Here is a 118,569-nt window from a genome sequence, read left to right as displayed (position 1 = left end):
AGAGAGAGTGATGAGCACACACCAGGGGAGGGAGGGCAGGGCAGAGGGAGAGGGACAAGTAGACTCCCTGCTGGGCAAGGAGCCTGATGCAGGGCTTGATCTCAGTCAGGACTCTGAGATCATGACCCGAGCTGAAGGCAGACGCTTAACCTACTGAGCCACCCAGGCACCCCTGTAATGCATTTTAAAAAACAAAGTATAGATGATATGGAAATATTGGGGTTCAGAGCAGTCAAGAAAGAATCCTTAAGATGTGTTTTGTCCAAATAGGTAGTTTTATTAAAATACAGGGATAGGACCTGTGAGCAGAAAGAGCTGCACTTGGATTGTGAGGGGTGGCTGATTATATACTTTATATACTTTCAAGTTGAGAGGGGCTTTGGGAAAGTATAAGTCTCCAAAGAATTTTGGAAACAAGGTTTCCAGACCTTAAGGGGACTAGTTACTGTGAGGAAAGGTCATTTATTACTGTCTAGTAAAACCTTATTCATGAGACCCCCTATGCTAAGGGGATGATTCCTAGCATGTATATTGGAGGGTAGAGATAAAGGAGGTTTCCAAAGGAATTTGTATATGTTGAAGACTTACAAGATCCTAGAGGTCCAGGTAATGTTAACCTAAGATTGCCTTTTGCCCTTAGCAAAATATTAACTTCTAGGCAGTTCCTAGAGGGAGGTAACTCTGCCTTTTTAAAGGACTTGTCAATGGGCTGTAAATTCTAAGGAGATTTAATTTTTTTTTGCCTTTGTTCCCCATATCACAGATACTGGGTGTTTGGGGATAGACAGGAACAGTCTATATTATCTTCACAACTCTTCTGCAAATCTCTCCTAAAATTAAAAGGTTATTATTTTTTAAGATTATTTATTTTAGAGACAGTGAGAAATACAGTTTGAGCAGAGGGAGACCTCACAGAGCTGGGAGCCCCATGGGGGGCTTGTTTGCATGACCCTGAGATCACAATCAAAGCTGAAATCAAGAGTTGGCCGCCCAACCAATTAAGCCACCCAGGCGCCCCTAAAATTAAGAAGTTGTTCTTTAAAAAGATTTATTTATTTGGCAGAGAAGGTGAGCACACAGAGGGGGAGCAGCAGAGAGGAGAGGGAGAAGCAGGGAGCCCAGTGCAGAGCTCCATCCGGGAACTTTGGATCAGGACCTGAGCTGAAGGCAGAGGCTTAACCCACTGAGCCACCCAGATGCCCTGAAAAAGTCATCAAAAAAAATAAAAATAAAAATAAAAAAAATCTTCCTTTAACAACTGAATGACCAAAAGTCAGTACTTGGCCAAGGCTTTTTATTAACAGAACCTGAATGACACCAGGTCTTACCCAATGCTCAGGCTTACCTCATGAGCTCATTTTTAATCTATTTTAGTTTTTGGGCTCCGGGGCCTTCCTACTTTTGACACTGTCTTCCTACCTTACTCTGTCGGGACTAGTGGAAAAGCAGTCATTTAATTACTCCCAAGGCTCGGGGCAAACAGGTGAACACACGTGGTAAACACCAAAGGGGAAGAAAATGAGGTGGAAAAACCCTCCATCATTCCCCTCTAGGTCTGCTATTAACCAGCACGAGAATGTAACTACCCGCAAACAGATAAGATGGGAATTAAGACCTAATTAGATCCCGGGTGGCCGAGCGGTTAGCGCCTGCCTTCAGCCCAGGGCGTGACCCTGGAGACCCCGGATCGAGTCCCGCGTCGGGCTCCCTGCATGGAGCCTACTTCTCCTTCTGCCTGCGTCCCTGCCTCTCTCTCTGTGTCTCTCATGAATAAATAAATAAAATCTTAAAAAAACAACAAAACAATAGATCCTAATCTAAGCACTTCTTGGGCCTAAACAAAGGAAGACCATTCATTGCGGCAGCAGGCGGGGGCCCCGCCGTCCTCCCGGACGCGGGGGCAGTCACTAGAAGATCCTTTGCCCCTGGCTCTCAAGGCGGAGGCGCGCGGAAAGGTGTAGCAGCTGCTCCCCTCCCGGAAGGCAGGGACACTAACTAGGTTAGACGCCCCACCTCCCTATGCCGTGAGCCTGCGCACTGGGAGGGGGAACACTGCGCATGCGGGGAGGACGCGCGCGCGTACACGCAGGCGACGGTCGTACTGCGCATGCGCCCCGTCTCCGGCGTTGGGGGCGGGGCTTCTTTTTTTCCCACGGCAGGTGAGCGGCGGCCGCTCTTTCCAGCCCCGCCCCCTGCGCGGCGCAGCGGGGCGTTGCCATGGCGACGCGGGGGCCCACAGCCGGCCTGCGGCGGCACAGCCCGCCCGGGTCTCCTCTGCGGACCCGGCGGCGGCCGCGGCGGCAGTGGCAACTCATGGAGTTTTCGAGAAACTTCGTCGAGGAGGCCAAGAAGCACCGGGGCCTCGGCCGTTGCAGGCATTTCTTCTGGCTGGCGGTGGTGTTCGACACGGTGGGCGCCGCCCTGCTGTTCACGGGGGTCTTCGTCGACCTGTTCTTCTACGACCTGCTGCTCTACCTGGGCTCCATCGTCATCTTCTTCAGCCTGCTGTGGTGGGTCTTCTGGTACACCGGCAACATCGAGCTGACGGCGGAGGAGAACGCGAAGAGCCCGGCCGCCGTGCGCTCCTCCTCCTCCGCGGCCGACGCGCTGGGCCGCCGCATCTCCATCACCGTCTGCAACGTGTCGAGCACCTTGAGGCGGATGCGGCGGCGCTGCGGGCCCAGGGCGTTCCTTCAGAGTGTGACCCTGTCGGGCCCGCTGCAGGGCCGGCTGGAGGAGGAGCACCGGGGCAAAGACGAGCCGGCAGGCGGCCAGGAGGGCGGCGACGCGCAGGACCCGTGCAGAGAGGACCTGGGCCGCAAACCCGAGGCAGCCAGAGGTGCCGAGCGAGTTCGCACCCCCGGCCCCGAGCCTGCGCCGCCAGGACGGGGCAAGGGCTCGTTATTCATTCGTCTGGTGCCGCCTGGGTTCCCTCCCTCTCTTCCAGACCAGCCCCAGTCCGCAGCCGTGCTCTCCTCCAGGAGCCTGCCCGTAGTCCCCTCGGCCTCTGCCCGCCGGCCTCCAGCCCTGCGCGTTTCCAGAAGCCAGCTTGCGGTCACTCCTGCCTCTGCAGGCCAGCCTGCGCCCCCTGGGCCTTCCGAGAGTCCGCCTGCTGTCCCCTTGTCCCCCATAAGCCCATCGACAGGTGTAGCCTCTCAGAGCCGGCCCGCAGTCTCTGTGGCCTCTCAGGTCCATCCCGTGGTGCCAGTGCCTGCCCAGAGGAACCTCCCAGTCCTCTTGGCCTCTCAAAGCCACCCCCAGGTGTCTCCTGCCCTGAGCCACCTGCAAGCCCCAGGTGGCCAGAGCCAGCTGGGGAATCTTCCTCCCGCCTCTCAAACGCCATCTCCAGGTGCTCAGGCTTCCCAAGGCGAGGCCCTGGCCACCCCTGTGTCTCTGATCCAGCTCCCGTCGTCCCAGTCTTCTCAGACCCAGCCTGTGGAGCTGCGTGTCTCGCATTCAGTCCCAGACTCTAAGACCTTGTGTCACACCCCCCAGACCTCCGAGACCATCTCTTGTGTCCAAGGGATTGCTCCCAGCCAGTCTGAGCCTGTCCAGGAGCTTCAGGAGAAGCCAGTCACACAGGCTTTTGAGACTCCGCCGCCACCAGCAGGCCAGGAGCTAAAGCAGGAATTCCCTGCCACAGCATCCTCACCCCCCGAGTCAGGGCCTCCAGCTCCCCAGGCCCAGCAGTCCTTGTCCCAAGAGAGCAGCACACCTGCCCCTGCCTCAGAGAAGAAAAGTCAGCCTCCCTAGTACAGAACCAGACCCCAGCCCACGGAGTGGCCTCTCAGGCCTCTGCCAAGTAAGTGCCTTTGGAAGAATCATCACCTGCAATATTCCTTAATCATTTCTGGGTCTGTGTTTTTGATGGTTTCCTCAGGCCCTTCTGTTGGAAAAAATTAAGCGAGTGGAGGTGAAGGGCAAGTGGTCTGTTCTTTCAGGGATTACATCTTTTGAACATTGGTAGGTTTTTGAAACCTAGTGCTGTTAAAGGCGTTACCTACTCCACTGGAGAGTGAGATCATTTTCTTTTGTTTAGGCTTTGTAAGGAGAGGGTGGCAATTAAGACATTCCATCTGGAGCTGTGGGTGGGGTGGGGTGGGGGAAGGGACTGTGCCGTTTCTGAAACAACATGATCTTAGGTGGTACAGGGACACAGCATTAAGTAGCAATGAGTCCTCCAGTGGGAAAGTTATTCCCCTTTCTTTCTTTTCTTTTTTTTTTTTTTAAAGATTTTATCTATTTATTCATGAGAGACACAGAAGGAGAGAGACCGAGACACAGGCAGAGGGAGAAGCAGGCTCCCTGCGGGCAGCCCGATGTGGGACTCAATCCCAGGCCTCCAGGATCACACCCTGGGCCGAAGGCAGAGGCTCAACCACTGAGCCACCCAGGTGTCCTTCCCCTTTCAATTCTTTTGTGGTCTTTTTGATTCTATCAAGGAGAACGTCCTTACCGTGGAGTTGGTAATCTCCAGCCACCAACGCTTTGGTAGGCAACAGCTGCACCCAGCTAGGATCTCATACCACATGTGTTTGGGTTTTTGCAATGGATAACTTCTATTTATGCCAAGTAATACTGTTTTTTTTCTCTTTACAATAGTGATAGTTGCTTTTCAAAATACCTTTAAGAAAAACAAGCAAACAAATAAAAACCCATTACATGAGTCAACTTAAGGTAAAAATAAAGTATATAGTGAAACTTGAATGATCCCGAAGTTTGGAAACCATTTGAACTAAATCCCACGAGCTTTATACTAAACCACAAGACCCTTTGTGCTAACCTGTTTGATGAACTCTATGGTTGAGGCTTCTGAGGACCAGTTCCACTGAACTCCCCAACCCCTTGTCAGTTAGAAAGGTAGAAAAAGCCCACGTGAAGGTCAAAATTGGTGAGCCTCCTCCTTGGTGGGTTAAGTGCGGTCATAATGGTATTCATTTCTGAGCATCCATTTCCTGCTCTTTCTCTTTAATCCTATTCCATAAATTACCTACTCTGGAGGGGGAGTATAGGGCAGAGCAGTATTTGGAGGTTATCTTAATGCTCCTTGCTTAAATGCTACCAGCGTATTATCTAAGAAGTTTATTTCATCTTGGTTGGTTTCATTTCCAGGGTGGGGTACAATTGAATATTTGGTGGAAGTCAAACTCTTAATTTCCTTATAATTTTCTCCAGTTCTCCTTCAATAGAATGTATATAGGTGTGTATACACACACCTAGATTCATTCTATAGATATATATATAGGGACAGAGCATTCTGGCTGTTTTGGTTTTGTACAGTTTGGACACTGTTTTGTTTTTGTTTTTGTTTTAAGATTTTATTTATTGGGGATCCCTGGGTGGCTCAGTGGTGCCTGCGTCTCTGCCTCTCTTTCTCTCTTTCTCATGAATAAATAAGTAAAATCTTAAAAAAAGATTTTATTTATTCATGAGAGACACATAGGCAGAGGGAGAGAAGCAGGCTCCCTTCAGGGAGCCCAATGTGGGACTCCATGCCGGGACCCTAGGATCACGTCCTGAGCCAAAGGCAGATGCTCAACAACTGAGCCACCCAGGTGCCCCTGAATTTATTTCATTTTAAAATCCAAGTGAGGGATCCCTGGGTGGTGCAGCGGTTTGGCGCCTGCCTTTGGCCCAGGGCGCGATCCTGGAGACCCGGGATCGAATCCCACGTCGGGCTCCCAGTGCATGGAGCCTGCTTCTCCCTCTGCCTCTCTCTCTCTCTCTCTCTCTCTCTCTGTGTGACTATCATAAATAAATAAAGAAAATATTTAAAAAATAAAATAAAATAAAATCCAAGTGAAAAAATAAAATAAAATCCAAGTGCCCATGTGACACCTGCATGGCATCCGCTTGGGACTCGGAGGTTGAAGTGGGGAGGAGAACCTTTGAAGACTTGTGAAGAGGTGTGTTAAAGTTCTACCTGTGGTCTCTATTGTAAGGTAATAGTGTTAGGCCAATAATTAGATAATAATTGCTAAGGTCTCTCCCAGTTAGTTCTGAGCTGAAAACAGAAGCTCTTAGACATTCACAACAGTTTCTTTTCTTTTTTTTTTTTAAAGATTTTATTTATTTATGAGCAACACAGCAGAGAGGAGAGAGAGAAAGAGGCAGAGACACAGGCAGAGGGAGAAGCAGGCTCCATGCAGGGAGCCTGACGTGGGACCAGATCCCAGGTCCCCAGGATTAGGCCCCGGGCTGAACGTGGCATTAAACCCCTGAGCCACCCAGGCTGCCCTCACAACAGTTTCTAACCCAAATGTGGGCTCCATGGGCATTCATCTTGAAAACACTTACAGTTGTACATAACTTACTTGTTTATTTACTCGTACATAACTTTTTTTTTTTTTTTTGCTACAAAGATCACGTCAGGTAGAATGAACACCAAATGTTATGAGACATTTCTCTGTATTGACCATGAGAAAAATACATATAAAAAACAAAAGTTGACCATTTTTTTTTCTATAAAAGCCGAGATAGTAAATATTTTAGGTTCTGTGGGCCAAGAGGCAAAATCAAGGATATATTGTGGCTGCTTACATAATAAGAGAGAAAGCGGCCCCCAGCTTACCTGGGTAGGCCGTTACTTTGATTCCAGTTGCATCATCTGGAGGCATTCACCTAAGAGCAATTGGCCTGAGAGAGAGGGTGAGGGGCCTGGCCTGTCAAGCCTACAGCCAACATGATGTTTCACTCTGACCCAGTGACACCTACACCTGAGGGTAAAATTCTCTGCTCTCAGAGAACCTAGCCATCTCATCCTGGTCCACTGACCTGAGGAGAGGTGATTTCCAGAGTCTCTGACTCCCAGATTGAGATGCCACTGTTTGGTGACTAACATTTGTCAATAGTGGAGTCTAGACTGTGTAGGTAGTGATGTTCAGGTCCTGAGCAGACCACTGGCCACACAGGCAGGCATTGGCAGCTCTGAGGAGTGGAAACTGATGCCCAGGTTGGTCTTTGAAGCTCACATTGATAGGCCATGGCAACACAAAAATGCAGAGTAAGGAAAGGATGCTCCTGGTATCTGGTGGGTAGAGGCCAGAGGTGCCACACAACACACAGTGGACTGACTAGCTCATCACAACACAGAATTATCCCACCCAGAACACTGTTACCATGAGGTTGAGGAACCCTGATCTAGAATAATAAAAAATTGCTCTAGGGATCCCTGGGTGGCGCAGTGGTTTGGCGCCTGCCTTTGGCCCAGGGCGCGATCCTGGAGACCCGGGATCGAATCCCATGTCGGGCTCCTGGTGCATGGAGCCTGCTTCTCCCTCTCCCTCTGCCTATGTCTCTGCCTCTCTCTCTCTGTGACTATCATAAATAAATAAATTTAAAAAAAAAAAAGCTCTATAGTTCATGAGGTACTTAAGAAAATATCTTTTTATCCTCAGAGGACTCATTAGCTCTTAAATAGTAATATCTTCTAGACCATGAAGATCTTTTTTTTTTTTTTTAAGATTTTATTTTTTTGAGAAAGGCAGAACATGAGCCTGGGGAGGGGCCAGGAGCAGAGGGAGAGGGAGAAGCAGACTCCCCTCTGAGCAGGGAGCCCCATGTGAGGCTCGATCCCAGGACCTTGAGATCATGACCTGAGCCAAAGGCAAACACTTAACTGACTGAGCCACCCAGATGCCCCTTGACCATGCAGATATTATTCACTTTTGTTTTATTTATCTTTATATTCCCGTTTTGAATCAACACAGACATGGGGCGTTTATTAATAACCTATAGCTAACATATATTGGGTGTTTATAATGCACTATACACCGTACTAAGTAATTTACAGACATTGTCTCATTTGTCATAACAAGCAGGTAGGCACCATTATTATGTCACCTCGAGGAGAATAGACTTGATATTGATTGAAAAGTAATTTTCTCAATGTCACACAAATAGCGGAGCTGGAATTAACGTGCAGTTGATGTATAAATTGTTGTAAGGTGTAGATGATAAGCTTTCCTTCCAAGTTAAAGTTATTAATGAGCTTTTTTTGTAAGCCTGTCAATTGTAAGTTGAACTGTAACATGAGAAGTCTGTGGGTGACTTCTGTATTGAAAGCTTGACTCCCAGAGAGAAAGTAAAAATCAAGAACTCTGTAATTTATTTGTTCTACTCTGTTTATAAATACTATCTCAAAAAAAATTCCCTTTTTTCTTTGCAGAACCACCAACTTTATAAAAGCACAAATACTTACCGTAACCTCGTTTTGGAAACCTCCATGTGGAGTCCTGACCTATCTCAGACCAGCAGGCCTGCTACACTGCCTCTGCCAAGTGTGCGTGTATCAGTGTTGGGGAGAGTTTTCCAGCATCATATCATAAAGTTCTCTGTTGCCAAAGTTTTAAGCCATAATAAACTATGCTATTCCAAATGAACTTTGTTTTAAAATAACTTGGTTTTTAAAATAGACTTCTTGTGAAAGCATTCTAGCATTCTAAGTGGAAAATAATGCCTTGCATACACTGGGTGAACATGAAAGTAAGTACAGTTCCCACAGAAATGGCCATTGGAAAATGTAAGTCTGGATTTAAGGGTACTTCATGACCTCACTAACTAGTAGAAAAGTTAACACAATGAGTGCGTTGTAACATGCCATAATTTATATTTATACATTCATTTTGACTTAAGGAACGTGAATTTCCCATTTTCCCAAGGAGTTTTAAAAACTGATTGGATTGTATATTTTAATAATAAGCAAATAAAATTCATTTGAGAATACCCTCTTATATCCTTTCTATGTATCCTTAGCTTATTTCTGCAAGAATGCTTTAATATACAGGTAGTTTTCTTTTGAAATTTCCAATTATAGGCAAAAGCTTGTTTCTAGGTGGTAATAGTACTTTTGATCAAAACTTCCAAAAATAGAAGTTCTTTTATATTTCTTCCCCATTTCCATCCTATGCTTCCATATTTCTGTATTTAGAATTTTTTTAAAAATTGGCTCAGGGGCACCTGGGTGGTTCAGTGGTTGAGCATCTGCCTTTGACTAGGCATGATCCCAGGGTCCTGGGCTGAGTCTCACTGCAGGAAGCCTGCTTCTCCCTCTGCCTATGTCTTTGCCTCTTTCTCTGTGTCTCTCATAATAAATGGGTAAAATCTTAAAAACAATAAAAATAAAATAAAAATTAAGAAATTAGCTCAGAGTGGAAGACTATATGCATTGCAGCTATTTGGAACAAAGGATAATAGAAGAACATTGCGCTAAGTGAAGTAAGCCAGTCACAGCCAGACAAATACTGTATGGTTCCACTTATACGACATTTCTCATATGACAAAATCAAATTCCTAGAGGCAGAAAGTAGAGGGATGGCTGCCAGGGGCCGAGGCTGGGGGTGGGAATGGAGAGTTGTATAATGGGTATAGAGTTTCCAGTGAGGTACGACTGGATGGCTAAATGGTTGAGCATCTGCCTTTGGCTCAGGGAGTGATCCCAGAGTCCCAGGATGCAGTCCCACATCAGGCTCCCTGAGGGGAGCCTGCTGACCCACCCACCCCTGCCCCCTCCCCCGCCTATGTCTCTGCTTCTATCTTAGGTCTTTCATGAATAAATAAATAAAATCTTTAAGAAACAAAACCAAAAATAAGTTTCCAATGGAAGTTGTTCTGGAGATTGGTTGCACAACAGCACGAATGTACTTAACACCATACATTTAACCATACATTTAAAAACAGTCAAGATAGTATATTATGTGTATTTTACCACAATAAAAAAAAAAACTGGATTAAACCGGCAGTTTATAAACCATCTGACATTTATAAATTTCTTTTTAGTGATACATATATGCAACAGTTGAGTTTTTATATATAAGATGCACCAGGCAAGCACAGTTATTTTAATATCTCAGGAAGCACAGTTAGGAAATTAGAGAAAAATCACTTTTAATGTACTACAGAGCAAAGGACTAGATAAATGTAGAGGGGGTGTGAGTGCAAGTGCACACATGCTCACAGAAGTCCACAGAAAATCTTTTTTTTTTTTTTTTTCAGAAAATCTTTAATACGACTGGACTTTGTCTTTGGTAAATAGAGGCAGTTCTTAAGAATTGTGATTTGTGGACCTCAGGAGCTACCACAGTGTCTAGGGGTGATGGTCGCCTTGAAAGAAAACTAGAAATGGTTTTTATTTTAAAAACACCAAACTCGGGGATCCCTGGGTGGCTCAGCAGTTTGGCGCTTGCCTTTGGCCCAGGGCGCGATCCTGAAGTCCTAGGATTGAGTCCCACATCGGGCTTCTGGCGTGGAGCCTGCTTCTCCCTCCTCCTGTGTCTCTGCCTCTCTGTGTGTGTGTGTGTGTGTGTGTGTGTGTGTGTGTGTCTATCATAAATAAATAAATAAATAAATAAATAAATAAATAAATAAATAAATAATCTTTAAAATAAAAACACCAAACTCTCCTGGTTATTTCCCCTATTTTAAGATTTTATTTTTTAGTAATTTCTACACCCAATGTGGGGCTCCAAATAACCTAAGATCAAGAGTCACATGCTCCACCAACTGAGTCAGCCAAGTCTCCCCTTTACCTACATTTTAAAAGAAATGTTCTGAGTGGCTCAGTCAGTTGAGCATTGGACTCTTGGTTTCGGCTCAGGTCATGATCCTGGGGCCCTGAGATGAAGGCCCATGTTGGGTTACCTGCCCAGCAAGAAGTCTGCTTGTCTTCCTCTCCCTCGGCCTCTCCCCTCACTCGTGCTCTCTCTCTCTCGAAAATAAATGAATAAATCTTTTAAAAAAATTTTTAGAAATGTTCTTACAGGATGAATGGATTTTTAAAATTTAAATCTTGACTATATTTCATATAAAATTCAAAAAGCATAAAATGGTATATGGTGAAGTCTCCCTACAACCCTCAGCACAGTGCTACTGACAGACATTAAAGATGTTATTAACTGTAGGGGTGCCTGGTGGCTCAGTCAGTTGAACGTCCAACTCTTGATTTTGGCTCAGGCCGTGATCTCAGGGTCGTGAGGTCCAGCCCCATATGGGGGTCCATGCTGAGCATGGAGCCTGCTTAAGACTCTCTCTCTCTCTCTCTCTCTCTCTCTCCCTCTCTCTCTGCCCCCTCCCTGCTAATGCTCTTTCTCTTAAAAAATGTTATTGGGGGATCCCTGGGTGGCGCAGCGGTTTGGCGCCTGCCTTTGGCCCAGGGCGCGATCCTGGAGACCCGGGATCGAATCCCACGTCGGGCTCCCGGCATGGAGCCTCCTTCTCCCTCTGCCTGTGTCTCTGCCTCTCTCTCTCTCACTGTGTGCCTATCATAAATAAATAAAAATAAAAAAATAAAAAAATTTAAAAAATGTTATTGGGATGCCTGGGTGGCTCAGCGGTTGAGTGTCTGCCTTCAGCTCAGGGTGTGACCCTGGAATCCCGGGATCCAGTCCCACATCGAGCTCCCTGTGTGGAATCTGCTTCTCCCTCTGCCTGTGTCTCTGCCTCTCTCTCTCTGTCTCTGTCTCTGTCTCTCTCTCTCTCTCTCTGTGTCTCATTAATAAATAAAATCTTTTAAAAAGTTATTAGTTTCTTGTAAATCCTTTCTTTTAAATGTTGTATGTAGGGCAGCTCCGGTGGCCCAGCGGTTTAGTGCCGCCTTCAGCCCAGGGCCTGATCCTGGAGACCTGGGATCAAGTCCCGCGTTGGGCTCCCTGCATGGAGCCTGCTTCTCCCTCTGCCTGTGTCTATGCCTTTCTCTCTCTCTCTGTCATGAATAAATAAATAAAATCTTTAAATAAATAAGTAAATGTATATAAAGTGTTTACATATTCTAGTGTTTCTCTACATACTGTTCAGCACCTAACCTTTTTAACTTAATATACATCTTGAAGATCCTTCCAGTTATTCTTTTTATGAACAAACTATTTCAGTTAGTAGATATATCATAATTAAGTCATTTCCTACTTACAGACATTTTGGTTGTTTCTAGTCTAATGAATGCTTTTAAGTAATACAAAATTTGGACCTAATAAATAGATAGGGACCCATCTAATCTAGAGATTAATGTTTGACCACTGACTTTAAGAATCCCAAAGGCCATTTAGTGTGGTCCCTCCCATCTCCCCCCATGAAACATACACACAAATAGAAATTATAAAGAAAAATAAGTGACCTCCCTAAGATTTTGTAGGTAGTTTGTGGCAGAGTCTGGGCTAAAATCTGACAACCCTCAGTTTGCGTCCTCTTTCCAACAAATCCATATAACCAGCATTTTATTGCACTGATAATAGTCTCCTTTAAAAATTGTATCATCTCGGGATCCCTCAGTGGCTCAGCGGTTTAGCACCTGCCTTTGGCCCAGGGCGTGATCCTGGGGTCCTGGGATCAAGTCCCACATCGGGCTCCCTGCTTGGAGCCTTCTTCTCCCTCTGCCTGTGTCTCTGCCTCTCTCTCTCCATGTCTCATGAATAAATAAAATCTTAAAAAATAAAAATAAAATAAAAATTATATCATCTCAGTGGTTTGAACATGAGTTCAAAAAGAATAATGAGGCATTTTACTTCACTGATCCCTCACCACCAGAACATTTTAAGAACATGGTTTAAAAAAGAAAAAGTGAGGGGCACCTGGATAGCTCAGTCGGTTGAGCATCTCACTCTTTATTTCAGCTCAGGTCATGATCTCGGGGTTAGCCCTGCTCAGGCTCCTTACTCAACGGGGAGTCTGCTTGAGATTCTCTCCCTCACCCTTTTGCCCCTCTGCTCATGTACATGCATGCAGGTATGTGCTCTCTCTCACTCTCTCTCGAAAGTAAATCTTTAAAATAGAAAAAGTGAAATTGTCTAAATAGCACCGAAGGCTCTATGTTGACAAGAAACTGTTCCTCCAACCCCTGGCCCTGCAGTTGTCCATGGCCTTTGTCCAGAAACCATCACTATTATTAGTGTCTGGTGTCTGGTATACCTATCCAGAGAGTCTGTGCAAAACCCCACATGTGCACACGTGTGTGTAACAAATAGGACACTATAGATCTTGTTCTATACCTTTCCTTTTTGGCCTCTTTGAATGTTTCTCTGAAGTTGTTAATAATCCAAGTTAAATCTGATTTTATAGGTTTATAAGTATTTTTTATAAGTTTTTTTTTAAAGATTTTATTTATTTACTCATGAGAGACACACAGAGAGAGGCAGAGACACAGGCAGAGGGAGAAGGTGGCTCCATGCAGGGAGCCCGATGTGGGACTCCATCCCGGGTATCCAGAATCAGGCCCTGGAGTGAAGGTGGTGCTAAACCGCTGAGCCCCCCAGGGATCCCCTAGATAAAATATTTTAAAAAATAATAATAAAGTCGTATTGACATCATTCTGCATAAGATTCAGAATCAGGGCTCAGCAGTTAAGTGCCTGCCTTTGGCTCAGGGTGTGATCCTGGAGACCCTTGGATCGAGTCCCACGTCGTGTTCCCTACGTGGAGCCCGCCTCTCTCTCTGCCTGTGTCTCTGTCTCTGTCTCTCTCTCTCTCTCTCTGTCTCTCATGAATAAATAAATAAAATCTTAAAAAAAAAGAATCAGAATCAAAGTCCTATTCAACACTATTTGAATTTCAAACACTATTCCCAGTATTTGATGTAATGTCTCTGGCATAGTCAGAGCTCAGTTGTGAAAATCTCTGGCTAGAGATAGTGACAGTGAAAAATAAAATAACAGAGTTCAAAGAGTCTCATTTTTACCTTTTACCCAAGATTTCTAAAACTGGAGTTAGTAAAAAGTGATTAAATTGTTTGTTTTTTATTTAGTACCTACTAAGTGCTAGGTACCACATGGGACACAGAGATGATTCAGTCTCCACAGAAATAATTTCCTTTGTCTCCATTTGTACTATTGAGGGGCTGACTGGTCTAGAACTAGATAATCAGACTCAAAGTAATCAGGCATTGGCTGCAGTTTTCAAAATAGTTTAAAAAGCCATGGGAAACTATATTCTAAGTCATAAAATACAAAATATACAAGATATTAATACAGGGCAATTTATGAGTTATTTTCTTCTCCCCAATAATAAATCATCTATCTCATAGGTTAGTTTTTACCTGATTGTAACTATATCAAGAATCTCAATACATTTCATATTTACAGGAAAATAAGTGGGCCAATACTATCATTCACTAAGAACCTACCCTGTTCTGCTTCACTGTGCCATGTTTTGTGGTCTGTGCTTTATGTGCTCCAACATAATCCTTATACTAGCTCTAAAATAGCTCAAAAAGGGGCGCCTGGGTAGCTCAGTCAGCATCTACCTTCTGCTCCGGTCATGATTGTGGGGTCCTGGGATCAAGCCCCATGTTGAGCTCCCTGCTCAGCAGGGAGTCTGCTTCTCCCTCTTTCTCTGCCCCTTCCCCTGCTCATACTCTCTTGCTCAAATAAATAAATAAAATCTTTTTAAAATAGCTCAAAAAATTGTTATCCCCATCTTATAGACAAGGCAACTGGTGTTCTGAGAACATAAGTCAGTTGTCCAAAGTAATAGAGTAAATGACAAAGCTGTGCTTTTATTTTTATTTTTTAAAGATTTTATTTATTTATTCATGAGAGACACACAGAGAGAGGCAGAGATACAGGCAGAGGGAGAAGCAGGCTTCCTGTGGAGAAGCAAAAAATATATATATACATACACACACACACATATATATATATATACTATATAGTATATATTTATCATGCTATTTTAATCAATAGGAAAATGGATCATACAGCTAAACATGGTCCTAAGGCTTTCTTTATCCTCTATTATAGAAGTAAATTTTTAGATAATATACACTAGTATATATATACTAAAGATATACACAGCTGAGCCTTTGCATTAGTAGAAGGAGTTTTTAGAAAGATAATTGATTCATGAAATAATTGCTGACTCTTTCTGGAAAGGGGAAAGAAACAAATGGGATACATACTATTGGTTTTGCTAGTTAGAAATTGTTGATCTGGATCTTCCCTACCATTCAGCCATTTGGAAAACTTAAAAAAAACTTAAAAAAAATATTTGTTGAGCATTAATATTGACCCTCTCATCCACTGCAAGAATTCACTGGAAGCCATTTGGTACGATATGACCTCACCTGTCTAGATTAAGTTAGAGAAGGGCACTTGACTCAGACTTGACCAACGAAAAATTCTATTCTTTGTTGCCTTAAGGTATCTTTGTATCCTTAGAAACAAATTCCCCTTCTGTGCTTAAGCTAGCTCCAGATAGTTTCTGTTACTTTCAAGCCAAGAAGTTTTAACCAACAGAATTACTCTGGGGATGATTGTAAAATTTATCTCTAGGGGAAGACTGCTCTTTTGAAAAACAGTTTAATGGGTCTTCTGGGTATATGAAAGTAAAGCAAAAATTCATTCTTAAATGAAGCAGCTCAGAACAATTATGAACAATTGCAATGCACAGTGATGTAAAAGAATGACTACATTGTGGGCAAGGCTGTCTTTGCAGGCTGTTGTGTTAATGTTTGTTTGCCTTTCTGTTATTTTTGGAGGAGAAGTCTTTCTTTTCCTTTTTTTTTTTTTTGTACCTATGCTGCCAAAGCAAGCACTCCTCCCTCCTTTTAAAAAAATAATCTCTATGCCTAACATGGGGTTTGAACTCATGACCCTGAGATCAACAGTCATAGGCTCTACTGATTGAGCCAGCCACGTGCCCCAGTCTTCACTTTCTTTGATCAGAGCTGGCGACAAAAAGAGATGGGATTCTAGGGAAGGCAAGAGTGGATTAAGGAGGCTTTTATCCTGGCAAGATCAGTTGGCCCATGGAAGATAACCAAAGAACTCTAACAGTGAATTGTGCCATTTAGCTTTAAGATTTTCCTTGTATTATGCTAAGTCTTCCATTGAAAACAATTTTTAACATGAAAGCCTAGTCTTAACAGTGCTTTGGGAAAATAAGGAAGGAGCTGTGCTCAAGCTTAAGGAGAAGATATGTTGTATATATCTTCATGAGAAGTGTACATTGGCACAACCACTTTTGAAAACTCTTTCAACCATGACTTGTATACCCTCCAAGCCAACACTGCACCCTAGAAAAATGTTCACATACATGATTCAGGAGACTATACAAGCATATTCACAGCAATGTAAATAATAGTGGGGGTTTGAGGAGCCAAAAATAATCTAAATGTTGGTGATAGGAAAATAGATATATAAATCATGGTATACTAATATAGTGGAATGCTTCATGGCAGAGAAACGTAATTATATACAGCAGGGATGGATTGAAATGAGCAGAAGTATATTTTTTATTTTATTATTATTTTTTGAGGTAGGGAGAGAACTTGGGTGGGTGGGTGGGGGGACAGAGGGAGAGAGAGAATCTTAAGCAGGCTCCACTCCCAGTGTGGGGCCTGACATGGGGCTTGATCTCACGACCCTGAGATCACGATCTAAGTGGAAATGGAAAGTCAGATACTTAACTGACTGAGCCACTCAGGTACCTGAAATAGCAGAAGTATAATGCAGCCTGGAAACAGTTCTATCATGGAAAGATAAGCATAATTATATACATCGTTTAGGAATGTATACAGTAATTAATTACATAAAGAAAAATGGAAATGTTCTTATTTTTTAAGAGTTATTTATTTATTCATGAGAGACACACACAGAGAGAGGCAGACACAGGCAGAGGGAGAAGCAGGCTCCACGCAGTGAGCTTGATGTGGGACTCGATCCCAGATTCCGGGATCACGCCCTGAGCCGGAGGCAGACACTCAACCACTGAGCCACCCAGGTGTCCCAAGAAAAGTTGAAAAAGTTTTAAAAAGTCAGGACAGCAATTACCTTTCAGAAGAAGCAGGGAGAAGGTGGGACTTGGGAGGAGCACACAGGAAGCCTCAAAAGGACAGGTTAACATTCTGTTTCATAAATTGGGTTGTATAATCATTTTATTATGTTGTATGACTTACATTAACATATTCTTTTGCACATGTGCTTTCCTTGCACACTCTTAACAATGAAAGAATAAATTAATTGTCAAATTGCTCCATGGCACAGAGTTACATTTCTACTGATGGTGTATGAGAGTGCCGATGAATGTAGATTTAATTTTTTTCCCTCTGGTTTGGGGATAGAGACTCCTAACTCTGGGAAACGAACTAGGAGAAGAAATGTGTGTGGGAAATATCAGAAAGGGAGACAGAACATAGAGACTCCTAACTCTGGGAAACAAACGGAGGTGGGCGGGGGGTGGGGGTGAATGGGTGACGGGCACTGAGGGGGGCACTTGACGGGATGAGCACTGGGTGTTATCTGTATGTTGGTAAATTGAACACCAATAAAAAATAAATTTATTATATATATATATAATAGAAAAGCGTCCCTATGGCCTTGGCAGAAAGACAGTTACTGACGATACACTGTTGCAAAATAGAGCAGTGTTTTATTTCACAAGCTGCTCCAGCTGGTTCAATGTCCTTTTGATGGTTCTATACAGTTTCCAAAGGTTGCAACATGTTGCATTCCTAGAAACCGAGGGGCGGGTCACTCCCCCCTGCCCTCCTCCGCTTCCTACCCTCCCATCAGGCCTGGGCACCTGCCGTTCCCCATTCTGGAAGACCTTTCACTGCTTTGTTGGCCTGGCCGACTCCTGGACCTCCCTTCAATATTTAAGTCCGGGCATCCCGGGTGGCTCAGCGGTTGAGCATCTGCCTTCAGCCCAGGGAGTGATCCTGGGGTCCTGGGATCGAGTCCTGCGTCGGGCTCCCTGCATGGAGCCTGCTTCTCTCTCTACCTGTGTCTCTGCCTCTCTCTCTGTGTCTCTCATGAATAAATAAAATCTTTAAAAAAAAAATTTAAGTCCAAGGGCTAATGCCTCTTGCAAACTGCCCTCTCGCTCTTTGATGTCTCATCCCAGATCACCACCGCACCTGGGTGGTGATCGCTGGGTAAGTCGCTCCGTCACACCTCAGTTTCTGCAAAGATGCGATCAGCGGGGATGTCTGTGAGGGTGGTGCCAGAGGGCACAGAGCCCAGGATGCTGGGTGGTGGAGCGGCGCGGAGTTCGAATCCCCCGCCCCTCTCTCTGCGGGCTTGACGCTCAGTTTCTTTAGTGTGACTAAGGGATGCTCTGACTCCGTAAAGTTACTACTCGAGGAACCCGGCCACCGCTTAGCACCTCCGGGGGGGCCCCGCCCTTCCTTCAGGACCCCCGGGGCTGGTCCGGAGACTCCAAGGACCTCTCCTCTCCCAGTGCTGCATCCACTGCAAGCGCGGCCCGGCGTGCGGCGGGGAAAGTCCTCCACGTGGGAGGAGGGGCCTTGACGCAGGGCGCGGAGGAGACGACTCAGGAGGCGCTCTAGGCCGCCGGGCTCTCTGCGCTCACACGTGGGGCTCCTGATTGGCTGGAGGCCGCCGCGCGCGCGCGCGTCTTCCGGTCCAGAGGGTGGCCCCAAAGAGCACGACTTCCGGCAGGAGCTGCAGTCGTCGCTCGCGTCGGGCCCAATGGCGGCCCCGTTGCTCCACGCGCGGTTTCCCGGAGATGGGGCTGCCTCGAGCTCTGCAGTCAAGACTCTGGGCGCGTCGAGGACCGGGTGAGGAGACCCCGGGACGCTTCGCTCTGCGCCGTCTGGGACAGAATCCCAGGACCGGGAGTTAGGGCGGCGGATGTGAAAGGGCCTGGGGGCAGAGCTGATGGAGTCGGGGGAGCAACGGCTAGAGAGGGTCATCTCGGGTCCTCAGGAGTGAGCCCATGTCCCCGAAGCGGGTCGTAAAGATGGGAGAGGGGGCTGGGAGGGCGACTCTGTCCCCCGCACGGGCCTCCCCCACCGCCCCCCCGGGCCTGGGTACTAGCCTCTCCTTAACTCCTCCCTCCGGCGTCTTCGTCCAGACTTGGAAGGAGTTCCCTGGGCTCTTTGATTTATGGCGGGGGGTGTGGGGGGGTGCTGTCCTTCATGGCACACGGTGTCGTAATTTTTTGTTTGAAATTTGTTAACATGTGCACTTTTTTAAAGTATGTCTCAACTTTTTTTTTTTTAAGATTTATTTATTTATTTGAGAGAGAGAGAGAGAGAGAGAGAGGGGACGCAAGCTGCGGGAGGGGCAGAGGGAGCAGGGAGAATCTCACGCCGACTCCGCGTTGAGCTAGGGACTGCAGGTGGGGCTCCCATCTTAAGACTCTGAGATCATGACCTCAGCCAAAACCAAGAGTCCCATGCTTAACAGATCGAGCCGCCCAGGCGCCCCTGTCGTCCTCAACCCTTAAAGCTCGTAACCCCCATGAAACATTTCAGGGTTTAACTTTTGAGAGTCATTATTAGTAGGATGCTGTTTTTCCGCCCTCCGTGTAGAGGAAGAAAACTTTGTGACACTTGGCAATTTTGTCATTCATAGTATTTAAGTGCCTATGCTTTCTTGTTTATTTATTTATTTTTAAAAAAGATTTTTATTTATTCATTCATGAGAGAGACAGAGAGCAAGAGAGGCCGAGACACAGGCAGAGGGAGAAGCAGGGAGCCCGATGTGGGACTTGATCCCGGGACTCCAGGATCAGGCTCTGGGCTGAAGGCTGCGCTTAAACCGCTGAGCCACCCGGGCTGCCCTTCTTTCTTGTTTAGATGCTGAAGACAGGAGTTTATCAAAAGACAGTATTTCTGCTCTTAACAGAGCTTAGAGTCTAAGGAGGGAAAGGCAGTGGCCAGGCCAATAAATGAAGGAACAGTGTGGTTTCAGGTAGAGATAACCTGAAGAAATAAAACTGGGTGATGATGGGGGGAGAGGGAGAGGATGAGTACTTGAAGATCTCAGTCCCTCTAACATTTGACCTTCAGCTTGAATGAAGAGCAGAACCCAGTGAGTGAAGATCTGGAGCATGAGTGTTTCTGATAGAGGGAACAGCAAGAGAAATGGGAATCAGCTTGGCAAGTTTGAAGAATAGAAACCAACTGGCTGCAGTACGTTAGGTTGGAGATGAGGTCAGAGAGGTAGGCCAGGGCCAGATTAATGTAGGACGTTGAAGATAAGCGACAGAGTTTGGGTTTGTATTCTAAGTGAGGTGGGAAACCTTTGGAGAACTTGACAGGAGAGTAGAGTAGCATGATCTGTCTTAAATTTTGGAAAGATCATTAGATCACTGAATGAAGAATGTTGGGAGGTTAGAGTGGAAGCAGGGAGGCCAGTTAGGCTTTAGCGGTAGTCCCAGTGAATGATGTTGGCTCAATAAATGTTGACTGTTACAATTTTCAACCTTCTCTGTTCTGCACTCAATAGTGTGGTAATCTCGGTTCTACAGGCTTTCAGATATGCTCACGTTAGAGAATGATTTCTTCAATTCTCCCCCAAGAAAAACTGTTCGGTTTGGTGGAACTGTGACAGAAGTCTTGCTGAAGTACAAAAAGGTAAGAGGAGATAATGTGATGTTTGGTGTCCTTTCCCCACCATGCTTTATTGAGATATAATTGATATGTGAAGATTTGGTTTTTGTTGGCTAGGATATAATTGTAGCCTTTATACTAAACACCAGTAGACATAGTAAAATGAATTTTAGACGTCAATCTTGAAGTCAGTTATTTAATAACAACAGTATGATGCTATCAGCTGAAAATTAGTAATAGCCTCTTTGCTGAAGTTGTAGACCTTCAAATGCTTTATTTGCATAATATCTTTAAAAAACTATCAAATGCTAGGATAAAAAATCATTAGATCAGAGCATTTTCTTTCCCTTTTTAAAGACATTTTTTAGAGAGCAAGCACATGGGGGAGGGGCGAAGGGAGAGGGAGACAGACTCCCTACTGAGTGCAGACTCCATCTCACAACCTGGAAATGATGACCTGAGCTGAAACCAGGAGTCGAACTCTCAACTGTCTGAGCCACCCACGCACCCCAAGAGCATTTTATTTCTTTTTTTTTTTTTAATTTTTTTAAACTTTTATTTATTTATGATAGGCACACAGTGAGAGAGAGAGAGAGGCAGAGACACAGGCAGAGGGAGAAGCAGGCTCCATGCACCGGGAGCCCGACGTGGGATTCGATCCCGAGTCTCCAGGACCGCGCCCTGGGCCAAAGGCAGGCGCCAAACCGCTGCGCCACCCAGGGATCCCGAGCATTTTATTTCTTAAGGAATTACCTAAGCATTGTTTTGGGACAATAAACCAACTCTATCAGTAGGGATTTGTTTTGTTTTTTGGTTAGGTTTTGTGTTAGTTTAGAAGTGATTCTACTAAATCTCAGTGATGGAAGAAAAATATGAATGTCTTTTTGTATGTATAAGCATTTTAAATCCATATATGTGAAAGGATGGTCTCTTCTGTCATCAGCTGTTGTATTCAGGTGTCAATAGGCACGTATACCTAGATGTGAACAACCTGTTCGTATTCATTTTCTTTTTTTCCAAGCCTCCTAGCTCCACTCACATGAGTTTTTAAATTTTTGTAGTTAGAATTTTACAATCCACTGATCTGTGAAAGTTATTTTATTTTATTTTTTAAAATTTTTATTTATTTATGATAGTCACACACACAGAGAGAGAGAGAGGTAGAGACATAGGCATAGGGAGAAGCAGGCTCCATGCACCGGGAGCCCGACGTGGGATTCGATCCCGGGTTTCTAGGATCGCGCCCTGGGCCAAAGGCAGGCGCCAAACCGCTGCGCCACCCAGGGTTCCCTGATCTGTGAAAGTTATGATGTTCCGTTTGTAATAGTAAAAAGTCCTGCTATTTGTTTTTTAACAGGAAATTGAAGCAAACTACTTTTTTCCCCCCCATTCTTGTTTAGGGTGAAACAAATGACTTTGAGTTGTTGAAGAACCAGCTATCAGATCCAGACATAAAGGTAACTAATTTACATTTGATCATGAGCAAAGTTGTTGCCACAGATTGAGTTTGCAATTTTGGCCCTATTCTGTTCTCAAGAACTTGCTCTCAGTATGATCCCCCACTTTAATGCGGTGGCTCTCAATCAGGGACACTTTTGCCCCCAGGACACATGCGGTGATGAACTGAAGACATTTTTGGTTGTCACATCTTGGGGAGGGAGGGCTTCTACTAGCATCTAGTGAGTGGATGATGGGTGCTGCTAAATGTCCAGCAAAGTACAGGGCAGCCCTCCATAGCAAAGAAGCATCAAGTCCAAGATGTGCTCAGGAGAATCCCTCCTTCATCTTTCCTTTTGGAACCTCTTTGGTCTGTGTTGCATGCAGCTCTCATGTCTTTCCACTGCTAAAACAAAAACACAAATTGACTTGTGTTTCAAGCTGCTACTACTACTACTCTTTTCAGCATTTTTGAAAATGTTTCAAGAGAAGTAGCTTTTAAGATATATACCTGTCACATAGTCATGACTCAGTAAATTTTGTTTCCCTTTTTTCTCCCAATTCCCAGTTTTGGAAAAAATAGTCTATTACCATGGTAATGGTAGATTGCCTGAGATCAAATCCTTACTCTGTTTCCCAGTGTGTGATCTTGGGCAACTTGTTTAACCTCTCTGCTTTTGTTTTTGTCTTTGTAAAACCTGAAAAACAAGAGTGGGCTTTTAAATTAGAGGTTTTAGAGGATCCAGTGAGTTAACATATGAGAGGTGCTAGGACAGTTCCTGACACAAGGGGCTTTGTAGTTTTTATCTGTTGTTTCTGCTGACAGTGCGTATTTTCTCATTTCCTGTACATGTTTAAATCCACTGTGAGTGGATGCTATGATAACTATGATAGAGATCTTTATCTTTTTACATGTGCCTTTTGTGACTGCAAGAGGTCCTCTGCATCTACTTTATTTGCTACCTATTTGAGCATGGGCTCTGGCTACATGGGTTCCCTCCCTTACTGGCTTTGTTACTGGGTAAATATACTGCACTTCTAAGCCTCACTACCCCCCGCTATAAAATGGAAACCAGTGGTAGCACCTACCTCATGGGGTGGTTGTAAGGATTAAATGAGTTATTGTGTGTTAAAATTTTAGAACAGTGCCTGGCATGGTAATTACTATATTAGTGTTTACTATTATTATTACTTTACTGACAAAACTCCTGCTGTTTGAGATCCAGCTGAAGTATCTTTTTAAAATTTATTTTATATTTTAAAGGATTTTATTTATTAGAAAGTGGTTGTGAGAGAGAGCATGAGCAGGGAGAGCGGGAGAGGGGCAGAGGAGAGGGAGAAGCAGATTCCTGCTAAGCAGGAAGCCTGATGTGGGGCTTGATCCCAGGACCCCGGGATCATGACCTAAGCAGAAGGCAGACACTTAACTGACTGAGCCACTCAGGCCCCTCCGAAGTGGCCTCTTTATTTTTATTTTTTATTTTTTAAAAATATTTTATGTATGTATTCATGAGAGACACAGACAGAAGCAGAGACACAGGCAGAGGGAGAAGCAGCTCCATGCAGGGAGCCAGATGTGGAACTTGATCCGGGTCTCCAGGATCACACCCTGGGCCAAAGGGAGGCGCTCAACCACTGAACCACCCAGGCGTCCCGTGAAGTGTCCTCTTTAATTGAATATTCCTTGGTTCTCTATAAGTACATGGTGTTCATTCACTCTATTCTCCACCCTTCCAGCGGATCTTCCTAATCACAAATCTGTCCTACAAGGACTTCGGTAATTTATCTCTGCCCCTCTTTGATTCCCTGATTTATCAGTTGACCTGCTTCCCACATAGTCTAGCCATAACTGAACTACTTTTGATTTTCTGAATACATGCTTGTTACTCAGTGAGGGATGTAGCCCCCAGAGAACACCCAGTCTGTTTACAGACAGCAGAAGTGTAACTTCCTGTTTAAAACTTTCCTTGGCCCTCCAGCCCTCCAGTTCTTCTGTGAGTACAAAGAACCATTTTCCGTTATTGTTGTTTTTAAGTTTTTTTTGTTTTTTTGTTTTTTTTTTTAAGTAATCTCTACAACCCAGCGTGGGGCTCAGACTCAACGACCCTGAGATCAAGGGTCATATGCCCCACTGACTGAGCCAGCCAGGCACCCCACTGTATTTTTTATCAGCACTTCTTGGTGGTGTCTTGACATACCCCGGCAGTTGCAGCAGTTGTGTCTGTGTTAGTTCAGAAAGTGTTGCAAGTGATTTGCTAATAATGGTTCAGTACTAAAGCATCAGCATTTGCGACTAGTTCACTTTAAAAAATGGAGCAGTTTACATGGTAGCCTTATAATTTTGTTGCACTGTTTTTTAGTGGAAAAGGGATAGGATAGAGTTAATTCCGTTTTATTTGCACATAACTTAGCTTGTTTTCTCTGCTTCAGGCCTTGGTGAGACACCAGTAAAGCTACCTTTACTGATTGTGGACATTATGAAATTGCACCATAGTGCAAATGAGTTGTGATTTACTTGATTTTACTGCCTGCTTACTTGGGGTTTTATCAGGAAAGAGTTGATCTCATTGAAATTTGTCACAGCACATGGCAAGCAGTCATGGTTGAATGAAGTTGAGAAAAAGGCAGTGGGCTCCTTCTCTGTGTGGAGCATGGCATTGTGGAAGAGTTGCAAGAACACAGGCTTTGACTCAGACAGGTTTGAACCTGGTTCTTTATTAGCTTCTCAAATGGGCAGGTTGAGCCATTCAGGTTCTTACCCTCAGTTTCCTCAGCTGTAAAATGGGAATAACAGCTCCATCGTCAACATGTTAGGATTAGTAAGAGATGCATATGCGTGGTATTGAGCATCATACTTGGTACCTGCTGTGTTCTCACTAAATAATACTCCCTATCAGTAGTCCATACCTGCAGGTACAAGGCTGGCTGGTAGTAGTCTCTCACGTAGGTACAATACTGTCTGTAATAATCTATCACTGGAAGCACACCACTGTTAATAGTCCCTTGTTATAGGTACAACATTGTATTGCTTTTATTTATATATGCCTTTCCCCTACGGAGTCTTAATTAGCATTAACCATTTCTTTCCAAATTGAGGGGGGGGGGTTAGTTTGTTCTTACATACGTGGTACATGTGAGTTATTACAAACAGTATATATTTACCTGATAGCATATTTTATACATGACTTCTTTTAGTAGTTTTTCCGATGTCACTAAAAGTTATTAATTATGAACAGTAATTTTATTGCCTGAAAAATATTTCATGGAGTACTGGAGCCAAGATTTATATATTAAACCTTTTTTTTTTTTTTTGAGAGAGAGGGGGAGAGAGCATGGCATGAGCAGAGAGAAAGGGCAGAGAGAGGGAGAATCTTTAGCAGGCTCCACGCTCAGCATAGAGTCTGACGTAGGGCTCGATCTCAACAACCCTGAGATCATGACCTGAGCCAGAATTAAGAGTCAGACACTAAACTAACTGAGCCACCCAGGCACCCCTGTATATATAACACATCTTAATACATTTAGATCTAGTTACAGGTTGATTTGAGAAAAAGTTGTATGTATTGATGTCCCTAATTAATTAGCTTAGATTGAATGTTATCAACATGTTTCAACATCAGCATGAATAGAGAGGAAATAGAGGTAACTCTAGTCCTTGTGGTCTTTTTTTTTTTTTTTTTAAGGTTTTTTTATTTACTTATTCATGAGAGACAGAGAGAGAGAGAGAGAGAGAGGCAGAGACACAGGCAGAGGGAGAAGCAGGCTCCATGCAGGGAGCCTGACGTGGGACTCGATCCCAGGACTCCAGGATCACGCCCCGGGCCAAAGACAGGCGTTAAACCGCTGCGCCACCCAGGGATCCCCTAGTCCTTGTGGTCTTATAGGGATTTGAATCTGCCATCCTGCATTTGAAAAAGTGTCACATGTCAACATTTGAGATATTTCCACTTACTTAGGGCAAAGGAAGTGATCAGAATGAAGTATTCCATTTAATTCTTTTTTCTGTATGTCTGAATTACTAGTTGTAATGTAACATTATAACATCCTTCTGTTTTAATACAAACTAAGAAATTTTCATTCCAGTTTGGCTTCAGTGTAAGTTTGTAAGTTTTTTCTCCTAATTTAAGTATTACTGGTAGGTGCTTGGTGCACTATAGGTATCACCTTTTCAGTTAATGTAGAGGATTTGTGATTTTGAAAGCACTTTTCTTTGTTTGTCTTAAGGATGACCAGATGATAAACTGGCTGTTAGAATTCCGTTCTTCCATCATGTACTTAACTAAGGACTTTGAGCAGCTTATTAGTATTTTATTGGTAAGTTTACCATTTATTTCACTGGTATGTGCTTCAGTACTCTGAAAACAGAACATATTGTATCAGTAAAATGTTTCTTTTATGTTTCTCTTCCTCCCACCTCTAGAGATTGCAGTGGTTGAATAGAAGTCAGACAGTGGTGGAGGAGTATTTGGCTTTTCTTGGTAATCTTGTATCAGCACAGACTGTCTTCCTTAGACCATGTCTCAGCATGATTGTTTCTTATTTTGTACCTCGTAAGTGGTTCTTTGCTTTTTTTGCTTTTTCATTTTTAAAATCTCTGTATTTTATTTTTATTTTTTAAAAAGATTTTATTTATTCATGAGATACACAGAGAAAGAGGCAGAGACACAGGGAGAGGGAGAAGGAGGCTCCCTGTGGGGAGCCTGATGTGGGACTTGATCCCAGGACCCTGGGATCACAACCTCAGCCCAAGACAGACGCTCAACCACTGAGCCACCCAGGTGTTGCTTTAAATACCTCTTAATTGGGCAGCTGGTGGCTCAGCGGTTTAGCGCTGCCTTCAGCCCAGAGCCTGATTCTGGAAACCTGGGGTCGAGTCCCACGTCGGGTTCCCTGTATGGAGTCTGCTTCTCCCTCTGCCTATGTCTCTGTATCTGTCTCTTTCTCTGTGTCTCTCATGAGTAAAAAAATAAAATCTTTTAAAAAAGGAATACCTCTTTATTAAAATAAAGCGTACTTTCTAGGAACAGTGAGGGGATTGTGCCAACAAGGAAAATTCTGAGATGCATATTGGCAACAGTTTAGGTACATATCTATTCCTTATAATTTCTGTGGAAGCATCTAGATTTGTTACTGTGATTTTTTTTTTTTTTAGGGTTATAATTCGCTTTAGTGAGATTTTCATGAAATGTTAAAATCAGTGATTTTTATCTTTAAAGTTATTTGAGTTTTTTTTTTTTTTTTTTTTTTTTAACCTGCAAATTCAGTCATTGTACTATGTTTGGACAATGGAAAATCTCTTTTTTGTGTAGCAGTCGATTGTTTAGATTGGTGACAAAAAGAATAACATATCTTGTTTTTCCCTCAAAAGCCCGGGTGGTAATTAAGGAAGGTGACGTAGATGTTTCCGACTCTGATGATGAAGATGATAGTAAGTATAAAGAGAAATAGAAGAAAGTGCAAGGGATGCTTCCTGTGTCTGAGAGAATGCATATTGAATGATAAAATATAGGGCAATGCCAGGGTTTATTCTTATAGGTAGACTGTGACAGATGGCAACCTTTGATGGAATCTTTTTGTTACATTTAGCATTAACATGTAATCAGCTGCCTTTGATACATTACTTATGTAATTGATCATTTAGTCTCCTTTGATAGTTGGCTCTGGAGAAAAATGTTAAGTTTAATTTGTTGCTAATAAATGATTCAGTTATGTTTAGTGGGTGTTTTTAGCTTAAAATACATAATTCTTCAGTTTCCAATTTTATTTTTATGCTCATACTTAGTTTTCTCATTGTAGATCTTCCTGCCAATTTTGACACATGTCACAGAGCCTTGCAAATAATAGCAAGATATGTCCCATCGTGAGTATCCTTTTGTTGCTTATTTTGAATCATGGTCTTTAAGTCTCAAGAAAATTATAATCAATTAGTAGGAAATTATTATGTTCACAGCATCAAAACTCAAGTTGTATTCTACATGTTGGTTTTTATTTTTCCTTTTTTAAAGATTTTATTTATTCATGAGAGACAGAGAGAGAAAAAGAAAGAGAACGAGACATAGGCAGGGGGAGAAGCCTGCTCCACGCAGGGAGCCTGATGTGGGACTTGATCCTGGGACTCCAGGATCATGCCCTGTTCCAAAGGCAGACGCTTAACCTCTGAGCCACCCAGACGTCCCATATTCTACATGTTTTTGTAACTTGTAGATAGAACAACCACATTCTACATGATGGCGTTTTAGTTCTCTCCGTTGTCTTTTATTTAAAAATTAGGACGCCTGGGTGGCTAAGCGGTTTAGCTCCCTGTATGGTCTCTGCCTCTCTCTCTCTCTCTCTCTGTGTCTCTCATGAATAAATAAATAAATTTTTTTAAAAATTTAAAAATTTAAGAATTAATAACTTGATTAAAATTATTTAAATTGTTGCTTAAAGCTTGTGTGCAAATTTTCTTCCACATTTTGTATTGTGGTTAGAATTTTGCTTTGGCCTTCTACAAGATATGATATCCAAAAATTTTCATTTAACCTTGTGTCATGCCATATAAATAAAAACTGCAGTTCAAATACTGTATGTGGATTACATTTGAATTTTTTTTCTTAAAGATTTATTTTAGGGACGCCTGGGTGGCTTAGAGGTTGAGCATCTGCCTTTGGCTCAGGGTGTGAGCCCAGTCCCAAGATTGGGTCTCACATCAGGCTCCCTGCATGGAGCCTGCTTCTCCATGTCTGTGTCTCTACCTCTCTCTCTGTGTGTCTCTCCTGAATGAATAAGTAAAATCTTAAAAAAAAAAAAAAAAAAAAAGGATTTATTTTGGGGGGCCACTTGAGTGGCTCAGTGGTCGAGCCTCTGCCTTTCACTCAGATCAGGGTCCTGGGATCCAGTCCCATTGTCAGGCTCTCCACAGGAAGCCTGCTTCTCCCTCTGCCTATGTCTCTGTCTCTCATGAATTAAATAAATAAAATATTTATATTAAAAAAAAGATTTATTTTATATACTCCCCCTGAGTAGGGGGAGAGAAAGAATCTCATGCAGCCTGCCGGCTGCGTGAGGAGCCTGATGTGGGACTCCATCCCATGACCCTGAGATTGTGACCTGAGCTGAAATCAAGAATCAGTTGCTTAACCAACTGAGCACCCAGGCGCCCCATATTTGAATTTTTAAAAAGATAGAGAAAAGCATAGATTTTTAAGAAAAGCATGGATTTCTTTTGGAGGGGTGAACTTGAAGTTCCTTCTCTAAGTTTATTTGCTAACGTAAAAAAATACCAAATTGTTACTTTTTTCTCCTTTTTAAAATAATATATGTGCACGACATTGGAAAACATTTAGATTTTAAACTGAAGTTTTGTCACTTAAGTAGAAAAAAGAATTGCCCTTTAATTTGCTATTGATAATAAGGTTAATAGGGGGTTAGGTCTCCCCAAGTTATTGTAGATTTTCTCTGAAGCCATGTGTTTAAGTTCCGGTTATTTGAAGTAGTTAGTTACTATTTGTCTCTTACATCCGTATTTGCTCTTAAAATGGAAATGTCACTTTCCAAGAAACTCCAATTAACATGGATTAGTTGATTTTATTTATTTATTTATTTTTAAATAGGACACCATGGTTTCTTATGCCAATACTGGTGGAAAAATTTCCGTTTGTTCGAAAATCAGAGAGAACATTGGTAAGAAATCTTTTCATGGGGAAAATAATGGAAATTTTGGTTTAGTTTTAGGTGATGTTACATCTATCTTTGCAGTTGTTTTCTAGATTAAACTCAAGAGAAAGAATTTGACTCAGATTCCTTTCTTAGAAACTCACTAAGGATGTGAGTGCCTTTGCCTCACTAAGGATGGCAGTGCCTTTTTCCATTATACAAATCAAGGGCAGAATCCATTTCAGAAATATCTGAATAGGCTTAATGAATATACAGATAAAAATTACAAGAAGGTAATAGTGTATGTAAATTGTAAACATGCCCTACTTGAATATAACGTATGGATGAATTCTTAAGTTTTTGTATAATATTTGGATGATCTGTGGTTTTCAGTAATGAGTAGTGGTTTCTTTTTAAGCATAGCTTATTTTTTTCCTAAATAAGGTCTTGTAAGTGTTAAATACAGAGTTAGTAAGATTTTGCTAATGCTTGTGATAGTCTGCTTCACATGGGATATTATAAATCTTGTCTCTCTTATAGATATAAAAATCAACAACCCACTAGAAAACTGCATTTAGCAACATGAAAAGAGTTGCGTGCCATGACGAAGTGAGATTTATTCTAGGAATACATAGATACATTTAATACCTGTTAAAATCAGTTGATACAACACAACACATCAGTACAATAGATGACAGAAACCACACAATCATTTCAACAGATGCAGAAAAACATTTGACAAACACTAAAACCCTTTCATGACAAACATAAGGGAACTTTTTCAACCTGATAGAGGGCACCTATGAAAAACTCAACAGGTAACATACTACTCAATGGTGAATGACTAAGGGCTTTCCTCTAAGATAAGGAATAGAACAAGGATGTCTACTTTTGCCGTTTTTATTCAGTGTTGTCCTAGAGGTTCTAGCAAGGGCAGGCAGGAAGAGGAAAAGGCATCCAGATTGGAAAGGAAGAAGTAAAAATGCCTGTATTTACATTTAGAAAAATCCTGAGGAATCCTCAAAAACACTATTAGAACTAAAATGAGTTCACCGTGGTTATAGACTATAAGATTCAGTATACAAATGCCAGTTGTACAAGATAATCTATTGGGGACAGTGAACAGTCTTTCCATAAATGGTTGTGGGACAAATGGAAATCTACATGTAAAGAATGAAGCAGTTCCCGCTTCCCCAAACAAAAATGAACTCAAAAGTGGATGGAAGACCTAAATGTAAGCTGAAAAGAAGCTCTTTGAAGAACACATGGGTGAGCATTTTTTGACCTGGGATTAATCAATAATTTCCAGATAGGATGCCTGAAGCACAGGAGCCACAGAAAACCAGACAAGTTCAACTTCTTTAAAATTAAACAGCTCAGCTTTATTGGACACCTTTGAGAGAATGAAAAGACAACCCAAACAGTGGGAGAAGATACTTGTAAGACATGCATTGGAAGGAGCATATCTAGAATATGTGAAGCACTCTTTAACATCTTGATAATAAAAAGGCAAATAACCCAATGTAAAAATGGGCAAATGATCTGAAAGGTTTTTTTCCAAAAGTGATACATATATGGTCAGTGAGCACATGACAAAGCTCAACATCACTAGCCATTGAGGGAACACAAGACAAAACCATAAGATCCCACTTCATACCAACTTGGATGGCTGTGCTCAGATAGTAACAAGTAGGGTTGAGAAGTAGAGAAGTCAGAACCCTCGTTGTATTACTGGTGAGAATGTATATAGTAGGTGGTGGAACTGCTTCGGAAAGCCTTCTTGACATTTCTTCAGAAAGATTAAACATAGAATTGCCATATGACTTAGCATTTCCACTGCTAGGTGTCTATCCAGCAGAAAATGTATGTCTACACAATACTTTACACAAATATTCAGAAGCAGCATTATTCGTGACAGCCAAAATATAGGAACAAACAAATGTTTATGGGCCAGTGAATAAACAACATGTGGTATCCACACATACACACACACACACAATGGATATTACATGGTTATAAAACGGGATAGTTTACTTGCTACAAACAGTGAACCTTGAAAACATGCTAAAACGCCACGTAGTATAAGATTCCATTTACATGACAAGTCTAGAATAGGCAAATCCTTAGAAAGTAGATCAGTGGTTACTTAGGGCTAGGGGGAGGTACGTTACTAAAATATACAAAATTCCTTTTTAGGGTGATGAAAGTGTTATAAAGTTGGTTATGGTGAGGTTGCACAACTCTGAATGTAATAAAAACCGTTGAACTGGTACACTTTAGATGGATGAATTGTATATGAGGGTTTTGAGTTCAAGCTCCATATTCAATGTAGAAATTACTTAAAAATAAAATCTTAAAAAAAACCAACCCTACCCCCCAGCAAATTTAATTTACTGGGGTAATTAGATTAATTATACTGAATGTTGTATTGGAGAAATAGTATAGTTTCTGTGTTCCTGGATAGTCGATTTTTTTCTCTTTATTTTGAACTAAAGAGTGTATGATGTTTTCTGTACATCATTATGAAACGTTCATCCGTTGTTAAAATGTTTTGTCTCTGTTTTAGGAATGTTATGTTCATAACTTACTAAGGATTAGTGTATATTTTCCAAACTTAAGGCATGAAATTTTGGAGCTTGTGATCGAGAAGCTACTCAAGTTGGATGTAAGTATTTGATAATTTGTTTTTCTCATTGATTTCCATTTATAAAATACATAGTATGTGAAACAGTAGTAGCAGTAATGGAGAAGAATCCACATATCTACCTTTGATTGATTTCTTTGAACATTTCTTGAATTTGATGGATGTCCTGGTAGTTCTAGACAGTCTGATGTCTCATGGTTGGGGAACAAGACATTGATTAATTAGATGGTCACATAAATGTAAAAATACTTTTGTGTATGTAAATGCTATGAATGGAACTCATGCATAGTTATGTGCTGGAAAACATGTCTTGTGAAGAGGTCAAGAAGGCAACTAAGGAAGTGATGTTGAATTCTTTATACACTTTTTAAAGAGGCCTGCAGTGGGAATGAAGGAAAGTGGTAGATTCTAGTGACATGGGGGAAGAAAGGCGAATGGTCCTTTTGACTGGATTGGAAGTGGAGTAGTAGAGGGTAAGAGAGAGGTACTTCCTGGGGAATAGAGTTGGTGTCGGCCATAGGGAGAAAAGTCAGGAGGAGGCTGAGAGAGGAAGAGTTCTGTTTTGGATTGATTGGGGTGCAGGTGGGGAGCCAGATGGAAAATCCTCAGCAAGCAATGGTAGCTTCAGGTAGGCAGATGCTCAACCACTGAGCCACCCAGGCGTCCTATATGGAACAGTTTAGAATGCATTTAGAAAGAAGGGTTACATATAAGTAGGAAAAAAGGCATGATTTTTTCTTTTGTGTTGTTTTAAAGATTTTCTTTGGGCAGCCCCGGTGGCGCAGCGGTTTAGCGCCGCCTGCAGCCTGGGGTGTGATCCTGGAGACCCGGGATCGAGTCCCACGTCGAGCTCCCTGCATGGAGCCTGCTTCTCTCTCTGCCTGTGTCTCTGCCTCTCTTTCGCTCTCTCTGAATAAATAAATAAATAAATCTTTAAAAAAAATTTTTTTCTTTATTTATTCATGAGACACAGGGAGAAGGAGAAGGCTAGGCAGAGGGAGAAGCAGGCTCCATGCAGGGAGCTCGATGTGGGACTCGATCCCGGGACTCGAGGATTACACCCTCAGCCAAGGGCAGATGCTCAACCACTGAGCCACCCAGGCGTCCCCAAAAAGGCATGATTTGAATGTGTGTTAACTGAGATATCTGAAGGGTTATATACCAAAATGAATATTCAGTATTTGAAATTTGACTTGCATCTTGTCATTTTCCTGCTGGGTGGATTGATGATATGCTTCTTGTACAACATGTATGTGAGTGCTGTGCATGGTGAGAGTTAGAATGAACACTGAATTTGTTGAAGCTGATTTTGACCAGCATACTGCATTTCATAATGATTTTATGGAAGTATGTAGTGAAAGGGGTTTGATTTGTAGTCTCAGAAATTCTTTCATGATCCAGACCAGTTTGTAAGTCTGCACCATAGTTGTATATTGAGTTATGGTGCCAGAAAGGGTACTTCTGTGGACTCCTTTCAAGTAAGTATATCAGATAAATTTCCAGTCCCTGAATAGGATAGTTGTATTTTTTTTAAAGGGAGAGCAAGCGAGCAAGCGAGCAAGCGAGCAAGCAGGTAGGGGTGTGGGCAGAGGGAGAGAATCTCAAGCAGGTTCCATGCCCATTGCAGAGCCCAGTGTGGGTTTGATCTCATGACCCTGAGATGACTTCAGCCAGAATCAGGAGTCAGCTGCTAGACTGAGCCACCCAGGTACCCCAAAATAGTTGTATTTTCAAAGCTTTTATTCTTTTTTTTTCCCCTTTTGTTATAATGTAGGTGAATGCATCCCGGCAAGATATTGAGGATGCTGAAGAAGCAGCCATTCAGACTGGTAGTGGGCCAGATGCCACAGAAGGACTCTTCAATATGGTCAGCATTTAATAATGAGCACCCATGCACAGTTCGTAATTCCAGAGGGTGGGAGAGGGTGGCTAACTTCGAGGCTTTAGATTAAAACAGTAGTACAGCAGACTTGAAAGTGATGTTTAAATGAGCAGCTGCTGTCACGATGCTTACTGTCCAGTAGAGTTCATTTATTTCCAGGGCTGTAAGTGTGGGTTGTGGTGAAGTAGGTTTCATTTTTATTCCTCTGTTTGTGCTTGCTTTTTTGTTTTTGTTTTTGTTTGGTAAACCACATACTGCTTATGAAGGAGTGATAAATGGGAAGGCCATGTGATTTCTTTGCCATAATGCAGTACTACTCTGCCTGGGGCGGGAGGGCCTGAGAAGGCGTGAAGAAGCAGGAAAGGGCAGAAGAAGGAATTAAGCAAGAGTTTGCCCTCAGTTGGAAAACAGCTGCAGCACGATGACCCTAGGTCCCAGTTTGAAGCCAGAGAGACAGCCTCCTGTGACCCCTTGCCACCTCGTCCTTTCAGCTGGGGAGGGCAAGAAGGGAGTACAAGGGCGGTTCTCTGGAGAACCAGTGCTCACAGCACCTGGTGCAAGGGTGCCCTGTCCTGGGAAGAGACCTGGCAGTAGCAGCACCCTGCACAATGAGTTCCAGGAGCTGGGGAAAGCTATGATGTTGTTGTGGCCTTGCTTCAGGTGGGCCTTCTACAGGAGAATCTGGCTGGGTTCGGAATCTGCTTTTATTTTGAGTAAAATTGGTTCCGAGTCACACCTCTGGTGGGGAGCCCCTCCCTAGAGGGGTTCTGTGTCTTCTTTGTTTTATCTTTCCTTTTTTAATTAAGATTTTTTAAATCTTTTTTTTAACGATTTTATTTATTTATTCATGAGAGACACAGCATGAGAGAGAGAGGCAGAGACAACAGGCAGAGGGAGAAGCAGGCTCCATGCAGGGAGCCAGACGTGGGACTTGATCCCGGGTCTCCAGGATCACAACCTGGGCTGAAGGTGGCGCTAAACTGCTGAGCCACCCGGGCTGCCGTTTTTATTAAGATTTTTTAAAAAAATTTATTTACTCATGAGAAACACACAGAGAGAGGCAGAGACATAGGCATCGGGAGAAGCAGGCTCCATGCAGGGAACCTGATGTGGGACTCGGTCCCAGGATCCCCGGATCATGACCTGAACCAAAGGCAGATGCTCAATCAGGCACCCCCTGTTTTATAATCACCTCTGAGAATTTCCCACTTACCTGGTTTTACTACAGAGTTTAACGTCAGTTTTTCCTTTATTTTCAAAGGATGAGGATGAAGACACTGAACGTGACACAAAGGCTGACCAACAAAGGCTCGATCACATGGTACATCCTGTAGCCGAGCGCCTGGACATCTTGCTGTCTTTGCTTCTGTCCTACATTAAGGATGTCTGCTACGTAGATGGTAATGACCCATAATCGTCACAGTAGCTACTGTTGAAAACAGCAACGCCCCTGGCTGTGTGAGGGATGTTTTTCATATGTTACTTGTTCATATGTTTTCACGTTACCTGTACTCCTAGAAATCGCATAAAAATCACTGTTTTGAGTATGAGGGTTTCGAGAGGTCAGGTTACTTGCCAGTGTGACACAGCTTTAGAGTGTGGGACTGGATTCAGGCTCAGCTGTATTTGTCTTCAAAGCCCCTAATCGTTTCACTGTCATAGGCAAGAATTATGTATGGAGTTTGGTTATTTTTAGGTGGAGATCAAATCACACTTGAGTTGTTTAAGACATCTCAGAGTGCACTGCACTTTGGTACATGGTGCCTGGTGCTAGGGATTGGGTGTGAAGGTCTTGTGCTATGTTGTGCCAGGTGTCAGTACCACCATGAACACATCAGGGTGCTTCTTGCTATCCTGGAACTTTTTGTCTAGAGGATTTGCCATGCAAACAGGATTCTCCATTCATGTGGCGAAGATTTAAGAATGATAGCCACTCGGAATAATAGGAGTTGAATCTGAGTTGGCTGTATTATTTTAATTTTTTTTGTTATAAAAATAGTACAGTTGGTGGGAGAAAATTTGGGAACTACAGGAAAGGATTAAAAAAGACAATTTAAATATATTTAAATGCATTTGTACTGTTCAGAGAACCATCGTTAGTATCTTGATAGAGGTTTTTCTCTTCTATTAACGTGTATATTTGGGAGTGTGTTTTTCTAGTAATGTGTATTTTGGGTGAGTGCATTTGGAGGGCATGCTGTACACAGTGATTCATCACTGCCCTTTCCATCTGCTGTGAACATTTTCTCAGACCATTCGCTGTCCTTCTAGGTGGTTATTGACTGTGTGGATTTAACTGGTCTCTTTTATCCGTCCCCGCCCCCCCCCCCCTTTTTGCCATTATAAATGTGTAGTGAACATCCTTGTATATCTGTGTCCAGTTATCTCAATGTGATAAATCCCTAGCAGTAGAATTAGTGGATCAAAGGGCTTCTGGCACACAAATAGTAAAATTGCCCTTTATAAGGGTTTCCTTTTTATGGCATCACAGCAGTGTGAGATGAGAGCCTGCCTCATCGTCAGTGCTGGATTATTATAGTTAGAAAGGAAAACTCTGTGCAAAATAAAAATGGCATTTTGTTAGAATCACAGCCTAATGGAAAATGTTTCTGAGTGGTACTTTATTTTTTGAAATTTGGTAATGAAAGTGGCAGCTTAAAAGAATTGTGTGAAGCTGAAATGCCAAAACTTCTCTCTAGGCAAGGTAGATAACAACAAAACGAAGGATTTATATCGAGATCTCATAACCATCTTCGACAAACTCCTATTGCCCACCCACGCCTCCTGCCATGTCCAGTTTTTCATGTTTTACCTCTGCAGCTTTAAATTGGTGAGTACTATGTCAGCATTGTCTTGCTTATTTTATTCTTGCCTATGATTTTGCCTTAAAAACTGAGGGCAAGAGGGAAAAGGGAAGGGAGACACGAGATGAATATATCTTTTTTTCTTGAGCTCGTTTTATTGGTGTCTGTAATAAGATAGCATGTTCTAGGCCAAGTGCTCCTAGAGTGCCATTCTGCATTTGGCCCACTAGGTGGTGCCTTAGCCTTTCGTTGGAGCCTTCACTGTTAAAATCCCAGGAGGTATTTATGTTTATGTCCTTCATTCTCTCTCAGTTGATCCTAACTGGCCTAAAACATCTTCTCAATCCAGAATTTTAAAGCCTTAGCCTTTGACTTTTTGTTTTGGGGGAAAAAAAAGAGGAAATACGGAAGACTTCCTTTGCCACTGTTTATAGTTTCCTGGAATAGTCAGGAGGGTATTCATCTTTTGCTCTCAAGTATGTTTTTGTAGCTCTTGCAAAGAGCTACTTGGGAGAAGTGGAGATTGTGCCCATTGTGAAAGAGAAGCATTAATTAGTCTTTTTTCCATGATTGACATAATTAGTAAAACACCCCACTTTAATCTGTGTCTCTCTTTCTGGGGAAGTTCAGCATGTGCAGTCAGAAACTGCGAGAGTACTTGGCACTCTTGACAGTACTGCTGCAAGGTTCCCATGTGAGTATGGGTTATCCCTGGTTTCCATTTTGGGCTAATTGTCGGAATCACCTGTGGAGCTTTTAAAACAGGTGGATTCCAAAGCCCTGTCACTGACCCTACGAAATCTGTAGGGTTGAATCTGAAGTCCACCTCATTTTAGGAACTTATTTAAGGCTGGGGAACACTTTATTTTTAATACTAGTATCTTACAGTGTTGTAAAATGGAAGAACTGTGAGAACTGCATATATTCTTTATCTAGCACTTTTCCCTATTGCTGAGTTACAATCTTAGAATTCTGATAGCCAGAGATTTCTTCAACATTAAAAAAGATTGGAGCAGTACCTTTTCTTTTTATAGGGATTCGCAGAAGCATTTTTGGAACATCTCTGGAAAAAATTGCAGGATCCAAATAATCCTGCCATCATCAGGCAAGCTGCTGGAAATTATATTGGAAGCTTTTTGGCAAGAGCTAAATTTATTCCTCTTATGTAAGTAACCTAATTTTCCAAGTGCTTTTTCATGTCATGCTTTAAAAAGATTATGGCATTGTCTTAAGTCAGAGAAATACCTGCTTTAATTTTTTTTTTTTGGTCTACCTTTAAAGTGAAAAAATCTGTTCCCCCACTCTAGGCAAGATGTTTACATTTCCACAAGGCAATTTCAGAATAAAATGTCTCCTTTAGATATAAAACCTTAGCTAGAAAGCTTGTGTCATCTGTTTTGGATGGTTACACTTAAATGTGAAGACTCATTTGTCTTCATGGATTATTTTACAGTGCTGTATACTGTTTTGATTCTTCTTATAGGTTTGTCATTTTTCATTTGCATTACAAATCAGTTGTATCTGTTAACGCTGAAGAAAAAACCGTTTTAAAGGTAATAGATCTATTTAGGAGGCCAGCTCTGGGCCTACTTCTTCCAGTGATCTGTGAAGATGTGTTTGGACAAGGATGCTGTTACACACCCTTCCCCAACAACTAAAAGCCATCTGTCCATGCTGCCCTAACTTATGGCCACAGAACTTCATCAGAATCCCGTAGAGAATGATGAACTCAATTGGACTATCTCTTCCTTGTGAGATATTGCTAAATGTGCCTTTTTCTGTGGCCCTATTCCTCTGAGAGGTCAGGGAGCCTGTTGGAGAAGTCCTTCTGAGTTGATAAGGAGGCACTTGTCCATCCCTTGGGACCTCAGGCATCCTTAGGGGCCTGTTTTTCTTAGAAGGTCTGTGCACTCTACCTTACAATTGAAAAGCTGTCTTCCCTTCTGCCCATACTTTTCCTTCCTTTGATTGCTTCTCTGTGCTCATGGGTAATAAATAGATCAAGAATCTTACAGACTGACTTTGTAGTGAGAGGCAATTGGTGTGCTTTTACGTCACTGTTGTTTTTTTATGAAGCAAGTGAAGTTGACTTGAATTTTTTTTTCCCCTAGTACTGTAAAATCATGCCTAGATCTTTTGGTTAACTGGCTGCACATCTACCTTAACAACCAGGATTCAGGAGCAAAGGCATTTTGTGACGTTGCGCTCCATGGACCCTTTTACTCAGCTTGCCAGGCTGTGTTCTACACTTTTGTTTTCAGACACAAGCAGCTATTAAGTGGAAACCTGAAAGAAGGTCAGTGATGTGGGATTGACAGATGTGAACTGGATTTTCCTGGGATGCCAGTCACTCTTTAGAAGGGAGAGTTGTTACTTTTTTGAGAATTTCGTGAAAACTCTGGAGTCAGAATAATGTCCATGCACTCAGACTTTGACCCTTATTTTCCAGCAGCCCTTGAGCTCCTAAAGCCCTTTGTAGCCCCTCTGGAGCAGAGGATGGACTTGAGGTTGAGCACTCCATTTTAGAGGGTGGCATCTAGAGTACTTGTGAACCGTGAAGATGTTGTTCGTAGAGGCGAGGCCTGGCACAGTGCTCCCTGCTGTCCTCGGGATGGCCCCTGAAGAGTAGGCATCATTCCCCCTTGTGGGGACTAGGCACACACAGGATATTGATTGGCAGGATTAGAGAATAAAACCAGATGGGTATGATTCTAAAGCTTGGGGTCCTAACAGTTACTCTGCTTTATCTAAGGACTTAAGCATTAATCTTCAGTTTTGCTAATTTCTGAGGGTTGTGTATATAATTTAAATCTACCAGATGAAGCTTGTTTATCAGGTTAGTGTGACAAGAATAGCATTAAGTCAACTTAAATGGTTTTATTTATTTGCATGAATAATTCAAGTGGTTTAATAAGCTGTTTCCTCTAAACCAAATGTTCTCAAGCTCTGACATTTGGGGCTGGTTCTCTAGTTGTGGGCTCCGTCCTGGGCATTCTATGATGGTTGGCACTCTACCCGCTAAATGCTGGTAGCATTAGGCCCCCCTCCCCCCACCAACTCTGTTGTGACAACTCAAATTCTCAGACACTGCCACATGTCCTCCTCGAGGGCACAGCTGCCTTAAGAGGTGAGAACCACAGCTCTGAAATTGAACTGTATGTGTTGATTGTATGTATTTACTTATATCCTGTTACTTCTAAAAAGATTAGGACTAGTTGTATAAATCAGGAGAAGGACAAGGTTTTAGCACAACGTAAGCAAAGTATTTTTTTTGTGTATGTAAATAAATGGTAAGATAGGTTGACAAATTGAATTTAAATTTTAAAAAATGGTAAGAGTCTTGGTTAAAGAGGATGTAGTTCTTGAAAGCCATGACATTTTTAGTTATTTTTATCAGAATATACATCAAAGATGGGGTGTCTGGCTGGCTTAGAAGAACACGGGACTCTGGATCTCTGGGTCGTGAATTCAAACCCCACGTTGGGTGTAGAAATTACTTAAATAAAACTTAAAATACATTAAAGAATCTCCTAAGAAAAATGTACTTAAGCATAGATTGGCTTGCTTGCCTTTAAAAATAAGTGTGCTTTCTTTTACTAATATAGGAGAGAACTATATTTACTTGTTCCAGGAGAGTGGTAGCTCTACCTCTGTAGTTTCCTTGTGAAAAAAAAAACACAACTGGTAAATGAACAGCTATTGCACACTTGAATAATTTGCTCAACTTCACTAATAATTTCAGACATTCAGGTCTTGCTGTTTGTTTGCTCTTGTCGGATTGGCATATTTATCTGTTTGTGGAAGTAAGGAAGGAGAAACTCCAAATTGTATAGTCACTACCTCTTGGGAATGGACACTGAGTGTTGCCTCAGCTTCGTATTGATTTCATGATTAACTGAAATCAAATCACGTGGGTTTCCCCCCCACCCTCTAAACTCAGGATATGCTGAGCTTACAAGTACCCAACTTCCAAATTGTCACAGAAGTTCATTGCTCACTACAGATGTGTGCTTACTTCCTGTGTCTTTGAAAGAATATGCTGTTTTCTTTAGAAAAGTTGACTTCGTCATAAGGAGGTGTGTGATTAAGCCTGGTGACATTCTGTGGGGCTCTGCATTGTGTGACTACATGGACCTCAGTTATTTAAAGCATTTCTGCAAATAACTGTGAGAATTTTTTTTGATGTGTGAGATAATCTGTGCTGCTTAAAGATACTTAGACTGTTATGTTTGTACTTTTAATAAAGTGTTTTGTTTTTTAATCAAAGGTTTGAGATACCTTCAAAGTCTAAATTTTGAACGTATAGTGATGAGTCAGCTGAATCCCCTGAAGATTTGTCTGCCTTCGGTAGTTAACTTTTTTGCTGCAATCACAAGGTAAGTAAGTTATTTTTACCTTACGGGGGGGAAACTATTTAAAAATATATTTATGGGGCAGCCCGGGTGGCTCAGCGGTCAGCGCCGCCTGCAGCCCAGGGCGTGATCCTGGAGACCCGGGATCGAGTCCCACGTCGGGCTCCCTGCACGGAGCCTGCTTCTTCTCTGCCTGTGTCTCTGCCTCTCTGTCTCCTACTCTGTGTCTCTCATGAATAAATAAAATAAAATCTTTAAAAAATATATGTATATATATATTTATGTTAGTGTCAGTATTGTACAATTCCCCTAAATTTCTATGAAATTATTCAGTAAAATTAATAACCATAAAACATGTAAAAACCAGTAAGCGTGTACTTGCAGGAAACATTGCAGTTAAGCTTTTGTTTTTTTATGATTTTTACAAAGATATTCATTAGGATGATAAACAGACGGGATGTGAGAGGGTTATGCCAGTAGGAGACAGGCTCTTACAGGGGCCGTCCAGTCAGGCCCATGACTCCAGGCCGTGCAGAGTAGGTGCTGTGTCCCTGCACACCTGGACGGGTATCACACTCAGCTCACTGTCCTCACCGTGTGAGGACTGTAGTGGTAAGCCCTGCTTAAAACGAGGAAAGTAGGGACACCTGGGTGGCTCAGTGGTTAGGTGCATCTGCCTTTGGCTCAGGGCCTGATCCTGGAGTCCTGGGATCAAGTCCTGCATCAGGCTCAGCATGGAGCCTGCTTCTCCCTCTGTCTATGTCTCTGCCTCTCTCTGTGTGTCTCTCGTGAATAAATAAATAAAATCTTAAAAAAAAAAAAGAAGGTGGAGACCCAGAGAGACGGGATGACTAATGAGAAGGGGCTCCCTGGTGGCAGAGCCAGCATGTGAACACAGGCAGTCTCTGGTCCTCTCCGAATTCTTCTGCCTAAAGTACAAAGTGAGATGGAGACTCTGAGCCCTTGATCAGAATATTCAGGCTAGGATCATGGCTTAAAATCTATAACAGCTAGGAGTCTCTTCTGGTACAAGACAAAGATAATTCTTTCATCATTTAATCCCCTTTAGATCACTTGCTGCTCTTACTTAGGGCCCTTATTTTTCTTTTGTTAGGCTTGTAGTTCAAGGTGTTCTGTCTCCTGAGGACTAGTTCTGGGGCCCGTCCTGAGATCTCAAAAATGATAACAGAATTGAGGAAAGGAATGAGCAAGCAAGAAGGTCTGGGGTGTGAAAGGCCCAGCACATGGCGGGAAGGTGGGAAGCAGCAGATGAAGAAAAGCTGAGACAGGAGCTCCTAGAATATTTGTGGGCTGGGAGCAGAGGGCCTCAGGTAGGGTGCAAGCTGTCTGAGAGGCTGTAGGTATGGGGTCGGGTGGACAGTGGAATTCTGGGATGAGACGTGAGGCCAAGAGCCAGGAACAGTGGTGTGTGTCAAGCCGATGTATTGTTCTGTGGCTCCTGCTTTTGCTTCCTTAATGATTTTGGGATTCCTGTTGACCCATACAGTTGCACTTGATTCTGACTATTGTGTTATGTCCTGTTAATTTTTTTTAAATCAGTCCTTTGTTGGGATGAAGTTGTTTTTTCAGGATTGGGAACAGCAGCTTAGGGGCATCATTACAGGCATGTCCAGTACCGTCCTCACTACAACAGCCAAGTCTCTCCCTCAGCAGCCATGATCCTGTCAGTAAATCCTGAACCCCCTTTTCACCAATCTTCTAATTTTCTTACAAATAGTGAAAGTAAATTAGACAGCTTATATAGTTTTGCCAGCTAAGAGATTCGTACCTTGAACACATTCATTTTTAGTGAGTCATGCCTGTTAATCTAAGCCACTCTCGTTCTGAAAGCAGTAGCCACACTTTCTCTCTCCTTGTCAGGCTTGTAAACAGTACGCCCGGAAAGCTGTACCCTAAAAGCATTGCTTCTTGTTTTATGTTATTTTTTCTTGTACTTGTTATGTTTGATAATATCTGTGTGGTCAGAATAGTTGTCACACACGAACAAGCATGTCAGCGCAGAGTAATTCCACCCTATTAACGCCTTCCGTCTACGTCTGGCTTTGTTGTTCCAAGTAAATACCAGCTGGTCTTCTGCTACACTATAATTGAGAGGAACAATCGCCAGATGCTGCCAGTTATTAGAAATACAGCTGGAGGGGACTCGGTGCAAACCTGCACAAACCCACTTGACACCTTCTTCCCCTTCGATCCTTGTGTGCTTAAGAGGTAGGTACAATTAGACCACTGACCTGGCAGTGGGGACTTTACATGGGATGTGTATTTGCTTTTCTCAGGATTAGGGCTCCTTTGTCCTAGGTGGCTGTTCATATCTGTTTATCAGCAGCTCGAGGTCCCCTTGCATGTATGTCATGGGCCCAAGGCAGACGATCCCTGTCAGAGGCGGCAGGTGCCCAGAGCACTCCGGGGTGTGCATACCTGCAATTCAGGAAGAACCCCGGATTGATGCCAAAGGTTTTTTCATTCTTTTGTTTTTCTGTAAACCTGTTGGTTTCAACATGAAAGGGGCTGGATATAGAGGTGTCTGGATAGAGAGGATGCTGCCTTTTTCGTGGCTCAGAATTTTCTGCCAAGCGACTTGTTCCTTCCTCTGGAGACCACAGTCCGTGCTGTTGCAAAGGATAAACAGCAGCTACATCTAGATGGGTAGTTGTGAAAAACTACCAGGCCAGTCTTCAACTGTGCATCTGTGTAAGGAAGCAGGAGTTCTGCTTATTGTGCACTTACTAGCAACACCATAACTGAGGAGTATCTGGTCCCCCAAGTCTTGGTTGACTGAAACCACATTGATTTTTCTCCCCAGACTAATTTTTAGTAGATTTACTATAAGAAGATAAAAAATGAAATTCCAGAGTAATATAATTTTGTTTTTCTTTGGATATATTCTAACTCATTATGAGTTCTTGCAGAGTTGAGAGAGAATTTCACTTGAAAATAAAAGTTGAGAAGCAGTTGCTTCATACGCTGAGTAGATGAAGCTTTACAAACAAGGAGCCATGTTATTTACAGTACTGTGACATAGCAGTATTTTTTGGCACAATGATTATTTGAGCCATAGTGTTTATTTTGGGTAATGGATCCTGTGGGAAAAGAGCCAGACAAGTCTGACCTTCAGTATAGCATCGAACTTGACTTTGAAATGTGATCACTGTCGATAGGTCGAAGAAATTCATCGATCCTGTTTATCAGATATGGGAAGACATGAATGCAGAAGAGCTTCAGGAGTTTAAGAAACCCATTAAAAAGGTAAATTCATGACTCGGCACTCTTGGGATTTCCGGTGTGGTCACAGACACAAATAGTAAATAGCAATGTTACACTTAAAAAACACTACATTTTATTCATTCCGCCTTCACAAAAATCCAAGCTCAGGTTATGTTCTTTTTATGAAGAGAATTTTTGTTTTTTTTGGTGAACTAGACCTTTTTTTTTTTTTTTTTTTTTTTCCTTAAGATTTTATTTATTTATTCATGAGAGACACAGGCAGAGGGAGAAGCAGGCTCCATGCAGGGAGCCCGATGTGGGACTCAATCCCAGGTCTCTAGGATCATGCCCTGGGCTGAAGGCAGTGCTAAACCTCTGAGCCACCCGAGCTGCCCTAAACTAGACCTTTTATAAGTGGACTTTGGGTAGTGAAGGTTAATTAAAAATCAGCTCCATAAATTAAGATCTTTACCACATGATCATCACTACCAAGTAACAATCTCGAATTTACTTAAGTATCATTTTTCATAAGTAATCATTGGAAAGCTCTTTTTTTTCTTTATAGTTTTTTGGCAGGGGTCGTTCATTCACTCATTCACATTGTGTTAGATACAAGGGTGATGATGCTGAGTGAGAATGTCGTGTCATGCTGCCTGCCCTTTCTGAGCTTAAAATCTGTTTTAAAAAAAATCACACTTTACACATGTAAATAGTTATGACATGTGACCAGCAATCATGTAGGTGGTTGGTAATATTGAAGTGGGTGTCTGAGGAAGTTTCTGAAATTAAGATACTTTTCTTTATGTTCATCTTTCTAGAAGTGGCACATTCCTCAAAGGAATTCTTGAAATTTCACACTGCCACTGGGGATCCTACTGATAATCTCTGTTCTTTATATAGGAGGTGGTGGAAGACGAAGATGATGATTTTTTGAAGGGTGAAGTTGGGATCACTCCGAGCTCCTTTGACACGCATTTCCGAAGCCCTGCGAGTAGTGTGGGCTCCCCTCCCACGTTATACCTGCCAGACCAGTCCCCTCTGATCACAAGGGTTTGTGATTGAAATGAGCATTCCTCCCTGTTGGGCCCTTGAGTGCCAGGGCTCATGATATTTGAACTGGAGCGAGTACATGCCTCAGGCATCTTACTTTCAAGGTAGACTTTAGTGTCTGGACTTTTTTTTTCCTGTTTGCTTCCCTACAGACAGAAGGAAAAGACTGGATATCATGTGCAATATTTTGGAATGGAGTTGATGATAAATTTTGAAGGCTTGTGTTGTCTAATGTATATTTTATTTCATTTCAGCTTTACGACATCATTGTGAAATTTCTAATATTGGCAACAGCCTGTTTTAACCGATTGCATTTTTCCACATAGGTTTTTGTCTGAGCCGTAGTCACAGGACTGTGTTGATCTGATTTCTTTTCAGTGGAAAAAAATCCTCTATGTAGACACTATTCAGTGTCTTTAAAATGATTTTACTTTGGACATATTGTTGACCCTCAGCTGGAACTATATGTCTGTTTTGGGTTGTCAGTGGGGTGCGGAGAGGACGGGAGGAATGTGGAGAGGTGGCCAGAGCTGGTCCCTGACTCTGGAAGCTGGAGCTGGCACGGAAAATCTCCAGGGACTTTGGAGACCAATGAAATCCTGGAGGGAAGAGATGGAGTGTTTAGGGAAATAGAAGCAGACAAATCATACACTTGTGAGTTTAAAAATGAATTTAAAAGAAACACGGAGTTCGGGGTAAATGTAATTCCCATGTGCTGAGAGTGAGGTTGGACTTTTATAAAACATAGCACGTTGGCATTTTACCCTGAGGCTCCCAGGAGCTGTTAGAACTGGAACTGCTTGTTTGTAGTGGAATGTTACTTGGGTTTTCCTCTTTTTTAAAAAACTAGAATCAGTTGGTCATTTTGAGAATTTCTTTGTGCTAACGGGCGGGGAAAAAGGGGGCTTGGGTTATTCGGTGGAATGGTTTTGCCAGCCACAACAGACCAAGGTTACATACAGCTCCAGCCTTGGTCTATTGGCTGCTGGTATCATGGATTTCGCTTAGTGAGATCTCTGGTGAGGCTCTTTTTGTACTTTTATAACTAAACACTGAGAGAGAGGAGTCTAAACAACCTCACTTTATAACACGTGTGCAAACACTGCTAGGCTCATTTTGTAGCTCATGCATATTTTAGCTTCATTCCTTATTTGTGTACTTTTTTTGTTACTTGTGAAAATGGACATCTCTAAACATATTTATTTTTCTGCCACTTTTCCTATTATTTAAAAGCAAGCAATATTTTCTTGATCACAAATATTTTGTAATGAAATACTTTCTCTTTCCTAGGGCTTTGTATGCTCTTGTATAATTATATTGATGGCAATGTAGAGTAAATATGTTTTTGGAAAATAGAAATTTTTATTGGTTTAAAATGTTTTGGATATTGCAGATTTTCTTTTGGTGACTTGGTGGAAAGTCATTTGAGAACGTTTAGGTTCTCTCTCTCTTTTTTTTTAACTGGCAAAAAGGTGGGATTTTTGTAAGCTGGGTAAATGAGTACATGAAAATGTGTCTGTAGAAGTTAACGGTAAGTGGGCCTTTGTGGGTTTGAAGTTTTAATGTAGAAGGGTCTTTATAAATAAGTCTGTTTAATTTCAAAGAAGTTGAGGGGGAAAACATTGTAAAAATAAAACAATGGCACAGTTACTCTGGACCTTTTGTTCTTATACCAGTAAAGGAGTCAAGGGAGGTACCCCAATAAAGAGGCTTCTCACACTGATGCCATGATTTCTGTGGTTTTTACTGATCTCTCTTAAAGCTCCATGAGAAACTGCAGTTGAACACTTTCTCTGTTTAAGAGGCAGAAGTACCACTAGACCGGCTGCAGGTGGTGCTGGGAAACAAAGTACACACTGGTGAGGAGCGACGATTCTAGGGGCAGCCAAGGTGTCAAGGACTCTGCGCACATCCAGCCACAAGAGCTACCCAGGCTTGAACTGATTCCAGGAAAACAAACACTTCTTTGAAAAATGCACATGCTTTAAAAGAACATCTATGGGGGGGGGGGGGGAATTGGGGGATTTCCTTGGGAATTCTAGAAAAAGGATCTTCTATTCCTCTTATTGAAAAGCAGGCTTTCATTTGGGGTAGGAGTTCCAGGGTCCACCCTGTTGTCTGTTTGGTATGGTCGGCTCTTAAAGAGAAGTGGTGAATTTATACAAGTGTGAAAAGGACCAGGGACTTCTCAGGTGTCACGGGTTGTTACTGTCTGTCTAGCCAGCTGTGTGACGTCTAGCCAGCTGTGTGACGTTGAGCAAGTCTGAACTCCCTTGTGAGCTGTAAGATGGAGATAACTATTACGTACTTTAGGGTTGTGATGATTCATTGGGAATGCATGGAAAGGCAGTGGCTGTTCTGCCTTGTGAGAAAGTGAAGCAAGAAGCACTTCCATGGAGAGGTCTTTCCAAGGCAGAGGCGACGTTTGTTTCAGCCACACTGATTGGCTCCTTGGTACCAGCTGAAGAGGTGCCACCTGGAGAGGAAGGGCCAGTGTTTGTGGCCCCCCGCACCGCCCCCGCCCCAATCCCCTTGGGAGCTTTGAAAAACTAAGGCGGGGGAATACAGATGCCATTCCAACGTGCTTGCTCTGTGAGGTGGCTCCTCATCTCCTCGCTAATTTGTAAAGTTACCTTTTAGTTAACCTAGTGTGGAGTTGGGTCTACTTAAGGAATATTTCCAAATTCAGAACAGAGAGCCCCTAGGTAGGAAGCTTCACCCCGAGATAGCTATTCTCAGTAGGGACGGAAGGTATCTTGTTGATCTTCAGTCCCAGGGTTCATCACTAAGTGCCTACTGGACGCCAGGTAGCAAGTGTTAGGACGATTTCTAAATGTGTGCGGTTAGCAAAGTTTCGGCTCTATTTTCGCAGTTTAGCGTTTACTATTGATTGAACATAATGCTATGGAGCAGTGTAGGTTCCTCACTCAGATAAATAATCTCAAGGTCACGATGGAGTAGTAGAGCCGTGATGTTGACGGCAGGCCGTCGGACCCCAAAGCCCACACTCCGGCCAGGCTGGCTGGTCACTGAGCCCGAGCGCGGGCTCTCGCTGTCAGCCCGGCTCCGCGCCCTCCCGGGGAGCCCACGCTTTCGGGACTACATTTCCCAGGGCCCCCTGCGGGGGGGTGGGGAGAAACCTGGCCGCCGACCGCTCCCTCGCGCTTGGACTACATCTCCCACAGGGCCGCGCGGGCCCGCCTCCGGTTTCCTGGCCGCCGCGCTGCGCCGTGCCGCGCCGCGCCCCTCCCCCCGGTGGGACTCCACTTCCCGGCGGCGCCCGCGGGGGGCGGGGCGCGGCGCGGCGGGGCGGCCCCGGGCGGGGGCGGGGGCGGGGCGGGGCGGGGCGGGGGCCGCGGGCGGCCGGGGGCTGGGGGGGCCGCCGCCTCCCTGGGCCTGCCGGGGCGGCCGCCTCCGCGATGCCGCTGCTCGTCGAGGGGCGGCGGGTGCGGCTGCCGCAGTCGGCCGGGGACCTCGTGCGAGCCCACCCGCGGCTGGAGGTGAGCGGGGCCCGGGCCGGGCCGGGGCGGGGCGGGGCGGGGCGGGGGCTCGGAGGCCGCCGGGGGCCGCTGCCCGCGGGCCCACCCTGCTCGCCCCGCCGCCCCCCGAGGCGGAGCTCAAACTTGGCGGAGCGGCTCGGGGCGCCTGTGCCCCCGGGACCTCCGAGGGCTCCGCCGCGGCCTCTGCGGGAGCGGGGCCGGCGGCCCAGAGAGGTTGGGCGGCTTGCCCGACGCCGCACAGCAGCGTGGCGCGCGGCCCGACCCCGGGCAGCCCCCACCCCCCTCCACCCCCCGGCCGGGCCGGACCCTGGAGGCCGCCCTGCCGGCGCCCCGGCGGGGGGGGGGCGCGGGGGTCCGCGGGGAGCGGGGAGCGGGGAGCGGGGGGAGGCTCGTCCCGCGGCTCCCCGGGCAGCGCCGCCACCGGGCCCGGCACCCTGGCCGCGGGGGGGGGGCGGGGGTCCCGGCGGCCCCCCTGCCCCCCCCGCCCCCACTACCCCCGCCCCGCCCCCGCCCCCGCCCCCGCCCCCGGGTATTTTTAGCGAGAGGAGAGGGCCCTGCCTCCCGCAGCCGCGCCGCGCCGGGGGCCACGCCCTGACGGAAGGCTCGGGTCTGGTGCGTCCTCCTGCCTTTGTCCCGCGCTGCGGCCCCCGCCCCCGCCCCCGCAGACGCCCTCAGGAGGGGCCTCCCCCGAGCCGCAGCTCCGGTGAGGGGGCGCCCGCGGCCGGGCTGGAGGGCGCGCGTCGTCGCCCCGGGTCCCGCCCGGCAGGAGCCGGCCCGGCCCGCTGACCCCGCTGACCCCGCTGACCCCCGCTGACCCCCGCTGACCCCCGCCGTCCTGTGCCCTCCCCGGGCGGGCCCTGGGGGAGGGGGTGCTGGGGGCGCCCGGGGGGGTCTCGGCCTGCAGGAAACCGCACCTGCGGGCGCTCCGCGTGGGCCGCGCCCCGCCCCCCGCCCCCTTCCCCCCGGCCCCGGCCCCCGCCCCGGCCCCGGCCCCGGGTAGGACCGGCCAGGGCGGAGACCCTTCCGCCGCCTAAAGAATCTAGCGGATGCGGTTCTTTTACATCCCTGAGGATTTCTGTGCTGAAAAGTTAGGAAGACGGGCTTCGAGGCGGGTGCTCAGTGCGCAGGCAGGAGGGCTGGGACGGGCCGGGGGGGGGGGGGGGGGGGGGGGGGGCTCCGGGGAGGAAGGTGCAGGACGGACCAGCCCGGGCCGCGCGGGGCGGGGCGGGGCGGGGGAAACCCCCGGGAGGGCGTCACACCCAGACTCGAGGGGTTTCACTGGACCTTTCCGTGAATGAGCACTGGGGCCAGATGAAAGTTTTCATTAGGTTTTAGGTTTTTATTTTTTTAAGATTTTATTTATTTATTCCTGAGAGACACAGAGAGAGGCAGAGACGCAGGCAGAGGGAGAAGCAGGCTCCACGCAGGGAGCCCGAAGGGGGGCTCGATCCCGGGACCCCGGGATCACGCATCGAGTGAGAGGCAGGCGTCCCCAGGCGTCCCTGCCTAGTTTAGCGTGTCCCCTGTCTGTAAGCAGCAGCATATAAACGCCAAGAAGACCCCCGCAGCCCCTCTTGCGCCCAGGTAAATGCCTTTACAGAGGTTTCCCTCGACGCATGAGTGACGCGCCTCCGAGCGAGAGCACACTGCGAGCTCTGCTGGGCGATGGGTCTTCTTCACGGGATGCTGTGGCCTCTGCGGCACCAGCAGCCGGAAGCCTGTCCCCAGCCCTGCCCAGCACAGAGGGCACCAGCGACAGCGACACGGGGGGCCGGGGGGGCCGTGCAGGCCTGCGGAAGCAGGTGCTCTTGCTCCGCCCATTTTATGGATGGGCGCTCTGAGGCTGGGGGCAGGAGTGTCCCGAGGTCCCGGGCCTGTGGGTGCTGCGGCCCTGGGTGGTGCAGCCCACATGGGGACCCTGGCCACCGGCCCGGAGAACCCAGCCCCTCGGTCCTACACATGAACCGTGTCAGGCGCTCAGGGCACGTGGCTCGTGGCCACCGCATGACAAGGCAGGTCTAGGTCGCAGCCAGCACCGCAGAATGTTCCTTGGGGCTCTGTCCTCAAGCCTTCGCTCTTTCCCAGTCACCCGGGCCCAGAAGCCAGGCCCGCAGCACCTTGCTAAGTGTAGGTCCAGAGAACTGCACCAGATGATGGCCCGGAGCACAACAGGCGTGGGGGGCGCCGCGGGGTCAGGGAAACAGGTGCCGCGGGGTCTGCATCCTTGCACGGGCTAAGGAGCCCACGGCATCCGGGAAAGGGGGCAGGAGCGTCTGCGGGGACACTTGCGAATATCCAGCAGCAGGGGGAAGGGACCCGTGGCCCTACTAAGCGGCTGGCCACGCGAGGGGTCCAGCTAACCCCTGCCCCGGGGCCCGACGATGTCTGGACCACCCGTGAGCCACTGACGGTTTTCACCTTTTTAAACCGAAGTAGCAAATCAAAGTAGAAAGTCAAGTAGAAAATCAAAAGAGTAGCATTTCGCGATGTGTGAAATTACGTGAAATTGAGATTTCGGTGTCACCCATAAATAAAACCTTTTGGGGACACAGCGCCATCCGTTTTGTTTACGTGTTGTCCCTGCTGCTTTCAGGCTACACAGCAGAGCCTAGTGGCTGCAACAGGAGACCGCACCCCAGCAGAGCCCAAAATAGTTCCTATCTGGCTCTTTTCAGAGAAAAGTTCGCGGAGCCCTGGCTTGGGCGAGCGACGCTTCTGGAAGAGGGATTGGGAGGCGAGAGACTGGCGCAGAGGGGGTTCTGCATGAACGGGGGCCCCGAGAACGGCAGACGTTCAGAAGACTGGGCACCTCTATTTCAGGAAGGGGCGTGAGTTTCTAAAGTAGCTCTCGGTGTTTTTCCACGGAGGAGGAGGTTAGCTCAGCTTTTTTTTTCCTCCATAAAGTGGAAAACCAAAACGACACATTCTTTTTCGCTCTGTGGCATCATCTCTTCTGATAATTTACGCTCCTGTCTGGGGAAACAGGAGCCCGGCTGGGGCGGCAGGGGTGGGGCGTCGTGAGTTCTGGTCTTGGGTATGCAGGTGGCAGTTCATGCTCACACGTGGCTTTGCTTCTGGGTGGTGACACTTTGCCTCTGCCCTCCTCGCCCCACCCCCACCCCCAAAAGAATAAAGCAGGTACGTGGTAAAGGAATTAGGGTCAAGGGAAAGCTGCATCCCCCTGTTCCTTATTTTGAATGAAGGCGAGAAGCGGATTGCGCTGAAAGGCACTGGCGACACGCGGTGCTCCGAGTGTCAGACGGTGAGGCACACCGGTACCTCCTTGCCTGGTGCAGCCCCTGCCCGGCTGATTGACAGGCCAGTTCCTGTCCTTCTGGTTGGTTCTGTGGAGCTGCTGACCCACCACTTGTTGCCTCGCTTCCGATTAATGAAAGTTTATGAAAAGAAACAGACCCTATAACTAATGAAGCTGATCACGATTGATTTCTTTTACATCTGGTGCTTTATGACGTCAGCAAGCACCAAGCTAAGCGAGCAGCAGTCAGGGGACAGGGAGCAGCCCATGGGGACCATAAAGCTCAGCTGCAGTCCAGACCCAACATACCTCCTCTGCCTTTGCGGTTTGGAGGAATTTGTTCTGGGAGGAACTTGCTTGTTCCAAGTTAGGAAAAAATGATACATCTTATGTATCCCTTACTGATATAAATTGTATCAATCTGATGTCTTTGAAAAAAAAAGTTTCCGTTTTCATTAAAAAGTTTAACCTGGGCAGCCCCGGTGGCTCAGCAGTTTAACGCCTGCCTTCAGCCCAGGGCCTGATCCTGGGAACCCGGGATCGAGTCCCACGTCAGGCTCCCTGCATGGAGCCTGCTTCTCCCTCCGCCTCTCTCTCTGTCTCTCATGAATAAATAAATGAAATCTTAAAAAAAAAAAAAATAGTTTAACCACCTGAGTTTAATTATTATTGAAAAAAATTTTTTTCCTAGGTTTACTGCCTAAGATTTTCTTAAACCTGAGTTCCAGCCTCATTTCCCTCCCGTGACACGTTAGGTTCAGGTGCCCAGGCTAGTGATGTGGGACTTGCACGCACGACTCACGCTCCCCGGGACCCGCGGAGGCACTGATGCCAGGGCTAGAGGAGAGGAGGTTTGGACACCGACACTCACACAGCCTGCCTTCCACGGATCCGGATCCGTCCCGGCTTTCTGGGCCCGTCCGTGGGGCCCCGTCAGGGAGCATTTGCAGAAAGCTCAGTGCCTGAGCCCTGCTGAGGGAAGGGCGTAGCTCTAGCTCTTTAGGTGGTTTTCTGTTTGTTTGGTTTTGGTTTTTTCCACTTTCGTATCTTTTCAGTTTGCATTTCCACCCATCTGCCCACGTAGCCTTCCGCCTCCCTGGCCACGCCACCCCCTCCCGAGCCATGGCCGTTCTGAGCAGCGCAGGGGAGCGCACAGGTTCGGGGGGCATCCTCAGGGCAGTGCCCTGAAGTGGGGGGACCAGACAGGGGGCAGGGACGGGCCTAGCCTCTCCTCCACGAGGGCTGCAGCTTCGGAGCCCACTGGGGTGCTCGCCCAGACGCCCCGATTCCCTTCCCTGTTGCAGAGCTGTGCGGGGAGTGCCTCTTGCTCCCAGCAATACCATTTCATGGGTTCCACAAAGAATAGCACCTCACTGTTCCCCTGCCTTGTCCCCCACCATAGTGCCTGCCATGCCCCTGCCTCAGCCCCCCATCCCGCGCGCATACACGCCGGGCTCTGTGAGCACGTCTCCGGCCTAGGTGCCCTCTGGCCCCCCGCCACCTCCTTGGGGACTCCATCCTCACTAATTTCCATCATTATTTTTTTTTTTTTTAATTAAACAGGAAAGAGCCAGACTTCTCAGAGGTCAGTCTGTTCAACAAGTGGGACCCCAGGGCCTTCTGTATGTTCAGCAAAGAGAGCTTGCAGTGACCTCCCCAAAGGATGGTAGGTTAGGAAGCAGTGATTTGGGCGCTACCCCCCAAGGCTCCTGGATATTTTATTTTCTTTCTCTTTCAAACAGGCTCCATCTCCATTCTGGGTTCTGACGATGCCACCACTTGTCACATTGTGGTCCTGAGGCACACAGGTAGGCACGAGCTGTGAAGGAAACCAATCCCTAAAGCGGCCCCCGTGAGGGACTGTCAGGAGTCCGCACCCAAGTCCCCCAGTGTCCCGTGTGTGGCCTGGCCCCGCTCCCCTCCTCTCTAGCCGCCTGGGTGTCCCCCCAGAGCCCGGGTCAGAAGGCTTGACGGGGCAGCACAGGAGTTTTGATCTCTTCTTCCACATGAGGGGGTCTGAAGGGCCAGGAGTGGATGTGCCTGTGCGCTGCGTTCTCACTGGGAGTGACCGCAGTCATTCTGCCCTTTCCTGCAGGTAATGGGGCGACCTGCTTGACCCACTGTGATGGAACCGACACCAAAGCGGAGGTCCCCTTGATCATGAGCTCCATCAAATCCTTCTCCGACCACGCTCAGGGTGGAAGGTGAGTCCCACGCTAGTCTGTCTCGTGCCGTCGGAACCAAGCGCCTTAGGGGAGGAGGGGGTGGCCGTGACCGGGGCGGTGGTGGCTGGTTCCGTGGGAGACCAACAGGCACAGCGCCGGCCCCGCGTCAGGGGTTGCAGGGCGGACACAGGGGTTGTGACTTTGAACCTCACCTGCTTTTAGATGTTCCACCCAGAGGTGGGCTCCCTGTGTTCGTTCATTTGTTCTTCCGGCAGCTCCTTGTCCCGGGGGGGCCTCCTCCCAGCCAGACTCTGTCACAGGCGCCCAGGCCACAGCCGCAGACAGAGTAGATGGAATCTGCCCCGGATGCCCCTACTCTAAAGCCGGGGGCCTTGGGAAGCGCAGTAGACGGGGCCTGGACGGAAGGGCTGCTGGGCGGAGCTGGACACCAAGCCCGGGGCTCTCTGAGTGTCACTGGTGTCACCAGGCTGGGCCAGCTTCAGGAGCGTGTGACCCGCACAGGCGACACCTGGGGAGTTTACTTTGCACCAGGTGTGCTCATTACCTGGGCGTAGGCCCTGCTGCCCGCCGCTGGGGACACGGTGGGCGGTGTTCCTGCTCTGTTCTGGGCCGAACGTTGTGGCTCTGGGGGGTCCGCCGCAGGATGACTGGGTGGACCGACCCGTGGCCCCTTGCCGGTCCGCGTTTGTGGGGGCTGCTTGATCTGGTGCTTGTGCTGGTCATGTGGCCGATTTGGGGACCTTCCTGAGGTTTTGTCTACCATAGAAGGTGCCGTCCTGGGCTGTCACAGGCTGCGGACAAGGGGGTTCATGGAGGAGGGCAGGGGGAACACGGGCTCCAGGAAGGGAGTTGGGGGTTCCCAGCCACGAGACTTCCCAGGGCTGTGGCACAGTGACTGTCCCGGGGGGGGGGGGGCGGGGGGGTCGCCCCGAGGGAGTGGCAAGGCTTCCCCAGCTTGCAGGTGCTGGCGCACCGGGGACGCCTGGCTTTAGGAACAGAACCCGTTTCCTCCTCGGGAACGGAGGTTAGGTGGAGGGGGACAGCGCGGGGGGCGCACCGCAGTCCCCACCCGAAGACCCCACACCCCAATCCCCCCTGGGCTGAGCCGTGTAAGAGCTTCTGGAAGCGCCCTGCGGTGGGTGGGTGACCGACGGGGCGTCCCGTGCTTCCAAAGCGGAGCGTGACCCCTGGCTCCCCTTGGCACTCAGGGCCCCTGGGCGGGGTCCCCAGAGGCTCGCGCAGCCCTGGCAGCCTGCCCCGTTTCCCCCAGTGCCGCCCAGACGCGTCCTCCCTGCGCCACGGCTCGGACGAGGCCCGAAGGCGGCGCCGCCGTAGAGCGAGGCTTCACGAAGCGGAGCTGAAATCCAGGCAAACGCAGGGCCCGTGGCTGCTGTGCGGGCCTCTGACCACCGTCCCGTCTCTTTGCCAGGCTGGAGGTGCACCTCGTGGGAGGCTTCAGTGACGACAGGCAGTTGTCACAAAAACTTACTCACCAGCTTCTTAGTAAGTGCACTGCTTTTTCGACCCTGATAAAAATTTGCAGCCACCGTCGCTGGGATCAAAATCCCCGTATGTGCAAACGGTCAGAGGGGCCCGGCCCGGCCTGGCCTCGTGCAGGGGCCGGGGGTGGGCGCAAGGGTGTCCGGGAAGCAGCGCTCGGTGGCCTGGGACAGCCAGCCCTCTGGGCGGTGGAAGGAGCGCCCGGGCGTCTGCAGAAAGCTCGAGCCCCGCGGGGCCGTGCTTCCCCGTGTTAGAGCAGCCGCAGGAAAGGGGACGGCTGCGGGAGCTGGCGGAGGGCATCTGTACCCCCGGGACAGACGCAGGGACACCGGGGACAGCCTGTGGGCGGAGCAGGCCACGTCTGACCCGGCAGCTCCCAGCTGGGAGTCTGAGAACATCATCCGCAGCTTCAGGGATTCATGGCCAAAGGTGGCAGGAGGAACATTCTGCACGTTAGGAAGGGCGCTAAAGTCCCTCAGCAAAGAAGCAGAGAAGTAGCCAGTCAGCAGGACTTGGGGATAGGGAGGGGTGTGGCGTGTGTGTGCGGGTGGGCTGCCCAGGGACACGGGCTCTGCAGGGACACGGGCTCTGCAGGGACACGGCTCCGCAGGGACACGGCTCCGCAGGGACATGGCTCCCCAGGGACACGGGCTCAGCAGGGATACGGGCTCCCCAGGGACACGGGCTCAGCAGGGACATGTGCTCCCCAGGGACATTGGCTCCACATGGACACGGGCTCCGCAAGGACATGGGCTCAGCAGGGACATGGGCTCAGCAGGGACACAGCTCAGCACAGACGTGGGCTCAGCAGGGACACGGGCTCCTCAGGGGTACGGGCTCAGCAGGGACACGGGCTCCCCAGGGACACGGGCTCCGCAGGGACAGGGGCTCCTCAGGGACACGGGCTCAGCAGGGACACGGGTTCCCCAGGAACAGGGGCTCAGCAGGGACACGGGCTCCCCAGGGACATGGGCTCCTCAGAGATACGGGCTCAGCAGGGACACAGCTCAGCAGGGACGCGTGTGCTCTTCACCGCCGCAGTCGTGGGCGTTAAAAGCCCACGTGCTTGGACCATTGAAGACTCATATGCTTCTTACACTTGCGTGTGTTTTCCATATGTTTTTACAGTAATCAAGTTGTTTATGACTGATGATCGTGGAAAAAGTTACTTAAACAGCTTGAGTCAGCTGCCCCCCTCGAAGCCCCCGAAGGGAGAGAAGAGGCCCCAGTCCGTTTCCTCTGGGCCCGAGGCCAGGGACAGGCCTGTCACTTGGCAGGCGGGGCGCCGTGGCGTCGGTCCGCGGGAACCTGGCCTCCGTGGACGGCTCGGCCGCCTGCCCGCCGCTAATGAAAAATTCTCATTGTAGGTGAATTTGACAGACAAGAGGAGGACATTCACCTAGTGACATTGTGTGTGACAGGTGAGCTCTGGCGTCCGTCCCCGAAGCTGGTGCCCTCACCCCTAAAGCAGGACCTCGCGTGAGGACCTCGGTGGCAGGAGATGAAGGCCAGTGCTGCTGACACGTGTCCCCCTTGTGCCCGCCCCTCCCTCACGCCCAGAGACCCAGCTGCTGGGGATTTTCAGAGGCCTCCTCGGCTCCTGGGAAGGAGGGAGGATGTGCCCCCCCCCACCCCAAGCGTGGTGGCCGCTGCGCTCTGCTGACTATAAAGCCGGCTGCTCTGGCACTTGGCAGGGACGCAGGGTCACAGTCCCTTACGTGTTCTGATTTTTCCCCCTTTTGCAGTGTGGGCTCCTTCTTGGCTTTAGTTATAGAATATGAAAGCAATTGTGGAACATGTTTTAGAAATTAGATCCTAAAAATAACTTTTTCTTCTTTTTGGTCAGAATTAAACGACCGGGAAGAAAATGAAAACCATTTTCCAATAATTTATGGCATTGGTAAGTAGCACGTTTCTTTGAGGGTCGGAGGCCAGTCCCATGCTCACAGGGCAGGCTCAGGTTCCAGGCTGACCGGACCTAGTTGTGAACCCCCTTGTGGTCACTGTCCCCTCCTGGCTCCTCTGCATGCCCCCCCCCCCGGGGGGGCCCCAGGAAGCAGCCCAGCTTCTCTGACCTCTGTCTATAAAACAGAGGATGCCCACACCCTAAGACCGCGACGGGTAGCGGACATGAGGCAGAGCCAGCAGTGCTGGGCGACAGGGCTGCCCGTGGTCGGCGCTCTCCTCCAGCCTGCTCCGGCGGGAGCGGCCTGTGCGTCTCCCCACACGTCAGCTGCCCAGTAAGGTTTGGTTGAGAACAAAGCTCCTCCTAAAGGAAAGCATAAAGCTCTTCCAGCTCAAGAAAACCCAGAACCCTTTCCCGCGAGGCGTCCCGAGTTCAGAGTTGGGGGGATACTAGCTGTGCGTGCAGAGGACTGCCGCCCCGTTGCAGCTTACTGGCCGGGTGCACAGGTGATCGTGATTTCAGCCCCTAGAACTTTTGTTAAAGGCACCAGCCTTGGCCACGATCCCAGGCCACCCTTCGGCCTGAGCTGTCCAGAGCTCCTCTCCGTCACAGGGCTGAGCAGGGAGGCGTGCCACAGGCAGGCCTGGAGGGGTGGCGGGCGGGCTGCTCGGGGGCCGGAGGGGCCGCCCCGCGTTCCGCAGCGGTCTGACGGGGTCTGGTGCGGGCCCCAGCTGTGTGCACGAAGGGCTTGGCTCCAGGGCCGCGGCTGCCCTTCCTCCACGGGGGGGGGAAGCTAGACACCTCACGGTGGAACCTGAACCAGATGACTCTCCTCCTTGTCCCTCTGTCTCTCTCGGGGGGAGACTCGCCAAGTTCCGTTGCACGCGGTGGTAGAGGTGTAAGACCGTGCAAACTTGCCATTCGTGTCTTTAGTCCAAGAAAACACTGTGTGCCCTCCACAGCGGTCAACATCAAGACTGCGGAGATTTACAGAGCGTCCTTCCCAGATCGGGGCCCAGAGGAGGAGCTGCGTGCCGCCCGAGCTTTAACAGGAGGACCAGTGAGTCATCTTTGTGTTGAGGGTTGAAGGGGAACAGAAGGGCATCACGCTCCAAAGCCTCCAGTTTTATAGACCTTAGAAAGGAAGCGCTCAAGTGGTCGGGGATCACCTGGCACACACGGGAAGGATTTTTAAGTTACAAGCTCACGTCCCCAGTTCTAGGCCTTGAGGGCGCAGAAGGAGGTAATGTGTGTCCCCACCATCCAATCCGAGGACAAGGAGCCCCCTTTACTTTGTGCACCTTTACCTAGAAGTTTCCCACGAGGAAAGGCGAGCTGGGCCGGGGGAAGGCGAGGCCTCTCCGCGCCAACCTGGCAGCATATGCTCTCCCCCAAATCCTGGGAGAGCAAGCCGCTGGAGCAAAGGGAGAACTCCCAGAGCAGGCTCAGATCAGTTTTTAAAAGTCCAATTGCCCGGGATGCTTTTTAATACTAAGACCTTAATTTTGAAAGAAAAATAAAAACCTGAGAGTCACAGGCCATTGAATGATGCTTAAGGGGTCCTGTCATTCGCGCTCCAGTAAGCGAGACTAGAAAGCGCCCCCGCAGGCCCCTGAAGAGCGCTCACTGAGGAAATGTGGACATTTTCCTTGGAAAATGTAAGAGCGCTAGTGCCCTTCACCAGCGGCACCGCAGCCTTGCCCCAGCTGACGTTCAGAGCCTTGTTTGGCCTCGGGAACCAACCCCGCACACTGCTGGTGAGGAACCCTCAGCGGCGGACCTGCTTCCAGGAGTGCGTTGCTCGGCACATGGGCGTGTCTACAAGTGGTTTTTGCTTGCTCTCGATTGGCGCAGGCCACAGGGTTGCTTGGGCACAGATGACGAGGCAGGGTTTTCCGGAGCAGCGAGTCCCGCCACCGTGGACTTCAGTCAGGCGCACCCCCGGGGCTGCGGCCCAGCTCAGATACTTCCTGGAAATGCGGCTGCCAGCACAGTGGTGTCCCTCTGAGCCTCAGGTTTTCACCCAAAGGGGAAGAATGCTGTCTTCCGAGCGGACTGTTGTCAGGACTGAAATACCGCACGTTACGCAGTGCGGTAGTGGCTTTAGTTACTAGGAGACATTTTCGAGCAGCTTTATTATCGGACTACACTGGGGCTGGCATTGCCGGTGGGGTTTGAGCGGCTGAGAACATGCCTTACCTTCTGCCCTTGAAATGTTCTCTTTTAGATGATTAGTATTTACGACGCAGAGACAGAACAGCTTCGTATAGGACCGTATTCCTGGATGCCATTTCCACACGTGGATTTCTGGCTGCAGCAAGATGATCAGCAAATACTAGAGGTGAGAATGGACAGGTTGGGTAAATCTTGTATCTCTGCACCCTGGTTTCTTCACTTGTAAGAGACAAAATATTTAGAGTGGAGCCGCTTTGCTTTTAGTGGGTAGTAATTTTTAGGATGCCATCCGCAGACCCTAAGTTCTGGATCAGCCGAGAAGTCAGGTCCCAGCCAGGCATTCGCCTGGGTTGAAGGAATATGCAGACAACTGCTTTTTTCTCATTAGTGCAGGACCCCTTATGTCTTAGATAATTCTATAAGTTATATATACTGTGTGATCTGAGAACATCCAGATCCATGTTTAACACGGAGATACTTCGACAGCTCTGTCAGGGAAGGTAACAGCCAGGTTGTTCCTCTTATGCCCAGAATCTTGTCTTTCCAGAATCTTTCCACTTCACCTCTGGCTGAGCCGCCCCACTTTGTGCAACATATTAGATCTACCTTGATGTTTTTAAAAAAACACCCATCTCCAACCAGTGCACTGTTTCCTGGAAACAAAGCTCTGCTCTACAAGAAGAATGAAGGTGGCTTATGGGAAAAGATCTCTTGTCCAGGAAGCTGAACACGGGATCACCAAAGAAAGCAACTTGTTGGCCTGACAAAGACCACAGTGGGGGCTGCAAAGAATGTGCATCAGAATCTACATCCGCTGAGTCTTAGGTCTCCTTCCTTCCTGTCCTTCAAATGACTTTCAAAATAAAATCTTATTTTGGCAAAGGCATTTGTTTAGGTTTACTTTCTGCTTCGCTGAAGCTGACATCCAGCCTTTGCTCTTTGGTACTAAGGGCACTGGAGGAGCCGCCCGCCTCGTGATTCTACAAGCAGCCATTGCAGATACAATGGTAAGTATTTCTAATTCTGCTAAGTTAGAGGATAAAGGGAAAAAATGATGTTCTTTAAACACAATAAACTGCACTAAAATTCTGTGAAGATTTACACATCTCACAGAGGGGTTTTTTGGTTCCAAAATGTTTTAGAAGCATCAATTCCAAAACTGATATTAGACTTCTAGATGAATGAAAGGTTCAGAGGGAAAAACAGAATAATCTCCTAGGAAACTACATTTAATGTGAGAATTACACAAAGCCACCAAGAAACCTGTTCTTTTTAGGTGTAAGGTCATTAAAATGCTCCAATTGTGATACATACAAGTTATACTTGTAGAGACCTTTATTTTTCTGGTCGCTATGCCTGATTAATTACCATGTACAAACTGAGCTCACTGGTAACAATTTCAAGAACCTTTATTGAAACCAACATTCAAATAGTGTTTTAAGGGTGAAAGTCTGTTTCAGCAAAACCAATTTAACAATTCAAATATATATAAAAACATTTAAAAATTAATCTTGTTAAAGGTGATAATTTCCCTTTCCCCATTTTATCTGCTATACTTCATTGCACCAAATAAACAGGGAAGACTTGAATCATCTGCACCCCAAAAAAAATTACATTTCGACAAGTGCCAAATGTCAGAAATCACATCCAATCAGAGTCTAATTATAGGCTTAATATGGTGTAACTAAGGCTTCCAACACAACAGTCCACAAACCCAGTGTGAATCCCCACCATCCTGAGGGGTCCCGTAGCTTGACTTTGCTGGGCTAAAGGCACAGAGGCCATTACCTAGGACAAATGAGGAGATGCAGTACTGCTGGAGAAGTAGAAACAGGCAGAATTAAGGGCTTACTTCCAGTTATTTCTGCAGTGGTCTGGCTTGACCAGCCTGAGTGAGATTAGTTTTCTGGTTCTGGTTTCTGAGTTGGGCCCAAAGGGGTGAGAAGCTCCCATGTGAAACGGGTCGAAGGTATACTTATCATAGAATCGAAACTTAACTGGGTGCTACACAGCATAGTTAACGTTAGTCTAAGAGTAGCATCTCTATCGGATTTTCAGATATTAAACATAGAAATGAGCACAGTCTGTACCCGTGTGCCAATTTAAAAGCTTTACCAATATTTAAAAATATACATATATATGGTCAAGAGTTTTACAGTTACTCAATAGATAGTCCTTTAGTTTGTTTACAAATAGTACATAAAGGGAGAAATGGATTTGTGGCCGAGGGACGTCACAGCCAGAAGCGCTGCCCGGCTCACGGGCCCTCACTCCGCGTCCCGGGAGAGCGGCGGGGCTGGCCAGTGTGGCGCCGGCTCTCTCCTTCACAATCCCATTGAATCCTTTCTCCTTCAAGCCAAATCCAAGCCCGCTGTACACTGCAACCTGACCGGACCGCACACCATGAAAACTGAGGGCAAAAACTGCTCTCACCCCTGGGCAGAACAGCAGAGAGCCCAGAGAATTCTAAAGACAACGGTCTTAACGAAAAGTTACATGGAACCTCCTATGTGGTCTTACACTGATGTTTAGAAAGGTCAGCGGAAGTGTTTCAAGTGGCGGGCACTTGAAATTCCAGGTGTTCTTCGTGAACCCGAGTGTTTATGGTGACCTGGGGGGGGGGGGGGGAACGGTGTTAACTACAGCTGGGTAGACAGACGTAGGAGTTGTTCTACATACCCACGGAAGGAGACAAGTCAGTTGCCCTTCTAAAAAGCCTGGCCTTCAGGCATGTATTTGTGCAAAAGTCCCAGGTAAGCACAAACACCAGGAACCTCTCTTGCATTCGCGTGTGGCACGGCTCACATTCTCAGTCTAATGTCCTCTCCCCTGAAACAATACTCGGTATGGTCTCAAAGCAAAACACTGAATTTTATCTCAAGCTCTCCGCATCTTCTACCTGTGGACGGTCATCTTCTGGGCGCTGCACCCTGCTCTGGGGGGCTCCCAGTGGCTCGGCTTCCTGCGGGCTGGGAGCCCCGGGAGGGGGCTCGGGGCCGGTGGTCTCCAGGGCATCTTGCTCTGGCCCGCTGGACAGATGCTCCATCTTCTCTAAGTCTTCCACATGGCTGACCGAACTGGTCTCGCTTAGAGCATCGGAGCCTCTTAGGGATCTCTTAAAAGGCTTCTGGCCTAGAGAAAGATCCACGGACACTGCTGAAAGCTCTCTGTGCGACAAGCGACTGCTTCATTTAACCACAAGTGCTTCCAGAAACCCCTGCGATCCCCAGCTCTGAAGCACCGAGGGGAGGAAGTGAGGAACAAGAACTGGCTGGCAGGATGTCAGCGCGGCTCCCGAGGCTGGGAACACCCAGACCACGATCGGGAAAAGCTCAGGTGAGTCAACACCAGGTCAAACAGATGCCAGCTCCCAAGACCCTAACTTCCCAACCCCGAGGTGCTACAGAGAGATTTCTCCAAGGCTAAAGCCCAAGGCGACTGACATGGTTAAAAGGACAGCTGGTCTTAAGAGAAACAGGACTTTGGATGCAGGTGACACCAAACAGGAAAAGCCTCCCACGACGCAAAGATCTCTGTTCCCAAGGGAACCACCAGATCTCTTCAGCGTCAAAGTTAAACCTGAAGATGAAATGTACCTGGAAGTCTCTGCTTCGTGCGAGTGCCTGAAGGCGTCTGAGGCGGGGTGACTCCCGTGCCTTGCACCTTGTAGACATAGGTGTGTTCTGTGGACTCTAGGGAGCCTGCCGAGGAAAGAGAGGGGTGTGCAGGAGCCCCGGGCACAGGCCGCCCTGGGCTCGCCCGAACTGGAAGAGCCTTCGGCCGTCCAGACACACGCTGGGGAGGGGACAAGGGCACCTTGCGGCAGTACTCACGAGGCCCAGCCATGCCGGGGCGTCCACCCGTACCTCCCCAGGGATCCTGCGTCCATGTGAAAAGAGCCAAAAGGGTGGCCCCAGCGTGCCTGGGGGCCCATGGCCAAGTGGGAAACGTCCTTGAGCAGCAAGGAACACAGGCCACTGCGCTGAAGGCTGAGGCCTGGCGCATTACAAATCCACCAGGGTCCCAGGCTGCTGTCCCAGGCTAGGCAGCCGCAGCCACCGCTTCTAGGGAGCGGCCCCGGGGGAGGGAGCTTCCTCCAGCAGAAGAGGAAGGAGGAGCCGAGAGCCGACACCATCTTCCCCAGATGCTCTGGCCCTCAGGGATTCCAGGGAGGGGGTCTGCTCCTGCACTACCGCGCCTACTGGCGCTCTCGTTTCCACGGGGCCGTGTGAGCTCCCAGGCCCCCCGGTCAGTGAGGCCGGGGGCGACGTCAGTCCGTCCTACCTGCTGTTAAGTTAAAAGTCCTTCCCTTCTGTGAAGCTTGTACCGGAGAAAACCAGTTCAGTACGGACCCCACGACGGGGATCTGCCGCAACACCCCCTGCAAAACAACCGTGGCTTGTGACCACACTGCCCGCCGGGGCTCCGGGGCACCAGCTGGGACCTGCTGCGCTCAGCCTCACCTCTTCCAGAAGCCGCTCCTCATTTGCCTTCTGTAGCTGAACCTGAGCTTCCTGAATCCCTTTCCGAACCACCTCTGTCATGTTTTCCAGGAGCTGCGTTAGGGCCAAGAAAGACAGTATTTTGTCCAAGCTTTTGCTTTTCTTAAGATTTTATTTTTATTTATCTAAAGAGAGAACGTGTGCAAGAGAGGGGAGGAGCAGGAGAGGGAGGAAGGGAATCCCACGCCGACTTTGTGCTGAGCGCTGCGCCTGAGGCGGGGCTCGAACTCACGACGACCCTGAGATCGTGACCGAGGTCAAAATCAAGAGTCGGACACCCAACTGACTGAGCCACCCGGGGGCCCAGTCACCTAAGCTTCTTGCCCGGGACCTAGGACTATTACCACAGCACTGGTGACATTTTTCAAAAGTATGTCAGTAAATGGAATTCCACACTTTTAAACATCAGGATACGAAGATAGGAAATCAAGCAGAAGCGGGTAAGACACCTTGGGGCCCGGCCTCGTCTTCAGGGAAAGGAGGAGAGACTGCTCTCCCTGCGACCTGAATGTCTTCCCAACAGGTAATAGGTACACTGCTCAACGTTCGTGGAAATGGAAGTGAGAGTGAGTCTGGAAGAACCTTCAGGAAGCCCACCCGAGAATGAACGAAGCCGGCTCCTCGGGCTCACGGCTAACTTCTCTCGCCCTCCCACCAGGAAGGGGCTGCGCACACACCTCGGTCTTCTCAGACCCGTCCGGCTTTGGTCCCTTTTCTCAGCTTCTGAGGGATTTCTAATGACTCAAGTACCTGGTTTGCAGAACGACCCAGGAAAGCTTATGGCCTGGCCTCCAAGCCAACGGGCAGAGGGAAGTTCTGCTGTCAAAAATACCTGCCTCACGCAGCCCCAGGACCAGCCACGCTCAGGAAGTCACCCCTCGCCCTGTCAGGCAGAGGCAACTGCGTCTTTCCAAACGCTCAGCCCCCCTCCCCTTCTCCCCCATGGCACTGACTGCCTCACCCACAACACGGGTCTCTGCCCACCCCACGCCCCGCCCCACACACGCCTGTGAGCCCACTGAGGGCAGGGCTCCTGGATTCCTGGCCCAAGGTTTAGCTCACAGGAAGCATTCACACACTTTTTGGGAGCAGATTCGTTCGGAGGGGAGCATCTTCCCTCAGAACCTCAGCTAGCTGCCCGGAGAAAACCCAGAAAGGAATGAGACACATATTACTCTTACGCACCCGTGAGTTCTCCTCAATTTCTCGGGCCGTGACTGCAATGGTCTCCACTAGCTCAGAAATATCCACATCATCACTCGCCATGCCAACGTAAATACAGCTCTTCATGCTTTTATACTCCGGGCCTGTGGGAGGAAACCAGCGAGCGACTTGGTGGCTGAGTCCTCAGTCACGGGGCCACCCAGGACCCACTCTCCTATCCAACAGCATGACCACGCACAGTGGAGCCTCCCTCAGGGGGCAAGGAAAGCGTGCTAACTCGGGACGCCTACAGAGGCTGCGGAGGGGAAGGGAGATAGCTCATTCTAGAAAGAACTAAACCTGCATTTCTTCCGAGGACATAGAGCCCACTGTCCTTGAACCAGTTAGAAAATGGCCTTCTGAAGTTCATAGTCGACTTAGAAAAGTAGTAGTTACCCATTTTAAATGTAAGGTCAGATTCCAGCTCATTTAACTTTTTCAGGAGTCCAGCATGGATTTTTTCCCCTTCTGGATCTAATTTCAAACTGCTCTTATCATCATTAGCATGTTCATACCTACAAACAATATCAAATGACAGTGTTTCAATGTAAAAGACTGAACGCCTCTTCAGACCCAGGCCTGCAGGTGGAGTATAAGCTCCTGGCGGTTTCCCAGAATGTGAGACAAGTGGGCCAAGGAGCCACTTGGAGCATCTCAAGGTCAAACACTGTCAGGGACGTGGCAAGGAAGGCCCAAGTCTCCAGTCCATGAAACTGGGAGAGGCCAGGTCTGGAAGCCTCAGCATTTGTAACAGAAGTAGGAAGTCTCCCCCGCTGCCCTGGAAGAAGATGGAAAACAGCCACAGGGATAATGGCGCACTGAACCACGGAGGGCAGAGGCCTGTGCTTGGCCAGCAAGCTGGTCCTCAGCCTTAGTGAGCCGTGACTCTCCGCACCCTGTGGTAGTAACCACCTGTCAGCCATGCACTTGAATGTGTCCCCCCCTGACCCCCAGTCACAGAAAGTACAGAGATAGCTATTTCACTAAGAGCAAGGGTGCCCACACATCACTGCGCTGTGCTTTCTTCTAGGTGCCCAAAACATCTTGCGGAATTTCCATTAGACACACACACCGAGACCATATGTATTCACCTTCCTCTTCCAAGCTGTTCTACGAAATGACCCCGCCATGGTCTCTATATGGCAGAGTGGAATGAACTCCAGCCGGGAGGCCAAACCCGTACCTGACGACCCCTATTCCGGGCCAGTTAGGGTCATCAACGTGCAAGAGACCTGCTGCAGCCGTCACCTCCTGCTTGAACTCCTCCCGCAGCTGCAGCGTGCAGGTCAGGATGGGCAGCTGGCTCTGGATGCAGGCTACAAGCTGATCCACATCCTCTCCCCGGGTGCCTAAAACTGAGCACATCCCCAGAGTGTTAGAGAAATATGTAAGGAGTGGTGAAAAGCAAGAGGGCAGGCTCCCCTTCCACTGTCAGGGAGGTCAGCAGCTCCAGAGACATCCGATTAGTGGGAGCTAAGGTTTAAAAAAAAAAAAAAACAAAACCCACGCACTAAGCCCATATGAAGAAGTCAGGTGTTAAAAACTGATACAGCCAGCTCCTGCAGGTGTAGACACAGTTCTCTCTTACACAGAAGACAGAATTACCCCCCTGACATAACACACGATGAAACACTAACAGAGAAATCAGATTCTTCTCACAGGACTCTACTCAAGTTATACATGTTGCATCGCAGGCTAAAGACAATGAAGCAAGCACATGGCTCTCTGTCCACATTAATGGCATGGGGAGAGTGTGAGGAGGGGGCAGGAGGGTGCGCTGATGACAGCCCCCCAGGGCTGCAGGGACCCAACATCACTACCTTGCGCCGGTGAGTCAAATGTGGCAAAGGATTGCACTAAGCCTCAGTACGCGCTGCCCAGGGGTGCCTTCAGCTTGCTTTGCCAGGTTTACAGACTAAGCCTCTGGCCCGCTTAGCAGGTGCAGAAATTACTGGAAGATCGGGAGGCTACCAGTCATCTTCCTGACGGGCTTTCCTTTGCTGAACAAATGCCTGCATCAACCTATTCTGAGGTCTTTGAGTGAGTATATTTCCAAAAGTATTAAAAATATCTTGTGGGGGAAAAAAACCTCAAACATCTTCTGAAAATCTTTAAATCATCTCAGAAAAAAAGCATAATCAGTTTTTAAATACATCTTGTCAGCTAATTTCTCAGTCGCACCCTGCTGAGGCCAGCACTACGTAGGGCCCTCCACATACGTGACCTCGCATTGCCCTGCACAGCAGTGCATACAGATCTGCAGGTGCCTACAGGTGCCGCAGCTCGCGCTCGCTCTCGCTCCCACACGGCGCGCACCCAGGACGTGGTCGTAGAAGCCCATGGACTTGCAGCCCTGCTGCTTCCGAAAACATCTAAAATGGTGGCCCTCAACCTATGTGGGTTGGTTCAAACTGCCAGGGTAGCTTTAAACACTGAGGACACCCAGGCTCTGTGTCCTGGGGCCCTGCCGCTGGGAGTTTCAAAGCTCCATGGGTGATTCTCAGTGTGGACGGAGCACCATGGAAGAGAAAACAAAGGGTCACAAGACCCCAAAACATAGGGAGACTCAAGTGGCTTCAAAAGTCTGAGAAGTTACTCTGGAGAGCTCATCTACCTAAATGCAGCCCACAGGCAAAGACAGACAGCACAGCATTCCAAGGAAAAGCAAATCAAGCTTTCAGGGACGTCACTGTTGCTCCCACAAGTGAGGGCAGTCCGCGGGGGCCGGCTGTTACCTGCTGCTGTCATCAAAGGGCTGAAGCGAATGCACACACCCTCCACTTCCAGATCCATGACAGTGAGGCCGCTTGCAGGCACCAGCTGTTTGAGCTGCTCTCCCAGCTGCAGGGACAAGGGTGGAGTGAAGAGGTGCCCACGGGCAGGGCCTCACGAGTCCTCCCACCTCCCCTCACCCACTCAGCGCCAGGCCCAGGAGGCTCCCGTGAACAAATGTCCCTGAGTCTCGATTCTCTTTGAATACTTATGGCCCCTTCTTTTTCAATGGACTAAGAGTTTTACACTTTTTGTTATTGAAAACTATAACTTCAGTGTAGAAAAATCTAGGAAATACAGGTAAACCAAAAGAATAAAATAAAAATTACCCACAACACACTACTGAGAAGCGCCCACTGTTGACGTGTGATAGGCCCATCCTGGGTCTCTGTATTTTCTATTGCCATAAAACGTGATACCCTCCATGCTGGGTAGTGACCTGTAGCTTTTCACAGAATTTATGATGACCATTTCCTTTCTGCCATAAACATCCAGCAACAGGGTTTATCCTGGCTGTTTTGAATGTCATTGTATGAATGGATCATAACTCATTCACCAAAGCCCCTAACAGGAGCATGACCCATTCTATGCTAGGATGGATGCTGCTATGGTGGACACCCTGACACTGTTCAGAACATTCTTTACATGAAAATCCCAGAGGCACAATTTCAGTGTCAAAAGGCAGCCGAAGTGCAGTGTCTTGGGTCCATACTGACTTCCAGGTGCTTGGGGGACTCTGGCTCCTGCACCTCTGACACTGTGACAGACGCTCACCAGAACTCCAAGGCGGCCACACCGCACTCCCTGTCTGGCAGGGAGTTTTGCAGCCATACTCAGCAGCCAGGAAATGGTCACCCAAGGGAATGACATTGGAAGGCCCTGCCAGAAGTTACGTAGCCTGTGGAGCGGTGATCTAAGAGCCCTGGAGGGAAGCCCAGCACCTTCACGGAGCATCCCTCCCGAGGGTCTGATTTCCTAGACCTGACCATGTATTACTCCATCTGGGACGAAGAAGAAAGAGCACACGACCGCCATTCTTACCCAGCGATTCAGGGCATCACAGGAGTGTCTCTCCCGGCTGACTGCTGACGGTGCCATGCTGGGCACTGGGATGGCTTTAAGCACTGGATCTGATGACACCAAAACAAAGAAAGGGGATTCACCTTCTGGTAACACAAATCCATACGCACCCTTCAAACCTGATTTCATGAGCTCCCAACATTAACCCAAAAGAGAAGTCTTAAATATTACAGAAATAAAATCTGTAAACGGTAAACAAAATGTGGTATATACATACAGCGTAGTGTTACTCATCTTTAAAAAGGAAGGAATTTCTCTCACATGCTCAATATGGATGAACCTTCAGGACATTACACTAAGTGAAATAAGCCAGTTACAAAAAGACTCATGCTGTAGGACTCCACTCACATGAGGTACCTAAGGAGTCAAACTCAGAGACACAAGGTAGATGGTAGTTGCCAGGGGCTGGGAGGGAGCAGGGGATGGGGAGTTGGTGTGTAACGAGTATGGAGTTTCAGTTTTGCAAGATGTAACGTTCTGGAGAGCTGTTGACAACAACGTGAATGTAATAACTGAACTAAACTATACACGTATGATGGTAAACTTTTTTTTACCACAACTTAAAATTTTTGAAAATGTGTATCTTACAGAGGGGTTTTTAATAAGCTTCCGTATTGTTTTTCCTCATGAAAAATATAACACCTGAATATAATCCCACAAATAGAATTCTTACTTTCATTTAAGAAGTCTTTTTTCAAGGAACTTTGAGAGGAAATGAAAGGGTAACATTTTAAGTTATCAGCTAGTCTATCAACCACCGTGCAATGTAAATCAGAGAACTCAAGAGCACCCAGAGTGGGCCTCACAACAGAATTATCCTCCTTTTGTTCAAATGGTCTGGGTGCCTGCTTGTGCTGTGCTGGGCATGAGGGATATAAGGTGGACAAGGTTTCTGTTATCCTGCTGTTTATAGTCCATCAAAGAAACACCATAAAGGAAAGAAATGAAATCACCGTATACTGTTGTAGTGCCATGAAAGAAGGTGGGGCCTGATATCCTATGATGGAGTTGCCTCAGGACAGATGGGGAAGGCCTCCCTGAGGACGGACATTATAGAGACCTGAATGTTGACAGGGAGCCAGCCAGAAGAATGAAGGGAAACATGCTCAAGGCAAAGGAACAGCAAGTGCAAAGGTCTTGCTCTGGGACAGAGCAAAATGTTCTAGAAACTCGGAGGCCAGTCAGACTAAAACAAAGTGATCGGCCTAAAAGGAAGTCGGAGAAGATGGCAAAGGCCGCACCCCACAGGCCTTGTGAGCTACAGACCTTGGGCCTAATTCAACAGAAACCGTAAGATACTGAAGGCTCTGGGCAGCGACAGGGCACGAGGGCACGATGAGACTCGATGTACATGCTTGGACTGCATGCAGAGAATGGTCCAGAATAGGGTGTGTGAAGTTCACGAAGAATCAGTTCAGTAGGGACAGTGGCTGTCCAGGTGAGAAATAACCATGCTCTGGACTAGCTGGGTGGTGCTTGGGCCATCCTTTAAAAGTAGCCTCATGTTATTCCCAAACTCAACTGCCACGTCTTCAACGTATGTTTACATTGTATTTTAAATTACTTTACTTTCTTTTAAAGATTTTATTTATTTATTCATGAGACACACAGAAAGAGAGAGAAGCAGAGACACAGGCAGAGGGAGAAGCAGGCTCCATGCAGGGAGCCGGATGTGGGACTCGATCCCGGGTCTCCAGGATCACGCCCTGGGCTGAAGGTAGCGCTAAACCGCTGAGCCACCTGGGCTGCCTTTTTAAATTACTTTAAATATAAACTATGATAAGCATAGAAAAATAAAATAGAGATTTGGGGGCCCTATTTCACATACTTTGATTCACTCAAGTTGTATGTACATGTGTATCCAAATCTCTATTTTCAAGGGACTCTTACCCATTCATTCTAGCACTAGTCCAGGGACTGGCATATGGAAACTACTGGTTTGATCATAGGAAACTATAAGTAATATGCTACGGCATTTAGGTCTGGAGTTCTTACGAAAATTATTATTATAACTTTTTTTTTTTTTTTTTAAGAGAGAGCAAGCATGTGCAAGAGCGAGGGTGGAGAGGGATAGGAGAGGGAGAGAATCTTAAGCAGGCCCTACACCCAGGGCAGAGCCCAATGGAGGCTCAGTCTCATGACCAGAGATCATGACATGTGCTAAAATAAAAAACTGGATGCTTAACACACTGAGCACAATGAGGGTCTCTTAAAAAATTAACATCTTCTGAAACAACGACTGAAGATTTTAGCAGTCAAAATATTTGGACTATCTATATAAGCTGAAATAAAACAGAAAGCTCTTGAACATAAATACAAAAATAACCCTTTTTAGAATCACCTACCTGAGCCTGGTAATTCCTGGAAAAACCTGAACACCACTACTGGAGAACTGAGCTCATCTTCCACCTGAAAAATCAATCTGATATTACCAAGTAACATTAAATCCCAACACCTGCAAAATAAAACAGTGAGTTTGAAAAACAGGCTAGAGATAGCATGTTTTCTTAATAAACACATAAAATTCAAAGGTTAATTTCAGTTGCTACAGAAACAACAATCAGGGGCTTAGTAAAATTCCTAGAAATAATTCTAAGCCAGTTCTGAGAATACATTGCTGAATTATAGCATCTGACACTGGTAAGCTGAAATTAAAGCAGGAGAAAACTATAATAATAACAAACATAAGCCTGCCATTATAGATCAAAGGTGGCAAGGTACAAGTAGAACCAGAATCAGCATGGGGAGAGCTGAAGCTTTCAGGAATCCAGAAATCACACTAACTCTAACTCAAGCAGGACTGACTGTAACTTTTTTTTAAGATTTTATTTTTGAGAGAGAAAGAATGGGGCAGAGGGAGAGAGAGAATCCCAAGCAGGCTCCACGCCCAGCGCAGAGACCGACATGGGGCTCGATCCCACAACCCTGAGTTGAAATCAGATCATGACCTGAGCTGAAATCAAGTCAGATGCTCAACTGACTGAGCCACCCAGGCACCCCTGACTGCAACTTTTTATATTCCCAGACAAAAGGGGGATAAGTACATTCTTCTCATTTTGAAAAACTCTCAGACCACGATGTAAATCCTGCTGGTAATGAAGATACAGTCTAGAGCTAAATCTACATATTTTCTAAGTCACTGAGGTGGTACTTCTAATCGGGACAGGTGTCAGATGACTATTAATGGATTTCATTAGACAAAAACATTCACCGCATTAAGATCACTTAATGATAAGATATCACTCAATATCACTGTTAAGATTAGCCAAATGAAGTTCAAGCTCACCACTGAGCAAACATACAGCTGGCCATCAACTCTACCACAGCACGAGGATACAAAGGGAAGGGCAATGCCTTTGACAGAATATGGCACACAGGGACAGTAGATCTTCAACAATTCTAGTCATAAGACCTATTTTCCAGGGCACCTGAGTGGCTCAGTCAGTTGGGCATCTGCTTTGGCTCTGGGCAAGATCTCAGGGTCCTGGGATCAAGCCCCACATGGGACTCCCTGCTCAACAGGGAGCCTGCTCCTCCCTTTCCCTCTGCCCCTCCCTTTGCTTATACTCTCTCTCTCAAATAAATAAAATCTTTAAAAACAACAACAACAAAAACAAACCTATCTTCCAAGGCACTGCATGTGAGGTCTCCATGGCAGAAATGCTAATGTGCACAGCCAGGAAGTAGCTGGCCTTGGGGCTTCTCTACTAACCTCTCAAAGGACCACACGGATGTGGTTCAGGTCAAGCAAGATATGTATCAAATCTGCCAACTTACTGAGCTGATTCCTGTGCTCACCTGTCTATCATCTCCTTTGACCTTCATATTAACAAATCTATTAATATCTTTAAAGCTAGAGGGGCTTAATATCTGAAGAGAATGTAGTAAACCCAAGGAGACAGAAACAAAAGCAACAAACTTCTACACCCATTCCCCCATCCTCAGTTAGGATAAGGCAGGATGATGTGAATGCTGAGACTTCTATATTTAGTTTAATACAGTCTTTGGTTTCTTATTTCTTTGAGCTTGGTGGTCTCAAATGTCAGTGCATGAGAAATACTGTCCAGGGTTATGTAGACAGAATTCTGGTTCTAGCAACACAGCAGACTGAAACGCTAGATTAAATATCCTGATAACCAAAAAAACCTGATAACTACTGCTAGGCTTACAAAAACAGTGACTCTAAAAAAAAAAAAAAAAAAAAAAAGAAGAGAAAGCAAAGAATACTGTCAGCTGAGCAGGGGCTGTTGGGAAGGGAGTAGGTAGGAGAACCTGGGTTTAACATCTAGAGTCTTCAAGCCCATGTGCAGATGGGGGGAAAGGGCATATAAAGCCAGGATCCTTTGAAGGATGCTCCTTTGAAAAGACAGAGAGAAAAAACTCTACCCACTGACCAGCAAGAGGGCCTACCTGAGGCTCTGTCTACCCAGGGAGAAAAAAATTCTCTCTTGAGAGATCAAAACATTAGGTGTGCACTGCACCAGGCTTGACGTCCCATGTGGCACAGGAGTCCTAAAGCTGTGGAACTGATGGACAGACGGACCTGAGCCAGTCATACAAGTATCTAGTTCATGATGACAAATTATGACACACACACACTCAGGGAGCAGGAGTCAGCAGACACAATCCAGGGGACGATCTGTGCTCCAAGAATTCAAATACTAAAGCAACAGAAATAGACCATAACAACCAGGCTTAAATAGAGAAATGAAGACCAAGAACCATTAAAAAAAAAATAATAAGAAAAAGAAAAAAAGAAAAGAAAGATGACCAAAAAGGAGGCACCAACTTGAACAAGAACTAAAGAGAATTTGCTGGAAGGAAGAAGTTGTCACCAAAATAAAAACCCAGTGAATGGCTGACACGGGTGAGCGGCAGCTCAGGACCAAAGTAAGGCCTGGAGAAACTCATGCGGCAGCAGCCGAGAGGCAGACACGGGATGTGTCCAAGGGACAGATGGAACATGGAGCGACAAGGTTCACTACACTACCAACTCAAGGTCCAGAGGTAAGACTGGAGAAGGCGGTCATGTTTGAAAAAACAAACTTGACAGGATTAGGAAAAAAAAAAAAAAAAAAAAAGAACCCCAGGTTAAAGAAGCACAAGTCTCAGGCAGGAGTCTTAGAAAATCTTCACTCAGACACACCGTGGTCAAAGAAGCAGAACCCTAAGGGCAGAGACAATCTTAAAAGCCAGCTGAGATGTCAACCGCGCACAGGGGCATTCTGAGGTTTTCAGGGGTCAGGGGATGTATTAGATTTCCCCCTAAATGCTGAAGGTCAGGACGCAGCCCATGTGCCCAGCAAAGCCAGTCAAACAGCAGTCCATGATGCAGCTGCTGAGGAGACCAGCACCGAGCCGAGGACAAACAGCTGCCTAAGGCCTCTGGGCACCCGGGAAGCACACCTGTGCTCCAGGACCAAGAGGCTTCTCCAGGGCTGGCTGTCTAGATGGGCAAGAAGACCCCAAGGAGCTTGGAGAAGGAGCTACGATGCTGTAGATACAGCTTGTCTTCCACAGGTTCAAGTCCTGGCTCTGCCACCTACTACGATGGGAGAAGGGACATGTAACCACAGCAAACAACAGAGATGAAAGGAGCACTGCTCCACCACAGGGACGTCTCCTGAGGACTCAATGACTGGGGATCTATGGGAGCACCACAAAAATACTGTGGCAAGAGAAAAAGATATTTAATAGGGACCAGTATTTTATGATGCCTTACAGCCTTCACTTTGCTTTCTCATACATTATCTGATCTGCCCTTTGTAACAAGCCACTGAAGTGGGACAAATACCAACTTTTCCTATAAACTGACCAGGGATAGAAGGGCCCACTGGTTACACACAGGCCTTGCAGTATGAATCCCAGCTCCACCATGTCCTAGTTGTGTGGCCTGAGCATGTCACTGAACTGCTCTGTGCCTATTTCCTCACCAGGAAGGAGGGATAGCCATTGCAACCAACACACAGATTAATTTATTTGCACTTAAATACCTACTGTAGGCTGAATACTAGCACAGTAAGAAAAAAACAAATAAGACAAAAGTCCCTGCCTTTATAAAGCATTTACAAAGAAACAGACAAGGAACACACACATGGTCTCAGGTAGTAAGAACTGCAAAGAGGGACAACACCCAGGGGACAGAATGATGGATGGTGGCTGGGCTGGTTTACACAGAACAACGAGGAAAGGCCTCTCTGAAGACATGATACTTTTTTTTTTTTAAGATTTGAGAGAGAGACAGAGAGACAGAGACAGAGAGACAGAGAACACGAGAGTGAGCACAAGCACAAGCAGGGGCAGTGCAGAGGGAGAGGGAGAAAGAATCTTCAAGCAGGCCCCGCACTGAATGCAGAGCCTGACCTAGGGCTCGATCCCAGGACCCTGAGATCATGACCCGAGTCAAAATCTTTTTTTTTTTTTTTTAATTAACTTATGATAGTCACAGAGAGAGAGAGAGAGAGGGGCAGAGACACAGGCAGAGGGAGAAGCAGGCTCCATGCACCGGGAGCCCGACGTGGGATTCGATCCCGGGTCTCCAGGATCGCGCCCTGGGCCAAAGGCAGGCGCCACACCACTGCACCACCCAGGGTTCCCCCGAGTCAAAATCTAAAGTTAGATGCTCAGCTGACTGAGCCACACAGGTGCCCCTGAAGACGTGATATTTGAACCAAGATCTAAAGGATAAGAAACCAGTCATGAAAAGAACTAAAAGGAACAGTGTTTCTAGCTAGAGGGAAGAGCAAACACAAAGAAGACTATGGTGAGGGGTAATGAAAGACCGCACATGCTCAGTACTGTGCATGGCATGCAGCACGCATCCCATACACAGCAGCTATGATGATGACAGTTACTGAAGCCACAGTGCTTCACGGTGTTTGCCATTATTGCACATCTACTGAGAAAAGCATCCACTGGAGGGAGAGATGGAACAGGGTTCCATGGCCTTACAAAGGCAATCTAAACCCACTAGCACCAGCAGAGTCTCTCAGCTTGGGGGAGGAGGAGGGACAGGGAGAGAGGACATGAGGAGCCCAGTGGGCTCAGCGAGGGAGAGACAGAAAGTCCACTGGCTAGCGCTGCCTGATTCCTGCCATCTTGCTCATGCTAGTCCATAGTTTGGGCTTCTCTGTTTACTAAAGGATCCAACCAACATACCTTCACTGACAACTGAGCTCACAGGCTTAGGCAGTTAAGAGAATGACTCAATGTCACAGGGCCTCAGTGGTATGGCTGAAATTAGAACCCAAGTCTCCTGACTTACATTCATCCCACTGCTTCTCCAATGGGCCACTCTCCTCTTCCAAGCTAGAACTTGGGTCATCTCAGGTCAACTGAAAAGGCTCCAAGCTCCTACTCTGACGGCAATGCAGAGCAGCCCCCCTCTCAGGCACTGAAAGCAAACCGTGTACTAAAATGGATATCATCTCTATTATCTTGAACCCCAAATTAATTCAAATATTAGTTTTACACTTAACTGTGTCCTGCAGAACTGTCAAAGAAGCACTGACTCTGTTTAAATTAGAATCTGACCTTTATTTTCTGAAATTCTAAAATCCTATGAAGCAAAACATGAAAACATTCAAATCCGAACTGATACTTGATTATCAGCCCTAAATCCTCATCTCCTTGTCTAGTAACCACCCCTAGGCGGCAATCTCGATAGAGTTTGGCATCTTTTAGGGAGATACCAGGAGACCAGAGTAAGGCCACACACCTATCTCTTCCTTACTCCCTGCTTTGTGCAAATGAAAACTGGTGTCAGAAGGATTCAGAAAAAGTAGTCCGAAACACTGTGAGAGACAAAAATGACTTTTCACATCAGTAAGATGGGTGTTTTAAAATCACTGGGCAGGTGAAGACAATAGTGTTTGTTAGATCTTTGTGCATTTCTATATTTAAACAGAATAAAACTACAAATGATTATATGAAAAGCACCACAGGGGTTCAGCATATGGTACAAATTGCTAGGGCTTCATGCTTTCTGTAGTTAGGTCATCAGGATGCGCATGATTCTCTTCCAAAAAGAGCTGTCACAATTATACTGAGATGCATCAAATCTGGAGATCATTCTAACTTGAACTTAAGCTATTTACTAAAAACAGATCAAAACATATACCGTACCAAGATTTTGATGTGGTTCACTTTTTTCAAACTTTCTTGTAACCTCTGACTCTGCAAAACACAAAGAGCAGCAATTATTATATTTTCAATTAAATTCTATACTTAATAATTACTGATTTTAATTTCCTTAGATCAGGGCAACATATTAAGAAATGGTTTTCAGGAGTGTCTTTGCAGGCCTGCACACAAGGACCTCAGCAGGCACATAATGCCATCTGTCACTTGGCGACTCCTGAGTTAGGCCTCCCAATTCTTGCTTTACAACAACTGCAAACATTCCCAATCTTTCAGTTGCAAGTTACATGTGGCGCTTCCAGAAAAGCTTTTTCTAATAAGACATACATAAATTTGTCGTATTTGCAAAATCAGTCATCCATTCTTTCAAAAACCACTCAGTACCTGGCAACAAATGCAAAAACAAACCAGTGGGCCCACATCAAACTAAACAGCTTCTGCACAGCAAAGGAAGCCACCATCAAAATGAAAAGGCAGCCTACCGAATGGGAGGAAGTATTTGCAAATAATTTATCTGATAAGGAGTTAATGTCCAAGATATATACAACTCCTACAACTCAAGAGCAAAAAACCCCCAACATCTGATTAAGCAATAGGAAGATCTGAATAGAGATTTTTCCAAAGAAGATCTGCAGATGGCCAAGAGGTACATAAAAGGTGCTCAGTATCACCCATCCTCAGGGAAATGCAAATCAACACCTCAATGAAGTAATGCGCTAAACCTGTCAGAATGGCTAGTATCAAAAAGAAAAGAAATAACAAATGTTGGCAAGAATGTGGAGAAAAGGGAACCCCAGGGCACTACTGGTTAAGAATGTAAACTGGCATAGCCCTTATGGAAAATAGTATAGAGTTTCCTCAAAAATTTAAAAATAGAACTACCATATGATTCAGCAATTCCACTTCTGGGTATTTATCCAAAGAAAGCAAAAATACCAATTTGAAAAGATATCTGCACCCCCATGTTCACTGCAGCATTATTTACAATAGCCAAGATACAGAAACAACCTGAATGTCCAGCAATGGATGGATGAATAAGGAAATATGGTATATAATGTACATACACAGTGAAGTGTCATTCACCATAAAAAAGAATGAAATCTTGCCATTTGTGACAACATGAATGGACCTTCAGGATATTATGCTAAGTGAAATAATTTAGAAAGAGAAAAACAAATAGCATACGATCTCACTTATATGTGGAATCTAAACAAAACAAAAAACCCCACAAACTTATCAATATAGAGAAGAGACTGGTGATTGCAAGAGGCAGGGGGTGGAAGGTGGCAGAAATGGGCAAAGGTGGTTTAAGGATACAAATTTCCAGTTGTAAAATAAGTCAGTCACAGGGATGTCATGTCAGCATGGTGACTATAGTTCCTAACACTATACTGCATATTTGAAAATTGTTAGAATTCTTAAAAGTCTTCATCACAAGAAAAAATAATTCTGTAACAATGTATGGTGACACGTGTTACTTAGACTTGTATCTGTGGTGATTGTTTCCCAATACACACAAATATTGACTCATTATGTGGTATACCTGAAACTAATACAATGTTATATGTCAATTATAGCTCAAAAACCCTCCCAAAGTAACAAGTAAACAGTAGGAAGATCTGAATATTCCTACCGAGTGCCGATGTGCACAAGGCGCAAAACTTAATACTGGGGAAGGAAGAGGAAAGACACAGGAGGAAGAGCTGTTCAGACACAGGGTCTGGAATAAGCACCCCTGAGTTCAGAATCTCACCTGCAGGATGAGTAAGTCCATCTGCCACTTACTAGCTATGAGCGTGGACACTATTCAGCCTCTCTGTACTCCAAGTCCCTAATGATAAAATGGGGAAACAGGGCTGTTGTGTCAGATGCATGGAAACAGTCGCCAGAACACGGTGTGCATCATATGTGTGATGACTTTCACCCTCATCATCCTATTATTATCTCCATCCCAGGTCTTTCATCACTGATGTGGGGATAAAACAGCATCTACTTCATGCAATTGGGGCTCATGCATTCTGCATTTACTGAATGGAAATGTGGAAAACCCTCATGAAAACTATTTGTTAGTACGCTGTATACCTGTGGACTTCATATTCTAGGGAAGGTCAAATGAGACTGGGTGGTCAGTGCACTGCATAGGGCTTCGCACAGAATAAATGCCCACTAACTGCTTCCCAGGAAGACGAGGATGATGATGATGACGATAATGATGAGAGGAAGCAACGGAGGAAGATACAGATTTCTGCCCCCACAGATGCACTAAAACCACATGTGCTACATTTCCCTGCAGGTTCACATGCGCTCGGAACAGCAGGGAGTCAGCGACAGGCGATGAGAAGTCCTATGACCAGCTACAGCATTTGCCTGCAGGCAGACAGAGCTGCAGTGACCTCAAGGGCTTGGTAGCTAACGTCTCATTATTTTCCTATGCTCCATAAGCTAGAGGGAATTGAAGAGCCCTCCCCTGATCCCCAGACCTTCCCTGAAGTGACTAAGTTACCAAAGCAATAAAGGTCTCTCCTTCTGAGCAACCAAATCTCAAGACTTGAGTGGAGAGCCTGGTGAGACAATTTTTTCAAAAAATGTGCTTTTGTAAAAATAATGAACATAAATCTTAAAGTTATCTCATGTAAAAATCAAACTGCTTCATTTACAGTATCTCTGTTGCATCAGAAACTAGGGTTAGAATGAACTATCCTGACATCAGGAACCCAAAGACAGCTGCTATGGTGATACAAAGATAGTAAATTTCCCTAAACATGACACTTGAGAAGTGCTGATTCCACAGAATACATTTAAAACATAGATTTTTAAATCCATCTACATGTGATCAGGCGCTACTGTAAAAGCCTCACACATATGAGCTCATTAAGTCCACCTAACAATCTCTTATTACCTCACCCCTGTCTCCCACGTAAGCAAACAGACTTAGGTGACGTCCAGCTTTCAGACTCAGCTCTCACACTGCATTAATGTGACTTTTTTTGCTTTCTAAACTATGGCATAATTATGCATTTTCATAATCAGAACACCTCATACAGAAGGAGAATTACAGAACTGTCCCTAGAGCCTTGCCACTTGGGAGGCCAAGCCAGCTGGTATTAAAAATATGCAGCCCATGGATTCACCAACCCCTAGTGGCCCTATTTCCTTCCCTCTCAAAAGACAGCCAGTCAAGTGCCACATTTACCCTCCCCCACCCCCCACCCAACACTCCTCTTTTGTTTCTTCCTCCACTCCTTGGCTCTCATCCTGTGACTTCTTTTCTCATCCTATGATGACACGGGCATTCATCTTATCTGATTTTGTGTGGATACAAATGCTGGGACACCGCAGCAGTCCCTCCCAGAGCTTTGGACAGGAAGCATATGCCTGCAGTCTGCTGCTCATGAGATGCCAAATCCAGCCAACAAAGTAATGGACAGCGGGTGAGGCAATGGGGCAGTTTTCAGTCACTGCTCTTGCCACGGGGTACTGGTGGCTCAGCTGAACTTGAGACTTCTACTCACCAGTTGGCATGCATGCTTAATCCTCTCCACAATCCCATCAAGCCCCAAGTACTGTAAAGACAACCACAGCGGTAGGGCACGGAGCTTGTCTGCTGGCTTGTTTGATGTAAGACCGGCAACTAAAGTCTAAAAAAAGCGAATATGGTTTTAGTGATCAAAGCCAACGAAGACACAAGCAGAATTACCTAGTTTCCTCTGCATTTATTAGTACATGTTAGATGCTATGCTAGGCATTTGGTTTGTCTTATTCATCCGATCAGCTACAGTTTCATGAGGGCAGTATTCTAGGCAACCTGGATCAGAGAACTTGCTTTCAAGGGTGCATGGCTCAGGTGCGGCAAAGCCAGGATGAGAATCCAGAGGGGTCACGTCCCACAGCCAGATCTCTCAGGCACTCAAGAGGTAGTCCTATCCAAGGCTGAGTGTCCTCAAACACCTGGCCATTATCAACTGAGCAAGACATGAACTGTCTTATTAGTAAGAATCAGTGAAGCTTATTTCGCATATGCCTATCACTAACTGATCCACTACTAGCAAGAACCACTTTTTTTTTTTTAAGATCTTTTTTCTTTTTTTTTTAATTTATTTTTTATTGGTGTTCAATTTACCAACATTTAGAATAACCCCCAGTGCCCATTCACTCCCACCCCCTGCCCTCCTCCCCTTCTACCACCCCTAGTTCGTTTCCCAGAGTTCGCAGTCTTTACAGAACCACTTCTTAAAAAAAAGAATTACAACCTTGTAGACAACAGGAATTAGGAACTTTACTCTTAATGTCACTTCTGGGAACCTATTCTAAGGAAGTAATTCGAAATACCAAAAGATGCTCTTTACTTTAGTAACAAAAAATTGAAAACATCTTAAAAGTTGACAAAGAGAATGATTAAATTGTGGTATTTAAGTGATTGAATATTACAGAGTCATAAAATGCCATAAAAAGTTCTTCGTACACATGGGGGCCTATGGGGAGGATAAATAGAAAAAAAAATGCACACAGTACTGTTTCATTTATGCTAGAAACATTCTTTTGATTAAAAAAATCTCAGGTGGCATTAAGAAAATTTTTCACTTTTTCCATACTTTGCTCCTAGACTCAATAATGATTATTAGCACCACATCCTAGTCCCCCCCAGTGAGAGTGAGCTTACCAAGGCAGGATCATCGTGTTTATAAAGGGTGACTGCAGGGACAGCCGGCAAACCCAGCCATGGACCTGGAGTCAATGTCATGCTGTCACATTTGGTTGCAGCCTACCAAAGAGAAAACAACTTTTTGTTATAGACTATCAGAACACACTAAACCACATACTCTTCCATTCATAAAAAGCATGAAAAGTCATCAGGGATTAAGAGATTTTTTTTTTTTAAAGTAAGCTCCATGTCCAACATGGAGCTCAATACAGGGCTTGAACCCACAACCTTGAGATCAAGACTGGACTGAAAATCAAGAGCTGGACTGACAGAGCCACCAGGTGCTCCAGGATTAAGTGATTTTAAATTCCTTCTTAAAATCACAATATTTAGTAAATCAATCACATACCAGCACTGATGAGGAGACATAACCTAAAGCCAAGGTTGCCAGATTCACACTGGAAAAAAAAAACAAATTATTTATTGCTGCTTATTAAGTTTATATTAAAAACAAACAAACAAAAAAACCAAAAAAGGCTATGTTGTTTTAAGCTGACATTTCAATGTCATTCAGCTGGGTTAAAAGCATTTATAACAGAAAATGAGGTATATGCAAATTTCAGCAAAACCTTGAAAATGTGCTTTAATCCAAAGTGTTTTAGGGGATGTCACCTACTTACATAGTGTAATGGGTATCTCATTTTTTATCTTTCATACCTATTATTTTCCAGTCATCACTCTCTTCCCAAAGGGATAAAATAAGAACCCAGCTCATATGGTGGGCTGGGTATGGATTCCCATAGCTGCCCTGTATCCTCCCCTAAGATCTTCTGGGAAACCACCCCAATCTCCTCCATCAGACCACAGCGTTGGGTGGAGGAGACACCACCACCTGCTCCAGGGGTGCACACATAACCTCAACTACCAAAGTGTTAGACTTCCCTGGCCACAGTGATGGGTTTAGTAGGAGACTTTTGCTGGGACTTCTGACCCTCAGGACACAAGCTGGAAAACAAGTTGGAGCCACTGCAACTAGTTTGTACCAAAACAGAAAAATCTATCTATAGATGGAGGCAACATAAAGGAAATGAGGCCAAGTGACTGGGGGAGAGGGTGGAGGGGAGAGGAAGATGCTGAGCCCCGGCTGACACTATGCCTAAATATAATCCTAACACCATTTTTTTTAGTGTGAGCCAATAAAATCTCTTCTCACCCAGACTACTTTGAGTTATTTTGTTACCTTTACTATGCAACCGAAAGAGCCCTTAGTGATAAACGTTACAACAAAATAAGAACCGGGATGCCCACTCTTCATGAACACTGCCTGCAGGCCTACCACCGAGCCAATCTTGCCCTCTACTCACCCCTCCACGTGAAGCCATATGCCGTACTGCTCACAGAGTTCTTTCAAACGCCCAATCTTATCTGTGTGCCCTACTGCTGCAGTTCCTAGGGTGAAACACACAAAAAAGGATACTAAATACTTTGAGTCTTTACAGCATGATAAAAGCTTTTAACTACATTATCTCTAAGCAGGAAGTAACATTCTATGTCTCATTGAGATTTTCTCTGTGAACTGGCTTAAAATCAACTTGTAAAAGTTGATTCAAGTTCTGAAGTGTGCATATTCTTTTTATGTAACTATAGAAGCAAGCTTGTTAATACTGCTACTTAAAACCTCTAGATGCTTTTTTTTTTCTTTAGCTACTTGATGTTCTTTCAGGAGAAGTATATTCAAGTCTCTCACCAAGACTGTGGGTTTGTGAATTCATATTTGTATTCTATCAATTTTTCCTTTGGCTTTCCTTTATATATCTCAGTTACATTTGTCAGCATTCTTAACTATTGTGTCTTATGGAGTACATGAATTATAATTAGTGTGTAGTCTACTGTATCTCACACTAACATGGCTGTCACTACTTACCCAAGATACTCTTTTCCATGCTTGCTTTTTGTCCCTTTCTGGGTTATTTTTATTTAGGTGTGTCCATTATAAATGTACATTGATAAATTTGTGGGGTTTTTTTTTTAGCCCCACATATATGAGAGGTTCTTTGTTTTCAATCCAGATTATGCATTCTAAAGTTAAACATACTGAATGCTTTAACCCGTCTCCTTAATAAATCTGTTTACACTACAGGTTGGGTAGGCGGGTCCCTCTTCATACAGCATGAGTGAAACTGGACTTGCACATTCTCCCGACCGTCCTAACCTTCGCATTAACAGAATCCCACCTAACAAGGCTGCAAACCCCCACCAACCACCTCAACAAACACAACTAATGCAAGTGGTTCTTTTGCACAGTTTAGGTCTATAAACCCTCTATCACTGATTTTTGTATACAGAGGTATGGGTTAAGATTCATTTTTTTTCCCACGTGGATATCTGCTTTCAAGGCCACTGGTGGAAAAGACCCACCCTTTTTCCCTTGAAATACCTTGGCATCATTGTAACAAGTCAAATGACCATATACATGTGAGTCTATTTCTAAACTCTATTCTTTGCAATTAATCCCACACTGTCCTGATTTCTGTAGCTTTATATTAAAGCTAAAAACCAGATAAGCCTAAGTCCTTTTTATTTTTTTAAAGATTTTATTTATTCATTCATGAGAGATGCAGAGAGAGAAGCAGAGACACAACACAGGCAGAGGGAGAAGCAAGCTCCATGCAGGACTCCAATGCGGGACTCGACCCCAGGACCCTGGGATCACACCCTGAGCCAAAGGCAGGTGCTCAACCACTGAGCCACCCAGGCGTCCCAAACTTAAGTCTTTGAATTCTGTTCTTTTTCAAAATTATTTTGGTTATCTTCACAGCCTCTATATTTCCATATACAATTCAGAATCAGCTTATCAACTTCTGTAAGAAATTGTAGCCTGCTGAAATCATAATAGGGACTGATCTGTAGAATCTGTAATTTGGGGAAATTAGACTTTGTAATATTGAGTCTTCCAACAGGTGTATATGACCTATCACTCCATTTATTTGGGTGGGTCTTCTTGAATATCTCTCAGCAACATTTTGTAGTTTTCAGTGTACAGATCTGGCATATATTTTTGTTAAATTTATCCATAAAGTTTTCATTTTTTGATGCTATTATGAATGGCATTTTTAATTCAATTTCAATGGTTCATTGCTGATATACAGAAATCCTACAACCTTGATCAGTCTACTTAATAGTTCCAATGGCTTCTCTGTAGTTTCCTTAGGATTTTCTATTTACATAGTCATGCCATCTGCAAGTCAAGATAGTTTATTCTAATATGTGTGTCACTTCATTATTTTTCTTGCCTTATGCACTGTCTATAATTTCAAGTACAATGCTGAATATGAGGTGGAAAGCACAGCAGAAAGTGGTAGAGGAACTGTTATATACAAGGTGGACATTTTAAGTGTTACATTTTAATTTTTTAATAGATTTTATTTATTTGACAGAAAGGGACCAGGAGAGTGCACAAGCAGGGGAAAGAGCAAGGGAGAGGGGAGAAGCAGGCTCTTTAATCAACAGGGAGCCAGGAGACACAGGGCTTGACCCTAGAATCACGACCCGAGCCAAAGGCAGATAGATGCTTAACTGAATGAGCCACCCAAGTGCCACTAAGTGTGACATTTTAAAATTCAATTTAGAAAGGAAGCACACAAGAGAAGGAAGTACTTACAACTTAAATGAAGAAGTATACAAACCAATAAAGTAACTTCCTAAACAAACCAATAATTAAAAGGGAATCTAAGGAGGCAAATGTAGTATTGTAATCCTCACCACGATGCTAATACAAACTACCTTAAACATGTGGCACATAAACATTTCTTTAGACTCTATTTTTGGGTTAGTACCCAGTCATTCTCTCATATGTCTAAAATGGGAGATTCAGTTCGTAGTACCTACCAGCATTTGCTACAAGCAAAAGGGGCAGTTTTCCTCGTTCTATATCATCTTTAATCAGTTTCTCCAGGAAAGCAACATCCTAGATGAAAAGGCAAACCACAAAAACATGAAGCAACTAGGATAAAAGTTATACAATAAAAAATTCTAATAAATAAATAAATAAATAAATAAATAATTCTAATTTTCAAAAGAAGCAGATGGTTCTGAATCACACAAATCAATTCTTACTCTTTTATTCTTTAAGTAGGTTCCACACCCTGCTGGAGTCCAACATGGGGCTTGAATGCATGACCCTAAGATTAAGCCTCGAGTTGAGATCAAAAGTCAGATACTTAACCAGCTGAACCATCCAGATATTCAAGTCTCATTTTTCTATTTTCTCTAATCATAGAAACAAAAATCAAAGTTTCCCTTGAAGATTAACTACAAAAATTAGTTAAATGAGATCAAAGTTAAAAACTGCACAAAGGATGAGTATTTCTATAATTTTAAACATGTTTAAAGAAAATAGTCTCTTAATCCCCCAAAATAGCTAAAAATATATCTCTAATATTACTCACTGATGTATCTGAACCAGAAGAGCAAACGACCTTGGAAAAAGAAACACAGAACCCTAAACCTATTCCCTTTTTTCTGGCTTCAGCTAGAAAGGCTTAACACTTGAATGTTTAAAAATAAGCAGAAGAGGAGAAGGGAGGGAAAAATAAAACAAGATGAAATCAGAGGGAGACAAATCATAAGAGACTCTGAATCACAGGAAACAAACTGAGGGTTGCTGGAGGGGAGGGAGGTGGGGGGATGGTAACTGGGGGATGGACATTAAGAAGGGCATGGGATATAATGAGCACTGGGTATTATATAAGACTGATGAATCACTGAACTTTACCTCTGAAACTAATACTACATTATATGTATATGTTAACAAGCTGAATTTAAATTTTAAAAACTTAAAAATTAAAAAAAAAAGGAGAACCCAATTTTTTTTAAAGACTTTATTTATTCATGAGAGACACAGAGAGAGAGGCAGAGACGCAGACAGAAGTAGAAGCAGGCTTCTTGTGGGGAGCCTGATGTGGGACTTGATCCCAGGACCCCAGGATCATGACCTGAGCTGAAGGCAGACGCTCAACCACTGAGCCACCCAAGCATCCCAGAGAATCCAATTTTGATCCCACATTACAATAAAGAACCCCATTTTCAAAATCTGCCATTCACAAATCCAGACAACAATGATAACCTTTCTAAGGATGAGCTTAAGAAGAAGTTTCTGGTGCTTAACTGGATTCCCATGTTTCTACTTAAAGCAGGTGATATAGTAATGACAAGACTGCTTAAGAGGCAAGTGCTCCTGACCTATATGCCAGCCAACCTTCATGGACATGCAAACCCGGAAACACGTATTATGCAATAAATACAAGCAATAAATGAAAAAGCTAAAATTACCTGGAGGCCAGCAAACAGAACTTCATTTGAAAGGAAGACAGTTTCAAAACACAATTCTGTATTATTTTACAAACCAAAAAGAGAACTCACCATCTGATGCTGGGATCCAAACATAGTGTTACACGGCACACGACACAAACATGGGAAGGGCAACCCAAGCTGCAAGAGGAAACATACAATTTCGTAAGAAAGAGCTTTGTCACCATTCACTTATGCCCCTAAAAGACTGTGGCTCTGAGAAAAGTCACAATTACTCTTTTTAAACAATTCTTCTCCTTATGAACTCTTAATACTATAAACAGATGCTATAGTACATCTAGAAAGTCAAGTTTAAAAGAAAGGTCAATTTCCACAAGCTGAGATTCTAATTTTTTTATTTGAGAGAGTGCACGTGCATGGGAGAGCACAGGCAGGGGATGGACAGAGGGAGAGGGAGAAGCAGGCTCCCAGCTGGGCAGGGAGCCCTATATGGGACTCAATCCCAGGACCCTGGGATGACCTGAGCTACAGGCAGATGCTTAACCAACTGAGCCATCCAGGTTCCCCCTAGGAGCTGAGATTCTTTTTTTTTTTTTAAGATTTTATTTATTTATGAGAGAGAAAGAGAGAGAGAGAGAGAGAGAGAGAGAGAGAGAGAGAGAGGCAGAGACACAGGCAGAGGGAGAAGCAGGCTCCACGCAGGGAGCCCGACATGGGACTTGATCCTGGGACCCCAGGATCACACCCCGGGCTAAAGGCGGTGCTAAACCGCTGAGCCATCTGGACTGCCTAGAGCTGAGATTCTTAAGAAAATACAGACAATATAATATTCTCTGTGTTAATGAAATGAATAATTATCAATTTATGCTCTGAATGAGTAACTATCTTTTTTATACTCTAGAATATACCAAAAAACAAAAACACGTTTCCAAACCAAGAAACAATCAAGCTCTAAGCATTTTGGGAGATAATTTAGGATCCTTCCTCCAAGCATTAGTGATAAATAACACAGCAAAAGGCATTCAAAGAAGAGTATCTCATTTATGGATCCACCCACTCCTAAAAAGGAATAAATATGGATTAGCAGATGTACATTTCTTAAAGAAATGAAGTCAGTGTTATGAATGAAGAGAGTAATCATCAAATAAATTCTATATTCTTTATTTTTAGCTTCCAAATCCTTGAAGAATTTATAGTTTTGGAAACTTTTAAACAGTTACAGCATATTGTTCTGTGTAACTAAGACTTGGTAGCACCATTTTGAGACCAAAAACTTAATGAGCACTGTATGCACACTTTATTTCCCTTGAAGGATTTTCTTTTTAAATTATGAAATAAAACCCAAGACACACAATAAAAAATACAGAAGATAAAGGTGAAAATGCCCTACCATCCCATACGCCATCACTCCACCACTCTTAACAGGTTAGTATAAAACCTTCTAAATATTTTCTAAGTATTTATATAAATTTTTTTTTAGGTATGAAAAACATACACATATGCACTTTCTTTTTTAAAAGTAAGCTCTGCGCCCAATGTGGGGCCTTAAACTCATGGCTCCAAGATCAAGAGCTGCGTGCTCCTCTGACTGAGCCAGTCAGGCGCCCTACACAAATAAACATTTTCAAAAACATGAATATGACCATCTTATATATACTATCCTGCCATCTGCCTTTCTCACTTAACAAAATACCCTCATACAGTAAAAGCTCTACACCCAGGGTGAGGCCGGCACTCAGGACTCGAGATCAAGAGTTGCATACTCTTGCGACTGAGCCAGCCAGGCACACCCCCACCCCCACACATCTTTTAAAGATTGGACTCTTGCCTCAAGACAGCTATACGTCCGTAAGAACCTGGCTTACAGTAGGTACTTAATAAGTAACTTGTTCCAGCTTTCTGTAAGTATATTATAAATCTCATTCTGTACACACTCAAAAAGAGGGCATAAGGGGAACTGTGTGGCTCAATCGGTTACGCATCTGACTCCTGGTTTCGGCTCAGGTCATAATCTCAGGGTCCTGAAATTGAGACCCGTGTCAGATTCTGCAGTCTGCTAGTCTCTCCTCGTCTCATAACTAAATAAAATCTTAAAAAAAAAAAGACATAATTTCTTGTCATCAGTGATCATAGCTCATAATCAACTTAAGTCCCTGAGTTTAAAAAAAAAAAAAAAAAAAAAAAGTCCCTGAGTTTTCCCCATGTATCTCCCCAGGACTCCTCCATCCTATGGGTTTTGCCTTAAAACAGTCTTGGCCAAGAGGCTGAACATTTTTTTTGTAGCCCTTTAGTTGGGCTACATGTACCATGAACTTCAAAAATGGTAATGCTCTTTGATCCTGTAATTCTAGATAGACTCTGAAAATCCATCTAACTAATATAATCTAGAAAATAATTTCTAAATATAAACAAAGCTTGGAGAAAAAAAAATGTTGACTCTCTCTCTACACACACACACACACACACACACACACACACACACACACACACACTTACTTAAGGGGTGCCTGGGAGGCTCAGCTGGTTAAGCATCCAGCTCTTGATTTTTGCTCAGGGCGTGATCTCAGGGGTGTGAAATTGAGCCCTGCATTATGCTACACACTGAGCATGGAGCCTGCTTAAGATTCTCTCTCTGGGGCACCTGGGTGGCTTAGTGGTTGAGCACCCACCTTTGGTTCAGGTAATGATCCTGAGGTCCTAGGATTGAGTCCCACATCAGGCTCCCCGCAGGGACCCTGCTTCTCCCTCTGCCTATGTCTCTGCCTGTGTCTCTCATGAATAAATAAAATCTTAAAAAAAAAAAATTCTCTCTCCCTCTCCCCTTAATCCTGTTTGTGTGTGCACTAACGTATATATATATATATATATACAGTGAATATATATATTCACATAGATGTATATATACATCTGAAAATTCATTAATATACATTTATATATTTTCTGGTAATGACCAAACATATTGTTTCTTTTCATTTGAAAAGAACTGCAGCTAAAGACACAGGTCTACATATTTTATAAAGTTTCAGGACAGACAAAACACAAGTACTTTAAAATATCCACTATATACCACATTACCTGATTACAAAGGTACTGGCCCAGGCCAGGCCTAGCAGCAGCACTAAGATATATAACAGGTTTCTTGTTATATAACACATTGAATCCATCCACTACAAAGTCTTCATAACGAGAATGAATAGCAAGCCTACAGATCTTTGCAAGTCCTTCTCTTTCTTCTTCGTGGAAATAAGCACAGCCATTTTCATACCTGTTAAGAGACAGCCATATATCAATATGGTCTTATCTTATGTTAACTCTCATTTTACAATCCTGGAAGTAATTCTTTTCTTAACCTAGAAACTGTCATCTAGAATAGTCAAAAAAGCTAGGGATCACCCTCAGTCTCTTAGACGGCTGACTTTACCCTAGAGCTGGAGGTTATAAAGAATAGAGCCTGGGTGGCTCAGTCTGTTGAGTGTCCAACTCTTGATTTTGACTCAGGTCATGATCTTAGAATCCTGAGATCAAGCCATTCATTGAGCTATCTGCCCAGCAAGGAGTAAAGTTGTCTCCCTTTCTCTCTACCCCTCACCCTGTTTGCTTGCTCTCTTTCAAATAAACAAACCTTAAAAAAAAAAACAAAAAACAAACAAACAAACAAAAAAAACAGAACAGAGGCAATGATCCTTCATCCATACTCAACTCCACAGAGAGCAGAAACCATAAGAAACAGTAGAGGACAGGAGTCCTTCAGATATAAAAAGGCTGAAATCATGGTTCTGGCTTATTCTACAAGAAGGCCAGTACTAGATAACACAATTGAGGTTCTTAGTTTCAGCCCTAAAACATCCAAAGTAAATAAAATTGTCAAAAATGCTAATCAGCCTAACTTCTGCTTTCACTATTATCTGCCTGGGCCAAATTACTCTTCTCAGTCTGCTAGAGAAATAAGGAGAGAGAATTTCAATTTCAGGTGGTAGACTTTTATTAAAATAGAAGAAAATTTCTCCTTTGCAATACAGTTAGGCAAACTTAGACTCTCGCCAAGCCAACCTCATTCCCAACTTCTGAAAGTGAGTCTCTCAAGATAAATCTTCCAGGACTAGGCAGACATTCCTTTTCTTTAAAAGTAACAGCATAAACACAAAAATATCCCTGGTCCTCGGTCTTCTACTGAATCCCTACCTGCTATAATTATAATAATGCCAACATTATCACAGCATAAAGCAAATTTCAATTTCATAACACACATCCAACTTTCTTATAGCAGCATTTCCTTTCCACTAAAGCACAAGCTAATACTTTGATTAAAAATACTTGAAGCATTTTCCTGCTCTATATCTTCTATCAACATATGCCAAGCAGGAATCCTAAAAATAAGTAACTCTGACATTATCCAAACTACATGTGCTTATGTTCTTGTCTCTTGGCATATGCTAATTCTTTCACTCATTTAATCTTCGCAACAATACCATGACATAGATGTTCTTGTTATCCCCACTTAACAGATGAGGAAACTGAGACATTCAGAGATTAAGCAACCCTTCAAGAGGAAACGGAAGAGGCAGACATTAACTTAGTAGCACAGTTCCAGAAAACAGTGTACCCAACTCATAAATGTCCTTACCTGAAAATTCTGCATAGCCATAAGGTAGTGTCTGAAAGTATCCTGGTCGTAAGTTTTCTAAGCTTCTCTTTGTCCAGAGTTGAAATATAAGCTCCCAGACTATGCCCCAGCAAAGCTATATGACCTTGTTCTCCAATATTCTGGATTCTGTTAATCAAAATCAGTTATATTAAAAGAGTATTCAAAATATGAATAAAGCAATAAAACAAAACCTAGAGACACAGTATTTCCACAGAGATCTGTCAGACTTGAAATCCATTTAATGGCCTAGAAGGTAAAAACGCAAATAAATCTAGAAAATTCATGTAATAAAGTACTGACAATCTGGGCAAGAAAAATATTTTAAAAATTCAGGTCCTAGGAGGTATTTATGTTTTTTATTGAATATCTACTAAATATACAAACTGTGAATAATTTTCTCCCCCCCATTTTTAAAAATTAAATGCCAGCTGTAAAAGCCATGGAGTGTAGAGCTGAGATACATTGGGCAGAAAATATTTTTTTCAAAAAAATCATTAGATGAAGATCAATTCCCTGCATCGAACAGCTGTTTATAACAATACAGCAAATTCAAGGGGAACCAAGTATCATTTTATGCATAATTAAAATAGAAGGACTAATTTCTCTTATAAGAGAAAGTACAAATCGGTAAGAGTAAGACCAAAAAATTGGATAGGATACAGGGCAAGGGATACATTTCACAGAAAAGGAAATATAAATGGGCCTTAAAACACATAAAAAAAGACACTTAACCTGATTCATAAGAAAAATGCAGTCTAAAATTGTGCTGAAATATAATTTCTAACCTTGCAGACTGGCAACAGTCCTTAAGTCAGCTAAGAGCCTTGCAGGGAAAGGTATGGGGAAAGAGACTCTCTCATGCACTGTTGGTGGGGCTGTAAACTGGCAAAATTCCACGGTGGGAAATTTGGCAGTATCTATCAAAATTACAAATACACAAACTATCTAGCCCAGAAACCCCACTTTTAGGACTTTAATCTCCAGAAACACTTGCTTGTGTGATAAATGACACATGTACATAGTTACTGGCTGTAGCAATGTTTGCAACAGTAAACATGAACAGGAGACTATTAAATAAAATATGGTTCATTCATCCAAAGTGAAACTGTCTCTTACAGAAGAAAGGCCCTTGTGTACTGATAAGTGATGAACTTTAAGACCTAAATGAAAAAAGCAAGGTAGAGAAAAACACAGTATTTACATAATAGAGGGAATGTAGACATTTTGCTTGTGTATACATATACATAAAGTATCTCTGAAGAATATACAAGAACAAGCTAGCAGGGAGGAATATGAAAGAAATTCCGCTTTTCATCCAAGGCCTCTGTAATTTTAGAATTTACATCAACTTTAGGTTTAGGTAAACATAGCATCACATCACTGACTGAAAATTGCCATTGTATACTCTTTTTTATTTTTTGAAATTTGAAAAGGGGTGAAAAAGTATTACTTAGTCCAAAAAGAAAATTAAATTTGGGTTGCCTGGTTGGCTCAGTGGTTGAGCTTCTGTCTTTGACTCAGGGCACGATCCTGAAGTCCCACACTGGGCTCCCTGCATGGATCCTGCTTCTCCGTCTGCCTGTGCCTCTGCCTCTCTCTCTGTGTCTCTCATGAATAAATAAAATCTTTAAAGAAAATTAAATTTAAGACAATTAACCATGAAACTAAAGAAATAGCTGAATTAAAGGAATAAAAATAAATGGATGATTCACAGACATGGACTGCCACCAAGAGATTCAGCTGTGGCAATTCCTAGCAGTTCGAACCAGAAGCATGAAGCAGAAGCCACCACCAGCAGCATAGCACACAGCAGTTATTCTCTGGTCCTTCTGCCAGCCTCTCTCTAAGACACAAAGCCAAGAGATTACAGGGTTGAGTTTTGGTGAGTGCCTTCCTTCTGTGAAATATGTTACCTAAAATCTATTAAATGTCTCTCTGAAAAGGAAAAATGAACACTTTTAATACCACATATAACTCTGAATGAAATGTAGCTCTCTGTTTTGGCAACCTGTAAGAATGCAATCACTATCAAAATTAAGAACACATATACTTTCAAAGAGAAGCTGCCAACCGTCCCTCATTACCGGGTACTCTGGGGCTCCTCATCTTCATCTCCATGCATCAGATTCTGAACTAACTGGAGGATGCTCACCATGTCTTGTCCACTGCAGAATAAAAAGAGAGCTGACGGACAGGTGGAAATAGCACACATCCCTTACCACTCTATTTCCTTCATTTAAACTAGCTTTGATCAGTTTTTTTAATTGAGAAAGAATGTGCTTGAGATACACGAGACATCTTTTAAAAGCAAACCTCAAATTAATTCTCATTATAACTATGTAAGTATTAAATCTTCTACCTAAACACGAGATTGATTTCTGAAAATTTCACTAATATTACTTCAGCACCGTTTCTCTACCTGTTCATTTGAATCCAAGCAGAATGTTAAATAAGCATATTTAAAAAAAAACAAAATAGTCTTTTTAAGATCCTAGAAGGTCAAAGCAGCAGCAAGAATACTCCAATGCCACTGGCATGACTAGTCTCCTTTCACATAGGAGTCTTTTCTGGTTGTTCTAAGGAGACTTAAAGGTGTAATGCAAGCATCCTTTATCACCATGTCTTCCCCAAGCAGGGAAACTGGAGATCTGCTTAGACTGCAAACAGATTTTCCTCTATCCAAGATACATTATTAAATGCTAATTACATGAGGAGCTGAAAACTTATAAGAATGTGAACAGCTAAAGTAGTAAGCAATGGCAAGGCAACTTGTAATAACGTAATGTAAAAATATTATCACTTCATTTAAGGGGAATGTGACAAAAAGTTCTTTTGAAAAAGCAGCACTGTCAAAACAATGCCCCAATACCCAATCTTCTCAAGGTACTGACCTCCATGTGAGAAGGGCTATGGCCCTTGGACTTTGTGAAGAGAGTCGGTGCTAGTGACGTGACCTTGAGCAAGCTGCTGAAACTCACTAAGCCCTCACACCACAGAATTGTGAGGACACAAGGAGTGCACGAAAAATGTTTAATACTGTGCCTGGCAAAGCACCATTTCTGAGATGTTGGCGGTCAGCTTTATTAAGTGTGACTACTCCTGACATGTGGCTTTAATTCCCTCCCATGTTCCTGTTAGTATCTCTTCTAGGGAAACTTCCGTGGGATTAGTAGAACCCCTTTCTTCCTCTCCAGAGGTCTGGGAAGAAAGGACTGATAGGATTTGATTCATGCTCTCAGCTTGGAACCTGCTTCACATTTAGAGGGCTTCAAATCAGCACCATTCAGGCTAAAAGCAGGAGTATCTATCTTAAGATATCAGTATCTGGGTGTGTTAGATAGGACACTTATATTGACACAGTGTGATCCTTCCTCCACACTTCTCTTTTGCAACATTGTATTATATTCATATTCAGGTCAAAGGACAATTTAAGGGAGTTGTACTATTTACCTATGTGCAGTTTCCTGGTTATAAAAGAAGAAAAAAGAAGAAGAAAGAAAAGAAAAGAAAGGAAGGAAAGAAGGAAGGAAGGAAAAGAAAGAAAGAAAAGAAAGAAAAGAAAAAAGAAAAGAAAAGAAAAGAAAAGAAAAGAAAAGAAAAGAAAAGAAAAGAAAAGAAAAGAAAAGAAAAGAAGAAAAGAAAGAGCTTGAGGGAAGCTGGGCTAGGACTTTAATTCCAGACTGAGTGCTAACATCCTGTAAACATTTTAGTTACACACCTACTTATTTTTCTGATATTTTCCCTGCTAGCTTAAACTACACACTTGACAGATTTGCTTTAGTTGCCAAAAATAAATAAATAAATCACTCTGCTACAAATGATCAAAGTTGTCATTTTCATCCTACTGTATTATAAAAATGTTCAATCTTATCAAATTAATATATCTCTCACTATAAAACATAGTCTACTGAATAGATTATAGGTTTCAGGGATGAACTAAATATGATAGTTGAGATATAATTATAAGTTTGCGCATTGCTTTGAGTCATGAGTTTGCTAAATTCTGAATGGGAAATTAAATTCTGAAGAGGAAAGGGGTAGCAGTATTGTAGATTCAGAATTATCACCAACTAGCCAATGGCATTCCAGTTTTCTGATGTTACACTGCACAGAACTCTCAATTTGCTTTATGCTTATCATAACTAAAATCATCAATCAACAATGGTTTGAAAATCTTGATTTAAAAAAAACACATACCCTAACTAAAAGTATGTATCTTCATTGCCACTTACCTGCCTTGGAGTGGCCCTGGAATATCTCCTGATACCAGCTTCTTTCCATTTTCCTCCTCTGTTCTTCTAATTTAAAGAAAATAAAAAAACTATTTGTTCTATCTTATCAAATTTCTAATATTTGAACATGCAAGCATGTGACAATGTTGCCTCAAACCTCTTAGTAATGTAGTGATGTAGGATTTGAAACACATTCATCACATCTTTTCCCCCACCCCTGTCGCCCTAACCCCTAGCTTTGTTCGGGATAGTTTGAATTTCAGGAAAAGAACATGAAAAAAAATAACACTTTAAACCATTTCTTGGTTAGCTGATGCTCTATAATGACCTAAACATACAGTAAGAAGTACTTATAGAATTCAAATCAATATATTAAGTTAAATAAAACTCTTCATAGGCAGAACTGAAAATTTTAAGTTCAGCTCCTCGATTTCAAAATCTTTTAATTACAAAGTACCTTCTACCTAAAACAAACACCATCTTTAAAGTCAGACGAAACTAAGCTAAGCGTGACATTGTGAAACCAAGAGGTGTTTTTACCAGCAGGAAACCAGTGCCACCAGCTTCACAACAGGCTGAACACGTTTAATAGGGTCACTTCTGTTCCAGGCTCACCTCTGACTGTCCTCTAGCATCTTCATGGCCTCCTTTAAGTTTTTTCCCATCTCAGCTAATGTAGGGTCTGCTATCTGGGAAACAAATTGAAAAAGGTTAAATTGTAATAACCCTGTACTATTTCTGCAACATAATTCATCCAGAAAAATTAAACTCAAGTCCATTTTCTTCTGGATTCATTATAAAACACATGGATTTATTATAAAGTACATGTTTTAAAGGTTCTCTATTTTCGTTATATTTTTTAAAAAGATTTTTATTTATTTATTTTAGAAGGAGGGAGAGACAGTGCATGCATGTGTGCATACAAATGGGGTGAGGGGCAGAGAGAGAAAGAATCCCAAACAGACTCCACACTGAGCATAGAGCCCAACTCAGGGCTCTATCTCATGACCCTGAGATCATGACTTCGGCTGAAACCAAGAGTCAGACACCTAACCAACTGACCCACCCAGGCGCCCCTCAAGTACATCTGATTTTGAAATTCTAAAGTACAAACATGCAATGTAAAAGAAGTCCACCAGTCCCACTCCCCAGGGAAAGCTGCTCAAGATTGACATGTTTCTTTCCAAATTCGCACCTTACTCCTGCATGCCCTGCAACTTGCTTTTTTCTACTTTATAGTGAATATGGCTCCATGTCAGTATACATGCACTTCATTTGTAGTGTTAACACCAGATTCCACTCTACGGATGTAACATTATTTACAGACTTCAATGAATGCTAGATTATTCCCATTTTACATTCTTAGAAGCAAGGTTCAGAAAAGTAGTTATGCTATTTGTTTTACTGCTATAGTAGGCTGAAAAATGGCCTCTCCAAAGATATTCACTTCATAATGCCCTGGAACTTGTGAATGTTACCTTATACAGCAAAGTCTTTGCAGATGTGATTAAAGATCCTGAGATGTAAGATTACTCTGAATTGTGCAGGTGAGCTCTAAACATAGCCACGTGTATCCAGGTAAGAGAGAAGCAGGAGACTACTCTTGCATGTGCACGCACGCACACATAGACACACAGAAGGCTACATGAGGACAGAGCGGAAAGAGGTCTGAAGGTGGTGCTGGCCTCAAAAATCAGTGATGGGGCCATGAACTCAGGAATGTGTGTGGACAGGCAATATAAATTGGCATAAGAAAGGAAAGACTCTCCTCTCCCCTGGAACCTCTGCAGGGAGTTTAGCCTGGCCAACACCTCGACTGCAGCTCAGTGATACAGATTTCAAACTTCTAGCCTCCAGAACTGTGGGAAAATCACTTCCATATTTTCAGTTTGTGCTAATTTGTCACAGTCGCCCCAGAAAACTAATACCCTCATAAATCTGGAAGTAAGGGGCGCCTGGGTAGCTCAGTGGTTGAGCATCTGCCTTTGGCTCTGGTCATGATCCCGGGTCCTGGGAACGATTACCGCATTGGGCTTCCTGCAGGGAGCCTGCTTCTCCCTCTGCCTATGTCTCTGCCTCTCTTGGTGTCTCTCATGAATAAATAAATCTTAAAAACAAACAAACAAACCTGGAAGTGATTCCATACACTCTGGAAGCTTACACAGCTGGTCACAGTGACTGACACCAGAGAAGGGAACTGGAAGGATGGGCATCAGATCAAATCTGTTTCAGCTCACATCTTTTTGTTCTTTTCGGATTTTGGTACCAAGTATACTTCTATCTCCCATTCAAAAAAAGAAATGCTTAAAAATCTTACAAAATTCAACACACAAACTCTTTTCCCTTTCTTTATTAACCTCGTTAGCAATCTTAAGGCAGACAATCTGGTCATCCTGAACTTCTTTACGAGTTGGGTTATAAATAGTTCTAAAGGCTTTCTTATGTTCCCTTCTAACTCTTCAAGTGTACTTCAAGTGTATTTAATGCTCTTTTTCCTTCAGACTGCTTATTACACCTCATCATAATTATATGGAGTAAGTGTACAATAGGTTATATTACAGTTGGTATTGCAGTATCTCTTCAAAATTGTTTTTTTAAGAGAAGGAGAAGGGAGAGAATCTTAAGTAGGCTCCATGCCCAATGCAGGGCTTGATCTCACAACCCTGAGATTGTGAGCTGAGCCAAAATCAAGAGTCGGATGCTTGCTGAACTGACAGAGCCACCCAGTTACGCCTCTCCTCAATTTTTTTTTAAGAAATGCTACTCAGTTTATCAATTTTATATGGAAAAATGTTAATTCTGGAAGGGACCTTAGGGACTAATCCAGGGATTTTCCACTTGTGTTCTTCTGAGTCTTAAAACTCCTGGGAAGAACTTTGGGAAAGTACGGTTAGGTAGGCAATTGGGGCTTTTAGCTCTCTGCCCCTCATGAAGGAGAGCAGATCTGTTCTGTAACAGTAGTAAGAGTTTTAACTTTCACTTGTAGAAGCAATCATTGAACGGAAGAAGAGTAAGTATAGGACGTAAACCTCCGGCCTACCATTTGAGAACTGAAGAAACTAAGATTCAGAGAGGTAAAGTGACTGGCCTAACGTCACAGAGCTAACAGGTCACATAGCAGTGCCAGAACTCTCTGGCTTCCTGACTCCGGTTTCTGACTTTTCTATTACATCACACTGACTCCCAAAAGGGATTACAAAATAACCATGTAGCCACATCCAATACGATTTACACAAGACAGAAAAATCATTTTAAAACTGGTGTTTCCAATAAAATTCAAAATTTAAATGTAATCATGAGATGGGTTAGTAAGTAATCTCAAATGGTCTCTGTGTTCTCAGCTAATGAGTATGAGCAGAATGAGTAACAGACAATGGACAAAGAATGTATCTGAACTCCTCAGTCTACTGGTCATGTTCCTCATTATCCTCATCCCTGTGACCCTCCAGGGTGTTCCCAATCATCTGGCCAAATGAAAAGATAAACACTTCTGCTTGATCAACCACACTTCCACATTTCATGCTTTTAACACTTGCCCTGAGATATCCTTCTGCTGTTTCTCTCTCTAGCTATTAAATCACAATTCAATACTTCCAAGAAACTTTGGTGGATAAAACTACTTCACTCTGTTCTATTCTCTTTAAAGATATCAATATCGGGACACCTGGGTGGCTCAGTGGTTGAGCATCTATCTGCCTTTGGCCCAGGGTGTGATCCTGGAGTCCCAGGATTGAGTCCCACATAGGGCTCCCTCCATGGAGCCTGCTTCTCCCTCTGCCTATGTCTCTGCCTCTCTGTCTCTCATGAATAAATAAATAAATTCTTCAAAAAAATTAAAAACGAATTTATTTTAAAGAAAGATACCATTATCATTCTTGCTAACCCAAAGAATCTGGACCTGTTGCCTGACAAAAAGGATTGTATTTATGGGGACAATGGAACAGAATACATGAAACTGGGGTCATTCTAATATGCAATTGCCCTTTATCCTTACGATTCTTTACATCCTTTACTGCAAGTGGTTTTAGAGATGATCTTTCCAATATTCTCTCCAATTAGATTATAAGCTTCTTGAAGGCAGTAATTCAGACTCCTACTAATTTTGACTGCTTTTGTAGGACTAGGAGTCTCAAGTCAGCTTGATTCTTGCTTGAGCTGTCATGTTACCTCTGAAACCCCTTAGGAAAGCACAGCATAATGGGCATCAACATAGTGACTCTAAGTGCAACACAGCTGACGTTTCCTATAGGACTCAACACACTTTTTCAGCTAAGAGTAGACAAAAACAGTTGACTTAGTTTAGAACTCACTTCTTATGAACAATACTAATTTTTAAACACCAGAATTCATATGTGATGGTGAGATGCTCACATTGTGAAAGGCAGGAGGAAAATGCAGCTTTGAATTCCCCCATTTGAGTCTCTCTACAGAGCACATGCTCATTGAGAAGAACGGCTTATATTTAAATTGTTCTGGCTCCTCCTCTCTTTTAGGAAGTGAAGTTGAGGGTGGAGCAGGTGGCACAAAGTGGGTGGCTAGGGAAAATAACATTTATAGTTAACTTCCAGTAAATTAAATGTGAATATGATGGGACTGGCAATGCAACAGACCCTCAAGGGGTTGTATTAAATGGATAAATCCAAAATACAAAATGTTATCCAGCTGCAGGATACTACTACACTCTGTCAAGGAACGCTCTAAGAAAAATGTATAATTTGTTACAGTTCCCTAAAACTAAAAACCATGCCTCCAGAGGCTTCAAGTGAGGGCAGCCGTGATTATCTTATTCACATTTCATATCCTCCATAACTGTTACAGTGCCAGACAAGGCAGTTGTGTGGTAAATGTTAATAAACAACAGCAGGGTAACAGCCAGATACAAACCTAAATGAGTAAAAGGTTAAGCTTGTATAAAGACATCTATTATTCAGTATTTAGATAGAGATTGTCTCAGGATTTTGAGGGGAAAAAATAGTACCTGTGCTAGGTTCCTAGGGAATGTCTTTTTTTTTTTTTTTAAATTCCTTAGCACCAATATAGGGTCGAGCACAGGAAAAGGGCTCAATGAGATTTGTGATCCTTAATAATTACTAACAGTTACCGGACTGCTTACTATATACCAGCCATTACGCTAATACTTTTATATGTATTACTTCCTGACTAACCCAAAGGCAGTTAGTATGCTTTAGGGCCAGAATTTATTTTTTTATTTAAATTCAATTAATTAACATACAGTGTGTTAGACTCAGAGGTAGAGTTCAGTGATTCATCAGTTGCATATAACACTCAGTGCTCGTCATATCCCGTTCCTTCCTTAATGCCCATCACCCAGTTACCCCATCCCTCACCTCCCTCCCTGATTCCATCAACTCTCACTTTGTTTCCTGTGATTAAGAGTGTCTTATGGTTTGTCTCCCTCTCTGATTTTGTCTTGTTTTATTTTTCTCTCCATTCCCCATGATCCTGTTTTGTTTCTTAAATTCCGCATGAGTGAGATCATATAATTGCCTTTTTCTGATTTACCGTTTAGAATACTCTAATTTCATCTACATCATTGCAAATGGTAAGATTTCATTTTTGATGGTTGAGTAGTATTCCACTGTGTGTGTGTGTGTGTGTGTGCGCGCGCACGCGCACCACATCTTGTTTATCCATTCATCTGTCAAGGGACATTTGGGCTCTTTCCATAGTTTAGCTATTGTGGACATTGCTGCCAAAAACATCGGGGTGCAAATGTAGGGTCAGAATTTAAAACAAAGCCTATACTACCCTAGAACCAGTGCTCTTAACCACTAGGCAATATTGCTTTTCAATTTTATCAAATAAGTAAATAAAGCAATTCACACTTTGAAAAAGTCCTTTACTCAAAAGTCATAATTAGAGCTAAGGCCTCCCCCTGCCCCCCCTTTTAAAGTAGGCTTCAGGGATCCCTGGGTGGCGCAGCGGTTTGGCGCCTGCCTTTGGCCCAGGGCGCGATCCTGGAGACCCGGGATCGAATCCCACGTCGGGCTCCCGGTGCGTGGAGCCTGCTTCTCCCTCTGCCTATGTCTCTGCCTCTCTCTCTCTCTCTGACTATCATAAATAAATAAAAATGAAAAAAAAAAAGATTTAAAAAAAAATAAAGTAGGCTTCACGTCCAGCAGGGAGCCCAAGGTGGAACTTGAACTTACAACCCAGAGATCAAGACCTGAGCTGAGATCAAGAGTTGACTGAAACACCCAGGTGCCCCAGGCCTCACTTTAAAGATGATCCTTGCTTAATGTTTTCACCCAGATAAAAAGTATATCAGAATGCTCTCCCTATTGGTAAAATTTCACAGTGTCAACTAGATGACCAAAAACATACCATTTAACCCAGGGCATTTGCAAGAGTGAAAGGAAGCACTATTAACAATTAAGTCACGACAACAGTTATAAACTGAGACAGTTCTGGGCCAACCAGGATGTGCAGTTACCCTGGCCTCAACTAAAATGTTCACTCCAGGGATCCCTGGGTGGCGCAGCGGTTTGGCGCCTGCCTTTGGCCCAGGGCGTGATCCTGGAGACCCGGGATCGAATCCCACATCGGGCTCCTGGTGCATGGAGCCTGCTTCTCCCTCTGTGTCTCTGCCTCTCTCTCTCTCTCCTCTGTGACTATCATGAATAAATAAATAAAATCTTTAAAAAAAAAAAATAAAAAAATAAAATGTTCACTCCAGAGCTCACGCCCTCATTCCACCTAGTAGAGCCCATGCAAATGTCTATGGTCCTGGCTGTCTGAGTTAAAAGGTAAAATCAGAGGCAACATATAATTTGCAAGTAGTGCATCTGAAGACTTCTAAGACTTCTTTTCCTACCAATGAACACATCTGAATACATTTTGAAATACATTTTGAAATCTTGAGTAAAGTGACCTGACTCAAAATCTGGAGCCTACCAGGAACAAATTCTGGAAAAAAGGTCCTTCTGTTAACAAAATGATCAACAGATTCCAACCATCCCTTTTGAGGCCAGCAGTCTTTAGCTATGTCTTTCCTACTGACCTTAAGCGAGCCAGTCCAGGTTGCGAAGTATGTGAATGTGGGGGTTTTCAGGTGCTTTTCTAGGAAAGAGAGCAGGTGCCCAACTCAGACTTCTGAGCTGGACACCTATGGGCTCTGCTCACCCTTGGTCGCTAAGCCTTAAAAAGGTTGCAGCAATCATACTGTCAAAAAAAACAAAACAAACAAACAAACAAAAAAAACAACCAAAACAGCGCAACAAAGCATTTATAGAGTGTGTATACCTAATCACAAAACCACTTTATGCTCATTACTGAGGATTCAGAGACAGCTATTACACTGTTAGTTATCAGACTGCAAATTTATAAATTATATTTCAGTTGTGGTTGATTCTGCTGTGTAATGAAATGGATTCAGTATTTTTGCTTCAATTATATTTAACAAAGATGCATGGTATGGCTTAATGCAATTTCAAAGCTAAGAAAAACCATTTGTGTGGTAATTGTCACAGAACTGAAATAGCTAATTTTGTAAAACAAGCCCCACTATTTGTCATTTTATAAATTTTTTTAAAGATTTATTTATTCATGAGAGAGACACACAGAGAGAGTGAGTCAGAGACACAGGCAGAGGGAGAAGCAGGCTTCATGCTGGGAGCCCAACGTGGGACTCGATCCTGGGTCTCCAGGATCACACCCTGGGCTGAAGGCGACACTAAACTGCTGAGCCACCTGGACTGCCCCCCCCACCTTTTAAAAGATTTTATTTATTTATTCATGAAAGACACACACACACAGAGCATTTTATAAATATTTTTTAAGAGCCATGTTTACACTAGTTGATTTTCATCACTTTCAGTCAGTGCAGAATATTAAAATATCCTGCCACTATCAAAAGAAGAAATATTACACTTATGATGTTAAAATACCAATTAAAGTTCTCACAATTTAAATGTTAGAGGAGTAAACTCAAGAGTCAAATCCGAGGTAAAAACAGTAGAAGTAGTCAGGGAGTAATTCTCAAAAGTTTTCTAAAAGCTAGTAGGAAGTTCTAAATTTATCTGGAATAGGGCTGCATAGATTAGTGAAAAAAAAAAAACAACACTTATTTTTGCTCTTGGCTAGAATTGTATCAACTCAGTATAAAGTAACACCAGTATTATTCCTACCCTTATTTGGAATACAACCTATTTATTATTTTGTTCTATTTAATTTTTTTAAAAACTGCTGGTAGTGACCTGCTAAATTGATCTGACATCCCATATACAGGATGTAACTTGTAGTACAGATGTTGGCAGTTATTAACAACCAAATAAACACTCATTTGTTAATAAAGTTCATTTACTAAGAAGTTGTTTATAACAACCTTTCAAAAATGGTAAGCTGTAGTAGAAAAACAACCATCTTAAGGCATAAAATTTGGGAACTATTGCTCTACAGTCATTTTTAAAATGTTCTCAGCTCTCAAGCATGCTTGATTGAGCTCTTGTATATATTTTTTTCAGTTGAACCAAAGATGAAAACAAAAATCATATATTTACTTTCACATGAATTAGGGGACATCTCAAACCCTGAATTCATGGATACCACTGTTTAGCAAAATCTAAATTAAAAAGGGGAGGGGAGAGAAAGGAAGAGAAAACATATCTGGAAAGAGGCTCAAGGGAACTTTGTAAGGAGATGCAAATATTCCACATCTTGATCATGCTGGTGGTCATATGTTTGTATATAACTGCCCAAATTAAAACTGTATCATTAGAGTGGGTATTTTTATTGTGCATAAATTGTCCCTCAATTTTATTTTTTTAAAGATTTTATTTATTCATGAGAGAGAGAGAGAGAGAGAGAGAGAGGCAGAAGGAGAAGCAGACTCCATGCAGGGAGCCCAATGTGGGACTCGATCCCTGGACCCCAGGATCATGTGCTGGGCGGAAGGCAGGCACTAAACCACTGAGCCACCCAGGGATCCCTGTCCCTCAATTTTAAAAAGGCGAGCGAATTAATTTAAAGTCAATTTACAAGAAATATTAAGCAAATAATAGTGCAAATGGCAAACATGGCAAGATTCAAAGATGATTTATGAATAACTGCTGCTTGGGAAATATAGAGCTAACCCTTTAAAGAGAAGCAGCTCCCTGTAGAGAGGGAAGAAGAAGTCTAAAAATCTAATTTTATTTATTTTTTAAAGATTTATTTATTTATTTAAAGAGAGAGAGAAAGCACAAGCACAAGAGGGAGGCGCAGGAGAGAGGAGAACGAATCTCAAGCAGACTCCGTGCTGAGCATGGAGCCCACTGTGGGGCTCAATCTCACAACCTTGAGATCATGACATGAGCCGAAACCAAGAGTTACACACTAAACTGACCAGGCCACCCAGGTGCCCCTAAAATGTAATTTTAAGACATATAAATCACAACATTCATCAACAGAAGTAAATGATACTGTATTTTCTTTTTTGTTTGTTTTTGTTCTTTTTTTTGTTTTTTGTTTTTGTTTGTGTTTTTTGAACGATACTGTATTTTTGATAAACTTTTTCAGAGGAGGAATGTTCACAATTGGGGAATTTTAGGACTATTAACAAAGAAAAACTAAAGCATGTGAGAATACCAGCTGCTCATATTGGACAGAAGACCGTGGTGTCATCAAATGCTAGTTTACCACGTACACATTAGATATATTAAGAAAAAAAAATTACCACCTTTCTTCAATTGATCAAAGCAATCAGAAAAAAACTCCAAAATCCTGTGATTCTAACATACCTACTATTGTGGCCTTCCCTGTCTTTCTAAACGAGGTGAATCCTGGAGAGTGATAACCATGCAATTATCATCAACTCTCTCAAAATCACTTATTTTCCTCCACAGCAAAAACATAAATCGTGCCTGCTATCCAGCACTAGTTCAACAAGTACCCCAAATACTACCCATCTCTGAGAAGCACGGACACAGCAGCACAGCTGTTTCTTTCAGGCCAAGGACAAGAGGAAATTTTTGACAGGGATTCTCTGGGACATTGATATAGCGGCAAACCTGGCTTGCCTTTTTGGAATCTCAATTTCTACATTTATAAATACTTTTGCCTGATTTCAACAGAAAAGTTTTCCATTAAAAACTAGGTACTATTGTCTGTGTCTTCTAAGAACTGGATACTCTTGGAAAATCTTTTTTAACTCTCATGGACTCTGTGTGTCTGTGACAACAAGAAGACTACTGTCATCACTGGCTCATTAAGTAGCTTAATATTCCTAGTTGAAGAGGGATATTCAAATATTGCATAGGGTATTAGTATTTAATCATACCAATTCATCAAGAAGAGAAGCAAAAAAGAATATATGGGGAAAAGGGGCAAAAATAGATGGTAGAGAATAATCTGGTAGAGATAAATAGGCAGCAGTTAGTAACATCAGATCAAACCTGTCACAGAAACATGCGGAGGGTTAAAAAAAAAAAACAACAACATTCAAATCACTCGCCTTAAGATATCTGTTGGGAATGCTAGGGATCCAAGTCTAAGTTTCAACAAATGTATTGCTAGAGACCACTCCTCTGGAGATCAATTCACTCAGGCTTAAATATATCATGAATAAGTGCTTCCCAACAACCACACAGATGGAAAAGTACCACATATCAAGCAAACTATTTCTAAGACGTCTACTAGTTCATCTGGAATCACACATTTATCTTGGAACACAAAAAAATTGCCTACAGAAAAGCATGCTATAGTCACTGGAAAATAGAAGTCTTTCATTCCAGTGTTTCCTAGGACTTGGGGATGGAATCAGAAAGAGAAAGATATCCATTATCCTCACCAATATCACTCTGTCCCACACTGAATTGGAACTTTGTAGGATTAACGCTGCTAGATTTAATCTTTCTGAGGAAAGGAACCCATCGATTGTGAAGCCTTCATGTGGATCTATGCATCTTCAGACCTTTAAGGCTGAACTGTGTGGGGACCCCTTGGTGGCTCAGTGGTTAAGCATCTGCCCTGGGCTCAGGTTGTGATCCTGGGGTCCTGGGATAGAGCCCCCCATCAGACTCCCCAGAGGGAGCCTGTTTCTCCCTCTGCTTATGTCTCTAGTGAATAAATATATAAAATCTTTTTTTTTAAAGGCTGAAAGTGAAACTGCTTACATTCAACTGTTTTTAAAACACAAAACCCACAACTTCATAGGATTCCACCTAATACAATGTCTAGTCTAATAAGTAATTCAGTCTCACTAGGATCCTAAGATCACTGTAGCTAAATGTTCAATGTCACGGAGTTCGCGTTTTATTTTTTAAGTAGGCTCCACGCTGAGCATGGAGTCCAACATGAGGCTAAAATTCACAACCCTGGGATCGAAAACTGAGCTGAAAGTGAGAGTCAGACACTCAACTCAACTGAGCCTCCCAGGCATCCCCCAGAGCTGCACTTTAAAATGAGGGCTTTATTTTGCTGTTTCTGCTTTTCTGCACATAGGAAGAAGGTTCTATTAGAAAAGTGTACTCTTCCCTCAGTCATTTGAAACTCAGAATGCATTTTCCACAGAAATAAAAAGTGGACAGGGTCCCAGGCTAGATCTCAAGGACCATCCAGCTTTTTTTTTTTTTTTTAAAGATTTATTTATCCATTCATGAGAAACACAGAGAGAGACAGACAGACAGACAGACATAGGCAGAGGGAGAAGCAGACTCCCTGAAGAGAGCCCGATATGGGACTCCATCCTAGATCCTGAGATCATGCCCTGAGCTGAAGGCACACGCCCAACCGCTGAGCCACCCAGGCGTTCCCAAGGACCATCCAGTTTTAAGGCAACTAAATACTGGGCATTTAACAAAGCAAAAATTATTAAAAATAATATTTTTTGCATTAATAAAGCAAAAAATATTAAAAATAATATTTTCATTTTGAATATTGCTTGGAAAAAATAGATGTAAGCTAAGTTTGGGACATTTTCAAAGTGTTTGGAAGCATATTTTTAATAATTTTTTATAACTGATTTAACTTCAAAATATGAAACTGGTTTCCTTTCCCTTAATTTACATTCTACCAGCAATATGATATGGGGCACAATCATTATAAAGTAAACATTTACATTTCAATTACATCTTTAACAAACTCTAGAAAAGCCATGGTTCTGAACTGAATATTCTACCTAAAGAATCTCCCTCCCCACCCCCCAAAAAAAATCTCTCCCACAAAAAATCTTTCCTGGGCACTCAACTCCATGCAGTCCCCATTTTTTCTTTAATATTTTTTACTCCTCCTTGCTATATACAAGGATTTGTCTAAACATGTATGCCCCTATCAGAACATAACCTCCTGCAAGGATCAGGTCTTATTCACCTCATGTTTCTCTCAGGAATGGCCTCTGAACAAAGCCAGCCTTCAATAAAAATTCTAAATCAGGGGCAGCCCGGGTAGCTCAGCAGTTTAGCGCCGCCTTCAGCTCAGGGCGTGATCCTGGAGACCGGGGATCGAGTCCCACGTCGGGTTCACCGCGTGGAGCCTGCTTCTCCTTCTGCCTGTGTCTCTGCCTCTCTCTGTGTCTCTATGAATAAATAAAAATTTTTTAAAAAAAAATTCTAAATCAAAGCAGGCTACTGCTTTAGGTGAAAACAGCTAACATTAAACTCAGGCAATTTCTACCTATAATCATAACTCAATCTTAGGTATGGGGGAACACACTGGGGACTATAGACAGCTCTGTCACTGACTGCCTCTGCAATCTCGAATAAGTAAAAAATCATGAAGGTCATAAATTTTAAGGATCAGGAACTTTGTACCATGTTTTCCCGGACACCCAGCATTTGATAATCATTTACCACTTCAGCCACCATGCACCTGTATGCAAAACACTTACATTATGATGATACAGGGATCAGCTTTAAGTGAATGCTAAAATTACAGCCTATCATTTCCCGTCATCTTTTCTACAAGGTCTAAAAGGTCAGACCACAGAAAATCGTTATTTCAAACATGGCCAATAGGGGTTCCTTTTGTGAACTTTTCAAATAAAAACCAGGAATAGAAATTCTGGTAGTCTGTATCAGTAATAATCAGGATGTTCCGGTCATGCTCCTATTGCTCCTTATAAACTTACAGTGAGACGAAAGAATTTTCCAGTATCAGGTCCAAAGGCGGGGGGAAAACTTTGCTCAGAATGAGTACAAGAAAAAATAATAGATTGGTATGCAATTATTTCGATCAGAAACAGGGTCAAAGTTGCCTCTTTTAGAGATAAGAATTAGATACAACAAATAAATGAGCCCCACTCTACAGTGCTGCCCAACAGAAGTCTGTGATCATGGAAATGTCCTACATCTATGCTCTCTGGTAGTGCAGCCACAAGCTGCACTGTCTGTTGAGCACTTGAAATGTGCCGACCGAGGAACTGTGTTTTAGATTTTACTTAATTTTAATTAACATAAATTTAAGTAGCCAAACCATACCCAACAGCACAGCTCCAGATTCTCTAAATCAGTGGTTCTCAACTAGAGGCAATCTCCCCAACCCCAGGAACAACAATTGCTTCATTTGGAGACTCTGGTTCTTCCACCGTGAGAAATGCTCCTGGTAGAGGACAGGGATGCCACTAAACATTCTACAATGCACAGCACACCCTCTCACAACAGAGAATTATCCAACCCAGAATGCCAGTAGGGCTGCATTTAAGTTGATTCAAGGTTAGAGTTAAAGTCAATGCAAACAAACTGCAATACACTTTATCCAAACATAACACCCAGGAAGAATGAGCTTTTCCAAACAACAGGAAAAGGTCTGGGCTGTTGCACAAGTTTAAAGTAGTAGGATTTTATTTAAAAAGTGTATGTAGGTGTGTTCACTTATTAAGATATAAAGCATCAGAGTAATTACTTCCTGCAGCATTTTTTTAAAACTTGACTATTAACATAAGTAAACACTGTGAGACTATGTGACAGGGCCTTGTTCCTTAGGAGGTGGACACACAGTACTGGGGCGCTGAGGCTCCTACACCTACTCTTCTGGTTTGAATGCCCTGCCCCTTCAACTGACCTGTCTTGTTTCTTGAGACTTCACTAATTTCAGATACAACGGATACTACTGTGAAAGAAAAGCAAGCAAGACAAGAAAAGGGTTCTGTCATTGCAGGTCTCTTTTCTATATAGATTAAAGAAAAAGCAAGACTACAAAATTATATTTGGACCAAAGGAAATGTACTGACTGATTCTACTAAATGATGATGGACTACTACATTTTAGAAAGTGCAATTACTTGAAATTAGAGGATGGGAATCAAATAACATTGTGGTTTCTGTAGCCAGTATAAATTATGCAAGAATCAGTTTGAATGCGTTCAGAACTGCTCAAATAGCTCTTGAATTTATATTTGCGATGTAGAATTTAGCCCAGAATAGCCTCAAAGAAACGGGAATATGGACACAATTCAATGTTTTTACTTTGATTCAAACGGTCTTTCAGAACATGAAACCCCTAACATTCATATTATAGCAATTCTTTTTCTTTTCTGCCCACTTAGCACCAACAGAAATTGTTCATTACATGTGAGGCCCTCTATTGCTACAGGGAATACAAAAATAAGACACAGTCTTAGCTTTCAAAAACTTACATTCAGAATTTCCACATTGGCCTAAGGCAGAAACTTTCAGCCCACATTCTGAATTCCTCAAAGATCACTGCCATCTTTGCGAATGCTCCAGCCTTAAGTTCTCTGGAGTTTCAGTACTTCTTCAGATCTTCATTTGGAGAGTTTACAATCTTTATTTATTTATTTATTTATTTTTAAATTTTTTTATTTTTAAAATTAAAAAATTTTTTTTAGAGTTTACAATCTTTCATCGATTAACATTTACAGGGAGAAACCAGTGTCATCGACTAGTTAAATGCCAGAAAAGTAATATTTATTTATTTATTTTTTTTTTAATTTTTATTTATTTATGATAGAGAGAGAGAGAGAGAGAGGCAGAGACACAGGCAGAGGGAGAAGCAGGCTTCATGCACCGGGAGCTCGACGTGGGACTGGATCCCGGGTCTCCAGGATCGCGCCCTGGGCCAAAGGCAGGCGCCAAACCGCTGCGCCACCCAGGGATCCCAGAAAAGTAATATTTAAAGTGAGATTCAAACCCATTCTGTTTTTCAGATTTGCCTATAAAAAAGTATTTGTGGAGGAAAGATCACACCAGTTCTTTAGGTTCCTAAATGAAAAGACACAAAGCCCATTCTGTCCTATGAAATTGGGACAGGAAACAACACTGGAGAGGCAATCTTAGCATCATTTTATGTTCCAACTACTGACATCACACATATGATCCAGACCAGGAATGCTCAGCTCAGCCATGACTAACATTTTAAGCAGATAATTCTCTGGTACCGAGGCTGTCCTGTGCAAGGTGGGAGGTTTAGCAGCATCCTTGGCCTCTCTACCCCACTCTGTGCCAGCAGCACTCCCTACCCCTCTAGTGTGACCATCAGAAAGGTCTCCAGACAAGCTGCCAAATGTCCCCTGGGTAATAAAACTGCACATGGCCGAGAATCACTGACCTAACCTGTAACTCCAAGTACCGCAGGGTAGACATTGTACTTAATCACACGCCTGGAAAGACTTTATTCCTAGCCGGCAGAACATGCAACACTAAAAACATCAACTTATTTTTCTTTTTCTTGACTGCCTTCCGCCCAGTTTATGAGAAACCTGAGGCGTAGGCTATACCACTGACTGGAGGCACCTGAACACATCTGGCTGAACTGCTACAATTACTCCCTTCAACTTGCCAGGGACAAGGGAGTGAATCTACAGCAGCTGCCACGCTGGAAAAAGAAAAAGAAAAAGAAAAAAAAAAAGAAGAAAAGAAAGAAAAGAAAAGAAAAGAAAAGAAAAGAAAAGAAAAGAAAAGAAAAGAAAGAAAAGAAAAGAAAAGAAAAGAAAAGACAAAGTATGTCATTTCTGCCCGTTCAAAACCAACATATAGCCACCTTAAAACGCTAGCCCTGGGCAGCCCGGGTGGCTCAGCGGTTTAGCGCCGCCTTCAGCCCGGGGCGTGACCCTGGAGATCCGGGATCGGATCTGATCCCACGTCGGGCTCCCTGCGCGGAGCCTGCTTCTCCCTCTGCCTGTGCCTCTGCTTCTCTCTCTCCGCGCGGTCTCTCATGAGTAAATAAATAAAATCTTAAACAAACAAACAAACAAAAAAGCTAGCATTGCTCCGGAATTCTACATGCATTAAAAGAAACCCCCGGGGTCTGCACAAGCAGACTCCCCAAACTTGAAGAGGGAGAAGGGCCTGAAGGGAAGGCCGAACGCCAGGTTCCGAAGACAGGTCTCCGTAAAGGGATGCAAGCCCTGGTTCTCTCTCATCTACGGGCCCTAAGCATCCAGGACGACTAGGAGGATCCGCCTCCGCTTTGCCCAAAGCGGTCAGCCAGGTACAGACATCACGCTGCTGCTTCCCCACGGCGAACCACAGGAAATCGTGGCTATCTGTGGATTTCGGAGAGGGCCGGGCCGGGGGTGGGGGGTGGGGTGCGCCACGAGCTGCTGGAGTAGCAGCAAAACCCCGCCAAACGCAATTCCCCATCTACAGAAGACGCACCCCTCCGTGACCCCGCGGAAGCGGGTGGGGGGGGGGGCTCCCAGCTGTTCCCAAACCGCGGCGTCAGAATCACGTGGGGGAGGGGAGGGGAGGGGACCAGGGGGCGAGAGAATCTGCAAAACCGTCCCGCCCCCACGGGTTCCGACCCTAGGGGCGAAGATCTGGGGCCCCCGGGTGAGGATTCCTGGTCACGCTGAAGTTCAGTCTCCACCATCCCCCCCCCCCCTGCAAATTGGGAGACCACTGAAAACCTACAAGCTTGCAGCTGGCTCCGAGACAACCGGGGCTCCTGTGCAGGCTCTCCCGGGGCCGCGAGCTGTTGGGGCTGCTCGCGCAGGCCCCAAGGTCGGCCCCGGGGCAAAAGCGGCCGCGCTTCCCCCCGCCCACGGGGACCGTGACGTGCCCGGGCCTCCGCCGCCAGGCCGCCCCCGGCACGGCCGGTGAGCGCCCCCCTCCCCGGTCACAATGGCAGCTCGCGACCGGGAAACAGTCGCCCCGGAGGCGGGTGCAGGGGGGGGGCTCCCGGGCCGCAGCGCGACCCCCCAGCCCGAGTACGGACCTTCTCCAGGGACGCGTCCATGGCTGAGGCGGCGGCAGAGCCCAGTGGAGGCCCCCGCGGCCCGAGCGTTACTTCCGCCTCCCGCGGCCAGCCGCGGTTTCCACGCTGGCAGCGCTGACGTCCCCCCGCGGCCGCGGCCGGCGGGGCGGAGACGAGGAGGAGCCGCCTGGCGTCGCCGCGCGGTGGGAAATCTGCGGGTCGCGGGGAGGCGGGGGGCGGGGCCTCTCCGGGGGGGCCCTCCGGGCTTCCGTACGCGGCCGTCACGCCGGCCAGTCCTAACGTTTCCAGGTGGAGGGGGGGGACGCACGGTGGGGCCGCCCCAAATTTTCAGAAACCCGGCGCAAGCGTCGGGGCAGACACATAATAACCACAAGTGAGCACTCCCGTACTGAGAGGCTGGAAAATGCCAGTGAGCGCACCTGTGCTTCAGGCCCAGGCTTCCAAGGGCTCCCCACTGTCAACCTCCCTCGGGAATGGAACAGGCCATGCGCCACAGAGGGGCGGGGCCGGCGAGCACCGCAGCGCATGCGCAGGATCTGCACTTTGCAAGGTGCCGAGGGGTTTGCGGAGCGGGGGTACGGTTCAGGGATGAGGTTCCCCAGGGATGCGCGCACCGAAAGAGGTGCTTGTGCAAGGCGGGGTAGTTGTCTCCGATCTTTTACCGCAGAATTCCAGGCGGAAGAGGCGTTGAGACAACTGGTGCAGCTTCTTCCATTATGTTAAGCCGTACTTAGGGCTTGTCAGGTGATGATGATGATTGATGATGATGATAGTTGCTCCTGTTCCCCTTTATAGTGCAACAGCCCTGTGATGGAGAGATCGTTATCCATTTCCCGGTGCTCGTCTAGGGGGGCGTCCAGACCCAGGCACCCTGACTGCGGCACCTGTCCACTACCCACACTGCCTCCGTGACCGCCTCCACCTCTGCGGTATGATCGTGATGTGTGTCTGACGAATGGGAGAGGCCATGCATTTGCTTAATATATTGCGCTAATGAGGAAAGCTGCAACAGACGAGCCTACCACGTTTGCAGTCAGTAAAACACTTCACCAGAGGGGCGCCTAGGGGGCTCACAGTGGCTGAGCGTCTGCCTTCAGCTCAGGGCGTGACCCCGGGGTCCCGGGATCGAGTCCCGCATCAGGTCCCCTGCAGGGAGCCTGCTTCCCCCTCTGCCTCTCTCTGTGTCTCTCATGAACAAGCAAATAAAATCTTAACAAAACACCACTACCCCCAAAGACTGATGACATTACAGCCGCAAAACCATCCCCTTTCCCCTCCTCTGTTGTGCACATCTCTTCTGAAATTTGTGTAAACAGCTGGGGTTTCAGTATAGTAATTAATATGTTTCGCGCTAACTCGTGTTTGGTAAACTGCCCAGCTACGTTAATAAAATTGTTTTCTACCAAAGGAAGCCTTGTGTGCGGCTGGCTCAGAGCGAACCAAGGGAACTAACTATTCAGATTCTGAGTTCTGCCAACAGAAGGAAAGATAGATTTATGATGTCTTCCAAGGTCTCACGTTGAATGTACCTCTGCTTGAGCAAAACACATCACTATTTCCAAGTTATTATGAAAATGTTCAGACATTTGGGAAAAACAACCGTACAGTGAACAACCACATGTCCACTTTTTAGATTCTACAATGAGCATTTCCCCATATTTGCTTTCTTACGTAAGCATCTATCTATCCATCAGTATATCTTCTGTTCTGATAGACTTAAAAGTTGTAGACATCAATATGTTTCACCCCTGAGCATCTCAGCATGAATCATTAAAAATTCATCATTTCGGGGATACCTGGGTGGCTCAGTGGTTGAGCATCTGCATTCAGCTCAGGTTGTGATCCCCCCCAGGGTCCTGGGATCAAGTCCTGCATCAGGTCCTTTGCAGGGAGTCTGCTTCTCCCTCTGCCTATGTCTCTGCTTCTCTGTGTCTCTCATGAATAAATAAATTTTAAAAAATTCATAATTTCTAAAGCCACCTCCAAGTATCTGCCCATTACATTATAAAGTAGATTATATGGCATGGAAACTAGAGAGATGAAACTAACCTGTTCTATCCTAAAAGTAAACTTTAAAACATGAAAATTATTCCCATGTGAAAAAGTGGGCATAATTCATTTAGTATTTACCCAAATAATGCTGGCTTCAGCAACACATACTAATATTTACCCAAATAGGTTTGTTAGCTGCCATCTTGAACAGTTAGGTGCTGGGAATACAAAAATAAGACACTATCTCTGCCTTTAAAGAAACTCTGTTTAGAGCAGAGGTTTTTACTTTGGGACCCAGAGGAAGGCCTGTGAAACTCCTGAAACTATACACCAAATTTTGTATTCGAGTGCATTTGTCTGGGGGAAAAATATCCAAAGCTTTCCTTTTATAAAGTCTGTCTGTGACACCACACAGCAAAATAAGTTAAAACTATTTGCCTTGTGGTTGGACAGATATGTACGCTGATAAATTATTATGCAGTGTTCTTTGAGCTAGTACAGACATATGAGAAAAAAAATACTGTAGGAAGCCAAAGCATGAAATCACTCATTGTGAGAACATTTGGCTTATACATGCTGATACAGACCTTTTCCTGATTCATAGGCAAAAAAAAAAAAAAAAGGTCTGATACAGATCTTTTCCTGATTCATAAGCAAAAAAATGTAAAAAAAAAATGTGGTTATTTTTCCCTTTGAGTCCATTCACAGGATTTTTGTTGCACCCTGATTGACATTTAAATAACCATATTGTAGATGTTGCTTTTAACCTCTAACTTTTTGAATCAACCAAGCGACACCTATGGACAATGTATTTACTATTCACCATGGCAATATAAAATTAATAAATTACAAAAAAGTGGGAGGGAAGAGGCAAGGTGAGTAGGAATAAAAATGGAATTACTAATGTCTTCAACTTCATTTCAGAGTATGAGTAAATACTCGCTAAAAGGTCTAAATCAAGATTCAAAGTTTGCAATGTGATCTTTAAGGGTATAAAGGGTATTCACTTTTATCTCTAGAAGAAATAAAATTAACAAAAATCAGAAGGTGGAGAGGATAGGCGAGCCAGCCAGGCGGCAATGAATTTCCCACTTTTAGAGTAAGGGAACAATAGATTCTTTCTAAATTAAGAAACAGATACAAAGATATTTTTTACAAAGTAAAAGGTGAAAGCTTCTATGGAATGGGAGTAGGGGTTTTGAGATAAGGAAAAAGAAATTGGCAATATCCCATTTTATATTCTTCTATACTATCTGAATTTTTGCCTTTTGTATGCATTCCTCTTATGAATTAAAAAAAAGTTAAGTAAATTGCCTGTAAAAAATAGGTTTCAATAATTTTTAAAACCTTACCTTTACCGGGCAATTTTGGAAAGAAGTCTGCAGTTCCTAAAGACGACTTGAGGTGGCAACGCTGAGACCTTGCTTGGTTAGTTTGGCAGAATTCATAAGCAGAGTTAGAAGTGGGGGTGGGAAAGGGGATAGGGTAACTAGGTGACCGGCGTTAAGGAGGGCACAGGATGAGATGAGCACTGGGTATTAGAATATATCCTGGCAAGCTGAATTTAAATAAATTAATAAATATTTTAAAACCCAAGTTTTATTGTTAAAATATAGGAAACAGCTTAAAAGAAATGAATTGTTCTTGACTAACATCAGTAAGCACAGTCCCCTCTATGAGAGAAAGCTTCTCAGACATCACATAAATCCTCTAGGAGCCCGTGCCTGAAACAATCCCAGCTTCCCTGACCCCAAGAAAAAAATAACCACTTTCTGACCTTTACAGCAATATATACCCAATTTCTTTATACATAGTCTCTCCATATACATATATATGCATATGTATATGTATGTATAGTCTCTTTTAATCTGTAGGTTTTCCAAATCTTTTTTTTTTTCCTTTTATATTTGATTTGTTGAAGACATCAGGCCACTGTTCTAGAATTTTCCTTAGTCTGGATTTTCTTCTGGTCTCTGTATTTCCTGCAAATTGGTAATTGAATCTAAAGCTTAATCAGGTTCAGGTTTGAAGTTCTGGGGGACCTGTTCAGAGACGGCTGTGGTTCTCCTCATCAGGAGGCATGCGGTACCTGTTTTCTTTTTTTGTGTTATCAGGCATTAACATTCTTTACATTAATTCTGACCTAAATGAGAAAACCTGTGAATTTTCTTATGTCACCTATATTTTGGTATCCAAGGAAGTTTGCCAAGATACGATTTCTCATCACCCTTTCATTTTTCATTTTGTTTTGACATAATTTCAGACTTGTAGGAAAGTTGCAAGGAGAGTACAAAGAATTCTCTTAAACCCTTTACTCAAATCTCCCAAATGTTAACATGTCACCACATTTGCTATAATGTTCTCTCTAAATGAATACATAAATATGAATAAACACGTATTTTTCCCTCTGAATCATTTCCTAGTTGGTTGCAGATGATGTCCTTTCATCTCTAAATAACTTAATGATATTACTTCCTAATCAATGGACTCTATTCACATTTTGACAATTTTCCCAGTAAAGTCCTTAATAGAAGGCCTAGAATAGCATGCTCTCTTTTAAAAAAATTTTTTTTAAATTTTATTTATTCATGAGAGACACACAGAGAGAGAGGGGGGCAGAGACATGAGCAGAAGGAGAAACAGGTTCCCCACGAGTAGCCCAATGTGGCACTTGATCCCAGGACCCCAGGATCAGGACCTGAGCCAAAGGCAGGCGCTCAACCACTGAGCCACCCAGGTGTCCCTGGAATAGCATGCTCTTGAATAGTTCTTCAGTCTTTGTGTGTCTCACAACAAATACAGGACAAAAACCTTGTAAACTGTTCATCAATGTGGGGTTTCCATCTAGTTTTAAAAGATCCTAATGTTGATTTTTTTGAAGCTTTGTGATTTTCCTCTATAAGCAGATTGTATGGAGCAGAGACCCATCTGATGTAGGCGAGTTTCTTATTATTCACAAATCTAAGATAATGAATAATCATGTTTTCCTCCCAAAAAGCCTTCAAAAGGCTATAAAGCTATTTTTTTTTGACTGTAGACTTCTAAATCAAAAGTATAAGTATTGGATTACACATAGGCCAGCTTTTTCCTGGTTCATAGACTAGCACAGTGT

At 44.5% G+C, this 118,569-nt stretch overlaps 4 protein-coding genes, 1 long non-coding RNA gene and 1 other non-coding gene across 15 annotated transcripts; 3 read left to right on the top strand and 3 right to left on the bottom strand.

Moving 5' to 3' along the window:
- The first annotated feature begins 2,202 nt into the window (after nt 1-2,202).
- LOC102152723 (vegetative cell wall protein gp1-like) lies at nt 2,203-8,381 on the top strand. Its single transcript, XM_038540296.1, has 2 exons — nt 2,203-3,802; nt 8,168-8,381. Exon 1 carries the CDS (start codon nt 2,218-2,220, stop codon nt 3,751-3,753), a length of 1,536 nt encoding a protein of 511 aa, XP_038396224.1. The 5' UTR covers nt 2,203-2,217; the 3' UTR covers nt 3,754-3,802; nt 8,168-8,381.
- A 9,973-nt stretch (nt 8,382-18,354) lies between these two features.
- RRN3 (RRN3 homolog, RNA polymerase I transcription factor) lies at nt 18,355-47,033 on the top strand. Its single transcript, XM_038540295.1, has 18 exons — nt 18,355-18,501; nt 20,199-20,304; nt 21,681-21,737; nt 25,942-26,031; nt 26,138-26,267; nt 27,086-27,145; nt 27,514-27,577; nt 29,310-29,379; nt 31,919-32,017; nt 33,771-33,863; nt 35,140-35,278; nt 36,578-36,708; nt 37,717-37,847; nt 38,794-38,978; nt 40,950-41,058; nt 43,111-43,263; nt 44,214-44,301; nt 45,160-47,033. The coding sequence occupies exons 1-18, from the start codon at nt 18,413-18,415 to the stop codon at nt 45,319-45,321; spliced, it is 1,956 nt and encodes a 651-aa protein (XP_038396223.1). The 5' UTR covers nt 18,355-18,412; the 3' UTR covers nt 45,322-47,033.
- On the bottom strand, nt 45,721-48,540 carry LOC111096299. Its single transcript, XR_005360898.1, has 3 exons — nt 48,450-48,540; nt 47,618-47,785; nt 45,721-45,908 (listed from the first exon to the last, which is right to left on the bottom strand). It is a non-coding gene; the product is annotated as an uncharacterized LOC111096299 (long non-coding RNA).
- Nucleotides 48,541-48,677: 137 nt separating this feature from the next.
- Nucleotides 48,678-60,718, top strand: NTAN1 (N-terminal asparagine amidase). 3 transcript variants are annotated; one of them, XM_038540293.1, is made up of 11 exons: nt 48,790-48,809; nt 53,121-53,221; nt 53,629-53,731; nt 53,808-53,873; nt 54,161-54,269; nt 55,681-55,754; nt 57,119-57,172; nt 57,598-57,651; nt 58,620-58,717; nt 59,885-59,998; nt 60,380-60,718. In XM_038540293.1, the coding sequence occupies exons 5-11, from the start codon at nt 54,226-54,228 to the stop codon at nt 60,557-60,559; spliced, it is 618 nt and encodes a 205-aa protein (XP_038396221.1). In that variant the 5' UTR covers nt 48,790-48,809; nt 53,121-53,221; nt 53,629-53,731; nt 53,808-53,873; nt 54,161-54,225; the 3' UTR covers nt 60,560-60,718. The 3 variants fall into 3 exon arrangements, with proteins under 3 accessions (XP_038396220.1, XP_038396222.1, XP_038396221.1); XM_038540292.1 differs by lacking the exon at nt 53,121-53,221 and having other exon boundaries at nt 48,678-48,809; XM_038540294.1 differs by lacking the exons at nt 53,121-53,221; nt 53,629-53,731 and having other exon boundaries at nt 48,723-48,809.
- A 498-nt stretch (nt 60,719-61,216) lies between these two features.
- Nucleotides 61,217-113,653, bottom strand: PDXDC1 (pyridoxal dependent decarboxylase domain containing 1). 8 transcript variants are annotated; one of them, XM_038540289.1, is made up of 24 exons: nt 113,466-113,653; nt 103,379-103,437; nt 96,973-97,046; nt 96,358-96,423; nt 94,210-94,290; nt 92,105-92,251; nt 90,556-90,745; nt 87,592-87,660; nt 86,059-86,137; nt 83,535-83,619; nt 82,580-82,628; nt 82,189-82,290; nt 81,041-81,166; nt 77,514-77,564; nt 71,735-71,798; nt 69,351-69,439; nt 68,273-68,378; nt 66,721-66,892; nt 65,934-66,052; nt 65,520-65,641; nt 64,296-64,388; nt 64,117-64,213; nt 63,429-63,533; nt 61,217-62,964 (listed from the first exon to the last, which is right to left on the bottom strand). In XM_038540289.1, exons 3-24 carry the CDS (start codon nt 97,020-97,022, stop codon nt 62,705-62,707), a joined length of 2,322 nt encoding a protein of 773 aa, XP_038396217.1. In that variant the 5' UTR covers nt 97,023-97,046; nt 103,379-103,437; nt 113,466-113,653; the 3' UTR covers nt 61,217-62,704. The 8 variants fall into 8 exon arrangements, with proteins under 8 accessions (XP_038396217.1, XP_038396212.1, XP_038396213.1 ...); XM_038540284.1 differs by lacking the exon at nt 103,379-103,437 and having other exon boundaries at nt 113,466-113,625; XM_038540285.1 differs by lacking the exon at nt 103,379-103,437 and having other exon boundaries at nt 96,358-96,420; nt 113,466-113,625.
- On the bottom strand, nt 93,443-93,511 carry LOC119872414. The gene has a single exon (XR_005361504.1). It is a non-coding gene; the product is annotated as a small nucleolar RNA SNORD45 (small nucleolar RNA).
- Nucleotides 113,654-118,569: the final 4,916 nt, after the last annotated feature.

This window comes from Canis lupus, chromosome 6 (assembly GCF_011100685.1).
Source record: "Canis lupus familiaris isolate Mischka breed German Shepherd chromosome 6, alternate assembly UU_Cfam_GSD_1.0, whole genome shotgun sequence".
Classification (NCBI taxonomy): domain Eukaryota; kingdom Metazoa; phylum Chordata; class Mammalia; order Carnivora; family Canidae; genus Canis; species Canis lupus.
Note: the sequence above shows the minus strand (reverse complement) of the source record. Positions and strands in the feature narration are given on the sequence as shown.

What these genes read in the sequence shown, in the direction of transcription:
- LOC102152723 (XM_038540296.1), top strand. Translation starts at nt 2,218, where the DNA reads ATGGCGACGCGGGGGCCCACAGCCGGCCTGCGGCGGCACAGCCCGCCC.
- RRN3 (XM_038540295.1), top strand. Translation starts at nt 18,413, where the DNA reads ATGGCGGCCCCGTTGCTCCACGCGCGGTTTCCCGGAGATGGGGCTGCC. An exon ending in CAGAAGGACTCTTCAATATG is followed by an intron (nt 33,864 to 35,139) that starts GTCAGCATTTAA and finishes TTATTTTCAAAG; the next exon opens with GATGAGGATGAAGACACTGA. An exon ending in ACCTCTGCAGCTTTAAATTG is followed by an intron (nt 36,709 to 37,716) that starts GTGAGTACTATG and finishes TTCTTTTTATAG; the next exon opens with GGATTCGCAGAAGCATTTTT.
- NTAN1 (XM_038540292.1), top strand. Translation starts at nt 48,729, where the DNA reads ATGCCGCTGCTCGTCGAGGGGCGGCGGGTGCGGCTGCCGCAGTCGGCC. An exon ending in AGTGACATTGTGTGTGACAG is followed by an intron (nt 57,173 to 57,597) that starts GTGAGCTCTGGC and finishes CTTTTTGGTCAG; the next exon opens with AATTAAACGACCGGGAAGAA. An exon ending in TCCAATAATTTATGGCATTG is followed by an intron (nt 57,652 to 58,619) that starts GTAAGTAGCACG and finishes TGCCCTCCACAG; the next exon opens with CGGTCAACATCAAGACTGCG.
- PDXDC1 (XM_038540284.1), bottom strand. Translation starts at nt 113,486, where the DNA reads ATGGACGCGTCCCTGGAGAAG. An exon ending in ATATGGCTTCACGTGGAGGG is followed by an intron (nt 82,629 to 83,534) that starts GTGAGTAGAGGG and finishes TTTTTTTTCCAG; the next exon opens with TGTGAATCTGGCAACCTTGG. An exon ending in TTAAGCATGCATGCCAACTG is followed by an intron (nt 77,565 to 81,040) that starts GTGAGTAGAAGT and finishes TGTGTTTTGCAG; the next exon opens with AGTCAGAGGTTACAAGAAAG.